This window comes from Brienomyrus brachyistius, chromosome 1 (assembly GCF_023856365.1).
Source record: "Brienomyrus brachyistius isolate T26 chromosome 1, BBRACH_0.4, whole genome shotgun sequence".
In the NCBI taxonomy this organism is placed as follows: domain Eukaryota; kingdom Metazoa; phylum Chordata; class Actinopteri; order Osteoglossiformes; family Mormyridae; genus Brienomyrus; species Brienomyrus brachyistius.
This window is the reverse complement of record NC_064533.1, coordinates 38,766,891-38,893,296: the sequence shown is the minus strand read 5'-3', so window position 1 is coordinate 38,893,296 and position 126,406 is coordinate 38,766,891. Positions and strand designations below refer to the sequence as shown.

The 126,406-nt window shown below is 42.7% G+C and overlaps 7 protein-coding genes across 15 annotated transcripts; 4 read left to right on the top strand and 3 right to left on the bottom strand.

The window, feature by feature from the left end:
- Positions 1-32,221: 32,221 nt before the first annotated feature.
- On the top strand, positions 32,222-45,937 carry LOC125751582 (epidermal growth factor-like protein 6). Its single transcript, XM_049030589.1, has 12 exons — positions 32,222-32,418; positions 37,259-37,356; positions 37,690-37,782; positions 38,375-38,494; positions 39,312-39,431; positions 39,849-39,983; positions 40,223-40,345; positions 41,753-42,010; positions 43,859-43,933; positions 44,047-44,142; positions 44,278-44,540; positions 45,087-45,937. The coding sequence occupies exons 1-12, from the start codon at positions 32,345-32,347 to the stop codon at positions 45,186-45,188; spliced, it is 1,557 nt and encodes a 518-aa protein (XP_048886546.1). The 5' UTR covers positions 32,222-32,344; the 3' UTR covers positions 45,189-45,937.
- Positions 45,938-46,441: 504 nt separating this feature from the next.
- LOC125751504 (transcription elongation factor A N-terminal and central domain-containing protein) lies at positions 46,442-48,529 on the top strand. The gene has a single exon (XM_049030376.1). The coding sequence runs from the start codon at positions 47,067-47,069 to the stop codon at positions 48,207-48,209; it is 1,143 nt and encodes a 380-aa protein (XP_048886333.1). The 5' UTR covers positions 46,442-47,066; the 3' UTR covers positions 48,210-48,529.
- A 1,765-nt stretch (positions 48,530-50,294) lies between these two features.
- Positions 50,295-53,980, top strand: rab9a (RAB9A, member RAS oncogene family). Of its 6 annotated transcripts, none has more exons than XM_049028417.1 (4): positions 50,295-50,474; positions 51,766-51,865; positions 51,974-52,005; positions 52,672-53,980. In XM_049028417.1, the coding sequence occupies exon 4, from the start codon at positions 52,707-52,709 to the stop codon at positions 53,310-53,312; it is 606 nt and encodes a 201-aa protein (XP_048884374.1). In that variant the 5' UTR covers positions 50,295-50,474; positions 51,766-51,865; positions 51,974-52,005; positions 52,672-52,706; the 3' UTR covers positions 53,313-53,980. The 6 variants fall into 6 exon arrangements, with proteins under 6 accessions (XP_048884374.1, XP_048884122.1, XP_048884464.1 ...); XM_049028329.1 differs by lacking the exon at positions 50,295-50,474 and adding an exon at positions 50,493-50,952; XM_049028609.1 differs by lacking the exon at positions 50,295-50,474 and adding an exon at positions 50,959-51,128.
- Positions 53,981-56,807, bottom strand: trappc2 (trafficking protein particle complex subunit 2). The gene is made up of 5 exons (XM_049028730.1): positions 56,618-56,807; positions 56,291-56,403; positions 55,840-55,982; positions 55,368-55,455; positions 53,981-54,685 (listed from the first exon to the last, which is right to left on the bottom strand). Exons 2-5 carry the CDS (start codon positions 56,381-56,383, stop codon positions 54,587-54,589), a joined length of 423 nt encoding a protein of 140 aa, XP_048884687.1. The 5' UTR covers positions 56,384-56,403; positions 56,618-56,807; the 3' UTR covers positions 53,981-54,586.
- On the top strand, positions 56,632-72,968 carry ofd1 (OFD1 centriole and centriolar satellite protein). The gene is made up of 24 exons (XM_049024500.1): positions 56,632-56,735; positions 56,822-56,997; positions 57,265-57,370; positions 57,446-57,646; positions 57,892-57,960; positions 58,054-58,090; positions 58,270-58,377; positions 58,972-59,108; positions 59,263-59,436; positions 62,958-63,064; positions 63,185-63,304; positions 65,054-65,127; positions 66,652-66,743; positions 67,006-67,195; positions 68,621-68,751; positions 69,145-69,256; positions 69,379-69,981; positions 70,235-70,370; positions 70,801-70,892; positions 71,393-71,521; positions 71,896-72,053; positions 72,132-72,308; positions 72,380-72,450; positions 72,665-72,968. Exons 3-24 carry the CDS (start codon positions 57,275-57,277, stop codon positions 72,708-72,710), a joined length of 3,060 nt encoding a protein of 1,019 aa, XP_048880457.1. The 5' UTR covers positions 56,632-56,735; positions 56,822-56,997; positions 57,265-57,274; the 3' UTR covers positions 72,711-72,968.
- Positions 72,969-73,905: 937 nt separating this feature from the next.
- LOC125749998 (neuronal membrane glycoprotein M6-b) lies at positions 73,906-107,212 on the bottom strand. 3 transcript variants are annotated; one of them, XM_049027333.1, is made up of 7 exons: positions 107,034-107,212; positions 81,481-81,667; positions 80,591-80,747; positions 80,163-80,331; positions 79,352-79,425; positions 79,092-79,157; positions 73,906-76,372 (listed from the first exon to the last, which is right to left on the bottom strand). In XM_049027333.1, the coding sequence occupies exons 1-7, from the start codon at positions 107,035-107,037 to the stop codon at positions 76,223-76,225; spliced, it is 807 nt and encodes a 268-aa protein (XP_048883290.1). In that variant the 5' UTR covers positions 107,038-107,212; the 3' UTR covers positions 73,906-76,222. The 3 variants fall into 3 exon arrangements, with proteins under 3 accessions (XP_048883290.1, XP_048883206.1, XP_048883383.1); XM_049027249.1 differs by lacking the exon at positions 107,034-107,212 and adding an exon at positions 92,179-92,568; XM_049027426.1 differs by lacking the exons at positions 73,906-76,372; positions 107,034-107,212 and adding exons at positions 76,768-78,107; positions 92,179-92,339.
- A 4,486-nt stretch (positions 107,213-111,698) lies between these two features.
- Positions 111,699-116,782, bottom strand: gemin8 (gem (nuclear organelle) associated protein 8). Of its 2 annotated transcripts, none has more exons than XM_049027933.1 (3): positions 116,725-116,782; positions 115,472-115,829; positions 111,699-112,568 (listed from the first exon to the last, which is right to left on the bottom strand). In XM_049027933.1, exons 1-3 carry the CDS (start codon positions 116,725-116,727, stop codon positions 112,312-112,314), a joined length of 618 nt encoding a protein of 205 aa, XP_048883890.1. In that variant the 5' UTR covers positions 116,728-116,782; the 3' UTR covers positions 111,699-112,311. The 2 variants fall into 2 exon arrangements, with proteins under 2 accessions (XP_048883890.1, XP_048883982.1); XM_049028025.1 differs by having other exon boundaries at positions 116,700-116,735.
- Positions 116,783-126,406: the final 9,624 nt, after the last annotated feature.

Here is a 126,406-nt window from a genome sequence, read left to right as displayed (position 1 = left end):
CCACCCCAGCCCCCCCCACACACACACACACACACACACGCACGCGGTTCACATCCCGCCCTCGGCTATCTACGTATGGACTTTGCATTTTCACCCTCTCCATACTCAGTCTTACAATGTGGTTATGAGAACTGCCGGACTTGTTTGATGTTGTGTGAATTTGGCCACTTAGGTGGCCTGGCATTCCATGCATGGTGGCCCCTGTGTTTACTAGCATAGCCTCAAAACTATATAAGCAGATCTGGAAAATGCATGAAGGAAATATTTTTAAGGAGTTTTAGAGGAACTGGAAGCAAAAAATATGAATACAATAACGACATTTTACAATGCGTCACTGATATGCTGCCATTCATTATCTTACACACTTTTATCTTCCCCTTTCAGCTGTGTGGTACCATCTGCATGCTGTACTGTATGTTCATAACTAACATAAACAAGCATGATAGGGCCACTTCTGTCAATGTGAAGTCAATGACACCACTGGCAGGAGAGCTACTCCTGGCTTTGACTTCTTCTACAAAGACTATAAAGTCTAAATTATCCTGAATTACTCTGTATCAGGTTCATCAGCTGAAGGTAATGCTCATTCTCACCAAACATTCTGTATCTCACAGTCGCTTCCCCTTTGCTATCAAGGAATGTGTCTTTTTCTTGGAGGCACTAAACTCACCCTCAAATGTCTGACCTGAGATGTAAAGGGGGGGGGGGGGGGGGGGGTTAGAGTTGCTTTTACGAAAAAAAAAAAAAAAATTCTGTGCTTTGAGGCTTCCGAGACATAATCAGTGGGTTAGGCCTCTGTGATAGGAAGATCACCAGATCGAGTCCCATCCTCATTAGAACAGTCACATGTCTGTTGGGTCCTTGAACAAGATCCTTAACCCCCCCCCAGAGGGGCCAGGTAACTGGCCTGACCCCGCACTCCGACCCCAAGCTTCTCTTTAAACTGATTATTTGTGTGTGTGTCCTAAAGGAGAGCAAGATGGGGCTTTGTGAGTCACTGAATCATAGAATTAAGCTTTCTAATATACCTGTTCTTCTACTTGTCTGAATGCAAGTAAAGTATCTTTAAATTCCAATCTAAAATCAGCACGTCAGCATCAGTCTGCTTGTTGTGGTTTTCTGTACAATGATGGAAGTTCACCCTGTTCCTGTGATTGGCTGGAGGAAAATGTCTGACGGACTGTTTTGTATAGAGACGGGATTAATAGCCCCATTAGCATCTCCAGTGTCTCTTGTGAATGTAGTGTTGCCCTCAAGGGGTGAAGTGTTAATTATTCTAGTATATTTAGCTTTTCATACCAGCCCGAGTGCATTGTGACACCCATGTGTGCATTCCTAACTTATCTAACATGCTTCTAGGAGTAATGAGGGGTAGTCTTGGGTCTCTGTGGTTCCTGTTGCCAAGTGAAGGGTAATAAGAAAGGCCTCCTCACTCAATGACTGTGAGTGTTGGGTGGGAATATAGCAGGTACAGTTCAGTCCTGGTGGGATTGTTCTGTTTGTGTTTAATAATGGTATGTTAACTATGTGCATTGAAGACAATACTAAAGATTTCCTTATACCTGAGTGGGTCCACGTATTCATTCGTCACTGCTTTACAATAACTACAGCTATTATTCATGCCCTGAACAATCCATGATTGGCAATTCAACTGTGCAGTCAAGATGGCTTCCAGGCCTTGTGTGTACTCAGGTGTTATGTCAGGTGTGTAAAGTCTGAATATGATTAATCTGTTCAGGTGTGTAGGAACAGGGATGTGTCTGAATGTGATTGATCTGTAATTTAAGGGTTTTATTTGCTTTGTTGTGTGGGGGGGCCCAAGCAGATAAACTGAAGTTGTGGTCCTTGCGAGAGAGTCAGCCTACAGATATGCGGAAATTCAGTCAGTTTCTCTGCGCATTCTTGCCTAGTTTGTCTGGGCTACTCAACCAGCCCATAGCATGCGGCAAAGGCTGGTCATTCCTAAGCAATTCAAGAGTGATCTTTCATTCCGACAGACAGAAGTCCTGCTGAGTCTTAAAGGTTTCTTAACCTTTCATAGTAGACTCTATGTGAGCCTAGATTGTATGAAAGAAGATAAAGAAGATAAAGAGATGTTGAGGGATCTGAATAACCGCAAGCAGGCAGCTCAAAGCAGACGTTTGGTTTTCTAAAAACAGGCATGACCCAGAGTACGGCTTAAGCCAGTGGCTGATTATAGGCTTTCTGCACCTACAACATAATGATGCAGCATTATTTCAACACACAGCGGAGCATCGGTTGTTTCCAGGCAAACATGCCTATAAATATCGCATGCTGAAGCTAAAAATCACAATCACAGAATTCTTTCCTTGTTCTTCATCACACAAAGTGTCTGCGGAATACTACTGTATATGGACAAAAGTATTGGGATACACCTCTTAATCACTGAATTCAGGTGTTTCGTTCAAACCCATTGCCACAGGTGTATAAAATCAAGCACCTAGTCATGCAGTCAGGTTGCAAACCTTTGTGAAACAATGGGTTGTTCTGAAGAGCTCAGTAAATTCAAACCTGCTGCCATAGGTTGCCACCTTTGCAATAAGTCAGTTTGTGAAAATTCTTCACTGCTAGATATTCCACGGTCAACTGAAAGTGCTATTATTGCAAAGTGGAAGCATTTAGGAACAACAGAAACTCAGTGACAAAGTGACAGACCACATAAAGTAACACAGTGCTGAGACACATAGTGTGTAAAAGTGGACAACCCACTGTTGACTCAATAACTGCTGAGTTCCGAACTTCCTCTGGCACAGTGGTGGAGGAAGTACTCAAACAATTTACTTAAGTGTAAATAATAATAAATAAATAGGCAAAACTGTACTCTAGTAAAAACTGAAGCACCTCATTTGCTTTCCTAGCCAAGTAAAAGTATGTACTTGACTAGGAGTAAGTACTTATTAAAGTAAAAATATTTGAACTTGTAGTCCCTGATGCAACTGCATAACATGGCATTAAGCCTACAGTAAGTTTAATACCTACTGTAAGTGTATTTTGTTAAATACAAAGTTCAGGTATGAGAATGTTGTATTTTCCAGTGTAAACATTTCTAACATGAAATGCTAGTTCATAATAAGAGAAATGTCAAGTTCCATTGTGTTAACTGAAATGAGGTTTACATAATTAACCAGCTATAATGATTATGTCAGGATCGCGGGTTCGTGACGGGCAGGCAAGCGGGCGGGAAGCAGGAAGCAGGCAGAATAGAGGGAAAACGGGGATTTATTAAAGGGAAGGTCAGGGAAACAGCGAGGGAACATCAACTAACGTCAACTAACATCAATGACGGGCAACCAGGCAGGGCAAGACGTGGACTAATAAAGAAAAGACAGGGGCGAAATAACAAGGAACAGCTGGGGTAGATCGGGGAAGCACACGTGGATAATCAGGGGGCGTGGCACATATGAGGGTCGTACGAGCCGGGCGTGACAGATTAATGCTGATAAGCACATCTAAGCAACCAACTACAGTTTAACAATAGTTTAGCACTGATATATGTAATCCCAGTAATACTTTTAGTACATACCTTTATCGCACATACATACATACATCCAACAGTGCACAGTTTTCTATTTATCGTTACCTATACATTATATTTTATATTTTGTTACACGTTTAATTGAAGATTCTAAAGAAAAGGAAAAAATAATGAAATATTAGTAACTTTTACTGCTTCGTGCCCATTGCTTCTGGGATAGGCTCCGGACCCCCCACGACCCAGTAGGATAAACAGTTTGGAAAATGGATGGATGAATAGTAACTTTTAAAAATATTTGTTGAGTAAATAATCCAAAACATAATAAGAAATAGGTCTTTCTATGTCATAATTTTATTTAAACTATTTATTCATTGAATTTTCAGAAAATGTGCTATTTCATGATATGTATTGTTATTTCGATGGGAGATTTTTGTCATCGTACGTGTGTGTTATTAAATTAAACCAGCTAATGGCCACAGGATTTTTTCATAATTTACCAATAAGTCAGACTGATCACAAACATCAGGGGATCACTTCTTGACATTTCCAGAGCCACTTTCCATAATGATTCCATAGGTGTTGCATGTAGTGTAAACAGTATAGCAATAAATCATTACAACCACAAAAAAACACAATGCTGACAGGATTTGAAACCTCTGACCCTTACTCCCTGCTTCGAGTCACAAGATTACCTTGACAAGATAATCTGAGATCTTGGTATCATCTGTCCCATCGGTACCTTCCCCTGTAACTATGTTATTTAAAATAAACAGCAATGTGATTGTAAAATGTAATTGAACAGTAAGTAAAAATGTAGTAGAGAAGTATAAATATTTGCTGTTAGATGTAGTACAGTAAAAGTCAAAAATGTCGATGAAAAATCTACTTAAGTGCAGATATTTGAAAAATGTACCTAAGTATAGTAACAAAGTAATTCTATCAAAGTAATTCAGTCTGATGGATGAGTCTGTGTTTGGCAGAAGCCAGGAGAAAATTACGTGCCTTGCACAATGCATCTCCAGTTTGGTGGAGGAGGGATAATGGCACAGCGATGTTTTTCGGGGGTTGAGCTCGGCCCCTTAGTTCCAGTGAAGGGAACTGTTAATGCTTCTGCATACCAAGACAGTTTGAACAATTCTATGCTTTCAACTTTGTGAAAATGTTTGGAGAAGGTCCTTTTCTGTTCCAACATGACTCTGTCCCAGTGCACAAAGCAAGGTCCTTAAAGACATGGTTGTGTGAATTTGGTGTGAACACCTTTGGGATGAACTAGAACGGAGACTGCAAACCAGGCCTTCAAGCCCAGCATCAGTGCCTGACCTCAGAAATACTCTTCTGGATGAATAGGCAAAGATTCCCACAGACACACACCAAGGTCTTGTGGAAAGCTTTCCCAGAAGAGTGGCAGCAGTTATAGCTGCAAATGAGAGGCTAACTCCATATTGCTGCCTATGATTTAGAATGGGATAGCATGAAAGTTCCTGTGAGTTTAATGGCCAAGTGTCCCAGTACTTTTGTCCATATAATGTATAAGCAAAGTGTTTTTATGAGTTCATGCATGAAATCTCTTTTGAATGTATAGAGCCCAAAGAAGCTAAAATGGGCTGTCAGTGGGAAAAAGACCCAGGCCATGCGTAGGACACAGGCACAAAGAAAGACTGCATTTCCATGCAGACCTGAGCACAGAGCAGTTATACTATTTTTGGGCATATAAATCAGCCTGTGGGTGTAATCAATGCAGCCCCCTGACCGCACATTGTGGCTAGACAGTTTCTGAATTGGACATAACAAATACTCTCTGATGTCCGCTCGATTCAAAGCTTCGACATTGGGATCCTACTTACCTTCTGCAGCTATGGCCGTGGTCGTGCTCAGTGTTCAGTTTGAAATTTAATCACAAAGAAAGGTTAAGTATCTCTGAGGCTGGATTGCACCAACATGGTTTAACTTTTAAACTGGATTAAATCAAGATCTATCTTGTAATACTGTTACACCAAACTTTAAACCTACTTTAAATTTAGTTTACAATTAATCCTGGTTAAACCTAAACCTTTGGTAATCTCAGGTTAATTTTCACTTAAACTTAGATTAAATTCAAGTCTCTTGCACCAGTGAATTTATACCTAGTATAAAGCTAGATCAGCAGTCATATTTAAACGACCCCTTGAAGAGGTTTACGTTTGGTCTATTAACAACATCGGCACATTTCTTTGCTGGGTGGGATCAGAGGAAAGAGTCCCATGTAGGAAAATTCGAGACAGGTTAAACCCAACTGAATTTTTTTTAAGCAACAGTGAGTTTTCTCAGTGGTTTCAATTTACAGAGTGTCATGTACTTCAGTAGGAAGGTCAGACCAGATATCATGCATGGAAGGAAGAGGAACTCTGCTGTACCTCCACTTCTCTGACTCCTACCAGCTTTGCATTTTCAAATGGTTGACTGGGATCTTTTTGGTGTTCACAAAACCACAGGTACTTTCACACTGTCATAGCTTATCTGTTGGGTGACCACAAGCACTGGCATTAATTTGGAAGTTATGCGTTAGTGCAGAAGAGATGTAGCGAGCAAAAGCTGTGCAGACAGAAATATTTTGTACCCCAATTACATTTAATGCATTAATTAATAAATTTTCGCCTGCATAGCCATATTTTTTCAGCGGAAAATTCGATCACTAACCAATATGCTTTAATTTAATATTGCGGGCCCACCGTTTTTTATTTTGTTGAAAACAAAAGATCGTTCTGCTGGCCAAATTTAATAACAATCACGAACATGGCTCGGGTCATATAAGTAAAATATAAATGTAACAGGCTGTGCCCCATTTCGATCGCTATCAATCCCTCAATAACTAGCAAATAACTAACAAAATTTTGTCAGGCACTGGTGTGGTGGTGTAGTTTCATATTAAGTTATGTATGAAGTTGGGTTTTCCTACGAACTTCCTGCATCTCCCATGCTTATTTTGATTACTAGCCCAGGTAGTGAGAATGGTAATGAACTTTTCGTAATTGAAAGGACTACTGCTCAATTATTGTCCAAGTAAATCAGCATAACTCAAGCAAAAGTGTGGTAAATGTATTGGCTTTTATTTTTATAAGTTCAAGAAACATTTGCGCTAACTTTATTTAGGGCCATATTTACTTGCATTGTGAATTTGTTTACATCGTTTCAGACATTCAACCTAAATTAATCCTATTTTAATTATAGTATAATCTGGTTTCATTAACCTATGCTTAAAATTAAGACATACAACACATCTCTGATTAATTAAACACTAGGTTAGATCTAGATTTAGTAACCTTAGATCAAGTGTGAACCAGGATTAATTTAATCTATGTTGGTGCAATCCAGCCTTAGAGGTTCTAATACAATCTCTGCTGTTCCTACAATGACTATGATCCATGGCGCAGTGTCCTGCTTATGGGACCCACCTGCTCTCTTGGGGACTCAATGGGAGCACAGCTTCCTGACCTTAAGCTGCTCTTCACCGTTTGACCGAGTCACAGCGGCTTCCGGAGCCACTTCCCCTTCCCGTGGCCCTGCAGGTGTCGCCTGATCAGGGAGGAATGCCAAAACCGATGCCCTCCTCATGGTGTCTGGCTTCCAGCCTTTGCTCTGCCACCTACGTGCCTCTTTCCAACACAGTGCTGTGTCTGCTGTTTATTCGCTTTCATGACAATTACTGCATCTCTCAGAAATAAATAGATGACAATATATTCTGTATAGTTCTACCTATCAGTATTGTTATTGTAAAAAAATGTTTTGATTTTACTGCATTTTCTTGCATTTTTATGGATCCTGATGAATAACTGAGCTGCAGACCATTAGATGTGAGGATAACACTAACCCAATACCTGGTTTTAATCAACATTGCTTAAAACATGGGGCATATCAACAGATGGCAATTTCGGATAAATTAACTCAGCAGTACACATAAGTGACCACAGTGGACTCATCTTGGACTAATCCTGATCTTCTTTCACTATGCTTTGACCTTCAAGCGACAGAATGATATTTTTACTGGGCCAGCAATCTGTCCTCCTCTACAGCAGCAGCTGTGAACCCCGAGTATTTCTTTAGCATGTTCTTGGGTTATATTCAGCATCACGGCCCTTTTGAAACAAGGGGAGCTTCATCCTGAGCCACTGAATTAGCATGTGCCTTTTCACTCTAATGAGCAGATGCTCTGTGAAAGTCCTGTCTAGTGTGAAATCTGTCACGTCACTGAATGCTAAAATGTTGTCTCATTCCGTCCCCCAGACCATAAGGTCCCCTAAGCCGAATGCAACATCTACCAGAAGCGTTGCCTTTATGGCCGATTTTGTGCTGATTTCATGCCGCAATTATTCCCCAACAGCAAAACTCTGGCGTCCCACTTTACAGTACCGAGGCATTGTGGTCGCTAACAGACAGAGCTGTGGTGAGTGAGAGAGATCCCATTGAACACTGTAGTGAGGGGCGATTGTGAGAATCATTTGGCCCACGACGCTGACGGAGCCATCTGCCAGTGTTTTGACGGACATTCATCGAGGCTGCTTTGGGTAGCAGGGGAACAAAGATATCTCACAGCCAGTGCTTCAAGCAGGAAAAATGTAAACAATGCACTTTGGATAGATTGTTTTTCAAATAATACACAGTGATTTATTTCTTATTGAGCACTACTTCACTGCTGTTCTCTGAGAGCATTTTTAACCTTTTAAACTGTGTATCCAGTGCAGGATGTCGGGAAGCTCAGGACACTCCTGTACTTCACAGACAAATGTTCACTCACTGCATTTCAGAGATAATTATTCAGGGGAGACCTTCGGAAACTCCATAGATACAGAGATGGGTGTGGGAGTCAAATCCACAGTCCTCAAGGTGTAAGGCTGCATGTTACTGTTAAGCTAAAATTTAAACGTGTTCACATGCTTCAGGTTTAATTACCCTACTGTAAACTCAAAACAACTTTAAACAACATGGCTGTGATCCAGCTAATTGCTCAGAACAATTAGATAATTCTCATTTACACTGGCTACCTCATGACCTAATTGTTAGTCTATGTTATGTTATAGTCCATTATTAATCCATATTATGACCATATTTGCTTATCTACCATTGGGCCCTTATCCCGCAATTGCTCCAGCGACTGGCTGACCCTACTTTGTCAACTGTATGTTACTTTGGGTAAAAGCCTCGGCTACTCAAAGTGCTTTACATTTCATGCCTCACATTCACCCATCCACACACACATTCATACACCGGTGGCAGAGGCTGCCATGCAAGGCGCCAACCTGCAGAGCAATTTGGGGTTCAGTGTCTTGCTCAAGGACACTTTGACGGGTCAGGAAAAACCAGGGCTTGAACCTGCAACCCTCCAGTCGCCGAACGATAGCACTACCTTCCGCGCCACCATATTCCCTGTCTAAAGAAGTAAATAGATCAACAACACTGCTCCAAATATGCACATATTCTACCCCCCCCCCTTTCCCACATGCTATGCCAAAAAGCCCCACCCCATGAAAGGTGTAGCATTCACGTTTTTTTGGCCTGCCCCCAAAACCTTGGTACTGGCACAGAAGCCGCTGACAGCTGAGAGTGGAGCTGACATCAACGCCCCCACCCATGAAGGTAACCGTGGTGTGCATCATTACATCATTTGATCGTCCTCAAACTCGCAGCCCCCGTCTCTCTCTTGCTCACCCCCTTGGAAGTTAAAGGTGCCCCCGCTGACACTGAGGACTGAAAATGCTGATTATCTCACCCTCCTCTGATTTTTATTTAAGCATTTTCAGGTGGATTATGCGAAAGCAGATGGCGAGCTCCAGATACAGGGCAGGTTGCTGTGCGGGTCGTCATGGAGAAATTCTGCTTCTAAAGAAAGCTTCCGTGTTGCCATGGTGGCAGCCTGCAATGGCCTAACCTGGGAGGAGGAAGATGAAGTGAGATTACAGGCACAGTAGCACACACAGTGAATAGTTTCCTCTAGTGTCCCTCATCTCTCCTCTTCTAATTTAAGCATTCAAAGCTCCTCTGAATAATTTATATTATTTTCTCTGTGCACAATGTGATAATGTTTTTAAATGCTGAGGCAGAATCAGACCTGAAAAATTAATAGATTCAGCAATATAACAAAAGACCTTGACGCCACATGACCATACAAAAGGAGTCCGTCTAAAACGGCAGTGAAAATTCCAGCTTCTGCATTTTGTAAATGGTGCTGTGGGTACCAGCATCCAGGTCTTCTCCACTGAACCGGGAAGCTCTTCCGTTTAGTTTCCACCAAACATAAAAGCCCATGCATGCTGATGGAGAACCTGTACTGTTTAATCAGCATCCTTGAAAAACAGTAACTGCCCAGCAAGACAGAGATCGGGCAACAGTGCTGTATTTCCATTGACGAAATAAGCATTATCAACAACTAAAAGTGACCCAGTGAAACTCCATACTGAATTCAGGAGGTACACTGCCCCCCTGCTGCAGAAACTGCCTTAAATTGGGCTGTGTGCACACTTCTGCCACGGCCACGTCTGCCGAGTCTTCCTGAAACAAAACAGTGGAACGGCATGACACGGGCGTGCAAACGGAAGTATTTTTCAGTGTTTCACAGTGCAAGGCACATTAGCCTGACGGATAAGATAAGAACGGTGACTACTTCAGCACGTATCTCGACAGCTGAAGTGGAAACTGACCCATGTACTGAGCTATAGCTATGAAATAGTTAACTATTCATTTAGGGGCTTAGTGAACCAAGTGTGATCACTGCAAGATTTGTTATATACTATCAAGCTATTTTAGGTTAAGGAGACCACCTGACAGATCAACGTAGAGTCTGACGAAACCAGCAGCCTGTCTGCGAAACAATAGAGGGACTGCCCTCCTATGAGTAGCATGAAAAGCGTTGATTGTGTCAGGAAGTGGGTTGAGTTGTGCTGATTATGCTTCCTGTCTGTGTGAATTTGTTGCTGCTTATCGACAAACAGTTCTCAGACAGGTCCCACATTTATATTTCAAAGCGATTTCATTACGGAAACATAAAGGTAAACCCATATTACCGTGCAAATGGGGCAATTTACTCTATAGCTTTATTTACCACTGTTTTACGAGGAGGGAGTGTATTTTGTAACATTGTTCATGGAGATTTTCCAGAACGTTCTTTGCATTGCTGGACATCAGTGGATGTGCTGTGTTTTAGCCTTGGGGTTACACAGCATGAGAGCTAACAATGACTGCATTAAAGCTGCCTCTGTCAAAAGAGGCATTGATCTAGTACATTTCTCAATGTTGCATTGGGAGACTTTTTTTCCTTCCTGTTGTTATTATTATGCATTTATACATAGAAAATGCTCATCCACAGAATTACGAGCTGTGACCTCTTTGAACATTTGGCAAGTATTCACCAAACCATAATGGGGTCCAGTCCATCCTTGGAAAACTCCTGAGGAAAATACTCCTTCCGTTTATCCAAATGCAAATATCCCCAAAACCCTGGCTTTCCACAAAAAAAAGTGACTTGGAACCTCTTCTGAATTGAAGTTATTTGGTCAAGCAGAAATCCACCCAGAGTTAGACGCTGTTTGAACATTTTTTAAATGTTTAAAAATAAATATGTAAAGACCCTAGGCTATTAAATGGTAACTGACTGTTGTTGATCCACTTTTGTTGACACGTCTTAGTGAATATAAGCAGAGCGCCATCATAATTATTTAAATACGCTCCTCTACTTACGAACTTTCAGCTTACGAACTTTCAGACATACGAATGAAGAGGACTGTAAGTCCAAATTGTGTTCCTTGGGCTCCCGATTCCTGTCCGCAATATCAATTTTTTTTCTGCGCCAATTCCGCCTAGTATGACTTCTGCCCGCTACTCCCGCCGTGCAGCAGCGTAGCGTGCGTACTCCCAGCATCCTGGTTCTTTGTACTTCTGTATACCCTAAAAATGATGTTGAATAACGACTTACGAACATTTCAAGTTACGAACGGCCGTTCGAAACATAACTCTTTCGTAAATATAATGTTTCGGAAAATTTTAGCTAATTGTTGAGGAACCATCAGCCACAATGTACAAGGGTTTTCTCTATGTGAAATTTGGATTCATTCAAGCCCCCAAAAAATAAATTCATTAAGTTGCCTCCCCCCCCTCCGAAATATCATATATCAAACTCAATCTTATACCATTGATGACCAACACATAAAGCTATTTTTGGGGCATTCACCTGAATTTTTGGTAGTTCACAGATGGTCTTCAGTTGCTTAAGAGAATGCCTGGGTGTTAAGAGTCAATGTTGATGTCACCTTTTTAACTGCTGAGAACTCTCTGAACTCAGACTCTCAAAGCTGCTCTACAACTGAGCTCTACAGTCTTCATAAGATGTCGCATGGATGATTGTGTGGTTCAGTAGCATAACAGGGAACTTCACACCACCCTCTCTTATGTCTGTAACCACTTGTCATTTTCATCTCTTTCTCTAGTTTGACTGAGTAGTATACATTTCATCACCAGCTTGCAAAACATCGAGCTTACTATGCTCCTGATAATCTGTTATGCAATTCAAACCCGTAAGATAAGTAGCAACTAGGGGAACATGCTGTGTTTTTAAACAATATAGACAAATGTTTTTATTACCTTTATCTTTATATAACTAGGTCAAAGATTTTGTGATTCATGTGTGTCATAAATTGTTGTTTCAGTCTGTCGGTGTCCATTTTAGCAACACACTGGCATGCATTTAAACATTTTAAAAATTCTTTCCAGGCAAATTCTTTTCCATGGAATACAAAATGGAATCCAAAAACAGGCATACTCTTGTATGTTAATAATTCAATAACCATGAGCTTCAGAATTGCATGAAACAGGACAGATCTCTGAGAGCTGTTCTGTTTGTGTGCATGTTTTCAGGGACAACTCAAGCAGTTAAGCATTGAGAAATGGAACCAAAATAAAAACTAAACCAACCCCAAGGTAACCTTGTACTGTATGTGTCCCTCCTCCCCCCATCATTTTTCATGAACCGTGAGGACAAATCTGCACTCTTGACAATGTGGGTTCGCAATTCCAAACTGAAACCAAAGAGGAAATGCCAGTAAATTAAGCTGAGGAGGGTGAGATATTCCCTCGGGTACCAACTTCCTTTTCAGAATAATGTTGGATACAAACACAAAATCCATATCTTTTTAAACTTATCCATTTAGCATTGACTGCCAAGATATATAATTAAGTTGTGTGAGTATGAAAAGTCAAAGATAAACACAAATGACAATTTGCAGCTCTTTGGCATTAGCTTACTCATGGGGTTTACTCTCCTAAATCAGTAATATATGACATCAGTCTGATTTTGTGCATGATCAGCTGATAAAATTGTAAATGATCCTTGCTGTTCACCCTTACAAAAAAAGAGGATATTTTCATCCAAAAATCTGCCCTGGATCGACAATGAAGACAGCATTTTCTGTTGTTTATTTTCACAGCTGAAAACAACAGACAATGGCCTTTGCAGTGGGATTTTACCTTCAACCAGCAGGAGAAGCAGCCCCACCTGTTTCCTGGGAACAGTTATCACACCTCTTATCACGCAACTGAGCAGACACGCTCCAAATGCACTACACGGCAAACTGTTTTGGGGAGGGCTGTTTCTATCCAAAAGGTTTTGAGTGTGACTTTCATTTACCGAGTGCTGAGATACACTGAACACAGAGATTGAATTAGCCACTGATTTTGTCTATGGGTGCGGAAAACTGAAAGTGATGCATTTAGATTGGTCAGGAAGGGCCACTTATCTCATTTCCATCTGCCAGCTAACTGGCTTAATTAAATATTGCCCTGCTGCCAGAATATCGCCCTAAATGAAGTTTACGTTCCAAAATTGCAAAGATATGTCAAGCAAGATCATGTGGGGTGAGCAGACCACTACATCAGGACTGTGCTGAGATGTGTGATGAACCTTCTAAATGTTGTCCTTCTGTGTCACATTCTGGAGGTCCCTGGGATAAGCTAATGGACTCCTGGCTGAGCCAATGGGTGGACCTGTATAGTTTCCGTATTCTTCCCGAGTATCTTTGGATGCAGGTGCAGAGGAACTGACTCACTTCTCCTCTCTCCTTTAAAGTTACATGGGTCTTTCATGGCTGAGAAGCGCAGGGTGGGCGGGGCGTTCCAAAGCCAAAGCACCATGACCCTGCACGTCTCAGCATGACAACAAATGCAACGCGAGGGCTAATGATCTCACTTTTTGCACACTCTGGGTTTTCATTCATTGGTTCCTTTTCTCAATCCCATTAAGAGAGTTAAAGAGCTAAGGCACTTTAGAAACGTATATGCTGCTGTTTGCAAAAAATAGCACTTAAGGAACTAATAACTTGCAAATTGATCCAGTGTTGTGAAGGTATTATTATTTATTTTATTTGCTGTCTTCATATTTTGGCTTTTTTGTAAGTTTTTACATAGATTTTTCTTTGGATTTTGTTTTGTTTCATTGGATTTGTTTCTGTGGGTTTGGGTTTGATGTCATTAAGATCAATTCGCTGTACTATACCATATTGTAATTATTTATGAGAACCAGACTGAAAAGTATGCATCACAATGTTTCAAGCAATGAATATGGAATGTTACGTAATGTCTGTTATCCTGTCATAGTATATTAAAACTATAGAAGTGATATTTAACAAATGATGCATAATTTTTTAAAGGGAAGCACTAACAGTCAAAATACGATAGAAAGATTATATCTGGATGCAAGCAGAGGGGTGAAGCGGAAATTAGCAGCTGTAGTCAGACTTTTCTTAATGTCAGGCTTATGCAGGAGAAAAGTGAATAGTTACATAATAACTGAAGAAATCCATCAAAGCCAGGCAACTCTCCATTGTTATCACTGACCAACGCTGCCAAGCCAAGGTATAAGCATGATTCTGAATCGAAAGCAAGAAGAGGCCTGTTTCCTAAAGAGAGAGAGAGCACTCTGTCAAGATTTATATCAATATGTCTATAAATAATGGAAGCATCAGGGGCTGGCTTAGTGACCATGTAGCCTTGCCTGTGTGGGAGATGTTTGTCAAGTATTTAGGGGGCAGGGAGGCCACGGGCAGGACAAGGTTTTCAGGACAGAAGACATCTTATTAACTCTGTTAATGAGCTGGATCCAGATTGGTGACCCTCTCAATCTAAAACAACCAAGGAAATCTGCCATTTTATGCATTTAACACAAGGCAGGGGCTGGTAACACAGGACAGCTGTTCACCTCCGTAACTCTCTATTGTGATATATAAACACAGGACAGCTGTTCACCTCCGTAACTCTCTATTGTGATATGTAACACAGGAGAGCATGCTCTTTAGGTATATCGATAACCTGGATGACCTGCTGTAGACAGTTAGTGTTCATCCAGTGTCCAGGGTTGCCAAACTCTTCATAAGTGGGCTGATTTGCAGTCTTTGACAGCCACCACCTTGGAATAAGAGTAACAGAGAAATTTCACAATGGTTTAGGATTTTCTATAAAAAGGAACTAGCTAGGTTTAAGGCTTAGTATTCCAGCCCAGTATTTTAGAATAAACCTGCAATACAGGGAATTGCTATTGTTTGCATACTAAGATGTATGTACATGTTAGCAAGTGTCTCAACATCTAGTAAGCATCTTTGTCTTTCAGTCAAAGGCGTAGGTTTGGTTTCAACAGTGGTAAAACATACAAGGTAATCCTACAATATTGGTAGGGACATGTCCCTACCATCCATACCCAAATCTACATTCTATCTGGAAGTGAAGAGTTCATCTCCACTAGAATATTTCAATAATTCACGAAACTTTGTACTTTACTCTCTGATCCCAAGCCCATAAAAAGTTAATTTCCTCTCTTAGTAAGGCTACGTCTGCACCAATGTGTAATTTTTAATTTTTTTTGCGGGAGTTTCTGCATCTACACTACCATTATCACTACCATTGAAAACATTTAAAACATTATCACTAGCAATGAAAACATTGAAAACATTATCACTAGCAGTGAAACTTCTGCGTTCACACTACTGTAAAAGGCCAAAGACTACACGAATAATTAGCTTTAGCATTTATGTAACTGCATATATTATATATAAGAGCGGTTGTTAATGTATTTATTTCTGACATTTTTCATTTGCACATCTAACCAATGCTTTTTATAATATATTGGCAAACTATATTTTATTTGTTTGTTGTAGCTCAAGCATTCATTTGAATGTTTTTTACCCAACCAATTCTTTTTATAATTCTCAAAGTGGCAAAGTATATATTTTGAATAATTTATTTTGACTGTGTTTAGTAATAGTTCAGTTTTTATAAATGCTTGACTGCTGATTAATCTCACTCACAATCATGTGTTTAAAGTAAATGCACACATTTTTTTTTAGCAAAAGCGATATATCATAGTACTCTAGTGAGACAAACAAAGCTGTACATTAAAGGGACAACACAGGGAAATTTAGTCACTACACGTCTGACTCTCCCCCTCCCCCCCCCTCAGTTTCAGTGCAGTCTCGTCTACTCTAAGATTCAATGGCTGGATGTTTTCATCATAAGCTAGAGCTGCACTTAAACTTGGCTCAGCTGCAGTCTCGTTTTGAGCTTCACATACAATGTACACAAAACACGATTTAACTGCATACAAGCAAAAGAACATTTGGAAGGTAGCAGAAGTCCTGAACATCTGAACCAATTAGGAAAAGAGACAACGAAACAAATAGAACTAATCAGGAAAACATCACGAGCTAAGTGCGCTAATTGGAGCTCACCAATGTCGTTATGAGTGCTCATACTAATGCATTTACAGGAAGATTAGCAGATGGCATTATAATTTTTATCCTCTTCTGGGAAAAAAGATCCGCAGAAGTGTGGATGGAAGGCTAAATCGGAAGAAAAATTTTGTGTTACTAAATGAAAACATATTAGTGTGGACGTACCCTAAGTGTGCTAAGAGGCTAACAGTGCTGTATTGTGGAAAGTGAGTGTAGAATGAGAGCAATTCCATGCAATCAGTGCTGCAAGCCTGATAGCTGTCATACGGTTTGACTGAATAGATTTGCTCCCATCAACATCACCTGCATCCAAGCTTTGTAATGTTTTTGTGTTTTTCAAGCCTCAAGATCATATAATAGTATTTTAGGTCCAGAGGCCTATAAACAATTGACTTTGATTTCATCACTACCTCTAAAAACAATGAAAGGTGCTTTCTGCTACACCCAGATTTTATTACTTTTGGCCACATGATTTAGCAGAGGCCATGTTGTTTGCTTCCATTCTCATAAACATGGCAGTAAAGTCAACCTTAATCATTCTTCAAATGCATTTTCATAGTCACTGACTAGGAAGCATTTCTTTGCTTTTTTTGAGCAAGAGCAGAGGTTACTAAAAGGACAGCTTTCATTTTAGGGAATGGATCCAGATGAGGGAATCAGAGATCTATTTATGGATGCAAAATCCAGCAGATAAATTTATAAAAAAAGACACATATTTATTTAGATATATTCATCTTGGCACGTGTTTTGCAGTGACTGACTTTACCTGACCACTATATGATGTAGGCATTTCATGGAATCGCAAATTGTTGACTCCGTGATCCATTTATTAGGGCTGTCACTCTCAGTACTGAATGCCCTGCAATGATCATTAATATCAACCTCAGAGATCAGATAAATGGTGCATTTTTGCAGGAAGACCTCTTGGGCAATCGCTCATGCATGTGGCTGACTCATCTCCTTGCTGTAGCAGTGCAGGGCGTGAACATGTTCTAGTAAAAGACATGTTACATCCAATTTGCACCTCCAGGTGAACCCACCAGCAATGCTGTCTATCATTCTCTCTTCTGCTGCTTCTCTAATGCACATTTCTAATTTTATCAAGGTCAGATGTATTCACGGTGCATTGCTTGAATTATTTGGTGCATTATGTCACTATACATTTATTTTCTTTCATCAGCGGAAAACAGAAACTGAATAGCAATGTTCTGTACATTCCTGTTCGGCGGTAAGGCACAGGTAGTGACGCTTACCAGATTCAGACTGTTAGTGCTGTCCTTGGTAATTCAGGTAGTGGGGTAATTAGCCACTTTTATTCAGGATTATTATATGGCTTCACACGTGACTAAGGTGGACGGCTGTGTCTTTTTACAAAAAAAGTTGACCATGTGTGTATTCACTGTACTGAAATGGAGGTCAGTGACTAAGTGATGCCTCAGAGAATGTCCTCTCCTGCAACCAAAAGGAAGAGAAACCCATTTCCAACCCAAGACCACATACAGGGCGGAGCGTAAAAAAGAAAATGAGGAAGGATGAATCTCCCAATCCCAGATATAGCATGATGTTGGTGCTGGAGTCCAATAAGAGGCACTTCAAAAGGACCTTCCAGATCGGAGTAGAAAATTCTGGAGGACTCGATTCAACAATGTGGGGGGAGCAGAAAAGAAAGAGGGCCTATCTATAATAATCATTATGGTCCATAATGGCATGGATTAGTTTCTGTGGGTCTTTGGGAGTGGGGACCTTGATGAGAGAGGACTGACTCGGGATGGGCTTCACATCCTGTCAAGAGAAAGGCCCTCAAACGAATACAGGCTTCACTGAGAACACAGGGCATCTCTGACTAAAGGGGACTTTCTGGAGGACACGGGTTTCCTTTCTGGAGGACATGGGTTTCCTTTCTGGAGGACACGGGTTTCCTATCTGGAGGACATGGGTTTCCATTCTGGAGGACATGGGTTTCCTTTCTGGAGGACACGGGTTTCCTTTCTGGAGGACATGGGACTTCCCTGAGGATACATGACTTCCCTGAGGACATGGGGTTTTCCTTGAGGACACAGGGCTTCTCAGAGGACATGGGACTTCCCTGAGGATGTGGGGCTTCCCTGATGACACCTGGCATCCCTGAGGGCAAGGGGCTTCCCAGAGGACACAAAGCTTCCTTGATGACATGGCTCTTCCCTGAGATGCAGCCCAGCCACCTGACTCAGTGCTGGCTGTAGCAGACGGGGAGGCTGTGGAGTAGCATGGCATGTTCTGTTGGTGCAGGACATGAAGGCTTTTCAGTTCTGTCGCCTGGCTCCTTCTCTGCAAGGCTGGCAGGGAGCGGGCCATTCTTCTTGAAGCTCATTAGCATGGCTGTGGTGGGAAAACGGCTGCTGCCATTGTTTGATTGGAAGGCACAAAAGCTGAGGGCGACAGCTGGCCAATGGGGGGACGGCCCACTGCAGCTGCAGCACATGACGAATGAATGCCAGGTATTTTTGTCATTGTTTGGGTTCAACTGCACATTAATGACACAGAATAGGTTCGACTGTGGACATTTTTTAACCAAACAGTTGGGTTTACTTTTATTTATTTTTTTGTTAAGTCTGTAATACACTTCCCGGCTAACACACAAGTCCCTTTTTCCACAGACCAGATTTAAAACATTTCCTTCATCAATTAGTCTTAAAAGAAGTGAACATCACTGTAAGATAAATATTTATATTTGAAAACAGAGCAAATTATATATCAGAATGAAACCTAGGATATTACACATTTATTTTGAAACCTTGTATATGAGACCCTGAAGTATATTCAGCTTTTGAAGCAAAAGTAAAACTAATATTACCCCTCATAATGCTTTGTGCTACATTATAATTACAGTAACAGTTTTGTAATTTTTTAGATGCACTATGTTATTAAATTATTTTGTAAGGTTTGTTTGGTCTTCCAGAAATAAGACTATACTGAGGGGGAAAAGGCCAAAAAAGGGAAAACGAAAGCAGAGTATTCAGAAAAGTAAAGACAAATCGGAAAACCAAAATCCCAGATAAACTTATCAGCGAGAAGTCTTTTATAAGAACGTATTCTCAGTGAGAAAAAGAGTACACTATTTACTGCTCACACAGAAACGTGCACAAAAGTATTCATGTCTGATGAAATTAAGATTGCCATTGTTTAAAATAGCTGGCTGTTCAGCTTCTACCCAAAAGCTCTGCGCCGTGTGCGTCGGATATATCCAAAAACCCATTTAAGGTGGGCCATTTTCTGTCCCATCTGGGCATGTACAAAAAGCCCCTAAAGGAATGTGTGAGTAGAGCTTTTTTTCACAGAGAGGTCTGTCCGGATCATGTGACCACACAGAGCATGACCATATTAGGCTTTGGAAAAAAAACATGCCTTTTCTGTAGTGGAATTCGCCTTTCCACTGGATTGCGGTTACACAGAGTAAGATAATTCACTTTTGGAGGCATTACAAGGACCGGTTGCTGACGTAATATCACTAAAGTGAGGAAAACATGCCCCCAGGACCCCCAATATAAGCCAAACAATACAGTGTTTGAACACACACTGGCTTTGTGTGAGCATTCTTACATGCCTGGCTTACTGAAGTAATCAGATTCTCCTTTAGTGAGCTGCAGGTCCTACCCTTATCACTGAATGCCCTACAGACACATTCCTCAGTTCTATCCTGCAGTTTGAACTCGGCCCTAGTGCTAAATTTATCTCTGTTAGGTCTATAAGTGGCCACTCAATTTTCCAAACTCTGCTGGGTCTTGAGATACGTAGATGGATTCTGTTACTTCATCCATACATCCATTCATCCAAATTCTACAGTTTTTTTATCCTTTCTTGGGCTCACTGAGCCAGGAACCTCTGAATTCTGTTAATTATTATTTTTTATCCTATCTGCATAAATATTGCTCCTTTTTCCTTTGTTGCTTGTCGATTTGTCAAATGATTGATATCTAGACAAGGGGTGATGTGCCCCGGCAGCGTAGGAGGCTGTGGCTGTGAGTGGAAGGTCATGGGTTCAAATCCCAAGGTCAAGAGAGGGATTTCACCATTGGGCCCCTGAGCAAGGCCCTTAACTCTCAATTGTTCCAGAGACTGGCAGACCCTGCCTTCTCAGTCGTACATCATTTTCGACAGAAGTATCTCTTAAATTAGAAAAGCTCACCAAACACACCATCATCAGACACCTCTACAGTATGACATCCCATAATACCACTTGTGCTCATCCAGGTGTAACAGTCCTATATGAGGCAGAGAGCCGTGGGTGAGGATTAGACTTGGAAAGGCTCCTGTCAGATGAAAAGTCTGTTCTGGCATTAAGCCACAGAGTCCCCTCTGTTTGGGAGGCAGATCTGGGCAGGAACGATCCCCAAAACCTGACATTTAACCCTGTGAGGTTTAACTGGATCATTAAGGGGGCTCTGAAAGCTGACACTCCCTATCAACGTGAGGAAGGACTCTGGCCATGAAGAGCGGCTTGCTTGCTGGGGGCTGGCACCATCCCTCGTACCTGTGGCCACCTGTTCATGCCTGATAGTACAAAAACAGTGACAGACAGTCTGAAGGCATCTGCAGAACGCACATTCCATTGCTGTCCACACACTCAATACGCACTCAGCTTTATCCACTGTGCCTTTCTCAACATTCCCTATCTTGTCATTGTTTTTTTCTGCAACTTCAGTTTCAGAACAACCTATAATTGAGGTGAAATGTGATGATCCAGTATCCTTAAAGGTTCCAGTTTTAAAAATTCAAGATAAAGCCAAAGACAAGGCCCAGGCTGCATTGTGACCTTAGTCCACGACATCACCCCGGACTCCCGAGGAGGGACTTTGGGAAAGCCTTAGGTGAGAACTCAACCCAGCAGCCACAGAAGTGTATAACACACAGTATAATTACAAAGGGGTTAATACATGGTGCAGGAAGGGTAATCAACAAACAGGCAGGCTTTTTCACGCGCTGAGACCAAGCTGAGGAATGCATCAGGCGGGAGAAGAGTCTAGACTGGCCCTCTGCTGCTTGTGCAGCTCTAGGGCCCTTGATGTACCTGTGGAATTCGAAGAGGCCCACGGAAGCAGATTACAAACCGTCCAACATATTCTCGTCCTCATTCTTCCATAGGTTTTCGAGAACACTGTTGACAGAGGGAGTCCCTCACTCTGCAATGCGACGCCACTGCGAGCCCGCAAATGGTGCAGCAGAGGGGCTCGACCAGGAAGGGATGGAGAGCAGAAGCAGGGGCAGCTGGTCTTCAGGTCACACGTCTGCACTGGCAGCTTTACACAGCCAATACTGATGCATGCACCAACCTGTTCGAGGCTTTTACACAACTGCTGCGTCTTTAAATGTAATTATAGCTCAATGTGCTTTTAGCTAAGCCTCAAACCTGCAGCCTTTAGGTCATTTGTCCAATTCTGTAATGACCCTAATCATCCATTATCCAAAAGCACCATTAAAGGTTTATTAACTCTATTTGGATGAAAATGTTAATAGACGACAATTGGAAAAGGTCACACGACTACCTTAGACTTGTGCTCTTGCAGAATGAGGCCTGAGGAGGGGCCAGACGTGCTTCTCCTTGTTGAGACGTGCCCCTAGCAAGTTTCCACCCACACATAGCTACTCGGTTATTCCGCTTCTGTATATTGGCTATGGCTCTAAGAGGTGTTGTACATACTGGGCAAAAGATGGTTAATAACATTATAATGTCACATTATAAGTACATTTTCTATATAGGCATTTATACTATAACATGATATTTATTGGACATTACATAATACCCAGAACAATACATTCAAATGTTCAAACTGCTTATCTTATAAAGGGCTGTCATATTATTCAAATGCTTTTTAAACAATTCATTTGATTAAATATAAGAAATATTTTTAGAGAACACAGTCGTAAGTGACTGTGGCTGAAAACGTCTAAGTTCTGCATTTAGGACTTTGCTGGAAATGCAGTTTCCTATTAAGGCCAAATGCACTGTTCAATATTTCATGTCTGCGAATCCGGCCGTAATGTGTTTGTGAAACACTATTAGCATGCTGGGAGTACGGGCAAGGGATGTTAACCAAGTCTTGCTACATTTAGTGTAGCTTTTAGTTATTCAGTGAATGCTTCACACGAAGCCATGAACCCTGTTTATTTTACACATTTACTATCTCAGTATCTTTTACCCTGTCATCTATATAATAACATTAAAATATCGGCAGTACAACTGCATTGGTTTCATTGGTTCCCCTAAAGTTTTATATGCAAACAGTAGTTGTGGTTGATTTAGCAAAAATGGTGTTTGATCCACATTCCTTGCACCGCATGTACAAACCTACCTGACCTGACGCCACTGTCTAGTCTATGTATGTGTATGGCTCAAGCAAATTTAGCTACCTTTCATAGTACACTCTCTTGTTCACCCATCGTAATGGACTTCCTACTAAACAAGAGTTCTTCACCCTTATATTTTGTGTGCATGATGTTACTCAGATGGACCTTACGACAGTCATGGCCCTTTGCTTAACATGCTGTTCTGCTTAAGCCGATTGCTGCATTCGAAGGTAGGGTGCAGCTTCGTCTTCGCAGGTCACGCCATTACAAGTCTTAGTAGGATATAAGGCATATTATCTGGTGCAAAACTGTTGGTAAATATGCAATTCACAACTGTGAACAGCCATTGAGTAACTAGGGTAGAGTTGGTCATTGTCAGGACTTGTTCCTGAGCCTGTAAACAGCATAGTTTGCGCATGACTGTTTGTTGTTTGTCTCAGGGGGGAGATCTTTCACTATCTCTCTTCAGTGAAAGGAGCGCTCAGCGGTGTTGTACTTCCCTCGAGTTGAACGGATGTGGTTACTGAGCAAGAGACATTCCAGGCTACAATGAAAAGAGGACCATGCGCTGTACTACCTTCCATGGTCATGTAGGGGTTAGGACTCCTCACCTTAAGCTTCACACCTTAGGCCTTTTTCTCGGGATAAAAGATGCACATCAAATTAACCGGGACGACAGAAAAACTGGGTGCTACCTAGCTAAGGCTGGAAAAGTCTCCAAGATGGTGCCTTTCCGAGCCCCTGTCAAAAAGGAACGCATTTCAGAAAGACTGTAAGCATGCAGGTTAGTTTGAGTAACCACAGGGGCATAAACCCCACTGGGTCTGATGTTAATGCCATCTGACAAGTCAGCACTGCATACTTCCCCGGTGGCACTCATAAATAATTGCACATTAAACATGCCTGAAGAAGCACGATGAATCCTTACGCTCTTGAAACTTAGATGTTGCAGAGGTTGCCTCCTTCTCATTGTGCGTGCCACACAGCACATCGCAGTTATGAAACAGCTAATGAGTCAGCGGGACGCTGAGTCCATCTGAATGAAGTGATCCCTTCTCTGGTTTTCAGCTCTTCAGATCAGAGCTTAGGCAAACGATTGCACACTCGCATCACCCAGGAGATTCCGCTCAGTTGATAAGAGCCTTTTGGAGAATCGGCATCACTGCCATTCCTGGACTAACAAATCCCAGACGTGGAGCCTAGAGGACATGACTGACCCGAACGCTGTTTGTGGTGAAGACACACATGAACCTAGATATGGGAACTGACTGATAATGAGACCGTTTGGTTCTCGTTCGTAAAATGTCACAACTCAAAAAACTTAAAAAGTGGAATAGCTGGCTTAGCATTTGTAACACAAGATAGTTCTGTACCTTTATATAAGCACTCCAGGGAATAACTATCTGTGTATGTGAGGGACGGAAACATTAGACTGCATGTATTTGACAGACAAAAGTTACCAGTTGGAGACTGTGAGAAAATGCGTAGCAGTAGAGTAATTAAATTATTCATCGCTATCTATTAGTCAACAGCTCATTTCCTTGACCTTTAAGCCTTTTACTTACGTACATATATCTCACTATAACTTCCTACAGAAACCATGTCTATCTGGAAAGTTCTCTGCTGCTACTTCTGTTTTTTATCCACTCTATTCCTCTTCCTCTGTAGTGGTCCGCTTCCTTTCCCCACAGTGAAGTAGAAACTGGATCATATGAAGGTTTTCATTGCACCTTGGACGTCGCCTGCCCCCAGCCTCTTCGTGTTCCTCTAGCCACCATACAGCTAGTTAACACGCTTGGAAAGGGTGGCTGGATCTCTCCTATTCCGACACACTCCATATCTACACTCCATGCCTCTGTCATGGAGCTACCTTTCAGAGTTTACTTGTTTACTTGTATTATTTGCACATGTCATTGTTTTGTATTGTTGTGTACTATTGTGTATTGAATACTTTATTTTAATTGTTTTATTTATTCCCCCCCCACGCCCAGTATTTATTGCTCAACTATTCTTGTACTAGCTATTTGATGCTCCATAGAATCACGATTTTGTTTCATGTATAAAATGACAATAGGGTGACTTAACTTAACCACCCTTCAGTGTCACCTGTGTCCCGTAAATACTTGCTCTGTGTGTCAAAGCACAGGGGACACACTGAACATAATGCCCATTCATGGCCTCTAGGAAGGAAATGGATGACCCTGAAAGACCCACACAAACACAGCTAGAAACTTCACAGACAAGGTGGGGGTGGGAGGGGGATTTCAAAGCCATAAGTCTAGAGATCTGAGGCCGCAGGGCTACCCCCTGAGCCACCGCACAGCCCGGTCGGTGCCAAGCAAAGCAGAATCATCTGCCCCTCTTCACCAGTAGCACATGCTGTCTGCTGCACTGGTTCATGCCGTCTGAGAAAATTTAAGCTTTGTGTGTCCAAAAAAGTTCTTGCAGTAATTTATGATCTTTCTCAACAAGCATTTTTGGCAGAATTAAAATACTTCTGCAAGAATGCTGGAAGAAGAGAGACTCCCTGAGGAGACATTGCTGTTTCTTACGGAAGAACTTACGTTAGATTCCGTCACTAGCGGAGAATCGCCTTACACCAGTAGTAGTCTCCTGTTCCTGTTAATGTGCTTAAACTTCACTTTAAATCCAGAAATGTAAAAAATGCACTGAGGCTCGCTGATCATTGTTGCTTTCTGGCTGCCTAACCGGACAGGAATGTGTGTTATTTTACATCCACCCCCCTCATTCAAGGACAACGGGATGAACCAGTAACCCCTCAGTGCTGTCAGCCTGGCTGATGACACTTATACCCAGCTCTCCCTCTGACATTAAAGCGATTGAAATGCAAATTGCGGCGGTGATCATACCGTCAGCCAAAACACTGCAAATTTAATTTTAAACTGCTTGCTGTTTCTTTAACAAACATGAAATATAAACTTTTCCATTTCCATTTAAAAATGCGCAATATGAATGTTGGTGGAACTTTCTCGCTATTCAAAATATTCTTCCCTCTAATTTACTGGAACGCATCTCACTTCCTTTTTAGTTTAGTTACTTTAATTACTTTACTTACAGCTCACCCAGTTAATTAGACAAATCCCGACTGATTCAGATTGGATAATGTCACCAGGAGAAGGGAGTCAAAGCTTAGGAATAGTTTGCCATCCCTAAATGACACCAATGTGGAATATCTGGCATTCATGTGTAATTACCTGCAGGAAACTATTACAAAAGATCATCCAAATAAACACTTGAAGAATTTTGCTGTGGGTTACAGTTTGCGGAGATTGTGGCTACGTATTTGTACAAAGATAGGATATTTTCCATCACAGGCTTAACACGCCATGCAGGAATTCTTTTTAAATCTTGTAATCAATACTTTTCCGAGAGCCTAAACATTATTTCATCCAGTTCTAACCCAAACGCTGTACTAAGTGTGACTGTTGTGGATGCCATTCTGTTGGACACATTGCTTGTATTCTCTGAGGATAGCCACATTTAATTACAAGTGTTTTTGGTACTGTTGTGCTTCAGAAGGTGCTTGGATTTCATGCTTGTTTATTGACTACAGGGGTGTAGCTAGAAAAAATGCCACCGTATTCCCCCGTTTCATGTATTTGAGGCCCCCTGTAAAGTTCTGGGCCCCTTGCATTTGCCAGGGTATTCGTGCCCTGCCCCCACTGTGCCGATTGACCCTGAACACTGCATCCAGTATTTTTTTCAGTCCAACGAATGGCTAATTGTTTCTTTGGCCATTTTACCATGTTCTTACACAATTTCTGTGACGCTGTAACAAGATGCTGCCAATCACAGTTCTATAAAGAAGGAAACACTTCCCAGGACAATAACTCGAGGAGTAGATTATTCACCCATATAATGAAAACAACAATGGATTAAATGAATTATATATGACTCTTAGGCATAATGTATGAAACACATGTTGTATGTACTTCGTAAACATCCACACGTGACTGGCATATTTTTCATGGTGTACGGTATGGATACCATGTGACCAACACCAACCCTACTCTGTCCCACAGGGCAGTAAAATGTGTTTTTAATTTGTTTTGACTTTCAGAGTAGAAAAATTCCCCCTGTGCTCTAGGCATGAATGTGGAACTATGTAGGTTATACTGTTCCAAAGTACCTAGGCGATGGCCTGTGTCATGTACAAAAGTACCAGGTGGGTGAGACCCCACCTGTTTGCCCATACAGCGAAAGCTGCGGAGCTTCAGGCCACGCCCACTAATACACAGGGCGCCATATGCTTCACAAACAGCCCCCAGAGAGTCAACCTGACTGCTGGTGTCACTGTCCGCCTCTCTCAGCATATAGCATTCCAATCACGATGGCAATCCTGTTCTCCTCAGGATCAAATTGAACCTTCAGCTCTGAACTTTCAGACCACGGCTTTAATGCCACCCAGACAAACAAGGGGTTTTGGGTCAAGTCAAGAAGTCCACGTGCACAGTTTGGTCAAGATACAATGTCTGGGCTCTGCCCAGAAGATAAACACAACGCCTGTAAGACTTTAGACTTTTAATTGTTAGAAAATGACAGGATGTAATTCTGCCTGCTGCTAGCCGAGAGGTTTCTTTTTTCTTTTCCATGCTTGCTGTTCAGTTTCAGGTTCTCCTGCACAAAGACCAAGGATGTTTTGATCTCGCTTTCCCTCCAGTTGGACTGTTATAACACCTCCTCAAGTATCCACAATACATAGCGAGTCACAGCAGTCACTCCCATGACCATTACCATGTCCCGAGTCGGCTCCGGGTCCCCGTGGGCGGGGGACCGGGGGGGGGGAGGGGTACTTCTCTGATAGTGCGGTTAATGGGAATGATGGGAAGTAAATGTTGTGAGTTACTGGTGAAACTAATTATGAACACAAGCCGCGCTTCTCTGGCACTGTTTTGGCGTGGGAGGGTGTCAGAGCCCCCGTCCCTGTGAAAACATCTGGGAGTATTCGAGCAGTAATTGGCACAAACAGAGCAGCAGTGAAAAATACTTTTCACAAGGCTGTTCTTTACCAGAAAACTTTCTCTGCTGTGTACTGAACATTACTCCACGTGCTGAACATTACTAAAGCAGCTGGCGGTGCCTCAAATTAATATCACTCCTCGGAAGGAGGCCGGTCAAATATCATTGGCAATATTTATTTTCTTGGTCGACCATACTTTGGTTAGTTAGGAAAGCTGAAGTAACCTCGAGTCACATATTCTCAGACCTCCTCTGGTCTCTCACCCACACCGTACTGCCCCTAGTGGGCCTGTAGGGAGCGCGAATGAGCAGCAGTCTACCAACAAATACATGAATAATGTTGAGCCATTGCAGAACACCCAGGGCACACCAAGAACTTCTCCAGCACTTACACATGTCCACTAACGGGATGGGGGGGACACACACAGCCCATGTGGGGATGAAAATGTCCCAAGTTGACCTGCATTAATGTGGATCAGCACAACTCTGGGGAATACAAGATTACCTATCAGTATTGGGTACGTGTCCGTCCATCCACCCACCTACTCATCCATCCATCTTCAGCTTATCCTGCTCAGTCTCATGAGGGGGGAACCCATCCCAGGCAGAACAGAGCACAATGCTTCTTTGTTTGTTTAGTGATTATTTTTTGACAATGACAATGCATTTTAACAACATTAATGTCAATATGCCAGAGTTACCCATAAGGCTCATTTACATCTGTAGTCTCTAGGTTCTTCTCTTCTGAGAACACATTCTCAATACAATACAATACATATAATACAATAAAACATATATATATATATATATATATATATATATATATATACGAAAACTTGGGTATTCTTGATATATTCAGATCATTAGCACAGTACAAAGTGTATAAGTTTCCCAGAAAAAATGTTAAAGGTCCATTCTGCTGCAGGAATTCCTCTAACACTAAGCAGATCAAAATGACCATGTGGTGCCACGGTGCATAAAAGCAGAACCAGTGGTCATAAAAGCCTGAAGTACAGCAGTTCCTCCATAAACGTTTTACTGCTGTACCTGCCTGCACTGCTGCAGGCTTCTCCCAGCCTTTAGGATATCGTCCTAATTAGCCTCACATTTCATCCCAGAGCAATGAGTAAGTGCATTATGTCACTATATTGATGATCACAGACACATTTATGGAATAAGTCTAATGAGAAACAGTCTGGCCCACTTCATGTAACGCACTAAGGGCATTTAATGGCGACGGTCAACAAGTCATATTCAAAGGTAAAGAGTTTGAGAACTGGCAAACCCCAGTGACTGGAAATGAAAGGTCTTCCTGGTTCATTTCTGGCTATATGCACCCAAGCAAAGGCTGCAGCCTGCTAAGCTAATGTACATTTAGCCCACACTATGGATACATAGAAGCTTCTTAACTATGCAGTCGACATTCCGTTTACCATGTCCCTATGTAAACTGCACTCGTTGCCAATGAGGTGAAAATGCGGTTTGAGGAAGACGAATGCTGGGTGCCGGGGGTGGCGTGTGGGCAGGGGATGTGACAGTCTGACACTGCTCAAATGCCGCACCCTCAACACGGTGGATATTGATGGCCTTTATCGCGAATTTCCAGAGACAATTAAAGTCATGTGATAACTCCTACCTTGATGATCAGAACACCTTCGTTTTACGCTCTTAGCTAAATCTGCAACACCGTGGATCAGTGACAGACGCAGTGTCTCCTACGGCTAGGGGGAGCATGTAGTTGGGTGGCAGGCCTTCTCAAAAATAACTCTACTACGAATCACCTATTTCCTTTTATAGTCAAGGCTGGTGGTTTCCTTCTTCGCTGTGTATTACAAATGATACCTGTAAGTCAGACGAGATTGACCTTAATGATGTCATGCGTAACCTGCCGATTTCAGGATGACTGTCAGTAACTTTATGCTCCCAAGGACGGAACACAGACAGGCTCTGTGTAGTTTGCATTGTGTCTTCCAGACCACAGATGTTCCCACGTATCATGACTGGCACTCGTGTTGGAGGGTTAAGTAGCACGGTGCCTACAGGAGCCCATTGATGTCAAAAGTTCAAATGGAGAGACAGAGAAAAAAGCAGATATCAGCATTCCAGGATGTTGGTGCAGATGTTTCCTGAAAGAAGCTGCCTGCATATTCGCATAAAGTCCCACTGCAAAGCGCAAGAACTTTGATGAGCAGCTAAGATGCTTCAGAAAGTTCAGTTGCAGTTTCTGCAAAGGTCACATTACTTCAGATTGTTCTGAATTGTTTATTTTCCTTTTGACAAAACTGGCCGTCCATGTGGGCTTGTTCCCCTTGCCATGCTTTGAGCTAATAAGTTCAGAAAAAAAGCAGGATGTGAAACAACGGAACTTCCTATTGTGAGCATGAGCAAAATCTAACAGAGATCGCCCACTACTGGCTGAAAAGTCACACCAGCAGCAGTTCTTCCCTCTGGTAAAATTCCACTACAGTCTCAATGAAATTCCAGGGTGTAGGCGAGACAGCGCAAGATGACTAGACAGGCACTGAAACAATAATACTGAAGCAGAATTCACACCTAAAAATGGACCATAGGTAGTTTACAACCAAAAAAATCAGTGTCACATGTGCAGTATGAATTAAAGCAGAAGAAATATACTGTAAAATATACTCTAGTCCAGCCTGAACAAGCAGCTGTGAGCAAATAAATTACAGCTTATTAGAACATAGAAAGCAGACATTGTTATTCTTATGTGACCAGTAACGTGGTCCTAGTTATGGAGACGAAAGTAGTGAAGTATCAAGTCCGCTAGTCAATGAGTAACCAGACGAATTTTCAAACAGAAGAGGGACAGATAAAGCCTCAGTGGTTTGATATGCTTTGGTTCCTGCATTTGCTTGTGTGTGTCTGTAATCCACTGATGACATGGCATTGTCCAAATGGTCACAGGCGCTCTCTTGTGGTGGAAAAGGGTAACATTGTATGCAGTATGTGTATGTATGTGTGTGTGGTCTAGGTATACATTACATTGAAAGGCTAGATGGAGTGAAAGCCATACAAATGTGCTGAATCCTAGGTGGAAACTTGTAACTGGTCTTCCTAATAAGAGTATATCTTAGAGAGATCTTTTATTATTCAATTCCAAATTACAGTTTACTGTAATGATGGCTTGTGGGTAGCAGTACTGCCTCACGATACACCTCCGGGGGGTATGGGTTTGGATTCTGCCCCCTCTCTATATGTAGAGTTAGCAAGTTCTGCCCATGTGCCTGTGTCATGTTGGTTTCCCTGGGATAGTCTGGTTGTAAGTGTAGCTGTAAATGGTGCGTGTGCCCTATCATCGGGTAGAATCTCATCCAAGGTATCCCACTGTCTGGGACAAGCTCCACCCAGGCCCCCCTCCCCCCCCCCCCCCGTAGTGTATAAACAGTTGGGAGGATTAAGATATGTAAAGTGACAGACTATTGTGATTATGTACCTCACTAGAAATGAACTGTTTGCTACGTAGGTTTCAAACTTTTCACTTACTCATCACCACAGTTGCTCCTGGTGTTGGGCAGGAGAACTGTCACCTGTCAGTGTGACTTGTAGCTGGCCAGTTTTCGGGCGATGTAGTGCCGCCCTTGAAGGAGGCCCGGTCAGGCTCAACCTGGCACAGGAGAACATATTCACACCCAGCTTGGATCATCCAGCCTGGAGCAGGATGTTTGATGTCCACTGTAGATATATTGGCCTGTGGGTTCACATAACAGTCAGTTTTAAATGACATGAACTTAAACACAAGCTTTCGGTCCAGTGGAGCCTGCAGAAAATCTTGATTGGGATGGAGTATAGGGGCTACTTATATTTATGGGGGAGGGGGCAGGGATAACTTAGAGACCAGAGGGATGGGATCAGTGCTGCTGAACTAATCAGCCAGATTTACGACCCCTGGCCACCCCTAAGATCCGCGCCTGTTGTGGTCCCAGGATGCACCCTTGCGTCAGGTGAAGAAGCTGTCAGGTCTCTGCATGATATTTCAAGTGTGTAAAGCTGCATCTGGGTTTTAATGCTACAAAACTGAATTTCAAAGCTCTGCATCAGCTCGCTTCTATTCTGGTTTGAGCCTGATCTGTATGCAGCCTGTTTCTTTGATCAGGAGCAATGTATGCTGTTCAAGGAAGGTACCGGTTAGCCGGCATCTCTGTAAATGAAATCGTTTCCTTTTAAAGCGGTAGGTAAACACCCTATCCTGGCTGAAAGGTCTGCAGCAGTCCCATTTCTGCTGGCCAGCACCATACCGTGTGCAGCAAGTCACAGGGGGTCCTCTACCTGAGTTCATGGGCCATTTCCTGTGTCTGCCTAGTCCCAGGGGCCTCTGGATGGGGGGGCCCATTGGGAAGGCAAGGTTTGCTTCAAGGATGCATGCTTTGGAAATGACGTGCATGAAAATACCTAACACTGGGGGGGGAAGGGGTGCCAAGGAAATAAGTAGGGAAATGTGAAAACAGTCATGTTTTAAATCAATCCTCGACCCTCCCCAAATTAATCCCCCCCCCCCCCCAATGTCCGTGTCACTATGGAACGATAGTCCACCTCTGGAATTTCAGAATGGAACAACACGAAAAAACAGGAACGCTCCATCTGGGATTCAAAAGAGAGAGAGAGAGAGAGAGAAAGAGAGAGAGAGGGAGGGAAAGAGGGAGGGGTACGGACAGAGCCACAGAATGCAAGAAAACGAACAAGCGAGGGAAGCAGACAGACAGATACCAGGGAAGTGAGTCCCCACTGCAGTACCCCACTGAGACTCTCCCAGAGGAAGGTCTCCCTCACCTGAAAAACCCAAGGCATGCTGCTCCTGGCCTGGCTCGGTGTCCTGGCTCTCCTGTTGAAGCCGTCCACTGGAATTGCAGACCTCTACAGGTAAGCATGCTTATGAGGTCATTTACCTTTAATTTCTGGTACAGAGGGGATCAGGGCTTACAGGATAAGCACATTTCTTGTGTCATGCTTGCAGTACCTCTACACCTTCTCATTTTACCTATGGGGGGTGCATTTCTGTGGGCTGTCTGGGGGAAGAGAAAATAGCATCTTCAGCCATCATGGCATTTTCAACCATCTAGGATGGGATTAATCTCCCATCATTAATCTCACCTAAACAATTTTCATCACATGATATTTATCATCATATCAGCCCTCCACACATATATTGGTGCTAGAACTATTGTTGAAATATGTGGCATGACACCATTTGGGGAGAGAAGACCTGCACACACCTTTTTGAAGTAAGCATCTGGCTGGAATTATGAGTCCAACTGCAGGTAGGGGTCCAGCTGTAGGTAGAAGTCTAGCTGGAGGTAGGAGTCCGACTGGAGGTAGAAGTCCAGCTGTAGGTAGAAGTCTAGCTGGAGGTAGGAGTCCAAATGCAGGTAGGACTCAGGCTGCAGGTAGGAGTATGACTGAAGCTAGATATCTGCCTGCAGGTGGGCGTCAGGCTGTAGGTAGAGATCAGCTAGAGGTAGGAGTCCTACTGCAAGTAGGAGTCAGGCTGCAGGTAGGAGTCTAGCTGCAAGTAGGAGTCAGGCTGCAGGTAGGAGTCTAGCTGCAGGTAGGAGTCAGGCTACAGGTAGGAGTCTAGCTGCAGGTAGGAGTCAGGCTGCAGGTAGGAGTCCAACTGCAGGTAGAAGTCCAGCTGCAGGTAGGAGTCCAACTGCAGGTAGAAGTCAGGCTGCAGGTAGGAGTCCAACTGCAGGTAGGAGTCCAACTGCAGGTAGGAGTCAGGCTGCAGGTAGGAGTCCAACTGCAGGTAGGAGTCAGGCTGCAGGTAAGAGTCTGGCTAAAACTAGGAGTCTGCCTGCAGGTAGAAGCCAGGCTGAAGGCAGGAGTTTGGCTGCAGGTTGGAGTCTGGCTGGAGGTAGGAGTCCAGCTTGAGGTGTTGCTGTTTGGTGATGATGTGGAGAGAAGCCCAGATATACAACTACTTTGTTATTGCACTCAAGTACATTTTTCACATATATGTACTTTACTTAAGTACTTTTGACTTTTACTCTACTACACCTTGCAGCAAATATTTATACGTTGTACTCCACTACATTTCTTCTTAGTGCTGCATTACATTTTAAGATCACATTGCAGTTTTTTTTTATTGGATTATGACATTGAGAGGTCAGATAATACCAAGATATCAGAGCTTTTCAGAGCTTTTCTTATCAAAGTAAAGCCCAATGACTCAAAACAGGGAGTAGGTGTCAGAGGTTTTGAATCCTGTCAGCTGTTATGCCTCGTTTCCATGAACACAATGCCAGGCCATTTTCCCAATCCAGAATCAGTTCTGTGTGTTTCCACTGCAAGAAATGGCTCCAGCACAGCACCACAGAAAGCTGTTCTTAGAAATCGGAATCGTAACATTAGCAAAAATACTGTAGGACAGCTCTGTACGACATACTTTCAACTTACGAACTTTCAAACATACAAACGAAGAGGACTGTAAGTTCAAATTGTGTTCGTTTGGGCTCTTGTTTCCTGTACGCTACATCAAATTTTTTTCTGCACGCCAATTCCGCCTAGTACGACTTCTGGCCACTACTCCTGCCACGCAGCTGCATAGTGTGCATACTCCCAGCATCCTAGTTCTTTGTACTTGCGTATACCCTTAAAATGATGTTGAATAAGGACTTACAAACATTTCAAGTTACGAACATATTCGGAACATTTGCATATTCGGTATCTCGTTTGTAAGTAGAGGAGTGTCTGTATAAGACTTTGCAGTATGACCAATATTGCATATCGAAATAGCATATTTTCTGCAAATTCAATAAATAAATGGTTTATATAAAATGACGACATGAAAGACCTACTTATTATATTATGAAATATTAACAATGTTGAAATATTAACAACTTTGGTCAGCTGGTCAGTGAGATTTTCAGTTCTGGATAAGTCCGCACACTCATTTACATGTATGCAATAGTTTTATTACCTGGTAAATAGTCTGTATGCTTTGCAAAGGACCCCATGCAGCTTATTTCAGGTTTATAATGGAATCATATAGATTTGCCGTAGGATTTTTTGCATTCACCTACGTCAGAAAGCGTGATTGTCATGCCAGATGCTTGAGAATTACAACCCTGTATAAAGTCGACACATAAAAGGTACTTATTCATATTTAATTATTGTTTTCTTTTGTTTAGAACCTTGGCACAAATTTCCATTTAAGCAAGTAACGAAATATAAGATATTAATGATCAGAATATAAAAAGGTTAGTAGAAAACCACGAACTGTTGAAGCACACATGGTAAAGATTAGGCAGCACTGTCAAATGTTGCACAGTGTATGTATGCATGAACCCTAGTGCGCATGCAGTCACGGATCGGGCATTGACAATCGGAACCTTCACATAAATTTTCCTGCTTGCGAAGCCATAGACATTTTGCTATAGTCACATAATATCGATCATCAAACCAGCCCTACACACATATATTGGTGCTAGAACTATTGTTGAAATATGAGGTTTAGAGCATATCCTGGGCTTAGGGGCAGTGGTGGCCTACTGGCTAGAGAAGCGTGCATGTAACTGGAAAGGTGCTGCTTCTAATACTGAGCAAGGCACCACTGAGGTACCCTGAGGAAGGTACTTTTCCCTGGGCGTTAAATAATAACTCCTTCAAATAGGGGTAATGTGGGTCCGCTTTCTGGAGCATGTTAGTAACACAGCAGCAGCATTTTGTACAGTTTGTAAACGCATGAGAGACAATTTATCCAAACCTGTGAACAAAGCATTACAGTAATCTAAGCGCGGTGAAACAAATGCATGGACAATTTTCTCCAGCTCAGCTGATGAGACCAACGGACGTAACTTAGCAATATTCCTCAGATGAAAAAAACAGGACTTTACGTGCGAATCACATCCCAAAGAGGAATCAAATATTACACCAAGATTACGAACCTTGGACTTTGAAGAAATACAAATAGTAGAAATAGTCTCACTGAGCGTAAATCAGGAGGAACTACAATCATTGTCTCACTGCTAGAGTTTACATAAAAGTAATTATTAGAAAGCCAGTCAATAATCCGAGACACACTTAATGCCATGCTGTACAGTTGCATCAGGGATTTCACGTTGAAGTACATTTACTTTAATACTTTAAGTATATGTACCAGCAAGTACTTACTTTTACTCAGTGTTGAGTAGCTAACCATAATTAGCGATGCTACTAACTTTTCTCAGTAACTTATTAGTAGCGCAGCTACTTTTGAGGTATATTTTTTTTACAAATTGCATTGTAGCATTGCAAACGCTGCATCGTTAAAGAAATACTACAGGTTGTTGTCGACTTACGACCTATGCGACTTAAGACTGATGGACTTTATGACTGTTCCGAGACCACAAATATGTGTCTGCGACTGTGCAACGCCTGCCAGCACGAGGGCTGCCTCGCCACGCAACATCACTCATCTCCTGCTCAGGCTACTGTTAGCTGTGCTGACAGTACAGTATACATTCCTATCCGTCTGTGTCTTAGCAGCTTAAATGGTGATAAAAACGTTATAACAATAATGAACTAAGAAAATGGTGATAAAAAGGTTAAAAACACTAAACAATATGACTAAAATATGGTTTAATTTCATTAAACATACTATGCATATGATTTTTGCATATAAAATAAAGGGTGGTCAATGACGCCGTATAATTTGTATCTTTTCACAAAAACGGGTATTTTAAACTATCATGAGTTTCTTGGTGCCTTTTGCTTGAATACTCTGACAATGTACGTTAAAGGATTGAAAAATACTTAACGGCAAACAATATTTTAGATACATATTAAAATGCATAGGAACACTTGATTCTTGGACAGATTATCAAAATCTATCATGTTTTTTTGTAACATTTCTAATTTTCTATCTAGTTAGCTATTTTTTCTGAGGAGCTTGTAGTGTAGCTAAATACTGTATTAAAACAGTAGCTTGGCTGTGACTTAACTACTTTTAACCACAAGTCACTTGTTGCTTGAAGAGCTACAGTTTAAAAGTAGCTTCTCCAACACTGGTTTTACTTTAAGTAGAAAGGCCAATACGGTACTTCACTTTTACTAGAGTACATTTTTGCCTGTTTATTTCTTCTTAAGTGAATTGCTTGAGTACTTCTTTCACCACTGTTGACGTTGGCCTAATTGTCAAGTCTGGGTCTCCTCAGTAAAGAATGTAGTAAAGAAGGTAAGAAGTTGCAAATGTGGTATAACATCAATGTAAGCGACTCTTTCATTGGCCATCAACTCCTTCGGTAACACCCCTTCCGTGGGCCGAAGGCAGTCATACAGTGGTCTGTAATGTATCTGCCTCAGGCTTTGCACGGGCATTAGACCTGCATACCATGTACACAACTCAAAACGTTAACATGTGCAGTTACTGTAATTAATTAGCTTCATTTATCCACATTCAGTCATGTTTAAGGGAAATATTCGGTTGTTTGAAGGTGCCCCGGTTTGTCAGTGGTTATCGTGGATCGGATGGTGATTAGAGGAGAGCGGTAACATAATTTCCGAACAGAAACACCAAATCCTTTCAAAGTCCACTCAAACAGATCGAAAGACATTTTTCCCAAACCTGTGTACCCAAGTTCCTGTGCTTCTTAGCAACTAAGAAACCCTTCACGTAGTGTGATTCACCTGAATTATAGACAATGTCTATTTTGAATGTGTATATCTGGAATGCTAAACAGCTAGGTAACACACTGCAGTATGGCTCCTGTCACCCACATTACAGGCAGGCTTCCCCAGGCTTGCAGACAGGGCTCTGTCACTATGGACACAAGATAGACTGTTGCTATGGGTGGGATAGGAACAGCAAAGGCCAATGCACAGGTAATGTGTATAACTACTGCACCTTCGCGCCAATTTCTTTTCATTTTGTCAAAATTCCGGTCTACTCAAAATGTTTCAAGGCATTTTTAACACTATAATTGACGCCAAGGACTATTTAAGAGTTATTCCTTGCCTTTTCAAATTGTTTGGGTGAAATTCCAATTCTTTATTGTTTTTCACTTTCTCAGTTTGATCAAACACTCTGAGGAATTTCATCGGGAGGGGAATTTTGTGCATGTAATACCCCAGCGTTTGTAGATGATATGGGAAGCTCTGTCAACCTCAGGATCATCCACCGTCGCCGTGAGTGACATGCTCTCCGTGTTTTTCCAGCTCGGTGTGAACGTGGCTGTGAACATGGGGAGTGTGTCGGACCCAATAAATGCAAGTGTCTCCCAGGGTACACTGGGAAATCCTGCAGTCAAGGTCAGTACAGATAGACGCAGAGCCTCATCTCTCGTGCTTGTTACAGATACACAGAGCACGCTTTTGATCGTTTTTAAGACTTGAGGATATTTCCCAAAGTAACTGATCTTGAGGGTCTTCCTCAAAGGTCCGGCGGCTCTTTCATCTGGGTGTTAATCTATGGCATTCTGGCCATGAGTCAGTCGATCCGCACCACCTGCAGGCCAGAGTGTGCTCTCTCTCTATTTCTTTCTTTCTCTCTCTCTTTCTTTCTATATCATTCTCTTTGTGTGCCCTGTTCAAAGAGAGTGCCATTTTCAGCCACATAAATATACCTTTCTAGACGGTGTGACAGGTGGTTCCAGTAAATTGCAGCTGTTTTCACAATTATTCCTGAAAATTTTCCCAAGCTCTTCTGGCAAAGCAACCATTAGTTGAAAGAACCATGATTTCCCTCTGCATGTTTCAGTTTATAAGTAGCATTTAGCATTCGGCTAAGCTTCCCCCCTAGATGGGTTTTGCGCTCCCTAGACAGCATCCTTCTATATGGTGTCACATATCTGGACAAAGTGGCTGCCAAAGTCCAACCCACTATGACTGTGTGCCCCCGCAGATGCCAACGAGTGTGGCCTGAAGCCCCGGCCTTGTCCCCATCGCTGCATGAACACACCGGGGAGCTACGTGTGCTACTGTCCTGAGGGACAGGCACACATGGCCGACGGATCCTGCTTCGGTAAGTGTGTGCAGGGAGCTCCATCTGTCTGTCCATCTATTCATCTGTCCATTCATTCATCCATCCTTGACAAATGGCAAACAGGCAATAAATTAAGCATTAGTAATAATATTGAGTGGGTACTTTATATGGGGAGAACATACTAACCCCACACCCATAAAGCTGCGGTGGAGAACCAGAGGTGTGAGGAGACTACACTGACCATGACGCCATAAAGCCCTCATGAGGTCTCTTCTGGGTTCTCCGGTCCCCCCCCCCCCCCCCCCCCCCCCCCCACAGTCCAACACCATTCTAAGGTGAATTGAGTTGTCAGATTGTCTGTAGGTGTGACTGTGTGAGTGAATGGTGTTACTGCCCTGCAATAGGTTGGCGCCCTGTCTTGGCTCATTCCCAACGTATTGCTTCTGGGATGAGCTCTGGACCCCTTCAATCCAGTGTAAGACAAAGTGGGTGTGGCAAATGAATGAATGAATGAATGAATAATTTACAGGAGTGGGACTAATACATGGCACAGAGAGGAAGTGTGGAAATCCGCCATGCTGCAAACAACAGTGTTAGTCTGACATCATGTAAATGTCAGTATCATTCAGTATGACTTGCTGGAGGATCCTGAGCACATATAGTTCCTCGGAGCCTTGGAAAGGCCATATTGGAAAGGATCCTGGATTCTTCCTCTCTCTCAGCCTCACACGCGAGACCACATCCCTAATGGCTCATCCTGAAGACTCACATTAAGGTCACATTTCAGAGCAGTCTTATTAGCCTGCTAGCCGTTGTCAGGGTAACCGGAGGTCTCTGCCACCTTTGCTTCCCACAGACTCCAGGACATGTGCCCTGGCCCACTGCCAGTATGGCTGCGAGGAGGTACATGGGGAGCCCAGGTGCCTCTGCCCCTCCACTGGTCTCCAGCTGAGCCCAGATGGGAGGACGTGTGTCGGTGAGTGTCCCTGGACTGTGGCAACCACTCCTACCACAGCTTTGAGGACCATGTAAATCTCAGACTGAATGAACTCTTACATCCTTGACCCCAGAAACAAACACTACTGATTCTACAGACATAGTGACTTACATGAACATAAATAAATGAAAATTAACATGCCGTCTACTGTTGTCCAGTAAAGAGTAGGTTACAGATTCACAGATTTGTGCTCAGAGCGAACTGGCTGACCTGAAAAGCTCTGAGCTCAAAGACAGTCAGGGAGCCTGACTACCCAGACTGCTATGTACGGAGAATTCCCATCCAAAACTTGGAAAAACGATTAAACGGCTATCATCTGTTCAACGGCTGCCTGTCTTCCTTTGAGACCATGTATAATATCTGAATTTCCTCAACTTCTCATTCTCCTCTCCTTAGACATTGACGAGTGTGCTTCCAGAAAGGTCCTCTGTCCGCACAACAGAAGATGTGTCAATACCTTCGGTAGCTACTACTGCAAATGCAAGAATGGTTATGATCTGAAGTATGTAAAGGGAAAGTACGACTGTGTAGGTATGGCTCAATAATGTTTCAGGTTCTTATTTACCTAGTGTACAGTAAGAGGATCGAACGTTTCTGAAACCCTTCTCATTGTCTCATTGTTTGACGAGTGTTGACCTACTGATTTTGGTTATCATTACAATTCAGTCCTTCTGTTTCACTCACCCTGGTGCGTCACCTCAGACTGCAACTCCTCTCCTGCTTTGGGATGGCCTCAGGAACCCTAGCCTGACAATCCACTTTCTTTTCAGATGCTGACGAGTGTGCAGATGGCACCCACAAGTGCAGCCAGAACTCAGTCTGCCTCAATACCCAGGGCTCATACAAGTGCAAGTGCAAGCATGGATTCCGGGGAAATGGAATCACCTGCACTGGTAAGACCAAAGACACATGCTGGATGCAACAGGTGTGGCCTAATTTTAATATTATTCATTATCACTAATGTCACACCTACAGGGAGGAAGTGGTTGTTCGTGTGACACAAAATTTCTGGCTTGAACTTGATTCTCATCTGGCTCCATGCTCAATTCCTAATCTTGGTGCATCTGCGTTGAACAGACGCTGCCAAAGCCAGTTTCCTGTTTTGGAAGCTCCCCGGTGTTTACAGATGCCGGTGGGGAGGTGGGGGATTGCAATTCCATCTGTGTAAATATCTGGTACCACGTTGATCTGTATGAAGGACCACAAGGGAACCACAGGGAACCCGCAGTACTCGCTGGATATCTTTAAACAGCTTTTTTTCAATAACCTTTGCTCAGTTCAAGCCTAGGGGGCACCGTGAATAAATAAAACTGCCTCTTTGATGAGTAGTCAAGTCCTTTTGATGGAGCCAAGGGAAGGGAAGGGAAGGGAAGGAGTACTCATCAACGGTGAGACAGTGTCGATTGAAAGCAATGGCTCTTAGTGGCCCCCTCAGTTCACCACATCCCGGTGTTCAGGACTTCCACAACTAAAACATATCTGCTCACATGGCCAGATGCTCTGCCGCATGTGCTATGGTGCCACCCTGCAACTTGTCAGCATATAACCACTGGCGTCCACTCTGATGAACTATTGCTTTGGCTCTTTTGGCAAAGCTCATTATTTAATATTTATTTGGATAAAATAATAGATTACATATTATATTACATATAAAATAACACTAATATTAGTGATGCACTATTGTGAAAATTTTGGTCGATACCCATATATTTTTGTCTAATATTATATAAACCATTAACTGGCTACCTATGAGTTTCACAAATCTGTAGTAAAAGTGATGTTAGTGACGTTACTTCTTATGAGTCCGTGTAGGAAATACATCATAAAATGCAGGCAGTGAGACATTAGCGAAGTAGCACTGACTTGGGAGACTGTAGTGAGGTTTTAAGTGGTGAAGGAGCCAATGAAATCCCTCGTCCTCCACTATGGGAAATGGCTGTTAGTTCCATGCAGGGATCTCCATTATTTTAGTAGTTATATCTTCAGCTCTGGTGCTGCTAAATTTGAATATTGAATAAAGTCTAAATATCAGTTTAGCAATATCAACCAAAATTGACAAATAGGACTGATGTGATGTCTTGATTTTTAATGAATCCGATTTAATTTAATGATACCGATATGTGAACCGATATATCGTGCATTTCTGAGTAATATATTAAAGGGGGTTTAATATCTATGATGCAATAACAGCACCTTTCTTAATATCATTATGAAACAAGGTGGAACTCAATTAAAGTATGTCCAATATTTTCTGTATCTGTAGAAATACACTTTACATATCTATATCCTAAATTCTGCAGCCATCCGAGATCCAACCATTAAATTTCCAAGGATCTTGGGAGGCAGCAAGTTAGTGAAGAATGCGATCCTCAAGCCCAGTGTGACCATGCCTGCCATGGTGCAACAGCCAGAGGTCGAACAGGAGGCTGGGAATCCAATAGAGCCCCAGGAGCTGGACGACATTCACCAGGAAAAAGGAGAAAAGAAAAAGGACGAGGAAGACAGGCAGCAGAAACAGATGGAGAGAGAGCAGCTGCGACCCAGAGGAGATGTCTTCTGTGAGTCTGTCTTACCTTGATTCCTCTCTACTGCAGCACTGGGTGTCCTACCAGTCATAATAAATACACACCAACACCAACCTGATGCTCTCTCATTAAGGGATTCCAAAGAGAGAATATTGATAAATATGACATAAAACTAGAAATATCTTTAAGTAGTTTTGAAGTATAATTTTAGGCAGGGAAATATCCAAATGTGTACTGAATATTTTGACTGTCCTGTTCTGTAATTAAGAGCTTGGGTTATGAAGTCATGTTCGAGATCCTTATCTACATCCAAACTCTGGTTCTCTTATGCATGCAGGCACACTGTGGGACAGCCCTGAATCTGAGCTTTCTTCAGAGGCATCACACATGACTCCCTCTCATTGGCAACGCGAGGCTCTTAGCTGGGCTTATGAGGATAGAATGTCTGCTCCATCGCCTGTTTTATGCCATCTTAGATGTGACAGATGTGAAACTAGCTGACCTACAACCAGGGGCAGATTAACGCATAGGTTATTCTAGGCTATAAGACAAATGGAATAGTAACCCCCTCCCCCCGGATTGACTAATTTTACTGCTGGCATCCTGCGTGCTGACTGGTGGATAACTGCCATTGCCTTTGCATCATTTTTAATTCTCTCTTGTTTTGCTTTTGGCTCCAAAAAATAGCTCAAGTGACTGATAGTCATGTCAGGTTAGCATTCAAGGTTGATTTGCCTTATCATAAGTGCACATGAAACACGACCCCGATATGTTTAGTTGTTCTCTCAGGTGCGCTACGGTTTTGGTATAATCGCGGTCCATCGGGCAGGCAGGCAGGCAGTGGGTAAGGCTGAGGCAGACAGGCGAAAATCCAGACACGAGGGATTATTGAAGGGACCGGGGGAACACACGGAGCTACGAAGTACTAACATCACAATGACAGATCTGGGGAACTGACTCAGACGCGGACTGACATACACAGGACGAAGTCGAGAATAACAGGCAACAGGTGATCACAATCGTGAATAAGCACGAGGTAACGATGGGGGCGTGGCACACATGAGGATCAGACGAGCAGGTCATGACAGGTTTGCTTCAATATATGGTGATTTCATTTCACTTCTTTTTTTTAATAACTGGAGGAATGCTGGCATCATGCATGTGGTTCATACTTAAATAATACAGACAGATTTTCAGGAAATTCCCCTTCCGTCCATCATCTATACAGGGTCACAGACAGACACAGACACACATATATACTGTGTACATAGAGTGTATCTTTGTGTTTTTGTTTGTGTCTGTGTGTGAAATTCTGTGACTGTACAGAAGATGAAGGGATGGATGGATGGATGGATGGATGTCATAAGTGGCTGAAAACACATTATACCTCTGCCTTTTATGCTGTAACATTAAACTGAACCACAACCACAGTGCTGGAACATCATTTCTCATCCACATTTCATTGTCCCATAACACAGACAGGGCCCTTGGTAATTTTCTGGTCTGGCATTTTGGTAGCTTGCCACTCTCACTGAACCAAACAATCCGATTGGAATGTTAAAGCATATAAAATGAGTCTTGCGTGATCAGCATTACGTGATTCCTGTTCTGTACTGTTGTTGTTTTCCTGACTTATTTATATGTACATTTATACATATTTTTATATGATTACTGAGACTGTAAGGTATCTACCCAAACCAGCGGTTTTAATCTTTACAGGACATATCTCACAGGTTTTGACATGTCTATAGCCTTAGGAGACGAATTCTACTACTCAGGGTCCTTATACCTGTGTGTCTGGACCCTCAACAGGGTGTTTTATCTAAAGACATTCTGTAAAAAGTAAATGCAAAAAAAAAAGTGTTTTCTTGTGCTTTCCAGTCTCAGAGGAGTTCCAGTCTGTATTTGGTCCAGCGGTGGCAATGAGAGAGATCCCCATTACTCCCGGGCAGGAGGGTAAACGAGATTAGTCCCACTGCTACTGAACTTCTGAAAGTATGTTCTGGTGCTTGATTGAGGTGAAATGTGAAAACAAACACTCCCAAGTGAAGCAGAACTGTGCCTTGCAGAGTTTATCATGGACTGCAGTTTTGACCACGGAGCATGTGAATGGCTGCAGGACCTGGAGGATGACTTTGACTGGAGTGTCGTCTACCACAGTGATGGTAACCTCTATTATACATATCCAACCATCTTCCAGAAATGCTTATGCAATGCAGGGTTGTATAGGGGACACAGATTAAGGTACTTATGTGCTATACAGACACCATGAGTCTTGATATTCATGTCTATGATCACAGGACAGCAGTATTACATGGCAGTGAGTGGCCTTCTTGAGGAAAGGAAACACCTGGCCAGGCTGAAGTTGCTTCTCACTGATCGTATGCAACCAGCTGGATTCTGCCTCACATTCAGCTTCCGGTTGATGGGCGATCAGGCGGGTGTACTGCGGGTACTGCTTCACAACAACAGTTACCCTGTATGGGAGCAACAAGCCAGCGGCAACCAGACCTGGCAGATGGGGTTCCTGACCGTGGCCTGGGAGGAGGAGCCCCTACAATGGGTATGGGAGAGGTGGAGCTGCATCACAAACATGATGTCATTGGCATAGGTGTTACCCATGGAGGGGATGGGCAGGACCATTCCACTCAATATTCAAAACAGTGGTGTTCGTCCCACCTAATATTGTCCAGGATTTTGCTTTTAAAAATATGAATAAATGTGTCAGGAGAATAACAATCTCATCTAACCTAGTGATCGAGGGGGAGAAACTTTGAGTCAATGATTTCAGTTGCATTCGGAAAAATGAATGTATACAGTTGATACTGAACAGGTACCCTATACATAGGTATACATACAATGTCATACCGGATAATGTCAGAGGATTTGACTCAGTCACTTAGTGGATCCGTCCCTGTCCTCCCTAATATTGAAACACAGTGACATCATTGGTTATCCTTCAATAATCATTCATTCGCCCTTAGTAACATTTCTTGGGACTGTCTTCATTAGAATCAAGCTTATGTTTGCTGAACTTGAAGGCTATGCATTTAACAGCTTGTTTGTAAGTATTTTTATTTGTTGTTGTCATGTTTTCTTTTTTCTGCAGATCATCTTTGAGGCAGAGCGTGGAGTTGGGGGAGAGATCGGGCTGAACAATGTTGTGATAACCTCTGGGGCCTGCCAGGCAGGTGACCCTGGTGATTTGTAAACTGCCATGTACCTCATCCATCCCTAAGATGCAGGTTTCCTATCTGAAGTAACTGTGAGACTGAGAATCAACTGTACTTACAATTAACAAGAGTGCAAAGATGTTTAGTCATTTAGTAGCACTCCGTAATGGCCCAAGGGCCTGCTCTTTGATGGACTTCAAATCCTCAGGTTTTCCTTATGGTTTTATATGATAAGCAGGAACCAACATGCACAGTATGGATGCGTGCAGGTTATAAGGCAGCACATCTCTTTCACAGACAAGATGTTATGTTTTACAAGTTTGTCCTTTCAAGCATTTTACTGTCTCGCGTGAGTTTCGTTACAAGTTTACTAAACGTACATCGTAACAATATCTCTATTTAAGTCGCATTAATGGGGAACCAGAATAAGCTGCAGATATATTATTAAAGTCCATCCCTTTTCAGGATGCATCTCCTGGGTCAGGGTTTCATTTAAAGCTAACAAGTGCCTGTTACAGATCATTACCCAGATTTCTGACATAATGATAAAATAAAAGGTGTCTCTTATTTAAAAAAATATGCAATACAGCAGTCACCTACTATATAATATAACATGGTTTACATTAAGAGAAAACACAGAAAAAAACAATATTACAGCCACTGTAGAGTTTAACATAATTATAATTATCTATTTGCTTGGTTTGACTGATTATACTAGCATTTCATTTTTGCATAACCTATCTATTCCTCTTTTTCTACCGAATTCTAATAAAATGTTTGTTTACAAAAAAAACTGGTTAATTTGCACTTTTATTCAATTGAGTAGATGGTTAATTTAAACATACTGTTTATCATAGATAACAGATTGAAATCAGTCTGCTGCAGAACCAACCAATTAAACTCCCCATTTGGATGGAACCTGCTGGTGCTGGTGAGAGGTGGCATATGTGTGGGACTTAAACTGAAAATGTTTCTGTGCACCCTCAGATTTAGGCATTCCCTTAAAAGGAGTTAGTTCAGTGGGAGAGATCAGCTTGAAAATGTTTTTCGGTATCTGTTTTCTAGATTTAACAAAAGCTTTAATGTTTAATTTGGTGACCTAGCACGATTAACACAATTTTAACCCTCATAACTGAAGGGCAGCTTAAAGGTCAGTCCTGAATAACAAGAAAATCACAAGAAAAACCCAGTGACGTCCAATAATAGCCTGGTATACGTAATACTGTACATAAGTAATTAAATAGGCCAATCGTATTGGATTCGGCATCGTGACTTTACACTTCCGGGTCACAAATGACCGACTATGAATGCGGAAAAGATTATTTGTTTTGAATCCCCGTTTTTGCATTAAAGGCAGGGTGACGTCTATCTGCTTGTACTGTATTCGGTACGTCCTCTAGTGGCGTTGTTGCGTCTTTCGCGGTGCATTATTATAAAATAATAGCTTTATTGTGTGTATCTGGCTGGGTAGTTTTTGTAGTTTTAGCTCGTGTTGTTGATTTAAGTCAAGCATGAGCAAGTTCTTTGAGAGTTCAAAATACGTTTAAAGGGAACCGCAGTGATATCGACTAGGACTGTTTGCATAATAACATCTGAAAATATAAATACTATTTGTAAATGGATTTACAGGTTTAGCCCTTGCTATAAAATGATTTTTAAGAATAACGAAGCAGTGTGGATTCAGTGTAATGGTACTTGGCTGAAAGCGCTTTTACACCGGTTTCCTTATGCAGTACGTACTTCCAAGCATAGTAATAGATAGTAATAGTTAACTGCTTAAGTAAAAATTGTCTGAATAAAATTCACGTGCAAAGATTTGACTTACGATAGTGCGCGTGTATCAGTTTTTGTAAATTTATATCAGGGAAGCCACTAATGATTATGAATTTAGTCATTTTTCCTTCAAGTTGTTTTTAATGATGGACATGAAGGAAATTATTCGCTATACACAGCAAATTGAAAAGCTGCACCGAGAAGGTAACTATGACAGTGTCTTGTCTCTGCTGAAGACTTTTGAAGGACTTCAAATTACAGTAGAACAGGTTCATGAAACTGGCATTGCCAAAGTCTTATTCCTGCTTCTGAAATCCTGTCCAGTGCCATCAGTCAAGAAAATGACCAAGTGCATATTCTCGAAATGGAAGAAACAGTATGGCGACTCACACCGAACTGTTGACAATGACAGTGATCCGAATGGAACACTTGGAGAACAACGTTCAAGTGGCCAGGACTTGGACACTCATGTCAGAGATGGTGCTAGTTTCAGAAAAGTGAAGGATGACTGTGAATATCATCAAGACACAGCAGATGAGGGACCTGCTCTTTCAGAGATGAGTGGAGACTACCTTGTGTCCAGTCCGGCATTTGAGAAAGTTGAGGATAATGACGAGTGTGATGGTGATGGAGAGAAAAATACCTTTACACCACCAAAGCAGCTTTCAGAAGACTCATGCGAGAATTCTTTAATTCCCTCGGTGACTCCTGTGTGCTGTAAGAAGAACATCACCCCTCTTAGATCCAAATGTTCAGAGCTGATCTTTCAAGCTCTCTCCCAGAACAAGATGGCGATGGAGAAGGAGCAGTCCCCAGCTCGACTCAGAGATCTGGCCTATGAAATTGAGGAGCACATCTTCTGCCTGCACAGTAAAAATGGGCAAAAGTATAAAGCCTGCATCAGGTGTAAAGTATTGAACTTACGAAATCCCAAAAGCCCCGACCTTCTCCGGGAGCTGATTAGCGGAGAACTGAGTGCTGAGGTCTTCGCCAGGATGTCGGTATTGGAGATGGCAAGCAAGGAGCTGAAGGAGCTCAGGGCAGGATACACCAAGTCAGGCATCAGACAGCACCAGCTGCCCTTGCCAGTGGAGGGGTCCCCCACCAACAAGGTCCGCTGCAGGCGTTGTGAAGGATTTAACTGCAGCGTGACGCTGATATCCAGAAAGACTCTGTTCCTTCCAGTATGGGAGCACAGTGCAAGTCCAGATGATGACGCCATGACATTTATGACTTGTAAGGGCTGTGGGGAGCAGTGGTACCACAGTGGCTGGGTTTGTTTGTAAACATAGGAAAACACCTAATAGATTACTGTCGAAATTGCCAGCTTTATCATGAAAAAATGTTTATATTTAGTAATACTTTCTGTTGATTTTCTGTTCATCTATATTCAAATGGTTCTAAAACTGAACGTTTATTCCACGAAGTGGTTTGTATCGTGTAAGAGTAAAGTCTGAAATTAAATGTAAAAGAGCACGATGAAGTCTTGAAACTTAAATAAATTCAACACTTAAATTTGTTGAATAAAGTATAGCATGGTGGATACTACGCTGAGCATGAGCGTGGTTACTGCAGACACATTAGGAATAATAAACATTTTAAATAATCTATTTTTGTCGTTTTGCATTTAACTAAAGTCGGTCCTCGGGTCCCACTGCCCTGCTTGTTTTCCAGGTATCTCTGCCCCACACACAAGTCCCAGTTGTCTTTCAGCTTCTGATTGACTGAACACACCTGATCCAGGTAATCAGCAGTGTGTGGGGCAGGGATAGCTGGAAAACAAGCAGGACAATGGGGCCTGAGGACCGAGTTTGAGAACCACTTACTTAAACCATAAATAGCTTTAACACAGAACTGAAACAAATTAAGAGAAGTGAAACAAAACCTGCTTCTGCAGGCTGTAAAGGCAGAAATGTTAAAGTCAAATAAGTAGCAACCCTTACGTATTTTTGGACATCTGCACTTGATACTTTCAAACTAAAAAACATAATATTCAGTAATATTAATCACATTACAGACTATCCTGTTCAGCCAGTAGGTGGCGGTAAAGAATAACAGTTGTAAGTATTTCAAGGTAATGCAACTCATTCTCATCGTTTTATTTAGTATGAAGCACATGAATTAGTGGATACAGGTGAAGGTGACGTTAGAGGCAGGCAAGAGCCTAGTGGTAAAGGAGCTGGAAGTTGGTGGTGGTGAAAGTTGTAAAAAAAGAGGGAGTAGATAAGAAGGTACAGGGGTGGGTCAAGACATTAAAGACAGGGATTGAATGGGGTAGAAGGATCTGGAACTATAGTGGTGTATGAGGAGATACATCATTGTCTGGGATGTAGAGGAGAATGGGGATAAGATGAGATGATACTTCACGGCATACTCACACTTCACCCAATTGCATAGTACCATACCCGAACACAATTGCCACCCCTCCCCATTCCCCCACACGCTTTCATCATCACCATGCAACTTTTTTCATGTGGGAGACTGTGCCTAGATGCAGGTGCCTCAGCGTTCTAAGGCTGCATTCGAAGACTGTGTCAAGGCAGCGTGACGGGCCCCATCCTTCGAAAGCTGCGTCATTTGAAGGATGCACTTTACGTAGCCTTTGTAGGCTGCATGCTTCGAAGGTTCATGCAATGAAACTTGGGGTCTTGACCAAAGCCTTCGAAATGGGGCAGCCTTGTCCTACCACTGTGACACATTCAGTCTTCGAATGTAGCCTTAGAAGACACTGCCACTATATCTGTACTGAGCCTGAATATATATAGCTCCGAAAGATCGATGGAGTGAAAATGGAGAGGTAAATGTAGAGGCCAGATGGATGGAAAGTAATTAGGCAAACTTTACAAAGGCAAGAAAAGGTGGTGGAGACAGCCAGGCGGCACAGCTGAACATGGGCAGGAAAAGAGGGGCCAATACAAAGATCCACAACGGTATGTAGAATACATTGTGAACATCCATCCTTCTTTCAACGACTTGTCACAGCACAGTTGGAACCTTTTCCAGGAAGCATAGGGCGTGCACATGACTGGGGCACAGCCTGACTCATCGTAGGGCACAAACACAGTATTGGCTATTAGCGATAACTATTACTGTAGGAGGAAAATCACACAACATGGGGATAACACAGCAACTCCAGAGATGAGACTAAAATCCCAAACTTGGAGGCGTAAGAACACCGATCCACCTATATGGCAAACAGAACAGCATTATAGACCTTCCCTTATTTACTAAGGCATGGGCCATGGCAGGGTGGGTGTGCCCACGATTTAGTCACGTGAACAAAAGGGGCGAATCTGCGCGGACCAGTAACGCCATGTCACAGAAGGGTCTGGGTGGGCGTATCCAGAGATTCTCACAAGAGCGCCCTCGGCAAATCCGCGCATAGCAGCCCTTAATGTGGTCACGTGAGCGCCAGGGGCGAATCCGCACAGAGCAGTAGCGCCATGTCAGGGAAGGGTCTGGACCGAGCGCCGGAGCGTAGCGGAGAAAGGATAAATAAAGCATAAACTACAGCGGAGTTCGGAGGCGGGTGTGCTTTGTGATTGAAGGAGGTAAGAGGTCGAAATTAGTACGCCTTTCCTGTTATTTATGCAGAGTGGCAGGCACTCGGCAGTCTCTTTGGGAAATGAACGACGGGTTGTCAGTTACTGTAGCCGGTTAGTCTGGGCCTGGTTAAGAAAAGTTAGTCAGTTTTTTTGCCAGCCGGTTTACTGTGACTGCAGCCAAAGAAGCCTTGTTCTTCGTTGTAGTGAAATTGCGATAAAGGGTCGGCCGGCCGTCGCTTTAGTCATTTGCACGCCTTATAAATGTCCCATTTTTTACTCTGTCATGTCGTCCGGCTTCTAGGAACGGATTCTTCTGCTTTTCTTTGTTGACCTGAAAGTAATTGGATTGTGTCAATCTGCGGGAAAATCAAGCATCTTAACCTAACTTTGCCATATTAGCTCTTTTGGGAACGCTCTCTGCGTCTCCCGTGTCAGTAAATGCCGCTTTGACGTTCGTTTTGCAGTGATCTTTCCATGTCGAGTGGTATGTAATCCGGTTGATTTTCACGCTTTAATTGACGTGTTTTTGTTAGACATTCTCTGAATGTAGCTCGCAGGATCTCCCCCGACGTAACTGTAATCACCTGATGAGGCTTTGTGCAGTATTAACTGTGTAAATGCCGGCTTTACTGCCGATGCTTGGGAGGAGACTGGTATCAGGTTTGTAAAACATGCCACTGCTGATTTATTTCGTTAAATCAAAAGCGTGAACATTGCTATTGACTTAATAATGATATTATTGCGAAACTGTCACGAGGAACTGTATTTAGGGTGCAGTCACTTATGATATTCCGATTTGTTTGGTGACATACTGCTGGTCTCAGTACTGAAATCCAGCAGCAGTTGCAGTTTAGCAAGAATTTTACAACTGTAATCCGTATGAAAACTTTGTACACTTTGAATGATGATCCTTAATGGAGACGTGGGGGTTAAAGTAAGGACTTGCATGGTGACGTTATGAAGGAAATCATCGTAAGAAAATTATTATAATCCGCAGATGGATGCGGGACATTTTGAGTAGATGAGATGTAAAAAGAAAAAGATTTTAGGACAGTTTGCAGTGCAGGAGAGAGGGGACGTTTGTGCTTTTTTGCAAATGTACAAAGTGTGCGGAATTTAAATTGATAGCAAACATTTTCCTCGGTGTATAAAGACACGTGACCCTGGTTAAAGTGCGGGGAGACTAATTTCCTGGAGGCTGCCGCAGTACTGAAAACTGATATTGTTGAATGTTAAATATTATACGGTTTTGGAATTCCACGGTAAACAAAATGGATGATGTCTTAATGTTTTTCAGAAAGCCCCAGTTATTGTTAGGGTGAACGCAAGTCCTAAGACAAACCTGCCGGAATCAACTGAAGATTAATATCTGCGAGTTCAGCCTAAAAATATCCATTGTATGTTAGTTAAACATCTTTTGTGAAGTATTTGCATAGCTGGTTCTTGCTATGAATCCCAGCAATGTTTTGCTTGCTTATATTCATAATTGTTTTTCTTTTCTCCAGGTAACAAATAATGAATTACTTTGAACAATAAGGTAAGAGGACAATGAATCCTGGTGTCCTCGGTTTCGAAGTTTGTATGGAAATTTGAAATACACTAGCTCAGAGGGTTGCACTGTTGTCTCGCACCTCCAGGGTGTGGTTTAGAATCGCTCCCTGCCCTTCCGTCCACTGTGTTGTGTGGGTTTTATCTGCTGTGCTAATGGATTGATAAAAGCCACAGTACATTGCAGGCTAATGTGATATCCCTGGTTTTTGCACCAAAGAACAAGTGTATTCTTATGAGAAATGTGTTCAGTGGGGCATCTAGTCAGTTTGTTTCAATATATCGGGTGCAGGATGTTTTAGTCTTTGGGCTTCTATGCTTGTTTATTACTCTAGTTTTTGATATTCCTTAGAAAAAACAAAATCCCTTGTGTTTTTGAAAGCCACTACTACTGAACTATGGATAACCAGAATTCTGTGAACATATACCATTTTAATAATTAATGAAAAAACTGCATCCGCATTGCTTACATGTGACTTGGACTCCTGGTCATGTGACCATTAACATGCCTTAAGGCTTGGGGACTCTAGCGTGACTTAAGCCAACTGTTATGAAAGCAGTAATTCATAACTTTATTAAAAATATTAGTTGACTCAAACGTGAGCAAGTCTGTGCAGAACCCAAGAGCAACTCATCTCTGTACTTGCATTCCCAGGTGGTATCACACTTGAAGAGCCTTTGCAATTATCTATGGCAGCCAAGTCGTCCCTACTCAAGGTCATCCTGCTGGGGGATGGCGGTGTGGGCAAGAGCTCCCTCATGAACCGCTATGTCACCAACAAGTTTGATGCGCACCTCTTCCACACCATCGGTGTGGAGTTCCTCAATAAGGAGCTGGAGGTGGACGGCCACCTGGTGACCATGCAGATCTGGGACACGGCTGGCCAGGAGCGCTTCCGCAGCCTGAGGACTCCCTTCTACCGCGGCTCGGACTGCTGCCTGCTCACCTTCAGCGTGGATGACAGCCAGAGCTTCCTGAACCTGGGCAATTGGAAGAAGGAGTTCATCTACTACGCCGACGTCAAGGAGCCAGACAACTTCCCCTTTGTGGTCCTGGGGAACAAGCTGGACGTTGCAGATCGCCAGGTGTCCACTGAGGATGCCCAGCAATGGTGTCGGGAAAACGGGAACTTCCCGTACTACGAGACGAGTGCCAAGGACGCCACCAATGTAGCTGTGGCCTTTGAGGAAGCGGTGCGACGTGTGCTAGCTGTGGAGGATAGGGGAGACCACCTCATCCACACAGACACAGTCAATCTGCACAGGAAGCCTCGCTCTAGCGCCACTTGCTGTTGACTGTGTGCGGCCAACTGAGCACCAATAAGCAATGAGCCTGACGTGTGATCAGAGTTTACCATTAACATGCACTGACTGGTACAGCTGGATGACATTTCTTACCGCTAATCAGAAAGTTGTTTATCAGATTACTTTGGAGGGCTGTGAAGGGGTGACCCTTCCAAATATAAAACACTGATGGACATGTGGTTCTGGTGTGTAATATTTGATATTTCCCCTAACCATTGTCTTTAATATAATAAACCAAATAGTAATGTCACTTTAATTTCAGAAAATATGAATCATATTGCTCGCCTAACAGCAACTTTTTCCTAATAATTGCTGAGCAGACAGTATTTTTGAAGAGTTGTATTGTATTAATCCTGAATCAGCTGGAGCATAGTGAACTTCCCTATGCTGTTACTGTCTGACTCAACAGCAGCACATTTAATAAACTAAAGAATCTAGCCCCGAAATAAGACGGACAGCTGGCAGTATGGAAGACTGTGTCCTAATGGAATTATAGTCATCTTGAGGTGAATCATTATTGAAGGTGCCAAATTAAAGTTTGTTTGAAAATGATTTTTTTTTACTCCTTAGATATATAATATTGGAAAACTGCTTCTAAACATTGTTACTAATTTATTGTACAATATAATTAATGCAGTAAAGTATGTTTGCAAGCCTGATTTGTTTTTTTTTTTTTAATTGTTTTCTTTATTTATTGAGATGACCAATCATACAAATTTCCAATGCCAATGTGAATAATTATAGAGAGAAGTCATGCAGATGGAAACAATGTGTTCAGTGTTTCCAAAAACATACATACAAAGAATTCTGTCGATCGTGATGGGTGGGAAGTCCCACAAAAACAAAGAATAAAAGTTAGCTGTTACTGCACACAACTCTAATCAAAATGACCTCTGGGTAATAATGGTTAACACTAAATAACTGAAGAGTTTGTGATGGTAGCAGGAGGTAAGAATTCTCCTGGTCACAAGTTTTGCCCATTACTACATTTAATTATAAGGTACACAATTTTGAAATTAACCTGATTAAACTAAGTACAAAAAAACTCAAATACAGCAGACATTCCCCTGTTGTGTGTAAATCAGTTTCAATATGTCATTTATATACATGTACCAAGTTATATTCATCTGATGAACTGAAAATTCAAAAGTTACATGATGCTGGAATACCAGTGTTTATAAATTATAAAGAACACAGGCAGATAACAGAAGTGATTCTTTCAAGACTATGGATCTGCTTCCTGCTTGTACAACTGCAGCTCTGGCTCAGCTGAGGAGATGCTTCTTCCCCAGGAATTGTACTTTCCTGTCAAATGCCGTGGAGCGGATGGGAGTGTTTGGCTCGTAAAAAGGATTCATTGCAAACTGGAAATGAGAGGCAGACCAGAAAAGTTGTGTCAATTACAGCAACATGGGGTACAGGTAAACAGCAGTGGATCACAGTCTTTTTTTATCCACAGCCCCCTGTGCCCAGGAAATCAAGTTTTGGGTCCCCTACATAGGTATGCTATTGTTTCTCTTATGTGTTCTGCGATGACGACAAAATTGCCATATAAACATTTTAGTTGGGTGATACTGCCAAAAATTACAATGTCTCTTGAACATAACTCAAAGTCTCACTCCACTATGTCCAGAAACACTTTTTTCTCGGTTTATGACATTGCTCTCAGAACAGAATGTGAATGTTTATGGACAAAAAAAAGACTAAATTTGCCAAATGGCTCTAACAGAAACCTGGCAACTATTAAACGTGGGCTTAACTGAAAAGACCCTCATTTTAAGGTATTAGCCTTCAACAAAATAAGAAATACTGAAAATTACAATATTTTAAATTAAATATTAAAACAAAATGACCCAAGTAACAACTGATTCCTTGCTTATCCTCTCCAACTTACCCATGACATAACGGAAAACCGAATGGATTAATCATACCTGTTAATTCTATAATTCTGAGTAAAGTCACGACCGAAGACCTATCTCTTGTTGAACCACCGGTATACGGCATCTAAAATTACTCTTGTCAAAATATTCAAATATAAAGCCTTACCTTGATGTATAAATCATACACGTCATTAAAAAAGTTCTTAATTCCGTCTTCCTGCCTTACGTCATGAAGCATGATGAATCGCATATGTAATCAGATACATCAAGGAAAACAGATCATGGTTCGTATTTCCAAACCAAAGAAACAAAGCAGGTAAAGATTTGGTCTACATATTAAATATACATATATGTGGTGTCTAGCACATTCTTTTACTTCTGGTACAAGATTAATGTTATTTTGATGCCTTAAAAAACAGAATGCTTCAAAGTAAGATAAAAAGAAAGGCATCTTACATAGGATTATGCAATGTTTTCCTTACCATAAATCTGCTAGGCGTGCACATTAGCTTTTGAAATACTCACGACTTCATACTTGAAAAAAATAAAGTGTGATATATAGGTATACATATAAAACGTGCTTTTTGCCATAAAGAAAAATATGCCCTTGCGACTGCGATCACGCATGAAGGATATGTCCAGCTGTGACAAAGGCGGAAACAAGCCACTCATTGAACTTATCCACGGTCTTTAGGTACATGTTGTTGGAAAGCCACATGTTTTCATCCACCAGGTCGAGCGCTGCGTGGGCGATGAACTGGTTCAAGTGTCGGTGGTCGTCCTTTTAGGAATATGGATATGTTTTTTTTCTCCAAAATTATAATTTTATAATTTTTTTGGGGATACATGCTAAATGGCGCAGTCTGGGTTAGAGTACGTAGGATTCTACTTGTCTGACGTCTTCCTCAAAAAATCACCACCTGCTTAATAAAATCTGGATTTTGCTTAAATACATTCTATACATAGATGAGGAAGGCAGTGCATGATGGTTAAATATAACTGACACTGCATTTAAAAAGCAACGATTCATTTATACTGAGTTAGTGTATAATAACTGTAACTAGTCTGAACGTAGGATATGATACGCACCTTGGATTCTGATTTACCTGGAGGCAGAAACTCCATTTCAAACACCGGATTGTCATGATGTCCAACTATGACAAAATAAAAGCTACCAGACATCCTTCTTCAGTAGTTCAGTGCTGTGAATGCATATAGATGCAGTGCATTAACAATCACTCAATGATATGGTTCACGAATGTTTTCGTTTGTAACTTTTGAGTGTTACCCATGCAAACAGCAAAGTCGGCAAGCGGAAGCATCTAGCCCCCTATATGACATGGCCATACAAAACGGCCGTGAATAGATTCCATTATTTTGAATTAGTATAAATAAGCTTTGAAGGCAGCTACTTACCTGAGAACAAACACCAATCGGGGTTTATTCCGGCGCGGTTTGATGACGTCGATACCGGAAAAACAAAATCGACGTAATCCTGAATAACTGCCAAGGGATCCGCTTACGCTCTAAGCATGTACGGTAATGTGGTATATTTCTGACACTATTCTGGCAACGGGTTGTGATATATCTCACAGTATTCATTATCGCCTTTGACGTCAGGAACTGAGCCGGAAGAACCGGCCGAGCGCCTGCCGCTGCATGGGTCTCACCTCCCGGTTGCCTTGACCGTTTAAATGCCTTGACCGTTTGATGCGCACTGCACCTCATCCTTAGATACATGGGAGAATTTACTGCTTTACTGATCACAAATGAAGTTTTGCAAATCAGAAACGCGGGTGAGCACTGGCCCTTGCAATCTATTTTTATTTTGTTACATTGTTATAATTTGTTACATTCTCAAGTCACAATATTCTTGCATGAATACTGTATTTAAACGAATAAGCTCTACTTTAAAAGTGAACCTGGATTTAAGATTAAAAATAGCCGAATTGATATCGTTAGATGGTATGCAAACTGTAAGATTATTATGTTTTTCCTTTAAAATTACTTAAGTGGTACTGACCTCCATGCTTAAATATAGTGTACTCCACGTTTTTCTGTAGTAAGATCAAGATGTCTGCGGTTAAAGAGGATGTAATTTCCCCGGACGAGATGAGAAAAAGGCTGTACCAGACTTTTAAAAATCGCGGGGTTGCGGACGCTCTGAAGGTAACCAGCCCACTTAAATCTTTGCCTATGGACTAAAATGTGTGGATGCAATTATGAAAAATTTGTTACTCTCAGACCCAGCTTCGCAATCAGTTGATCCATGAACTGAAGCATCCAGAATTTGGTGGAGACAGAAAGCCCAGTCCACTTCCAACTAAAGCTGACTCGGTCATGATGACCGCATCTAACAGCTTGGTGCTGGACCACTTGGAAAAGGCAGGCTATGAGTACACACTGTCTGTCTTCTACCCTGAGAGTGGCATGGCCAAAGACAGGGTGAGTGACATGCTTTAATTTACCTGGTTACGGTACTGGACCTTCATACATCAAAACAAGTGTGGTGTTTCTCTAGTTTTATTCATTGCATGTGTACAGTATGCATGTCTGTTGCAGTTATGTTGTCAGTTTTGCGAATGTGTATATGGTATATTCATTTTCTATTTGGGATTTCTTAAGATATTCCTGGATTGTGGTAAAATAATCCAGTGATTTGATTTAGAATATGAAATTTTGTGTTTAAGGTGTTTTCGACAAAAGATCTTCTTCGGCTACTGAAAATCAGTCCGCAGTCTGCCTTCTACAAATCTCTGGTAAATAATCTGGACAATCATTAGTTAACTGGCACAGAATGATGGCAGATTAATTTAGATTTCTCAAGGCTAACTGACTGACTTCTTTCACAGACCTCAGGTATGCAGAATGATGCCACATACCACAAAGGTATGTAATCTATCTGTCCGTCTATCTGTCTTTTTGTCTGTCTATCTGTCTATCTATTAATTTGTGGTATTTCGGGAACTTGTAGCTGCTCACATGACTGACCACTTGTCATCCACCTACATTCATTGATGGATCTCATGCCGTTACAGTCTGAGTTGTGCTGTTTCCATTTCTTCTAGGTTTTCTGATGCAGTTGCTGACAGAGCTGACAGACCACCACATGCACCAAGAATGCCGTGATGCTGATACTCAGACAGGTTGTGGTCCACACTATAGAGAATCACTTGGTAAGTGTGTGTTTGCACAAACCGTCACATGTGTATGCGTGTATGTACATGTGTGTCTGTGCGTCAATTACCTGGAGTTGGCTGAAGTTTTTCAAGCAAGAGATACTGTAGTATGAGAGATTCCACAAACTGTGGCCATTTTATCCTTTGTCTCAAAGTCTGTTGAGGGGCGTCACACTTGACTGTTGGGTGTCAAGGATGTGGGACCCCCGCCCTTTCAGAGTATCATAAACAGGACCCTTGGATGAGATGGGCTTTACTTGCAGTGCCTTATGCAGTAGACACAGTACTGTAATCATCTATAGGGTATTTTTTACACTCTCTGGCTAAACTGTATGGGGGAGCAATAAAGTGTTCTTACTGAAACCTAGTGTAATGTAGTGTAAACTTTGATTGTGGTTAGATAATCCAGTGATTTGATTCAGACTATGAAATTCTGTTTTTAAGGTTTCAGACAAAATGTACTTTGTGCCTCACAGTATGTCTTGTTTACCTTGGATAAGGTTCATCGCAGCCCCATGGATCCAAGTGCTTTTTTTATCAGTTACCTGTAACCATAAGCTACTGCTGGACTTTTGTTTTCTTGCTGCTTAGTTGAGAAGTTTCAGATGATCGAGGATGAGTACGCGGCCCTCCGTCAGCAAGGAAGTAGGTGGAAGTCTCTGGAGGGAAAGACGCTTGAGCACCGGAGGGAGATCGAATCTCAGCTTCAGGCAGAGATGGATGCTAAAGTATGTTCCGCCTTATGGGATTTCACGAACATGACACAAATCTAGCATGGAAGGTGGACTACAGAGTTAGGCGCATCGCCCTCATTTCCAAGGCCGGCTAACATTAACGTGTCTGTGACATGTGTTCCCATTGAGGCTCCCTGTTTTGTTCCAGCTTCAGCATTTTAAAGAAGTGGAGGTGGCCAAAATTAAGCTAGAGGAGAAGGAGAAGACTCACAAGGAGGTCCAGGAGCTGAGGAGAGAGATGGAAAGGACCTACGAGAAGAAGTGTGAGGGGCTGATGAGCAGAGAGCAACATGCCATTGAGAGACTACAGAAGCAGCAGGAGGTCAGTTTTCTCACAGGAAATGATTGTGTTGGTGGCTGAGTGCAATTTTTTAAACTGGGGCAGCACAATGTGCTGTCGCGATTAAAATATTTGCACTAAATATTGTGCTATGTATAAAACAAAAAACGAGGTGAAATTTACCGAAAATAAACTATAGGGTCATCCTGACTCAACTAAGAAAATGGTCCACGCTCAACCATCTCAGAACTGAACCGTTGTGCGGCGTTTTGTTTGCCCATGGGCCAATACGGAAAATCCCAAATTTCTCTGGCCTGGCTCCTGTACTTTAGGAGTTCCACTGGCTTGAAATTTAATGAGATTTCTCTCATTAAATGAGAGAAAATGCACAAAAATGCTTGCTTGGCCATTTTCAGATGCCTGTATCTTTGCAACCGTAATACCTATGCACCTGGAAAAAAATGTGGATATACAAGTTTTTGGCCTAATTCCAAATTATGTATGTACTGTATTTAGCTTGTAGTACAGTCATGGCCGAAGTTATCGGCACCCCTACAATTTTTCCAGAAAATGCACAATTTCTCCCAGAAAATTGTTCCAGATAAACATGTGTATACCAAAACATTTCTATTACCTTTATGTGCATTGGATCAACACAAAAATAAAAGAGAAAAAAGCCAAATTTGACATCATTCCACACAGAACTCCAGAAATGGACCGGACAAAATTATTGGCACCTTTTTCAAAATTGTGGGTAAATCATTTTATTTCAAGCATATGATGCTCAGTTGAACTCTGGCAAGAAAGAACCTGTGGCAAGAAAGAGGTGCTGGCAATATAGCAATCACACCTGAAGCCAGTTAAAATGGAGAAAAGTTGACTCATCCTTTCTGTTGTGTGTCTGTGTGCCACACTAAGCATGGAGAACAGAAGGAAGAGCAGAGAATTGTCTGAGGACTTCAGAACAAAAATTCTGGAAAAATATTAACAATCTCAAGACTACAAGTCCATCTCCAGAGATCTTCATGTTCCTTTTTCCACTGTGTGCAACATAATGAAACGGAAGAGAAAAATTGATAAAAGACTGCAACGAAGGATAGTCCGAATAGTGGATATACAATCCCAATAGACTTCTAAACAAATTCAAGCTGTTCTGCAGACTCAGTTCGAGGTGACACTGTTGCAGCCTATCCGTTGACATCTGAATGAAATGAAACGCTATGGCTGGAGACCCAGGAGGACCCCACTGCTGACACAGAAACATAAAAAGCCAGACTGGAGTTTGCCAAAATGTACTTGAGGAAGCTAAAATCCTTCTGGGAGAACGTCTTGTGCACAGATGTGACCAAGATGGACTTTTTTGGTAAAGCTCATCATTCTACTGGTTACTGAAAACTGAATGAGGCCTACAAAGAAAAGAACACAGTACCTAGAGTCAAACATGGTGGAGGTTCTATGTTTTGGGGATGTTTTGCTGCCTCTGGCCCTGGATGCCTTGATTGTGTGCAAAGTATCATGAAATCTGAAGACGACCAAAAGATTTTGGGGTGCAATGTAGGGCCCAGTGTCAGAAAGCTGGGTCTGTGTCAGAGGTCATGGGTGTTCCAGCAGGACCCTCTAAAAGCACCCAGAAATGGTTGAAGACAAAGCGCTGGAGAGTTCTGAACTGGCCAGCAATGAGTCAGGATCTAAATCCGAATGAACAATTATGGGGAGATCTCAAAATTGCTGTTGGGAGAAGGCAGCCTTCAAATCTGAGAGACCTTGAGCAGTTTGCAAAAGAAGAGTGGTCGAAAATTCCAGATGAGAGGTGTAACAACCTGTTGATGGTTATAGGAAGCGACTGATTTCAGTTATTTTTTCCAAAGGGTGTGCAACCAAATATTAAGTTGAGGGTGCCAATAATTTTGTCCGGCCAAGTTTTTGAGTTTTGTGTGAAATTATGTCAAATTTGGCTTTTTTTCTCTCTTTTTTTTGTGTTTTTCCAATGCACATAAAGGAAATAAACTTGTATACCAAAACATCTGTAATTGTAACTATTTTCTGGGAGAAATGGTGCATTTTCTGGAAAAATTCCAGGGGTGCCCATAATTTCGACCGTGACTGTATGTACTGAACTTTGAAAGTTATTAGTATGTATCATCAATATTTTGAGCCAGAGTTGCATGTGTTTTTTCTCAGGCATAAATTTAGTAGCCAAAATAACACATTATCTAATCAAGAAGTTACTGAGTGATCACTGTCATGGGTTATTCTGTAGGATAATTGAAATTTATGGGCAATAAAAACTTGACAGAAAGCTCAATAAATCCCTTAAAACAAAAAACACCATTCTGTTTTTTTTATATGTTGAAAATGGAACTTAGAACTTACTTTCAATGTGATATTTGAAACAGTATTTTTACTGCCCCCTGAGATTCCAAACCTGTAGCAGGACCACTGATATGGAAATTCATGATGTTTAGGGGCTTGTAATGCACACCTCTTGACAAATTAGAGAAAGATACCAAATGCAGTTGTAGGGTATGGAGTAATGAATACATACCGAAAAAGCCTGGTGATTATACTTACAATACTGACAAATACACATCCCGTGGAATACCGGTCAAAACTGAATAGGGGCATGTTTAGAATTTTTTTTTAGGTTGATTCATTTTTTAAACAAAATGATTCAATTTGGAGATAGTGGAGCTCGGGCGGTACTGAATATTCGTTCAGTTGAGCGAGATTGGCACTATAGCCAAACAGAATTTATCTACCAACAGAGTGTGTCAAATAAGTTAGTGGTCTTGCTGTAAGTTGTGTCCTTTTTTGTTTTATAGATATTAAGTGTACAATACTAAGTGCAAATTTTGGTACTATACAGATATTTAGTTATGCCCACAATCTGATAAGCAGATTAGTAGTACGCCCGAAATATTAATGACAGACATATTGTGATGCCCAAAAGTTAATCTGTATAAATTTGGCATATCCTTATGTTTAATTAACTTGTTGAACTTTATACTGCAAAACGTACTGCCATGTTACCAACGTTTATTTATATTTTTTGCCTTATCTACAATATCTCCTCTTTCAAAATATGATGTGGTTGCTGAGCTCTCCTTTTCTTCGCTGCTACTTCAGTGCTTATTGCTTCCATGATACAGCAAAACATTCATGTGACGTGGTCTGCTAATCAAATTTAATAAACTAAAATTGTACAGCACATTTATACCGATTACAAACTTTTGCACATCACAATATCTCTGACATTAATAGTTCACGTGTACTGCTAACCTGCCTACTACTGACCAAATTGTATGGTACCAAAAAGCCAGCGTCCAGACAAACTTTTACGCCCGTCGTCTGAAGCCCTGCTGGTTATTGAGCATGCTCACACATTGTGATTCTGTGGTGATGTGATATCATGCAACTCTAATTTAGACTAATTAGATGCACGTCAGATTTACAGACATACATGTTTCTTGACTGAATTTTAAAGTGTAGTATCTGTTGGTAAAACTGAAAAACTGGGCCAGTAAGTCTTCAGAAAGATATGTTTAATGTCTATTTCGCAACAGATAGAAGAGAGGGATCTCTACAAGCAGAGACAGGCCCTGTTGTCTGAAATCGAGGCTGTTCGGAGCAGAGAGGCTGAGCTGAGACTCACAAAAGAAGCTTTTGAAAAGTAAGATGAGGACATTTGACTATGTGGTCACATATGAAAGGTGTATGAAGACTTAGTCGTCTGAGAGTCTTGGGGATTTCCTTGTCAAGTTGGGGCTAATTGATGACGTTGGCCAACCAGGATGTGTAAATTACACGAAGAAAAGAACAGGAGCTCTGAGGAGCTTCTCAGACGTAGAGAGCTTGCGGTGAAGACCCTGGAGGACACCTACGACCAGAAGCTGAAGAATGAGCTAACCAGGTACACATCAAAGAGCTGCAAACCGAAGCAGCGCTAGCAAACCAATGTGGCGCTATCAGTCACATAAGATGCATATCTTTGCAGAACCATTCAGATTTAGTATATCTGTGAACTCTGAACCACAAAAGGAAAACTGTTTCCATTAGGTGCGAGTTAGGTCTTCCTGTTAGTACAAATGTGCTCTTTATGTACAGCAGGGGTCAGTGTTATGCAAAGAAAATGGTATGATACATTGGTCTGTGATTCTGTTCCTGTGAGCTCTTGGGTGGGATGATTATTCATACAGTGTTATGTAAATGTCTCATTTAACATGCATTATTCTGATTTTGCCTGTGAGAATGTGTGAGTGTATATGTTATCCTGACTCTTGTGAAGGCAGCTGTGAAATTGCAAAGAGTCAAGGTTTGGTCACGTGGTACAATATGGAGTGGAATGAAAATCTGGCTCACTTTCCTGAAACTGTGCAAAAAGAGTATAGATAATTAAAATTTAATATTTATGTTGCGGGGGGGGGCGGGAATAGGTTAAAATTAATGGCTAAATAAAAGATAAAAATACTACAGACGCTCCTCTACTTACGAACTTTCAGACATACGAACAAAGAGGACTGTAAGCCCAAATTGTGTTCATTGGGATCCCGTTTCCTGTCCGCAACATTATCTTTTTTTTTCTGCGCACCAATTCCACCTAGTATGACTTCTGCCCGCTACTCCCGCCATGCAGAAGCGTAGCATGTGTACTCACAGCATCCTAGTTCTTTGTACTTGCATATACCCTTAAAATGATGTTGAATAACGACAAGTTATGAACAGCCATTCGGAACGTATCTCAGTCGTAAGTAGATGAGCGTCTGTATTTAAAAGACTTTGGAAATGCCAGTATAGTTTTTCATGTATGTGTAAACAATGATATAGGACATTGATATATGATGCAATGAAGAGGTGAAGACAATTAATAGGCAGTTTTTTTTTTTTTAAAAAAAAAAGGTCATGGAGCATGTCCAAGTTGAGAAGCCTGAGGGCATGAGGATGGAATCTCCTCTTGAGCCTCTTCCTTTTCTTAAGGAGAAGTCATAGAGATTTTGTGGTGTATTCCAGTTAATCGGGAACAGCATTCCAGCCCTGTTCTTCTCTCCAGGAGTGTTACTTTGGACCATTTGTGTTCCCTGCCGTGTCTGTCATTGTCATTTGTCATTTTCCTGGTAGTGGAAGGAGCGAGTGTCAGTTGTCTAATCTATCTGTTATCTGCTCTTGGCATCATATGTCTGTAAAGAGCTTTCCATTGTCTGAGTTCCTTGGTTACTGTAACCATGGCTACTCTGGCATGTTACTCTGATGGTTACTGACAGTGGCTCCAGCTTGCCAGATTAAATATCTTAAAATAGATGTGTAACAGTGCATTAATAGGGTCCTAGAGAGATGATCCATTTGCGCTTATAGTTTCTCTTGCATTTAAAGATAGCTCAGTAATGAATGCGTGCTGTGTTGATTGGCCAAACAGCTTTAAACATTATTTCTGTGACTTTCCTCACATAATCAGACATATTTTTGCAGGTATTTCCCATTACTTGGGTATCTTTCAGCTAGATTTGTACACTGTTTTTAATCAAGTCTTAAAAAGTAGTTCAGTTTTTTTGACCACCACATCACCTGATGCTGATCATTTTGAATGCTTTCATTCTGGTGGTTGACTTCATATCTTAGTCTTAATATGGATTACCTGTTTGTAATGAAGATTCTGGTTTACTAGGTATCAACTGGAGCTGAAAGAGGAGTATCTCAGGAGGACGGAAAAGCTTGCGAAAGATGAGGAAAGAGTCAAAGGTATGTGGTCGGTCCACATGCTGGCAGGATCTTCCTCTTGGAAAGGTTCATGGTAGCATTAAGGTTGTGGGACACACTTTTGCCTTCAATCCCATAACCCCCTTGATGTGTTTGTGTCAGTGCTTTTCAGTGCAGTCCGTAGTGCGAAGCTAGGTTTGCGCATGCAGTGTTTCTCAACCTGTGGCCTGTACTACGAAGTGTGGTTCCTCGCTTATCGGGGTAACTTGTCAGATTTAAGGTAGCCTGGGCAAAATGTAAGTGAATGAATATAAAGTCCATTCAAACTGTGGTACCTTAAATCCGACAAGTTACTCCGATAAGCCAATAACCCCGCTTCAGAGTACGGCCACTGGTCCTCGGGGAACACAAGATGGTCCACATTTTTGCTCCCTCCCAGCTTCCCTACTGGGAAATGCTGTTCTGCAATCCTGAGCCTGAGAATTGGGGGGTTTGTGTTTAGTGGACAAGCAGACCACCTGCACATATGGCCTGGCTTGAGGACTCTGTGTGACTGACACCGGTCATTGTGTTCAATCACACCTTACAGCCTTAACCTTCCAGCCCACCCCCCTCCACCAAACGCTCCATGTCTTCACTGAATGCTCATTTACACATTGCATACCTCACTGTTTAATTTTTTTTTCATTTCTTCTTTTCATAATCATTTGCTCTGTGCTTCCTGTCTGCACCTTATATTCTGAAATGCCTTGTTTTACAAATGTTCCCTTTACACCACTTTGTTTTTACGAACTGCACTGTACATACATTATTTGTACTTTATATAGGCTGTGTATTTATAATATCATTCATACTTTTACTATATTTTAGTGTTATTTTAGGTTTTATAAGTTATTTAGTATGATATGGTAGGTTATTTTTGTGGATTGCTTCTTCACTTGACACAATTTCAGCTTACTGAAGGATTCACTGGAATATTCTGCTTTCGTATAGTGGCGGAAAACTGTATAGTTTAACATACAACCATAATTTATATTTATCATTTATTTACATCCATCCATCCATCCATTTTACAAACCGCTTATCCTACTGGGTCGCGGGGGGTCTGGAGCCTATCCCGGAAGCAATGGGCACGAGGCAGGGAACAACCCAGGATGGGGGGCCAGCCCATCGCAGGGCACACTCACACACCATCCACGCACACATGCACTCCTACGGGCAATTGAGCAAGTCCAATTAGCCTCAGCATGTCTTTGGACTATGGGGGGGAAACCGGAGTACCCGGAGGAAACCCCACGACGACATGGGGAGAACATGCAAACTCCGCACACATGTGACCCAGGCGGAGACTTGAACCTGGGACCCAGAGGTCTCACTGCACCACTATGTTGCCCCCCATTTATTTACAATATATTTCAAATGTATTGTATTTTTAAATAATTTATTAGCATCTAGTTAGGTTCTAACTGCATATCCTTCACTCCCTACCTGCACTCAGCACACTGAAAGTGGAGTTGAATGTAATTTAATCTGATCTAACTGGCGATGTCCTGTCACCCACCCCAGCGGAGGCTGCTTGCCTGCAGAGGGACCTGGCCTCTGTGGACACTAAGGCAGAGGAGCACAGGCAGGCCTGCGCCGCGCTGAGCCACCTCAAGGTATCCGTCTGACTGTGTGGCTTAGTTGAAGGCTGGATTATTTTAAACTCTATGCTTTTTAGCATGTTTGGTGGATTTTAAATATCACCCTGGAAGTCATCCCCATTACTGTTAGCATGAATATTGCTGACGACTCGCTGCAGAGGGCAGTAGCGAGTTGAAGCTGACACTTCCGTGGAGTTCGGAAAGGGGCACAAGGCCCTCTTAATTGGCATCAGGTTGTGGAATAAAGAGCAGCAGGCTCCACTCTCGGTCCCTGTAGGTGGAGGTGGACACAGTGCTGGCCCAGAATGCACTGCTGACTCGGGAGAAGGAGGAACTGCAGGGGAGGCTGGATTCCGTCAGTGACTACGTGGAGCTGAGGAGGGACCGGGCCGAGCTGCGGACCCAGATGGGGCTGGTCAGGAGGCAGCTGGAGCAGCTGCAGGAGGAGAACCGGCAGCTCAGAGAAGGTGGGGGGCAGCAGGGCACTGGTCATCTGACCCATGCTTGTGAGAAAGTGGACGGGTGCTGAGTGGATGGATGGATGAATAAAGAAATATACAGTTGTGGTTTATATTGACCTGCAAAAGTAAAACACAGTAATGACACTGATAATGAAACAAAAAAAAATTCGAATTTTTTGACTGTCCTTCCGTACATGTAGTAGGTAGGTAAATTATAGCATAGCTGAACTGTAATATTTTATCATAGGCTCCGATTTATCTTTATCTTAAGAGACCTGATTTTAATCATAACTCAGTTTTGATTAAATATGCAATTACATTGTTTTGCCTTTGTGGGGCAGTATAGCACATTGATTGAATAGTACTCACTGGGGATTGGTTACCTGTACTAATGCAGGCAGTCGCCATGGTAAGGCTGTTTATATGGTGATAAGGCGTGACCTGTGTTTAGTGCACATGCCCTGTCTGAAGCATTGAGCGTTGTCGGGGTGGGGGGCTCCTGCCAAGACTGGTCATTCTTGGCACAGGTTTCCTCCCAGCAGACAACGCTGGGAGAGGAACAAAACCTGGGCCAAGGGGGCCCCAAGGGGAGGCAGAGGGTCCTCCTCTCCTCATTGGAGCATTATGCTCTTCCTGTCTGCAAGGGGGGGGGGGGGCTCCCAACTTCCCCGTGACTGCAGGCCCCTTGACGATGAGATGGGACCTTGTGGGGTCTCATTTGGCAGACACGGCCACTGGCTGATCCAGGGTTTGTTCTGATTGGCCCTCATGAGTTGATGTATATACTGCGGATGTATGTCCTCACATATTCTTTCATATTTGATTTGGAACATGTTTTTTTCAAGCTGAGGCTGCTAGTGCTGATAGCTAGCTGTGCAAATTGCTCTAGCCAGCCCCATCCTAAATGGGTCTCCAATGAGTTGCTGAGCTAATGGCACAATTCATATCATTTAAAGCCATTAACATCTGAATCAATCCCCCCCCCCCCCCCCCCCAAGTTAATTTTATGTATGTTTCAGTCTATCATTGAAACCGTGAATGTTTCTATTTTAATTAAAAATATATATTAGTGTATTGGAAATATGATAAATTAACAACAGAAAATTGATTTTCAGCAAGTTTAATTTAAGTTATAACTGTCTTTCATCAGTCCATTCATTGTATTGCTTTGGTTTGTGTGAGTCACTCTGGAAATAGTCCAAGACAATTAATGAAGAACTCCGCTGGAACGGTGGCCAGCTTAAACTGGGGGCCCCTGCTTACAGGACACAGCGTTTCATCATCTTGCCCTCTGCTAATAACTAGGAACCCTAATGCAGACGCATAGATGCTGTCAGTCCTGTGTTGCTGCAGAGCTCCCAGATGTGCTCCTTCTCTCCTGAATATGATCCATCCCAGGCAGTAACTCTAACCCTGTGTATCCTTCCCCAGAGATGAGCCAACCCTCAAAAGTGCAGCTGGCTATGCAGGTGGAGCTGCACCGGGTGGAGGAAGCCAGGAAGCTGGAGGAGGAGGAGTTCGAGAGCCAGAAGCAGCTGCTGCAGATGCAGCTCCAGGCAGAGGTCCGGGCGCCTGGTGGCTCCACCGTGTGTCACGCAGTTCGGCTGACTGGCGTCCCAGTATTACCAGGAATGACTTTTGTGATTCTGTGTGGCTATGTGTCCTGCGGGGGCATATACAGGGGCATGGCCAGTGGCCGCAGCTCAAAGCTGATTGGCCAACAGAATGCCCCCTCCCACTTAACTATGCAAAACATTTCATTGGATAATGAGGCTGGACCCTCTGTATGAATTATGGCCTCTTATGTCCCTCCACCTAGCCAATTTCCCAGTGAATTATCATTATTATTATTATTACTATAAAAAATAATCACCACCACCTAGTACAGCCAGTTAATTCAAACTATTCTGATAACTGTTGTAGCTTAGCACTGACCCCTAGTGACCTGCCTCCAGGTGGAGCGTAACGGGCAGCTGCAAGGCCACCTCTCGGAGTGCCAGGAGAGGGCGCAGTGGATGAGCGCACACGTGGAGGAGATCAAGCTGCAGCTCCGGCAGACGCAGCTAGGTATCCCGAGCTCCGCGCTGACCTGCTCCCGGCCGCTCTCCCATCCAGGTAGTTTCCTGCCTGATTCTCACTATCTTCCTCTCCTCCGTGCATTGGGGGGGGCATTGAAAAACCCCCGCCAGCCCTGGAAAATGAAGTTCTGCGCAACCCCAAGCCCTCGCTGGTGGACCGTTCTGTGCTGGAGCTCAGCGCCGACAAGCTGGTGCCACCCGACATCTACATGGATGGTCTAACCGCAAGGAGGCGGGAGGCCCGCGCTGGGGTCGCAGAAGCCTGTCGGCGTTGGCCCCTGCGAGCCCGCAGCGCCTCCCCAGACCCCGACGCCGAGCTGGTGGCCGGTGCCAAAGCCCGCATCCGGGAGCTGGAGAAGGAAGCGGAGACTCTGGAGGAGGCCTACAGAAAGTACCAGCAGAGGGCGACGCGCTTGGCTGTCGCTGGCCTCCAGGTCCCCCGGGCACGCTCTCCCCAGCTGAAAGCACACAGCTTCGGCTCCGGGCCCCCGCCTGCCCCCCAGCCCAGAGTGACCTTTGCCGAGGATGGGCCGCTCGCTCGCAGCCTCCTCCCTGAGTTTGTCAGTGCCAAGCTGCTGGAGTCTCTGGACTTCAGAGAGGAGCGGGCAGCTGGGGAGCAAACACCACCAGGGTGCAGTGATACTCCCCCCAGGCGCCTGTCCTCTACCCCCCTGTCTGTCGCCAAACGGGATCTTCCCAGGGAGACTGTGGAAGGTACCCCCACCCTACCTTCTTATGTCTTGTGGCTCATTTCAGAGCGGGTGCATGAGCCTTTATCTAATTATTATGGTAATCATGGTAAAGAAACCAGGTTTCTCCATTGTAATTTTCTCAAATATGAAGTAACACAATCAAATGTTTTGCGGAGTATATTTTGATCTGATTGTACCCAGTAGGTTATTTTTAAAGTCCAGGAATACTCTGTAATGAAAACTTTTGAACAGATGCTTCTTATCCCCACGGCCAGATACCCGGGGCTCCCCCATGATGTTCAGCAGCCTGTCGCCGACACGGCAGCTCTCCCCCATCCCCCGGGGGCGGGCAGTGGAGCTGAGCCCACCGGGGAGTCCCCCTCTGAGGAGTACAGCACGAGAGCCCTACAGGTAACATCCTCGTCACACTGCCTGTCTGTCACACGCAGTCGTACAGCACGTACCAGACTACCAGCTTACATTTTCACAGATGCCTTCTTTTAATAGAGAGACAAAACATAAAAATCGTCCACACACACAGGGGAAAGCTAAAATCAGCACAGAGGATCTTCAGATATCTTTTAGGCAGGTGCACTGGATCTTATTTAAGATGATCTGTGGATTTATGTGGCTTAGTGGGTTACGGGCCGGGGCCTGTGATCGGAAGGTTTTATTCCCAGAGTCAGCAGAGTACTTTCACTGTTGGGCCCTTGAGGAAGGCACTTAACCCCCAGTGGCCACAGATAATGTCTGACCCCGTTTTCCCGAAAAAGAAAATTATCTGTGTCTGTTTTTCTGTCTCTGTCTGTCTGTCTGTCTGCCTGCGTCTGTCTGTCTGCAGCTCACCAACAGCACAGCAGAGTGACTCTAGCTCAGGTTCCTCCCCTCATCCGGAGAAAATATCCCTGCAGGACCTGACAGAGCCCCCTCAAGGTGCTTCATAATCATCTCATAATCTCTAACGGATCGTTATAAACGCCGCACACGTGCCAGCTCGAGTCCCCGGCACGTCCTCTCTTAGCCTATGCATGACCCTGTATGTCTATACCTGCACGAATGAAAGCTGCTTAACCCCAACCAGAGCAGTCGATGTTCTTATTTTGTGTTTTATTGTCACGGTTGCTGAAGAAATGCTTAGAATATGATGGTTGCTGGCTTATGACTGCATTGGCTTTTTTAATCATTTGTCGCAGTGGGGTCCCGTGTCCCTGTTACCGCTGTTTTCCGCTGTCATTTCTAATCCCCGTAATGCTCATCATAGACACCCGGCCACAGAATGAGCCGCCGTCGGCCTCTCCTGCCCACACTCGGGGTGCTGTGTGTCTGTTTTTAGGGCTGATTATGGATTCTCTGTCTGTACCCCTCGTCTCCCCCATTGTGGGGTGAAATAAAGGGCTCTTTGTGTGCCTCTTCTCTCACTCCAACCCCCCCAGAGCCCAGCCGCATTCCTGAGCTTCTCCAGGACGAACGGGACCATCTGTCCCCCGGGGCCTCAGAGGCCCAAAGGATCAGCCCGCCGGGGGCAGTGGGGAGGCGGGAGGAGGCTGCGCCCCATATCCTTGGTGTGTGTTTGTGTACCTTAGAACCAGCTAGTCCCCAACACTAACCCCGCCTTCTCTGCTGTGATCCTACTTCTGGCCCCACAGCTAAGGGTATTTGGACTCTGTGGAGCTGTTGACATACATCTGTCCATTCTCATGTATGAAATATTTTATGCTGAAATTTAGATGAATTGCTAATGAAATGAACGAAGGGTTGTAATGGCATGATGTCAGACTTCGGAACCCCTCAAATCTGTTATTTTAAAGTCTAAACTTAAGGCTGCAATTTTTCAATTTGACGGCTTATTGACGTGATAGAGGAATGGTGAGAAATTCATAACTCGCCTTTAGTGCAAAAGCTGTCTGCAGTAAGACTAACAAAGACCACCCCCCAGATGGCCAATCTACTCAGATCCCAGTACGACAAGAGGAGGAGGAGGAGGAGGAGGAGGATGATGATAGAGGCGTGAAGTGGGAGCTGGAGGGCCAGATCAGAGAAGAGAGGTGGAGACAGGAGGACTTGGAGTCCCTCGAGAGACCAGAAGAGCAGAGGGTGAGTGTCTGCCCCCCTGTGGGACCACTGCCAGACAATGTCGCCTGGGTGCTCATGGACTGGCTCATACCCGCACAGTTGCTTGAGGAAGGGGGCATGTCCCAGGAGTGGAGCACCAAGGGGGACAAAACAACCAAACAGGAGGGTGAGGTTGCAGATACCGTCTCCAAAAGCTCAGAAACCAGCCCCACCCTGGATCCTCTGGCGAAGTACATGAGGATAGTCATGCAAGGGAAGGAGGCAGAGACTGATCAGGTGGGTGGCGTCGCTAAGGATTTGGTTACATTGCGTCCATGGTAACCTGAAGAAGGGGCGTGGTTTTACAGCATCCGGGCAAGGATGAAGCAGGAGGAGGAAGTCTGGCGGCAGACATCCTCTCTGACGATAAAGACAACAGGTACAGCGTCGTCTGGGTGTCGGGGGTCTTTGCTGTGTTTGGGGGATGCTTTTGGGGCCTTAGCCGAGTTATAGAGATTGTATCCTCTGCACATTTTTGACATTGTCAGTCTAGTGGTCACAATCCCCTCCTTCCCCGCATGTTCACACCACGCGATAGCTGCACACACGCCACAGCATTTGACGTGGTTCTTACCTGTATTCCTGCCTTGCAGCATCATCGCTTTCTCCCAGGATGAAGCTGATGACGATTTCTGGTGAAAAAGCCCTGAAGCGACATACCAGGACCAGACATTTCACAAGCAAGGTCCTTTTTATCGTGTTTAGGATCTTTGTGTTTTAGTAACCTGACTGGAAGAATGAGGGAGTGATGAATGCCTATCACCAGCATCTCTGCTGGCACCTACACATGATGTCACGTCACCTTAATACCCAAACTAATATGTGAATTGTGTTGTTTTTATATGGTAAGATTTGGCAATTTGTGTAACTGTGAATAAAGTTGATTATCATGGTTTATTTTTGCTAGTGTTTCTTTAACTGACATCAGATTAACAATTCAATGTAAGAGGTGATTTTATTCGTAGCTATGTATATTTCAGAAAGCGGAGTCAGCAATCCCTGGAGCAATCGGGGTTAAGGCCCACGCCCCAGGGCATAACTGTGAAATCACTCTGCCAACAAGAGGATTTGAACCAGCGCCCTTCCAGTCTCAATCTCAGTCTTAACTTGCTTAACTACACACTGCCTCAATCTCAAAATATTTTGAGCCAGTTATGTTGGCAAATGTGCTTTATTAAAACTGAGGAGGGCTCATGACTGCGCTTCTGGAATAATACAGTCTGTAATTACAGGGCACTGGGTAGGGCAATAACCTGGACATAATCACATGCTACGGGCAGAAGGGTATAGGTGGGGTTTGACCTGCCCACCCTGGAGGTGTAAGGCAGCATTGCCACCCACTAAGCCAACCTATTATTCTGCCTCAACAGTCTGAGGAAGTTAGTCTACTAAAATGATTTCAGCTTTAAACTCATTTGCAGGTATAAATAAGATGTTCGGTTCCAGCCCCCTTGGAATCTCACTCCACCCACAGATTCTTCCTTGCCACTGTCACCTCTGGCTTGCTCTCTGAGAGAATTGGGTAAAGTGTTTTGAGACAATATAATGTGAAATTTTTATATACAAATAAAACTGAACCGAAATTAAATTGAAATGTATAGAGCAGCTGTGAGCCAGCATGTTTCAAATGTCTTTCAAAAGGTTTAACACATCATTCCTTCGTGACAAAAGACTGGCTTATTTCTAAATGGCTTGCATTGTATGTATTAACCTACCAGGGTTTTGTATATATATTCACACACTGCCAATCTCTGAGGAAATAAGACCTGAAGCAAACACAGGTAAGTGTCGTCGTGCATGAAACTGACTTGGTACAGAAACAGTAACACGTTGATGGATGATCTCAGCTACGCGTTTAATTTCTACTTCAATAACTGCCAGGAACGCCTTGGCACTCGTAGAAAAAAGGTTAACGAACAGGTTACAAATAGCTGCATAAAGGATCTGTAGAGATTTTAGATTTTTATTTTTTAAACAAAAGTGGACTATCAAACGACTAGATTTACTACTTAACACACAATGGTTTTTTTTTTTTGTTAAAAAAAGGAGTGGGCAAACACTGCCTACGAGATTTTTGTCAGTACAAATGACTACACAGAACTTGAATTACTGCAGAAACAGTTATTTCTCCTTCATGCAATAATGAATAAACATCAAAATATCCCTGTACGTCTTGTCACTAGAACAGAAAACATACAGTACATGTAATGTTTATCTGGATTTTAACCTTTGCACAAACAATACCAAAAATAGTTTTTTTAAAAAGGGATTCAAAACATTTTTTCCCATTAAATTCTCCTGCCATGGTTTAATAAAAAAAAAAATTCCAAAGCATTCCTGACTTTACATTTTACACATCAACCCACCAAAATCACCCCCCACTACACACTTCACACTTACCGTCTCGGAGTTGAGCACACTTAGGTTAACCATGGAAACATACAGAGCACACAGATTCAAGAGGGAACCTTCGATATCAGCGGTTTCTTTTCAAACCCAAGAAAACTTCAAAGCATTAGGGATGTAACCATAAATGGGTCAGGTATAGCGAGCCCTTGTTCCAGCTCTAGCTGCATCTCTCTGTACTCATTCCCTTATATTCTCAATGCGGCATCATTGTGTATTAAAAGCATATCTAACAAAAAATAATACTGAGATTAGATACACCGTGAGGAGACATATTTACAAATATACACTAAGAAGCAGTAAAAGTTATTGGCCATATCTTCCCAAGTGGGATGTGTAAGTATTTCATGAGACGGTATATGAGATGTGACCAAATAGTTCTAGGGTGTAATTAATTCAATGGCATTCCTAGGAATAACGCTGGAACATTGTTGAAAACCCTGTCTCTCCGAACAGTTGAAGTTATCGGAACGCTGTATGTTACTAATCTACTTTTTCCATGCTGCTCTAAGTCCTCCTCCGGAATAGAACAGAGCTGGTGAGCTATGTTTCAGGAGACTTTCCGAACAGCGTTGGAATTTTTAGGATTTTCTTGGAATTTTCTCTGGCTCCCATCGAATGAATTTAACAGCAGTTCCCATTACATTTTAGCATTTTTGAAAGGATTCACGCTAGTCCCTCTTTCGATTCAGGCACTACGGTGCACCGAACTACTCAAAACTGCCCCAGACGGTAAACAAACGGTAGCTTTGGAGACTTCCCTAACAGGAATGATCCCGCTTCAAATCGAAGTGCAAAAAGTTGCAGGAAGTTCTTTCAATGCAGTGTTGGCATGGAAACCTTTTTCCACACAGGGAAATGTCTACCCTTACATAGTTTATTCCCCAATTAGAGTGCAGGCCAAAATTTGTTTCACTGACTTTACAGACAATACTTCAGTACTGAGCTCAGATTACTTACAGGGATATTTATAACTAGCTTTTTTTGTAGCTTTTGTCGCTAGTTCTTATGGGCTAGTGATCCTGATACCATTTATACCTGAGGTAGAGTATCTTTTCTTCATTTAGGGTATTAGTCCTGCATGTAAGTTAAAGCGTGTGAGCAAAGCTTACAAAGCTTCGCAACCCGCTTAATGAGAGGGAAAAAAAAGTGGTCACTGCTGAAGATGGCTTTAGCTCAAACTACATTTCCCAAAATGCACATCTCTAATGAAAAAGCTATGGTATCAAATTACGCCACCACAGTTTTTTCTGCCTAAAAGTCAAGACCAAATACAAACGGCACAAAATAGAAACACACTGCACTCATTTTAGACCCTCTTTCCGATCTGTTTTCATAAGGCGAGTGTTTTTGTGCTAACCCTCTCGTACGTCCCCTCACATCTGAGCAGCCTGGAAGCTGCCTAGACGCCCCCAAGCTAGAATGGAGATGGTGCGACGATGCCGTTTGTCCCTTCTGTTTAAATAGTGCAATGCTTCACCAGCTAATTCTGGCAAGGCCAACAGAGCTACACAGAAAATGAAGAAACAGAAGGTATCAGAGAAGCACGTCATATTCAGATACGTTTTTAAGTCATGCTAACGCACATGTGGCATTTGAATATGACTCTTCTCCAAAGTGAGGAGCAACACTGACACATTAGTTTGTTAGAAGCCATGTTAGTACCGCGCTGGGAGAGGGCAGTCGGCGCGTTTCGCTAGCCGTGTGTTGAAGGCTGGCCTGTGAGGGGAGCAAGCGTGCGATCCTTATGAGTAGGAATTGAGGCATTCCTTGGAGCGGGACTGGATGTCTTGCAGCTCCTGCTCCTCCTTGGTTTTGATGTCCTGGTACGCATGCATGTGACTCGCGTCCTTAAGGTAGGCCCAGTTGGCGGAGAGGACCATGAGGAAATGGATCTGGAAGAGAGGGGCGAGGCAGCAGGGCTGGTGAGTAGGTTAAGAAGCAGGCGGATCTTTCCTCTAACACTACTACTGTTGTTAATAGAACTCTGAATGGTTAATATGTAACAACAATAATAATAACAACATCATCATTATTATTATTGTCATTATTAACGTTATTACCCCTTTAGACATCTAGGGGGTGAAGACAGATCAGAGCATCACATAAAACATGCACATTTCACTCATAGTCAATTTTATGCTGCAGAGCGTTAGTAATTTTAAAAGAGCAGACAGAAAGGTGAAAGAAAGCTCCCTCACCCGATTCTCCCAATGCACTCAATTATGATGTCGCATATACATTTTTATATGTCTTTTTATGAGATTGGAGAGGGAAAAAAAAATACAGATTTTTTGTAAACAAATTGTTTATTTCGTATAGAAAGGGAAAATAGCTACAGTCATTGAAAATTCAGGAAAATATTAAATAAAATGAAATATGACATGAGTAACCATAAGAAAAAGAAAAGCATGCGAACTCATTTCTAAACAAACAAGTCACATTTGACAAATCTATTTCAAAATTTCTAAACAAAAGAAATGGATTAAAAACAGAATCATTTTTTGATTTTAAAAGGCACTTTTTATCTAGAACGGATAAAAAAAAGTACAGGGTCCAGGGAAATCAGCGCACCAAACACCTTCAGCTTTCGTAATTACATCTACATCTACAGCTAGACCTGCCCTACCCACCCCATCCTACTACTGGAGTGGGGGGGGGAGGGGGGTAATTCGAAAGTTTTAACCATCAGCTCAAATTTGCACCTTTTTTACCCCCCAAAGCTAGCCAATTATTAGGGCTTGTGTCGTCCTGCAAAACATCTTTCTCCCTTTGAGGTTTGTTTGTCCCAGCTGAGCTCTTTCAATTATTTTCAGCAGGGCTGTTGATTACATTCTGATTTGATATGTGTCCACTTCTATAAATTCTTTCAGATTGCATTAAAGAACATTAAGAAATATGCTTTCAATTTGACATTATTTACACAGTGTTAAACTTTGTGGTGAATACCTTTTCGTTGGAGTGGAGATTTCTAGCAGAAACAGTTACAAATATTTAAATCTCTGGCGTTGGGAAGAACAAAATCAGGAAAGGAGAAGGGCCCTGAAACTAGAGTTAGGTAAGCTAAGTGTTCGCAGGCATGTTTGCCACAACCGAAATCGTGTGAGTGGAGAAGGCCTGGGATTATTATTAAAAATAACAAGAAACAATAGACTGCTTAAGACTGGCTAAACCAAGTCTGTGTAACCGCTTGTATTTACAGATATGGCTGAAGGTAAACTGTTAAAGTTGGGCAGGTGAGGCGAGCGCAGTACAGACAAGGTTACACGTATGAAAAATGGGGCATGTATCACCAGCTATGATGTGTCACACAACAGAAGGTAAATCAGAGGGGCACATGTTAAGGGTCCTAGAGAAACCTACCCAGACCCTACGTCCTACTCTCCACAGGGGACACACAGTGGTATAGGCAACTTCTGCAGTGGTACATGGAGCCTATTTACACACAGAGGAGCTCTAGCTGAGGCGTTTTATTTATTTATTTTTTAATTGGCGTTGTCACGGGCTGCTTGCTCTAGGTGGCGCCCTCAGGTAGACTGCATCCACTTGTTAGAATTTAGTGCAGCAGTCTTCCCGACTCTTAAACTTCAAGACAGCGAAATTATAAGTGGCAGCCATCATGTAGATCAGCTGGTGGAAGAGAGCAGAGTACAGCGCCGTGAAGACAATGTGGCCCATTCCCCCACAGCATACTGGGATTTATTTATCCATCATTAGAGCGCGCTCTCTTAATGCAGGATTACTAATCCTGGTCCTGGCTGTCCGTGACGTGCCCCACTTTTGCAGCGCTCAGTCATTCACTTATTAGCTTTAAGATTGCTGTTCGACTGCATGGAACAATTCAGACTTCGCTACAACTAACTTGCATCCAATGCTTAAATTGTTTTAATTATTTTTATTACTTAAATTATCAAACAAAGGACTCAATGAATGCAGTTTCTAAGGGTTACTTGCACAATTATTCCATTATTGACAATTTTATAGAAAGCCTTCATTTAAACATGTTTCTAGTTTGAATCGTGCCAATCATTCAACAGGTCAATCAAAACTAAGCAATTAAGGAACAAGCACCAGAAAACACTGCAGGCTGCCAGGGCCAGGATTATGCCTCTATGCAATGACTGTTAATGCAGTTTAATTTACTTCACATAACAGAAATAAGGAAATGTATTTGCATTCAGGGTCTGTCATAATAAAATATAAATTGATGGAAGACATGTATAATACCCCTGGAACTTGGTTGATAAATATTTAATGCTCAAAAATCTCTTATGTAATGTTTAATCTCCAAGCACATCAGCTAAAAATACCACTTTCCCTCCCTCGAAATTTGAGGTTTTGGTTCAGCAGTGTGCAGTTTGCTCTGAGAGGGCAGCTACGACATAGCAGAATGCACTATATCCTCCTGTATTACCAGAATCCAATCTGTTTTTATAAAGCAGGGCATGTCAAAGGAAAAACCGTGACCTCAGCAAAACCCAACGTCAAAATAAAGATACCCCAGGCCCACCGGGATCCAAACTGGTCGCAAGTGAGACAGATCGGGCCAAAGGGTAGCAGCCCAGTAGTGTGCCCTCACCCCCCCCCTTATAGAAATAAGAGATCTCAGCTTACCAGTGCGATGACAGTGGCCCCCGCCCCTGCGCACGCCACGATGTACAGGTGGTAAGACAGGTAGAACTGAAAGAGACAAGAGAGAAGATCGGTTATGTGACTCGCAGACGTTTATCACACTAAGATGCCTTTAATGGACCCATCCATTCAATCGTGCAACTTTGTGTATGAAGCCCCAATACTGGTCGGCACCTCAGTGAAACCCCCCACGGCCAATAAACGCAGCCCTCCTCCCTCATGCAACACAGGGAGCTGCTCACCTCGCTGGTGTTGCAGATGTCGCCCAGAGCAGAGCCGCACACCTTCCCGGGTGTAGCATTCCAGGAGATTACGCCTGCAGGAGCAAAACGGCCATATTAAAGACTCCCCTCCAGCCCAGCAACTCCAGTAAATGCATTGTTTGCTTCAATTAAGAACAAAATGGTGCTCAGAGATCTTTACGAGAAACTATTTACGAGCAAAGTCATCACACTTCAAGGGAACCTGTGATGCACAACAGTGATGCGGGGTTTCACAACTATGAATTGTTAAAAAGACAACACAGTGTGAAAATACGAGAGGAGGCTGCAACAACAAGAGCTACGCACAGATTTGCTAGCAGACGATGAAAGCCAACAGGCAGCACTGCTGCCTTACACCTCCAAGTAGGGGGGTTCAAATCCCACGTAGACGCTTTTGCCTGTAGCATATGATCGTGTCCAGGGTGTACCCCTGTCTAGAGTCCTGTGTTATTACAGACAATATTCTTCAAGACACGAGGTCATGACCCATTCTAAAATTTTATATAGCTTGCTTTCCAACATCCTGATCCCAGGATCTGCTGAACAGTATCACGATTGAGCCGTTGAGCAAGGCCCTTAACCCTCTTAACCTCCAACTGACGTAGGGAGGATGTATGTCATTTTGATAAAAGTATTTGCTAAATAAATAAAATGTAATAACTGAAGTATGTGATTTAGGTTGGAGCTTAGCTAACACAGGGCCGGTAATGATTACAAAACATCAGGTGCTGCGGATTATATCCTTCGGCAGGTGACCACATCGCTAAGGTGGGAAGGGAAGAGTACTCACCGTACTGACGGACGTCCACGCAGATGGAGTCAATGGAGGTGATGTTGGCCCCCGGGGACCTCATGGCAGCACAGGTGGACCACATGTTGTAGAAGACAAAGACAGGCACCGCCGAGAACCCGAAGACGCCAAGCCAGGCCACGCCCAGGATGTAGGTCAGAAACACGAACTGGTCACGTGTGAACAAGCGTCAGTGAGTCATCTAGAATGCTCTCAATCACCAGACATATCACATAATCAGGGATGGATTTGTTAATGTTAACTGAAAAACATTATAAGTTTTAACCCCAAGGAGACCAATCATACGTTTAAAAACAGAGGATCAATCACGTAAAATTACAGTCGCACCTTCTGGACGTAAGTGCCATCTAATTAATTAAAAGGTAGTAGCGCAGTAAGGTACAAGCCCCTGTGTGTGTGAAACGCACCATGCCACTAATGCAACGCCCACAGATGGTGGTCTTGAACTCGCTGTGTAGCTCCTTCACAGCACTGGTGGTGTAGAATCCCTCAGCCAGCAGGATGATGCCGTAGAGGAAGAAGAAGGAGGCAATGCCATAGATGACGTACTGCATCAGCTGGACCCTGCAGGGTGGGGGGGGGGGGGGGGGGGTGAATTCTGAGGCTATGCCCTGCCCCCATTTATCAAGGATTTTCATTTAGCATGAATGAGGAAAGGCAAGGTGGTTGGTGGGATGTCTGTCTGAAAGCCTGCCCTCGCTCCACAATGCCAGTGTGTGTGACATCACCAACTTTTAAATCAGCTTCCTAGTCCAAAGCTGTTTATTACATTAAATACACGCTGAAATATAGACCAATAAACTCTTTACGACTTTTCATCACCTACGTAACATATTTCATGTTTTAGTTAGCATATTGTGTATCATATTCCTGGGTTTATTCATGCGTTGATTATGATCTTGAGGGCCTGGCTGCACATGAATGTCCCCTCATTAGACGTCATCTTTGTGGGGGGGGGGTTGTAAATTACGAGTGTGGAGGCTAAGGTCTGTTATTTGTAAGCCCTTTGCTAACATAGTGACCCAAGATGGAAGCACTCAATGTCCCCAAGATGTTCCAAAGCGGTAAATGGACAGTTAACAATCGTGGATAACGACGTAACGCGTGACATGACTCTTAGGAGAGGAGAATCTCCCCCCAGCACTTAGACTCTAAGTTCCTTAGTTCAAATACTGCTCCGTAAAAGCAGGTGGACACAGCATGGATTCGACATACAGTTGAATTGACGTGTTGTAGAATTCGAGATACAATAAGAAACCGGCAGGGTTGGGGGGGGAGGGGGGGGTCTGTCACTTACACGTGAGTCAAGAGAGCGTGATCACTGGGCGAAGTGGAGAAGTTATTTTCCAGGATGGTGACAGTGCCGGTGAGCGCCACGTGGCCACAGCCGCAGAACAGCGCCACGCCCGAGAAGCACAGGATGGTGGCCACCAGGGAGGCGTAGGGGACGCCGCCCAAGCATTTGATGCAGCACTCGAAGCAACCTGCAGAGGGACAGAGAGGGACAGTCTGTGACCATCTGTGTCACTGTCACAAGGGTGACCCAAACACTCCTGTAAACAGTCTCCATTATCTGCACTGGGTATCCTGCTTGATTATCATTGTTCTTGTCCTTCCCAGGATCATTTAATTTCACTTCAGAATCATTTTGCTCACTTTTCTCTGAAGTCCTTTCCTTCATACCCAGTATAATACAAACGGCTGCATACATTTCATTAGTGTTTCTATAACGTCCGTGTCAAACAATAACAAAGCCTGACAATGACCCTGGGAAACAGAGGATGGGTTTTTATTGGTGACCTTATAAAAATGCATTTGGAAAAAGTCTGAACAAGAAAACAGCTCAGACTTCTGCCAGGGCTGTGCAGAGACTTTGATAAGCAGATGCGCAACTGGGGGGGGCGTTCCCCTCCAAAAGAAATTTGCCAAAAGGGGTGGAGGGGATTTCCCTCTCAGTAACTTATGCGTCTTCAAAAAAGGCACACTATACATTTTTCTGACTAACCCCTCCTTGGTAATATTTGTGCTTTCGAAAAGGGTCCCTTGGGATCTGAAAATGGAGGCAAAAGGACCGTGAGCTCAGTCCCTGCACATCCCTGAAACAGACCCAGGATGATGCGCTTAGTTACGTGAATAATGGTAACCTAGAGAGACGGATCAGCCCTTCTGGAGGCGCGCTGTCCATTAGCGGTAGCTAAACTAAGGCGATTATGGCGGGAGGCGACCCTGTAGAGGGTTAAGTTTAAGCGGCTTGTTACATAACGTCGCGCAGCGTAGGATGATGAATTATTCAACACATTTCATAAGACACTGCTCCAACATGCTGAGAAACAGAAGCGTCCTGGTCCTGGGGAGGGGGGGGGGTGGCTGGCTTACTTTCAGCAGTTATCTTAGTGTTCATAGGGTCTGGTTTATATTTAGAGGGGGACGGAAAAGCTGTTATGAAATTTGATCTTTGAACATTTACTGCAAACAGACGTTAATCTTAAAAAACATCTTGAATTGAGCTGGACATACCTAAAATCCCATCATTACTGTGGAAACAATTTTAACAATTTACGGCTTTATTATTTATTGTTCTGGATTAGAACATGCATTAAAAATAGGCAATGCAGGGAGTTTAGGAAAGTACTGCCTGCATTAAACTATATCTGACATTAAATGAATGGACTGTATATCACTTAGCTGAATAACCATGCTGTACTAGGTCCGATTAGTACTTTAGGGTCGTTGACCATTGTAAGTGTATACGGCTGGGCCCGCATGAGCTCGCAGGTAGCCCAGACCATCCATCAACAGGGGTTAAGAACACTAACAGGAAGTAGACAGGTCAAACCCTCAGGTGACTCTTGGCCAAGCAGTTTATATATAAAAATCAATAGCAATTCATTGGAGAACGAGCACAAAAAACCCAACCATCTTCATCTCTGCACACGTGTACCAAGAACAGTGGCTTCCTTGAAAGTCAGACTAAAATGCAGTGCTGGTAACCTGGGCCAAAGATGCAGCCATTATTAATAGTGCTTAAGACGTTATTAAATCCTGCCGGCAGCCACTTCAGACTCATAATTATCCCCTTACGCTTGCAGTCATTGGATGTTCAGCACCAGGTTGCTTGCTAATACCCTACATTCATCTCCCATATTATCATACTTCTGTGTCTTGCTAATGCAGGGATGTTGGTCTTCAGACCATCCTTCACAAAACTAGCAAAATGTGGGTGTGCATGGCAGCAAACAAGTTCGTCTTTATTTCTGATTTTAACGACTGTGAAAACAAACGGTGAAATGGACATAACTAGACAACTGTAATATATAATCCCCATGGACAGAGTGGTTACAGATATTAGACCAGAAGAATGTGACCAGAAAACTATTAAACTGCCCTCCCGTGGTAAATACTAAATCCTGTGGTAAATACACTGCCCTCTGTGTTCCTGAAATCACAGATGGGGAGTCGAGTCACTAGTCAAGTCACAAATTTGATGAGTTGTGACAAATACTTGAGATTTAGACCCGACTTGGAACCTATGACTTGATATGATCTGAGGCTATAGTCCCCCTCTGGATACCATAACATTAATTTTATCATTTCGGTGTATATTAATTCTCTGCTGTCTTCATTTTCAATTCACTGAATGCAAGGCCCCAAGAGATAGTTTGTTGGAATGATGCATCATTCCCGGCATATACACGGACATAAAAAGTGTAAGGACAACCATGAGTGGACACACTTTTCAGCGTCTCCCTGCCTATAAAGAACATATCCTATGATGTACTGCTGCAGCAAGTTTTAATCACTAAAGGTAAAAAAAGACATAGATAAGGACACGATACAAGTTATATGATTCGACTTGGACTCGAGTCACAAATTCAATGTCTTGATGGAAAGATTTGGACTCAACTTGGAATTGAGGGCAAGTAACTCAAGACCTTACTTGACTGCAATGTTTTGACTCGAGACTTGACCCAGACTCACCAAGGAATGACTTGTTCTCATCCCTGCCTGAAATACACGTGACAAAGAGCACTATAACAGATACAAGAGGGTGTGTTTGCATTCTGCTTCATTCAAAGAAATACCTGAACCGTGCAGCTTCATTTAAATTTAAAGTAGGGACACTATCTTCAACAAGGATCATTGTTATTTTTTAATGTTTATCTGAACTTTCTACGAACAGCGGGAGCACACAAGCTTCTTGTGAATGTGTAGCTAGTCATCGGAAGGACAAAGGAAATGAAGGCAAATCCTTCATCTCTGCCATAGCCCCTATCACAACGTTCTCCAGAGCTCTCTGAGAGACAGGGGAGGAGGAACACTGCTTTCCCATCCTGGGGTTGGCCAATGGCGGTTGCCATGGCAGCATGTTACCCACGACTCAGCGAGTGCGCTGGGGTGACCCGCATTTCACGCACGGACAGAAGCAGGGGCAGACGAAATGACAGGAGGGTTGCACATTGCGTTCCTGACGATCTCACGTCCAGAGGACAGGCCGGCATTTCCAGCCATCCTCCAACACAGTACATCCATTCCTTCCATCCATCCATCCTCCAACTATAACACAAGTTCTCACAAAATGAACACACATCTCTGTGGAGATGCTCTTGAAGCTCTCCTAAAGCTCAGTTTGCTCCCAAAGTCTCCATTTGATTCCAATGCATGGAAAATTGCAAACGCAATTCCAATGAAGCAGACACGTCCATAGTGCTGAATTTACTGTACAGTTAAGTTCCCCTCTTCCTGGGATTGACCGCAAAACCTGGTCCACAGCCTAGTTTTCTAAACAGCACCACACACTTTTTTTAGAATGAGAAACACAAATTAAACAAACGCATCCACAGCAGCATATTCCCGCAAACAGCCTAATAATAAAAAATGGGACGGGGCCCATTTTCTGGTCCGTTGGGAATTGTGTCTCCCTTCTTCATGTTTGAAAACCCCGGTTCCGAACCCAATGGGTGCTGAAACACGCTAATGAAGCAGGGACAGGATGAGCGGAGATGCCCATTCCCATCCATCGCAGGATCGGAAAATACCTCACTGATGCCAGCGCAGCCTGACCTTCTTATTATATCTGCGCCGACAAACAAACACAACACCGAGCTAATTGTTCTCCTCCTGGTCACAAGCCAGATGTGTCCTGCCAGTTTGTGTTATGCTAATTTCACAAGTCATTAATGAGATCTTACACCCATAACATCACCCTTCGACTGCTGTACCCTAATTCTTTAATCGGGAATAAGTTCCAGAATACAAACGCTTTGTGGATACTTACTGCATCTACTTTTATGAAATAGTGATGCACATAGTTTACGGCACAATAATCTTCTGCAAATTCTGCTTGGTTCCAGTTTAAAACACCCAGAATCCTGTGTCGCAGAACCATCCATTAGTACTGGCTTCACAAGTGAGTCAAAGAGAGAATGACAAATGCCTACCCACCGGATAACCTCCACTAACTGATTTTTCCATTTGACAAGCTCTCACCAATCCAATGCAGCGTGCTTTTACTGTAGCAACCAATTGGATTCTGCCAGGGGCCCAACCAAATCTGGATTAAAATCCGCCTCTGCACTGTGAGCTGACCTGAATCAGTTCACACGTTGGATTTGTCCACAGCAGTATCACTTTGCAGACAAAAGCCTCCAATGCTTTGAAAGCCTCCCAGAAGTTACTGTTTTGATACAACAGTGTAACATACCTGTGTTAATAACATAAGAAATTTACAAATGAGAGGAGGCCATTAGGGTTTTAGTATGCATAGACTATTCCATACTCTATCTACAAGCTGTGAAAAGAAGCGTTCTCAAATTCAGTTTAAAATGTTCTCCCAATAATTTCCACTTATGGCCATGAGTTGTACTATTTAAACTAATATTGAAGTAACCATTTGGCTGAACAGCATCCAGACCTGTTAGAATCTTATATACCTGGATCATGTCCCCCCTTAATCTCCTTTGCACGAGGCTGAACAGATTCAGCTCAGCTAACCTCTCCTCATAAGACATTCCTCTAAGACCAGGAATTATACTCGTAGCCCTACGTTGAACCTTTTCCAAGGCAGCAATATCCTTTTTAAGGTATGGTGACCAAACCTGCACACAATATTCTAGGTGGGGTCTTACCAAGGAATTATATAATCGTAGCATCACCTCCCTTGACTTAAACTCCACACACTTAGAGATGTAACCCAACATCCTATTGGCCTTTTTAATTGCTTCCCCACACTGACGAGAGTGGGACATGGAAGCATCAACATACACACTGAGGTTGAATTTTATTGCCATTGAAGTGGACCAGCATGGGACAGAGTAAAGTGTGTTTGTCATTCTAATAACACTGTGTAACTACCCCTTCACATGCACAACAGATTAATATAAAAGTGCACCACTGCTAAATGATCTGGGAGACCCATAGGGTATGTGACTCACTTTTGTGTAGATGATTCAGACACAGCAACATATTTCAGGACTGGATTACGCAAATACGCTTCTCATCTTGCCTGAGCTCTGAGCTCATCTATCCAGCATCAGACCAGCAGAAATTAATTTTACATAAAAAGACACATTACTGACGGCACTGATGGGAGGATCTGAGATTCTGCACATGCTGTGGCCTGTAATCTGACCTGTCATCTGCTGTGTGAAAAGGCATCAAGAAAGACGTCAGTGTGCAAAGAACAGTCTGGGTAACCATTCTCTGCACTCGCTCCCCCAGCTGAGACGATGGTAGCAGCTCCCCAGAATGAAACTTTATATCCCACCCTGCATCATACTGTCATACTGTCCAGACATAATACCGCGCTATATGATATGTGGCCGGTATATTCAAAAGTAGAACTAATCTGGTACAGCCTCCCCCCAGGTTATGATACACTCTCCTTCCAATAAACCTACAGCACACCTAACCTAAGAAACATCCTTAGAACACTTACCTTACCCTACAGTTGGCCAGAACCATTAAAAAAAGGTTCTTTGTTTTTCAAAGTTTTGAATATCTCATGTAATTAATTGAATGATGTCCTAAAAGTGAAAAACATTTACCTATTGTAAAGTCGAAATATCGTAACATGGACCATCGTAACCCAGGAAGCGTAGACCTGCATTATGAAATGTGGTGAGACGAAAATAATTACGGTATATTTTGGTATAACCAAAATATCATGTACTGTATTACCTAATACTGCCCAATCCTAATGGCACTGAACATTTATAAAAATTCAGTGGTTCACAAAGAAAGGGATAAAACAGCGATAGAGGGTTTATAAGGCTACCTTGCAAATGTTTGCAGGTTTTTTACGGCTACCTGCTGCCCTAAATATGAAAAAGCTTGTGAGAGCAGTGGCTTGTAAAGGGCCCCGTTGGAATAGCAGCTCAGAGTGGTGAAGGCGGCATCAGAAGGGAGCGTACAGCACAGATTGGCCATCAGTGGGCAGTGGAGCAAGGCCAGGGACAAGCTGGGTGGCGTCACCCTAGCTAGAGAAGAAAACAATGCCCGCTGTGCCAACCTGCCACTATAACATCCCCTAGGAGCTCCAGGCATGCACAAAGGTGCACTGCATCATGGGAGTTCCTGGAAAACAGTAAGCAGTGCCCCTAAGATACAGAGACCCTCTCTTTATTCAAATCTCTGCGTGCCGGTGGACTGCCAACATGCACCAAATTGAAGCCACACCATTCACTTCCTGTCTGACCCCTTTCATGTGAACTGGGGTCACATTGGGACACTCCCATAAAACCATCGCCATACAGGGTGGGCGGGGATTCTGATTTCCTTTTTCTCCTTCCTCAATCAGTCAATGGAGGACAAGAGACACAGAGAGAAAGGGCAAGGAAGGGGGGGGGCAGACTATGTCCAGCTGTGAGGAGACAGTGCCAAGGCCCCCGTTCACACTGCAACGAGAGGGAAACAGTAGTATCTGAGCATATGGCCGGCAGAAGCACAAGTCGGCACGCAGTAAGCAAAGCCTTAACCCTTGTAGGTATACTCATATATGCAGGGCAGCTCAGACCAGCGCGAAACTGGGACCTGGGTCTCTGACCGGAACCACTGGCCAGAGCTGGGACACCCTGTGCCTCAACTTGGGGGATGAGTATCACTCAGAGTTAAACGGTTATGGAGAATTTATACATTATTAACAAGTGAACATGTGATCAAACAGCTCATGTTGGACTACTCAACTTCAAAAGATATATTTTATTCATTTACAGATTATAATCGCACATTACAGGCAGTTCTCCACTGACATAAGTAATCCATTCTACAAACACACAAGTTAAAGGGTGCTTTTCCACTGCACCAGCTTCTGAACTTTTGATACTTCAAAACAATACCAAAAAGTGAATGGTACCAGTGTTCATTTTCCACTGGGTACTGAGACATCATCACAACGCATGACAGGGTGTTTGTGCTTGAATTCAAAGATTAATGTGCAATTTTGATGATTGTTCCATTTCAAGATTATCTAGTCTATGTTAAAAAATCCATTTATACTTTACAGTCACTGCTTTTGCATGCGTTCTCTGTTACAATATAGTTCAGCCCTAGAATATTATACCAAATACTCCTTTATTTTTCATGCTTTCCAGATCTCCTTGAATCTGTTCTTCTGACCAGATCACAATTAAAGTTTAGGTTTCTCCATTTGTCCATACATCCATTATTATTACTTTAAGTTTTGACTTCATTTATCGTTTTTAGTGGCGGCTTTACTTTGTGTTTCAGGGGCAGGTTATTTGCATGACCAACTGACAATGAATACGTTAAAAGTTCCACCCCAAGTACCAAAGGAGACCCCCAGTCGGTTTGGAATTTTGGTGCTGATTAATGGGAAAAGAAAAGCACATATTTGTGATGTGAAAAGTTTGATATTTGGACACTTCCACTGTACCAGCTATTACACAAGTCAGATTTACTTTACCATACCATTCAAAACACCTTACAGTCAAGACACAGAAGCCAAAAATATACTAGTAATATGTACTAAAGAACGCCTATTAAATGAATGAATAGATGAAGTGTTGATTTACTTATAGGCGTAAGAAACATTTTCATGTTTGGGTGAATGATAAATAAGGCTTTCAAAAAGTGTAATATTTTACAATTATTTTCTCCCAGTGAAAACCGTCATAAAGTAGCCATTTAAATGTCTACAATGCATGACATAGTCAATTCCTATTTGTTTATTGCATTTATAATTATTAGTAACATTAATGCCATCTGCCTTTCAAGCTCATTTCAAATTAAGCTAACATCTGTTTGAATACCTGCACATTTTCGGACTTTCATTTGAATGCATTGAAAGTATATTCGCATTAAAGAAGTTTCATAAAATAATACATAATCATAATAAAGAAATAAAAAAATGGACTTGGGCGCAAAAATACAAGTCATGACATTTACAAGTATATTTTTTGTGGAAGCGAATATTTACGCAAGTCGGTTTTATGCAAGTCAAAGGCTGCCTATACTTCCCACTGTAAAATTATATTTTGTAGGCAATTTGAGTCGACGGGGCCATTAACATGCAGATAGATGCAATAAGTGTGTTGATTTGTGTCACCAGCAGCAGGTAAAACCCAACCTCAAGTGAAGCATTACAAAGAATAGCATCACCAGAAAGCGCCACATGACAAGTGTGAAATAACCAGGGCATCAGCACCATCATGAAGCGTTGGCAGAAAGATGCATTTCCTTCTTTAAACAGCCAGTCTAGCTTTGGGGAGCAGGGTGTTGTGGGCGAGGGTCTCAAACTGAACCCAGTAATTAACAAAACTGTTGAATGTGACACTTAACCTCGATCACTTCACTTTTATGAGTGGAAAACCATAGTGTGTGTATGTGTATTGAGGTGGGTCAGCAGGTCTAATGAATAATATAATGTGACAAGATCAAACAGGTTTCACGGCTATTTCCGAGGCTTCAGCTCTACCCAAAACCAACTGACCTGCAGCAATTACAACTTTTGTTTGAAATTGCATCTGACTGTCCCCACTAGACATATCTGTAGCACGTCAGAGAAGACGACCATTAAATTCAACAGAACTACATGTAATGCAATACGCAAAATGAAAATATCTACTGTGAAGAGTACTGTCTCGCTAGACTGGCCATTATCATAACATGGCAGCCAGTATTCACAGCAAGTGTGTCCGTGGGGTCCCCAGTATGACAGCTGTCATTGCAGGTGGGGCACAATTGCTGGTTCCAGCCAAGAGGCCAGGCCATATGGTCCTGGGTCTCTGCGTGGGACAATAACTGAAACTGACAAAACACCCTCTGGGAAAAACAAGGAGGGAAAATTCCAGATTTCACCAGAACTTTCCCGAATCACTAGTAAGAACAGAACAGGTCATGAAAAGTCTCACTAGCCTGAACCTCTACTGTGTCACCAAAGTCACCAGTATTCACTCACTGGTCCACATGGGGCCATTTCTAGCAAGCACAGCAACCTTGACAAGGACTTGAGACTGCAGAATAAGACGAGGCAGAGAGAGTAATTGTATTGTTACAAGTAGGTTGCCATGAGTGGCTGGGAACTTAGTGAAGTGTCCGTAGAGACAATGTATCCCTTGCCTAAACAGGCATCTCAAAATACTCGAGAAAACCTTCACATTTATTTAGAGTGAATTTTACAGGCAAAACAGCATTTCACTGAGCCTGACCCCTCTGAGTGAGTGCAGAGAAGGCTTGGGACTTGCACAAAACATCTAGTTAAGGTTCTCTTTCCTCTTATAACCCAACCCCACCCCCCAAAATTTAAAAAAAAAAATCACTAGGCATACACAATACACTGTTTGCATTATGTAATTTTAAGGCTAATATTCCTTATACTTGAGAAAGTACCACTTTAGTGCAGGGTGGGGTGGGTAAGCTCCCCCCATCACTGGGTCCCGCTGACATGAAGAGTGCAGAGCACACTGCTTCACAGTGCCACCGGCCCCAAGGCAATCCATACAGCCAGGGACACCTAACAATAAGCAACAATATTGGAAGACCATCACAGACCCTCAACCCCAGCCCATAACCAGAGAAGTAACCAAAACCAAACATGCAAAAATACATATATATTGAACTAACACTAACAGATTAAAGAACAAATTAATCTAAAAAAACTTTCTGGAATTCAACAAGCACACGACCAAGTGTGGTATTCATGAATTACTGGCCCATACTTATATGGAAAATGACTGAGAAAAACAGCCGACTATGTAAAACCAATTCATTAGCTTTTTTTTTTGCTCAAGAGAATTGAAAAAGAATAATAAAATCCTTCTTCCAAATCAGATTCAGCCATTCAAGATTCTCGATTGTGGATTTAAAAAAAAATTAAGTATCACCCAACCATCAGTGCATCAAAGCAGACCGATTAGACACAATCTCCCCTATTGGGGATTATGATGGGCTTGTCTTTGCGTTTTGTACCTGCATCAATCCCCAAATCCGTCAGGCATCCCCGGACCTGTGGTTTGTGACAGATGGACAGCCCCTACGTGTTGAACAGAGCGTGCTATGACGTAGTATGAATATGTTACACAATGACAATAGATGTGGTCATTAACCTTCCTGCACAGACCCAGCTGATTAGCACGACTGCACAGGGACGTTAAAAAACACCACAGGAACTGTCAACGATACAATGATTAGTGGCGATTCATCGACCGTTTAGCAAAACCAAAGTGGACAGCAAGTTCCCTCTGTCAAATGTTTGATCTCTGTCACATCCCAGGTTACACGCTTTACAGTTCGACACAGCTAAACACAAAACAAAAAGGTTATATACACTGGTCAAATTGACACGATAAAGGCTATTAGCAAAATGCAGCGCTCTGCCTTAGATAACACGCTGAGTGTGAGTGAATCCCCCACTGAGACCATCCTGTTTTTGTATTTCAAAAACCAAAGCTGAAGCGTGGCTTAAAAAGCCTGCATAAGGGAAAAAAAAACACACACACACACACACACACACAAACACACACACACAAATATATCGTACCTCTTTTCTCCTGTTTAAGCTCCTGGTTCTCTTCTGCTGTGGTTTCCATGGCTGGTTTCATCCCATCAACCAAAATCGCCCGTTATCTACAAATACTTCTTTTCTCCGCTCTCTCTCGTCTGCCTACCCTGGCTTTTTCTCCCTCCCTCCCTCTCTCTCTCTCTCTCTCTCTCTCTCACTCCCTCTCTCCCCTTCTCTCTCTCACACTCTCTCTTTCTCTAGCTCTTGTGAAGGAGTGCCACACAGCTCGTCTGTATATCACGTCCCAAGATGCAAAGGGTCTCGCCTGATTATTTCAGTGTAGCGGTCCATAAGTGATTCTCTTGGCTCGATCTCTGACCAGATGCCACTTGCAATCATACATACAGGGTAGAAAGCTTTTCTTTGCCATTGTGATTGTAGGCTACAGCATAGAATATAATCTTACAACAGCCACCCCCACCTGCTTTTAAAAACCACCCAAATCACATGGGGTTGTGCTGTAGCTATGAGTCACAGTGGAACAGAAGCATCATTGCAACAGATGCATCGGAGAGCATTGATGCTTATCTGAGGAAAAAGGCCACAGAGCAGACTGTGTCCAGGGGGGTAACTGCATGATTACACTATCTCCGCTGTCCCCTTCCGATTGAAGCTCAGTTGAGGGATGGAGGAGAGCTATTAAATATGACACTCTATGCACCCCCACTGCCCTAGGTGTATGTAAAGGAGAGAGGGATTAGTGGGAAGGAGGAGAGAGAAGTGCAGGAAGGAGAGGCGGATGAGACACATTTGTTTGGCTGGAACGTTGAGAATGAGATGGGCATCGCATGCTAATGAGGCTGAAGTGTTCCAGCCTGGGGGAAGGGGGGGTACGTCTGTGGCCACAGGTTCTCACGGACACAAAACTTCATGGGGCGCCAGAAGGGGGGCAGATACGACGAAGTGGGAACTTCTCAAGCCAATAATTTGCACATGCGCTCACAGACACTGAACATGTAGGGAGGATGTTGCAGGGCAATGGGAGAAACACAGGACTCTGTGGCAGTGGTCACCCCCGAAAGCACAGGTCCATCACTGCGTTAACTAAGCTACAGAGGCTCAAATGGCGAATTTCCTATTGCGAGCTGCTCGTCTGCAGTCCCTGGGGCCTAACATTTTGCACCAAGATGGTAGAGCATTTATAGCCCTCAGTTCACATTCATCCTTCTAAAAAGAATTTATGGCTCCCCACAACAAAGGCCTTCAAATGAAACCCATATTCTAAATATACGAGTGGCCCAGGAACTAGGAAGCCCCCTCCCCCTAAAAAAAAAATTGTAACCACATGTTTCATTCGCCGTCCACGTGAGCAGACTGCAGACAGAAAGAAAAGAGGAACCATCCTGAGCAGGTGTGGATTTCACTGCATTTCCTCTGTCTGACTCCCAGTTGTTTAAAAAAAGCATTGCAATATTTCAGATATAACATGGTGGCTCAGAACATGCCACTAGGAGAAGAGCATCGTCATTGGGTTCCATCAAAGTTCTCCATCAGCATGGTCCTTGGGGAGGAGCCTGCAAAACCTCGCCTGGGTGTTAGTCTGACGCCCTGCCCAACTCCTTCGCTGTTATCATTCCGTCAACAAGATATAGCAACTATCACTTGCTTGAAGGATCCAGTGCACCAAAGGATGGATGGATGGATGGAGCAGGGCTGGTCAATCCTATGAGACATAGGCAGTTGCCTAGGGCGTCATCTTCCGAGGGGAGCATCCTATCAGCTAATACTGGTACTGGGATGGAGCGTGTAGAGTAAACCATCAGCTCATGCAGACCCTACGCAGCTCCAAAAACCCGCATGGAATGTGTGGTGCATGTCCTTCTCGCTCTGGTGCTTCAGCTCTCACAACAGAATCCACTTCCTGGTTTGCTCATCTGCTGGTAAATCATACTTCAATGAACACCTCAGTTTGTGGATCGAATCAATGCCATGGTGGTGTCATATTGAGGGAGACTCTACATTGTTCTGGTACCTGAGACTGAGGAAGGGTTTAAAAATAAATTAAGAAATAAATCTAAATAAAATCCAGAAAGGTCTCATCATACTCCTATTAACAAAAAGCATTTCAAATCCAGGACCTTTTTTAAAATTCTCATGTACATAAGTTATGTAACTGTAGCTTAATTTGTTAACTTTAGATCTACAAGGCAGGAACACCCTCTGGTTATACGACCTTTCAGACTCAGACATACATCTCGGGTTCTTTTTAATTATCGGTTAGCTTGTTCTTTAGCACTGTAGCTGCACCCTTAACCTGAGTTCGAAGCTCACAGTCTGTCCCAGCTATAACATGACAGCAATTTGTCTTTAACATTGTTTGACTATGTTAATGGGGTTGGGGGGGGGGGGATTATACTGTTTTGGTATGAATATGGTTTTAGAAACCCTCAATCCAGGAAAAAATATCTATTCAGAGTTATTTGGCTTAAATGTCTTACAATCTTTTGGTCGGCCTGATTTGTTAAACAGGACAATCGCCGATTCTCCATACAGTGTACATGAGCTCACATGGGGCACCCCGTCTATGAGAAAGCCCTCCCCCGAATTTACACGGGTGACTGGAAGCTCCCGGATCCCATTCAGGGCCCCCCCTGGTGCATAATAGCTCACCCATTATGTAACACATGCATTCTGATGTGCTACATAATCATTCACCTCATCCAAGCCTGGGGTGTGCAGAGAGTTCACTGTGCACTGTCCTAAAATCCCCCCCCCCACCAATTAAGTAAACAAATGACGATGGTGTGGTGGCTTGGAAGACATCTGTGAGGATTATTTCAGCTTCAGCTCATGTCTTCCCATGTCTGCTCGACTCCGACCTTCCAGATCACTGTAGGTGTGACACGCGAGACTCAAGAAATAGCAGCACCACCCTGACCCTGAGCGAACGAGCAGTAGCTCCATGTGGATGGACCTGGGATGGGGTGTGGCTCAGTAGGTTAGGGCGCTCGACCTGTGATCAGGTGGCCGCCAGTTCGAAGCTCTGGCCCAGCAGAGTGATTTCACTGTTGGGCCCTTGAGTAAGGCCCTTAACACCTATATTATTAGATTAAATTATCTGCAAAAAAATACAATGTTAAGCAGCCTAGAAAGGGAAACCGGGAAAGGAAAAACAAAGTATATTGACAGAATAGAGGCTGGTTTTAAATGGAAATTAAATGGGAATTAAATGGAAACACTGCAGAAGTTGCTTGAACGCAAGAAGCATGAGCACAAATGCTTGTTTCCAGCGTCGTCAAGCTGGACCAAGGTATTCTGGGTATGTACATGTTGGCTAATGTTTATTTTGGGAAAACGCGAGTCTTGGGTTGATTACCCTGTTTATTCCAGTCTGTCTGCACACAGCTGGGATGGGGAAACTGCAAACAAAAAATCTCATTAGATCAGTTATGGTTCCATAAACCCCCCCATGGGTTGTTTGTTTCCCAGGACAAATGGCAATTCAACATTCATAACAAAAGAATCATAATGACCCACAAGAGGTTATTCCAACAAGATAATATAGGGAATAATGGTCCATAAGATACGTAAAAGCCCCCAACTGTGGGGCTGATGGGTGCTTAGAAACATCGTCACATTACCAATGACGAGAGCCGGAAATGGAACAAGCGCTCCTCAATGCAAGGCTGCTACGAATGGATTCATGATCCAACTATGGTTTCATAAAGAGATTAATATAGAAAAATTTTTATTATTTTAAAAAATAAAAAACGTGCTGTAAAGTAATATCTGAAAGATTTTCACAATACAATTTGATCCCTCAGTTAGGATTTTAATAAAATAGTGAACGATTAAGCAAAAACCCTCCATACCATGTACTGTTTCATAAGCCTTTGTAAAAGTTTTCAGCACAGAAACACACACACACACACACACACACACACACACACACAGAAATTTAAAGCAAATACAATAGACATATACAAGCTAGAACAGATTTTCTTGCTGCCCTTGGAAACATGATGTTTATTGTGATGCTGTGACTTTGTGTGGCTGTGAGGTTTCAGTCAACAGAAGATGTGGTTTTAGGGAGAAAGACCAGCATCTAAAATTAGCTTTCCTCATAGGACACGGAGCAAAAGGTTTGCAGCCTGAAGCAAAATGTTATGAGACTTGCCCATTAGGTACCTCTGAAGGACAGATATGGGCTCTCTTTTTAGTAATGGACAGTACTATACTTACGTTCATGTTCTCCAACCGCTTCCCTCCTAAGAAATTCCTACATATTTGCTCCCAATGCTTATTTACAACAAAACACGAAAAAAGGGACCACCGGATTCACTTCAGTAATGACCCAGTAACATCCCTGCAGCACTGCAGATAATCGGACAAGCAATAAACAGCAAGTCAGACATCCCTTAAGCCCCCACCCAAAAGAAACTAAGAAAAAAAGCATAATTATATCCACACACAGCCATGCATGCTTTACAACCTTGTAAAAAAAAGATAGTTAGCCTTACATGATCCACAACAGAGTGGATGCAAAAACTTTGATTAAATGATGCTATATTAAAAAATATATATAAAAAAAGAGTGGAAAAGCTGTACAAAAAAAGCTCTTCACAGACCACAGCGCTTCAGGGTAACAGCGTACCACAGCACACACAATGGATGCATGTCGACAAACCATCATGTGGACATTTATTATTTTGTCTCTTCGTTGTTTAATCCTGTAACTAAGGAACGATGATGTTGTCCACATACTCAGAAACAAGGCTCTCTTTTATAGCCACACTTATTCATGGGTAAAAACCAGTTAACCAGTTCATCTCCTGGGTTTAGAACCAAAACCATCAGGGAAAAAGTTAGCTCTTGGTTGCTTTCCCACCTGCTGGCTAAAAGTTAAAGGATTTCACAATTTTGTTGCTCTTATTCAATTCCTGCTGTGCAGAATTGATCCGATTAGCCACCTTGTAACCATGTTACTTAGGTAGAGATAATCTTACAATAGGTCAGTCCAACAATGAACAGCTTTAACCCACTTAATCCTTCATAAGTTGAATAATTTGCACTGTAATGAGCAATTATTCAGACAGTATTACTCTCCTCACATTAATTACTCCAAAACAAAACCCCAACAAACTAGTGGGTGTATTCTAGAACAAACTGGTGATACCTGTTTACATTTAAGCTGTTTACATGTGCAGTCAAGCAGAGATCTGCATTTACGGTAACTAAAAACTGACTAGCAGAAGCAGACTACGCAAGATCACTTTGATGAGCTCCTTTTGGACCGCAGTACATTACAGCACTAACACATGCCCGACTCAACAGCAGAACATTTACTTTTCATCTACGGGTCATCAAATTCATCTCAGCTCTCTCTCAAGTAAAGTGATATTATATATATATATACACACACACACACACACACACACACACACACACAGCGAAGGTGTAAATGGTGAAATCTCAAAATCTTTCAACACTTTAAAAAAAATCAACAAAGCATAATGCTGAAAAGTGTAACATGTGAAATTCAAAATCTCATTGGTTTACTCCATCCCAGTCAATTCAAAAGACCAAAACTGCAGGCGATATAATGGCACTGGAAATGTGAGATTAAGGATAAGTATGGTCTAGAAAACAGGACAGAAATGAGACAGCTTCTCGCTACCCCAAATTTTCCTGGACACTGCTAAGCTACTGCTCCCTGTTATGCACTGGATGTTTTTTAAAACTCAGAAGAAGCAGCTTCCCTTGTCTTTGCGGTGACTGAAATTTGTGAATATCATCAAATGTTACGGGTGAAACTGTAAACAAAAACTCCCAATGAAATAAAACAAAAACAGAGCTTCACATATAGGTCCCTCAAAAGAATCTTGGGATGAGGCTGAGAATGAACAGTGATTTATTCACACAAAACATTCAGCTTAGACATCAAATAGTACCTCTGCATCTACTTGAAGCTACAACATCCAAATGGTAGAGGGGCCGCTTGGATGGGCTGTGATTTGCAGGGAAGTGCTTGGCTCTGTGGATAACGCTACAAGAATAGAAATGGAGCAACTTATGTCAGCACCTTGGCTGCCCACAAAAGCCCCAGGGTTTCCATGGTAATGCGGGAGACGCTAGACTCCTGAAGAGACCATTACTACAATACTATTACAATACTATTACTCTTCAATGATGATAGCGAGGAGAGATTTTTGATAACCTTTGTTTTTTGGACTAATGTTTGACATTTATCGTCGTATCCATTTATTTTTATACACAGGTGTTCTTGTGAATTCCGCATGCCATATCATGTGCTGAGGTCAGCTAATCACTCCCATTCTGAAGGGCCCTGATAGCTACTTGATCTGCTGCATCCTCAGGGCCATTTCATGCCCACGGCTCTATCTAGGGCGAGAAATAGCAGAACAGAGAGTGTGGCGTGTGCCGCTCGGTGATGCAGAAAGCCTGCGATGCAGATAATCCCTGGGGTCACATTTATGAATATTACTGAGAGGAAACAGCTGCTTACATTTGCATATATCGCTCATGCAAATGAAGCAAATCAGTTTCCTGTCTTAGCATCCCACCACCATAGCCCTACCTGCCACACCCCCCATTGAGTATGACAGGTACCCCGTCTTCATCCCCGAACCCCGACAGCTTTGGTCCGGTCCATCAGCATGCAAAATCAGCAATTACCAGCTGGGACCCCCAGGCATGTCACTGGGCCTCCACATAAGGCAAATCCTTAACCTGCCTGTTCGCTGTCACATGCTAGGTGAAAGCAAGACAAGCTGTCATGTAAAAACAAGCACTTAAGTTGGGTAATTAAATGAATACTGATGAAATGAATTTTAATGAGCTTATTGAATGAAATCTATTGAAGATGAACACCTGATTTCAGTGTAATTTTAAAGACTGTTAGAATTAATAAACATTCCGGCATAGGCATCATTTTATGTTTGCGCTTGGTTGCCTAGACTCCATGTTACCCAAGACTATCTGTGAGGCTGGTAAAAACTTGTTTTGACCATAAAGTTCTAACCCAAAATCTCGATTCTGACACATCCTCTGGTGTCTCAGTCCCAAACCACAAGCATTTGGGTTTCCTGCAGCTGTCCTTCGATCCAGAGGGAAACTGTGCTATTTTGGAACTCACTTTGGTGCCTATTTTACAGATGAGTGAAAAGAAACAATGTAGGTTTAATCCAAATCACCACAGAATGCGCGAGACAGAGCAGCTACATTTCAAGGCTACAATTGTGGGGTTTGTAGCCCACAGAAACTAATGCCATTTAGAGTCCTATATCATCAATGACTTCTTGTACAAACATTCTTTAACATGCGCCCCACATATTCAGCTGATTTATACAGACCATAAGGACCATTTTGTGTTGCAGAAACAGTGATATCAGTTTTAAGCCATACAGCAGTTACAAAGAGTTATGTATTCTTTATGCATTATACAGTGCAATATTTTCCATTCATCCATCCATCCGCTATTCCTGGGTATTTTCTCTGTCACTCATTCAGTTGAATAATAGACTTTGATTTGCTAAAAGTATATACCAGGCTCCTTCTGCAACAGATGCACCAAACCTCGCAAAGCTTCGGTCTTCAGTTCTACAGAGAGCATCCACCCGCTGTGATTAACTACCTACAAAACACGCACCCTGGACATGGACAGAAGTGTTACAGACTGTGGCATCTAGCGTGTGTCCACTGACCAGGATCTTTGGGGACGGCTGGCTGCTTCAGGAATGGGAACTAGCGCCGCCTCTTAGTGAAGGTCTGTTATAGTTCGGCTTGCTTTTTCATGCTATCCACGGCTACCCAGCTGCATGCGAGAGCCCCCAAAGCCTGCTGTTGTTATTTTTGTTTAGCAGCTGTACTGAAGGGGGCACGGCACAAAGGGCTATCTGTGAGTGGCTGAATGGACTGCTGGGACAGCGGCCAAGGGTGCAACTCAACCAGCGCCTTTGAAACAGACTTAGCCAACACTCCCACAGTCAAGAAAAGAAGCCTCACCTTAAAGAGTCTATAGCCGTGGTCAGATTCACAAAGGGGGGGGGGAGTGGTGGGGGGCGACGGCAACATCTCAATGTGGAATCCACCAGAGCTCTTCCCCACCCAAATCACTTTTTCCTCTTTTCAGAAAAGAAACTGGTTCCCAGCTATATGGGAAGTATTCACGACAAAACACACAAAGTAACATCGAAGACGGGTACTGGAGTGATTTAGAAATGATATGGGTGACCAAGAAAATTACAAATACTACACATGAAATGCATGATACAAATACCATAAAAATCACTGACATACATACTTGTTAAACAAAAAATGAACACATGCCAAATTCAAAATCAACAATAGAAAATATGTTTGCCTGTGCTTCACAAACCCAGACGAGTGGTTTCCTTTTAAGATGCTTTGGAAACAGTGTAAAGACTATGAATGATTAGCCTGCAAAATGTGCCTCTGCTTTGCATTATGGGTGCTCTGCAAATGCAGTGTTTCATGTTAAATTTTCATGAAATATAAACTACAAACCACCAAAAGGTAAAAATGACTTTTTTTATGGTATTTCAAGCCTTCTGACGTGACCACAGCATACCCCCAGAGGATCCTGACAGACGGGAAGGAAGCTTAAATGGGGTAAGAGAGTCACCTCTGGGGTTCCGGACTGCTGTTGAGGTTGGTACTCTGTGCCACTTGCATCTGTAAGAGGAGGAGGTGTTTTCACTTGGAAGCGGCTGAGTGAGTCCGCTGAACCACTCCCACCGGGACAGGGTGTGAGAGCAAACCAAGCAGAGGGCATGGACTGAGATCCGAATGCCCCCTGCTGGCTTAAATAAAAGCAGAACATCGTCACCTTCCTCCGACGCCACTCAGACTGCCCCTGCTTCGAGGACACCTGATCGCCGGCTGCAAGAAATCTTACACATAGAATTTTATGGACGTTTTGTACAATGATTTTACTGGCAAATATAACCCAGTCTATATTTAAGAATTGCTCTGATGAATGGGAAATAGATTAATGCTTAGTGGGTGTGATGTATTATGTCTGTATGACTGGCCAAATCTCCTCCCGTTTAAGAAAATTCCTCCAGAGGACAACAGGTGAGCCCAGAAGGAAAAATAAAACATTTACTTGCTCAACACAGACGAGGGAGACTTGCAAGGGAGTAAAAATGAGAGTTGCAAGGGAGTAAAAATGTAGACCGTCTCAGGGATGCCGACGGACTGGTTGAGAAAAGCCTTAGAGTGTGAAGTGGAGACACACAGACACACACGCAGCCAGAGTAAAGGCAGAATATACAGCCCCAACAGCAAATTCAGACTTCCTTGTCTAACACCTATCTAATGTATAAAAACACCCACACACGTATATGTATATAGACAAACACACAGGCACACACACACCAGGTCCCTGAGCGCAGGATAAATGTGGACAGAAAATGGACAGATGATTAATACATAGTCGCATGACGTCTCTGGGAACTTCACAGAAATTAACACACTGATCCTTCACACTAACAGAGAGCTTCAGGAATCCAACACACGGAATGTATTAGGCTAAATGGGGCTTACGCGTCAGGGAAAATCTGATCACTGAGTTATGTAATTAGATTTCAGCAGTTCTTCCCTCACTCCGTGACAGCTTCTTGGGTCGCCACAGTGCATTAGCGGTTAAGAGGGCAGCCATCGGAGGGGACTTGAGTGTTTCAGATGCCGAGGAGTCTACCTCATTGACTACCTGGGTAAACTCCATGGCGAGCGAGTGGGTTAAACGTACAGCTGGGCTTCGGGAGGGAAACACGTCTGCTAAGCAAATCAGTTTGGGACGGCTCGAGGTTTCCGGTGCGACAGAGCTCTGGCTGCAAGACAAAACCTGCATCAAGGCCGACGTCGCCAGGACAGGCCGGTCTGAAAACATTGCCTCAAATCTGGGCAGAGAAAGAGAAAAAATGAAAAAGGGGGGAGCAGTGCCCGCCAAACGAGTGAATTAGGAATGCGGTCAAATTGTTGCTGGGTCAGTCCAATTTAATTCCACAAATGCACACTGACCATGAAAAACAAAACCTGACCATATCACAAAAAGCGCACTTTTGAGCTTTCTACTGAGCTACAGTTGAGCCATGCATCTATAATAGTAAAAAAAGGTGTGCGAGGCTATGTTGTTTGGCCGTGGGAGTTCACTCATTAACCATGGTGCAGTGTACGGATGGCAGCTAGAAGACAACAAATCTTTTGCCATGCCGCTGCCAGTCAGATCATAAGCACTACACCTCACTGAGGTCTCTTTCCCACAGCGCTTTACATTTTACCCCATTTCCACCAAGCAGGGATGTGAGTCGAACACAAATTAACGGTCAACAGTGGGAACTCAATGGCGTTTGGGCCGTACCCACAAACTCCCACCCCCGACCGTGTGCTTCTGAATGGGCCCCCATTGAGATTCAGGGGACACAGCTCTTTGCTTGAGAGCTCACTCCCATCGGGGTGCCCCATTCCTATCATTTCATATCACAATAAACAAAGGCCCCCTTTGTCTACAGAAGACTTATTAAGTTGCACAAATTAACAGCGCTGTCTTAATGGCAAGCATCCAAAAGATGGTTGCCACGTCAACACAACAAAGGGGAGGACGATGAAAAATAAGGGTAATATTCCAGGCTTCGCTCACATATTCTCAACAGAAGTTAGTAATTTTTCCAAACTTTACACTGCTCAGGAAAACTCATTAGCTATGGTAAGATTTCCAACGTCGTGGAGGAAATCCCACAAACTAGACCGTCTTGGCAACAATCGCCAAAAATGCAGTGCGCCCCGAGCTCAGAACATTCTCAAAAGGGTAATGCTGCATTATGGGTGATTCCCCAAAAGAAAAAAAAACGAACAGCTTAAAACCACGTCTTTGGGGAGAGTAAACCAATCTAGGAAAGACTCGGCTACATATAAGCCATTGCATCTCTTACGATTAAAGCAGACTTACAGGTGTGAGTCACAGTACCTCTCAACTAAAGAGTCCTTCTCTTGAAAATCCATGTCTTCTTGAGTCACTCACTGGCAAGCGTTCCTGGCCTGAAAATTCCCTGGCGAACTACGGGAGAGCTGCCACAGCCTGGAGGCCCTGGAAGACCACAATGCTCGAGAGCTGCACATGAATCCAAATCCACCACTGCTTTGCTGAAAGCAACAGCAACCATAATTATTAGAGACTAGGACTCAGTGCTGAAACACGACTGGCTTCCTAAAGGTAGTTTTTTTCAACATTGCTGGTTTCCTGAGGCGGATATTACGCAACACACAACATGCAAAACATACAAGAGTTGCTTTGGACAAAACATCCACAAATGTATGACTTGGAAATTGTAACATCTATGCACCTTGCTTATGCAGAGTTAAACATAACTTGGAATAAACTGATTTCCCCCTGTTGCATAGTAATCCACAGGGGCTTTCGACAGAGTGGAGAATTTTCAGGCCTATAAATTTGCATGTACTGGCCCTCCATTTCTGGAAAAAAAAATGTGCTAAGTTTATTTTCATATTGCATGAGGAATTGTTTTCAGAGAAGAGTGAGTATCACTACAGAGAGGACTAAAGATCTCTGGGTCGGTTTGAGATTACAGTTCGTCATTTTAAAACGCTACAGGCTGGACAGCAAGAAAAACAATTTAAATAAAAAGCAAATTTACAGAAATATAATTTCAACTTCAACTTCTGCTGTCAGGGCAAAACTGAAAGACTCATAATTTTCATATTCAGGGCTGATTTATTCCATTTATCATGTGAATCACAATATCTAAAGGCAACTGCTAAGAAATTATAGCCTGTAGAACATCACAAAGGCAGTGACATTTCATTAAAACGTAAATTAACCCATTCTAAAAACTTACTGCCATAACCCATATGACCCATAACGTAAATCAGGAAAGCAAAAAAATTAAACTCAATCCACTGGCCTATTACAATTATGACTTAATGATTGGTAATATATGTAAACAGTCTTTTTCCCTCAATAACCTGCATAATCACACAGTGGGTCTCTACATAGCAGCTGTAATAAAGGTATTTTAATGTCGTTAGACTGACTTAAATATTAAAAGTAGGGTTGCTGCTATCTTTCATTTTCTTCAGTCAACTTTAAACCCCTCCCCCCAAATCCCACCCTCTCAGACACCCATCGCTTTATCCAGAATGTTCTGCAATCCATCACCAATGCCATTCTCACAGACAAGCTATTGCGATTTGCTACAATTCAGTTGGTGCTTAGCAACAGTAGCTTGGGGGGGGGGGGGGGGGGGGAGGGCAGGTGACAGTCACATGACTCTCACTCTGGCAGAAGAAAAAAACAAAAAATACTAACATACAAGTAGGATGTGTGTTCCTCACACATACCCGGCTCTGCAAGAGGGAGAACATTTTCCTGACAGTGATGCAGCTCTGAGAAACTCCACTTCTGCTGGGATCTGGTGACATGCCCAGATTATGGAGAGAAAACATGCTCGCCTACTTTAAAACAGGGGCCGAAAAAATTAATTTACCCCTTAAAAGAGTGAAAAAAGAAAAGGCAAATGTCATGATGCATACTTCACAGAACCTGACAAAATGATGTATAACAACAAGAATGGACCTAAAGTCTCCTACTGATGGGTCAATGGAAAGGAATTGGTTCTGTTAACATTTTGCATCACATATGGGAAATAAATATAATTCATTTTAAAGAACCTGAGTACCTAATGAACTGAAGTATAAAACCCAAATAGACTGGGAGCTTGGACATTGGTGTAAAAAAAAATAAAAAATCTGCCAACTGCTATTTGTCTAGTTCGATTTTGAGTTAGATTGCATTTTGAAGGGAATTCAACCAGCACACTGCATTAAAAAATATATTAAGCAAGCAGCCATGGAAGAATAAGAGCACAAGAAAGAAGAGAATGCTTTCTGCAGCCTACAACCAAGACCACTCCTCACCAGCAACCCTACTCTGGAACAGCATGAAGGTGCCACCACTACTTAGTCAACAGAATTTGTATTGATACACAAGCTAATTAAATTGACTGTCCTGTCAACTGGCTGAGATTTCTCACTTCAGGCATTAGACAATAGGGATAGTGTGTGGGACTAAGGAAAGGAGGCAGAGAGGCGCTTGTCAAAGCAGAGGTCACTGAGGTCTACACTGCGAACTTCCTCTTCATTTACATGTCTACGTGCCATCTGGTTAGCAGGGCCTCTGTAGACCCCAAGTCCAAGGAGAGCGTTTAAGAAGTGATGGGAATCCCCAAAAGGTGGTCTTTCCATCCCTGTGAGAGTGAGCTTCACTCACACTGAGTGAGACAGATGGCAAACACTAAAGGCTGGAGCGTGACGGGAGGCAGGGCAGAGTAATTCAGAGCCCCTGACGTGACCAGGAGCCCCTTGTGAACCCCCATCTTTACAGTGGGTGGAGGAAGGTCTGATGGCATCCAGAACACATTCCAGGAACAGCTGACTGAATACATCTCTGCCAGTGTATGACTAGGCTGAGTCATCATTGCAGCCATCACCATTGCTAAAGACTCCTTAGGGTGGCTTCCTGAACAGAACTCCCCATTTCCCAGTTGGATGCTGATGTTTCTCCCAAAGCTGTAAGACATCCCTACGTTTTTTCATTTAGCCTCCCGGAGGATCATGGTAGGTCACTGCCGTTTTCAGTCGGATCAAGCACATCAACTAACAGCAAAACACCTTTATGTCTCACCATCTCAGTCACAGCCCTCAATAATTATAATTTACAGAATAAACACAAAAAATACTAATAGTATAACTGCATGTCCATCTGTAATTTAAGAATTGCTCCAGAGTCATGGATGGACATGCAGTTATTGTATTAACATTTTTAATACTATTTTTCCACACCGGCAGTCTTCATTTAACAACCCTTTTTGGTGGATGAGACTGCCTTAAATCACTACTATAAACCCTAACAATACACAGGATTCAGAAGCACGACTTGATAGACACTTCTCACTCAGAAACTGACCGAATTCTGCTTGAATTCTAGCCTCCCTTCGTACTGCTGAGGTTTTTCAGTTGCACGTTATTCAAAACACATGTGGGTGCCAAACCATGCCTTTAAGCCACAGAGAATAGCGTTTGGACCACAGACACAGTCAATAAGGTCGATTGCTAGCTTGATGCTTTTAAAGATATGCCTGGCGCGAATAAACGCTGAAAGTCTCCCCAACAAGCTGAAGTTTAGCACAGGATAATAAGCGGAGTACCACTCCGTTCAAAACAACTCGCACAACATCGTTTCAACATCTGCTACAAATGAAAAGGACTATCGAAACAAGTAACCCATTTGCCCGATAGAAGGGCGTTAACAGGAGCCAGTTTGTGAAAGAGGGATTAAACGTGCGATGTGCAACAGGGAACAAAGTCACACAAGGCGTGAATATGGATCAGATAGGTCAATCGGTGCGTTTGGAGATCAACCGGAATAACAGAAGTATCTGACGACATTCAGGGCTGTTAATCTGGGTAAAAGTTCAAGAAGACCTAAGATTATGTGAGCATTTGACTTTCCAGTATGGACCCCACTCAGTGTGGGTATCCTTTAGACTAACTATATCTGTAATCCCTTTCTCCGAATTATTTAGGTTACTACTGTAGCCACATGCTATATACAAAATAACGAATGCACCGATCTACTCAGTAAAAAAAAAAAAAAAAAACGCCAGATCTTAAAACAACTTTACTTTGTTTGCAGGAACACCCTGTTAGGAGCAAATTGATCAAAATCAGTGCAGAACTGATAACTATGCTCGTATTTGTTTACTTCCGCACGGTTTTATGAAAGGTGGAGGATCTTTTTAGGAAAAGCAATAACAACAATAAAAAGTACGTACCCATGTCGTCTTCTGCAGAAGTTAAACGGTGCCGCGTCCTCAGCAGTGCCGTGGGACTAACTGCACCGTGCAGCCGCTGCTCCGCTAGTCGCCCCACGGCTGCTGACGTCACTGGCCGAGGTTACCAGTCCTGGGACAAGATCGGACGCACCGGGACCGCACTAGGACTTCCAGTCAGTATACATTATTCATTATTACACTCACCGACGGAACTAACTGGCGTAAAATTCGCCGTATTCTTACCTATCTTCCATAACCATGTATCTAGTACAGGTCCCCAGATTGCCGGTCTATCTATCGCAAGGCACACACACTGGAGATATCTATCACTGAGCTGCATGTTTTAACACTTTAAGAACACAGTCGAGATGGGAATAAACCCCACAACCGTGGAGGTGTGAAGCTTCAGCGCTCCCCAATGACTGACCATGCCAGCCAACCCTTTCCATTCTCAGTTAGATCTCCTCAGGTTTATCCTGTTTTATCCAGTGGCGTAAAATTTACTCGTTACAGGTAAAGCCTTCCATTTTGAAAGCTGCCCCCTCCCCAGAAATACTAAACAAGTAGAGTCAGCTGTACATTCTATCTTAGGCATATTTTTGTATGTTTTACTGTTACATCCCTTTTTGGATGAAACCAGAGTAACCAAAACAAAGATTTGCAAATGAAGATGGTCTTCAGCTAACCTATCCCTGCGATTCTGTCGTGTTCAGTCAGATTAACAGAAAAACCAGCATAACATTAATTATACTGCAACTGCAACATCTAAGTTTTGCGGAACATACAGTGTACGCTGACTAACAGACGTGGTATGACGGAGGTCCTCTCGAGAGCCGTGTGTGTCCGTGATGTAAATCGACCCGCACGCTTCTTCCATCACTCTGTAACACACGCCCATCCGTAAGGGCTTCTCCTCACGTGTGTCGTGGAGGGGATTGGGGGGAGAGGTGAACTTATCCTGTGTGCTAGCTGCCCCCCTCCCTGAACCAACCGCGAAATGAAGTCGCTCCGAATTACCCGGGACGTGCCGAGGTCCAGCAAGCCATCCACATGGCGATGATCAGAAAACAGGCAAAGAGAAGCTGGTTAGGTTTGGCCAACATCCCTCAGACAAGGACAGACGGGAAGAAGCCGCAAACTGTTAAATACGCAAAATAATTTCTTTTAATTTTAAATAACAGCAGGTAATCATAATTCCTAGTCTCTTTTGTGCAGGATTCCCGTAATTAGAACAATAATTAAAGTCAGAATAATACAGACCACATTCAGAAACCTTCGAAGCCTGGCGGTGTCTTGTTTTCCAAGATACTACACAGCAAACACAGTAACGCAGTAACTGTTTACATTGAGATGAGTGATAAACAATGAGTGAACAGTCTGAACATGACGCATCGATCGCTACCTAGACAATCGAGCTCCGGTAAAATCACACTGACTTGGTGTGACCCTGACGTCAATATCGTAATAGAACTTTCTTGTTCAATGAATTAATACTGAGAAAATAAATGAAACGATTCCCGTACTGAGAGCACTTTGAAAATAACTCACTGTTACTATTTCCCAGACTAATCCAGAAATGTGTGACTGTGGTCAAATGTTTCTTGCAATGAATCACACACACACACACACACACACAAATAAATAGGCCCTCACCCCATTCCTTCATGGGCTGGAATGTTTGGCAAATGATATATCCATCCATCCATTTTCCAAACTACGTATCCTACTGGGTCGCGGGGGGTCTGGAGCCTATCCCGGAAGCAATGGGCACGAGGCAGGGAACAAGCCAGGATGGGGGGCCAGCCCATCACAGGGCACACTCACACCTATGGGCAATTTTAGTAACTCCAATTCTCACTGACTCAGCATGACTCAGTAACTCAGCATGTCTTTGGGGGGGGGAAACAGACGTTCCCAGAGGGGGAACCCCACTACGACATGGGGAGAACATGCAAACTCCGCACACATGTGACCCAGGTGGGGACTCGAACCCGGGTCCCAGAGGTGTGAGGCAACAGTGCTAACCACTGCACCACCATGCCACTCCCCAAATGATATATCAAGTTAAATATATCCATACAATGTGTCAAAAGAAATTATTTGTTACTGTAGCTTTTTGAGAGAACAGGAATACTCTGTGGATATTATGTCATAGGTTAGGTAAGATCTACCCTGTGTGTCCTACTCCAGTAGGCCTATCAGAATATAGTATCCCAAATATCAGTTTCCATGTAAACACATTCACACAACCTATTTAACACAAAACATTCACTCCACACATACTCTATGCTATTTCAGGCTATTGATTCCTGTTTGGCTCTCACTGCAACGTCAAACCGTTAATAATGATTTCCCTGCCACCTGGCTCTGTCCGTAAATCCAGGAATTTTGGAAGGAAAGGTCTTGCTGCACTTTTACACACAACATTCCTCCAGTGTCAGGACAGCTCTGCCTACTGATTACCTGTCAGAGCTTCAAGTACAAATAAAACATCAACTTATCATCCTCACTTAAGTGCCTAAACTATTGCCAAGAAAAGTATTCCGCCTGGCCATAAAAGTGGAGGTAAATTCTTTGCTGTCTGATGACTAAATTTATTAGCAGATTACATTACACTAGAAAAAAAATCAGTCTGTAGAAAGGAAACTGGACTCTCTTACCCAAGGAACCTCATGCTCCACGAGAGCTAGCCCTTTACCCTCATGATTATTATGACTGTTATTGTTATTATAGAAATCTAAAAGTAACATCACATCTCATTAGCCCTTCCACCTTCATTCAGTATTGTTTATACATTTACTTTTCACCGGTTGTTACAGAATCAAACTTTTTGGCACCATATGTGCTTATTTGATAGGTAAATAACAGTCTTTCTTTGACTTGTTGGGTTCTTCTTCTGTTGACTGGCACTATCATTTTGGTCTATGTAGACTTTACTTGGGCGTAAGGAGCACTCATTGAGCAACTTAACGAATTGCTGCTATGGTCAGAGCTCACTAGTCACGCCAAGAGGCCCGTTTCATGCCGACCACGTAGCTGGACAGATATCTGGTGTCACTATGGAGATGGGAGCAGTAGGGTATGGTCATCCTTACCCAGAATGGCTGGTATGGCATGAGAGCAGCAAAAAGACACAGCATCCTGGACGTCCTTCACATCTAATACATCTAACGCACAATACATTTGAAAATGTTAAGTATTGCTAGATGACACTGACTACATACGCTTATCTCCAATGGCAGCTTGGGATTTGTAATATTTGAATGCTTTCCGGTTCCCAAGAAGGACACAGCTTCCATGTAAAGGGCTTAAATCAGCCCAGCTGGTACACTGAGCACAGGCGAGGTGCCAACAATCAGGACATGGTCTTCGAAAGGAGTTTGACTTGGCCAAGTGCATCTTGGCAGAATAAATAACATCCATAAATCATTGAAGATTTCTCTCGGGCCTGGTTTACTTACAAAAACAAAATGCTTTTTTCTTAACTTTCTAAGGGTTGCTCAGCTTAGATAGTTAGAATTCTTGGAACTTGGTTGCTTCCTCCTAATTAATCTCTCCTGTTGGTCTCAGGAAACAAAACTCGGCTGGATATTCAAGCAGGCAAGGCTCCGTATCCTCTGCCTACCCCAGCCTCCATAACTAAACGCGAGTGACTTTCGCCTGCATATCTGACTGAGGTATGCTCAACAGGAGGATTCAGCAGGCGCTTTTAGGTATCTTCATTGGTCTTTCATACATCTGAGCTTCATGTGGACAACTAGCCACCCCCAGCCCCCCATCCACCTCACTCCCCAATAACTTGTGGAATTCAGTACAAAGCAAAGCCTTTTATAAACTCTGTTCTATTTTTAGAGATTCATTTCAAACAAATCTTTAAAGGTCTCAAAAGGACCCATGGTACAAATGGCTAAACTCCAGCAACATGTTGATTATTTAAATAGTCATGTCTTTGTGGAGCTTTTAAGGGTCTGCTGAGCAGAAATAGTCAGATCCATGACTCATTCTTAAAAGTCGGCTCCATTGCTTTGAGTTTCCATGTAATTATGCAACGCTGACGCATCCGGGACGATTGCTGAAATCCGTTACATCCTCATGACCCCCGTCGAGCATCTAAAAAGATGTTTTTCTCAGCTTCCAGAAGCGCTCATTTGAAGAGTCATCTCAAGAATGGTTTCTTCCCAAAACAGAATCCTAGGGCACAGACCACATAGAATGGGCTTCAGTTGGACTAGCTCAACAGTAAGTCAACTTAAACCCTCTTTCTGATCTCATGTTCCAGCTTCTCCTGGACATTCAAGGCCCAGTGGTGGAAATTCAGATTCAAATCAAACCTGTAGCAATTTCACCATCTGAAATTTTACATATTTTTTTTAATAATAGATACTTTATTGATCCCCGTAGGGAAACTGTCTTTACACCTCCCACAACTTGCTGTTTTTTCATAAAGGAAGTTGTCTGCGAAGGGCTGCCACCCGTAGCGGCACCCAGGGAGCTGGGGGTTAAGGGCCTTGCTCAAGGACCCACAGGCTGAGGCTGGGTTTGAACCTACAACCTTCTGATTACAGGCACACAGGCTTAGCCCACAGAGCCACACGCTGCTCCCATTTGTATTATACCTCATAATAGACAGACAAGACGTTGAAAAACAATCAATACAAACATTCATCAAAATTCAAGAACGGCCCGATTTATTACAAAAAAAAAAAAGATGAAGCAGATGGAGGACTGAAAGCAACATCACTAACCATCTGAAACATTCGAAGACACCACAGGAGGAAGGAGTATGTGGTGGAACTGAAACAGTTTTGACTTCACTTCTGAAGCTGACAAAACAAAGATCATCTGCTTATTTTACAGCCATTCCTTACGACCCAAAGGAGGCCATGTGAAGCCAGATCCACTGACACCATATGGCTTACAGGCTCTGGCTTCGTCTAAGTGCACATCATGCAAACAAAACACACTAAGAATTTTCGTTCATAAATCTTGCCCACTGTGCTTCAGTAGCACTTAGACAATTCACTAGGCGGTGAGCACCATTGTATATACATCAGCTGGCTACACATGAAGGCGACGCAGTCAAAATGTACATGAAAACACAAGGTAACTACAAAACCTAGTAGAGGAAGGCTAAGAAGTGTCTCATATTTACAAAAATTACTCGTGAGCTATGATTTACTACAAGGTTAGAAGATGGCTGGAAGTCTTCTCACACTGTGGCTTCAGCTGCCTGACAGGTGTGCACAGCTTACACGCCCTCAGAAGCAGGGGTGTAGCCCTACAGCCTGAGGGGGATGACAGGCCAGTACTTGGGCTGCTTCTTGTCGCATTTGCGGTCAAAGGTTAGTTGCATAGCGGTCTCCATGCCCTGGATCTTGGCGGCGTCCTCTCCGTACAGCTTCTTCATCTCCACCCCACGTCTCTCTCCCGGTCTCTCCAGGGGTGGCCCAGCCCCATACATGTGAACTCTGTGAAGGTCATGGTCAGCCTGCAGGTAAGGGCCCTGTCGCTCCGCCTCCAGCTGCTGTAGTTTCCCTGTAGTTGGACATTTCAGGAGGGGGGGAGAGAAGCACTTGACGCCACGTCGTGTTTTTGGCACAAATGCCACCGAGAAAATAAGGCTCACATTTCATGAGGGACACAACTCAGATTCTCAAAACGTTCTGCATCATTCCCAGATCTATTGGATTCAAGTGCCCTGGGAGGATCCACCTGATATGCACAGCTACCAGAGCTCTCTCTGATCCAAGACAAGCAGAAGGGGAAAAAAAAAAACAACATTCTCTGCATTTTTTGTTTTGGAAATTTCTTGGTGATGGATTCTACAGATCGCAGAAAAAGCGTGGCAGCCCGTACGCCTAAACACCAGAAGGGTCAGTGTGAGGTAACACCCACCCCCAGCCTCAGACCAAGAGGGTAGCCGGAGGTGCAGTAGTGCGTCAGCTGCCCTCCAAAGGCCATGCAAGCGGCTGCAGAGACGCACTAAACATGGTGTGGAGGCAAGAAGTCCCACTGGGGGAGATGAACGAGTCTCCCTTGGAAGATGTTTTTCTTTTTTGTTTTACTCTTAACCTTTGCATTTCTCAGAGCCGAGCAGATTTCAGCCTCTTTAATCAGAATGTTGCCAAATGCACGGGCACTGCCTCCCCGGATTGAGCCGTATGAAAAGGCTGCTCAGTCAGGCAAAAGAACAGAACAGGAACAAAGCTCCCTGCCTGCCTTTCTACTGAACAGATTTGAATAATTACAAAAAAAAGCATTTAGGGCAATTTAAGTGAGAGACGGGGGATAAAGCCCCAGTGTGGGCAGGGAGTCGAAGGCCAGCTGTAAGTCCTGCGAAAACGTGAGAACGGAACTGCAGGAATAAGACAGAGATGAGCGGGATGAACAGCTGAACAGTGGGGGGGCAGCTGGAGTAGCCAGAGACGAGACGGCCATATGATTCCTGTTGCAACTAGCGCTGATGTTTTTTTCCTGTGGAATCAGGCTGGGGGGGGGGGGGGTGGCGGGAGAGTTAGGGATTATGGATCTGAGGAGTCAGCACAAAAAGCGGAACGGAGCCGGGCCTGCGTGCTTACTGGGTCCACGGAGGCCCAAGACATCCGGTGCAGCTTAATCATGGAACACAAGATGACTACTTTGTGTATAAAGGGCTTTGGAGGGGGGGCTATGTGTGGAAAAAGTTCCCCAGTTTGAAGAAATGTGTCCCCTTGGGGCTGGACTTTACACACATTATTGCCGATTTCCACACTGCACTCCAAGGAATGTCATGATAACTCTCATGGGTGTACAAATCACTAGCTGAAATGTACTTCTCTTGTAAAACGGCATGACTGATGCAGCCTAAATTGCAGAGATAATGGGTTTTCACACTAAGCTGGAACCCGGATACCCTGGCATTTCCAGAGAGGTTCGTTTAAGACGGAAAGTCATTTCTATTAGGTTACTTTAAGTTCCCAAAACTAGTGACTAATCATTCGAGAACCACGTATGTTTCTGTTGTTGCAGATACAGGCTGCAGGGACACTGAGCGATGGGCTGCTGTTCCCAGGCTCGCAAAAGCTGGCCTCTGGGACCAGCCCAATTAAGAGGGGAAAGTGGAAACTCTCTCTCTCTCTCTCTCTCTCTCTCTCTTCCTCAGCAAAACTCTATTGCCAGGCAACCAGCACAAAAGCACATCGCGGAAAACCATAAAGGCCAATGGCCTGCTCGGGCAGAGACAAAGGAGGAGACCCTGCTCTGTTCTGTCCCACGATCGGACAATTTATGAGCACCACTGTTCTGGTAAGAGAATCCAATGCTGTGAAGAGAAGAAAAATGTGTGACAAGATATGACACAGCTGTCTATATAAAGTATGCTCAGTTGTATGTAAGCTTTAAAAGACATAAGAAGCAGGCAGCACTCTGGATTTTGTCCCTGTCCTTGGTAGGAACAGGAGTCTATTTTCCTCGCACAATGACACCTGCAAGCTTGGAGAGTGAGGCTGCCTGCACTAGACTGCTGCAACAACTGGACTCATTCTCCTCTGTATGGGGATTGGGCGCCAGTGTTACCCAGACTGAGGAAGCCTTTTAAGGCTACTTAAGCACAACCGCAATCTGTGCAGAACCAGAGAATAACAGCAAAAAACATGCACAGCTGGATAATCAAAATCTCCTGTCCTAGCCAATAAAGCTTCAAGTTTTACAGCTTGGCATCCTGTTGAGAGCTGTGGACTATAACGGCAGATACTACGCCACTGGGGGAAGGCTTTTACCCAGTCATGATGGTAAAACAGCTCACTAGTGCCACCTACAGGTCATTCCGGCACCTGTAGGATCTAAAACTGGGCAGTTGCATTCAAGAATTGAGTAATTAGCCATTATGGGAGGCGAGCAGTTATGTGTCTTGTGAGATTGACCACCGAGCCCCTGAGGACAGTATTTTCTGGACTGAATTACTTCTTACTGTGTGCAGTCTGTGCCTGGCACACGTGGCCAGTGTGCTAAGCAGCTAACCTTTATCCCAGCCAAATCATTCCCCTACCCAGATAATGGGCTCTCTAGCAGATACCACCTTTCTGCTGGGTGACATATGATGCAAAGGTTAAGTGATGCCTTCCACTTTACACAGATACTCTCTGGGAAGCTGAAGAGAGATGATGACATCCTTGGGGGGGGGGGGGGCAGATTAGAAGGTTCCTAGTTTGAACCCCAGTATTGTCAAAATAGTCACATTTGTTTTTGGTAATCTCTCCCCCCCTTGCCAGGCACGACTCCAAACTACCAGAATAGCATTACTTTTAAACATACCATCAAAATACAGTGTATTGTATATCGGGGTATGATGGAAGGCATGAGGGTATGAAATATTTGATACCACCCATGACTAAAAGCACAATTTCATTTATAAGCAGCTGGTGACATATCATCTCCTAAAAAGTCTGCCATTAACTCACTGAGCTCTTCCCGGTGTTGCTCTGTCTGGGTGAAATACTGCCGCAGCTCCTCCGTGATCTCCATGTTGCTAACGTCGCACTCGATTTCACTTTCTGACTCGCTATCGGAGCTGCTCTGCTGGGGCCCAGGGTACCGAGCTGCTCGCGGCCTGGCACCTTCCCTCAGCGAGCCGCCCCTGTCCTCGCCAACGTGCCAGTCTGCGTAACGCTGGGGTACGGACGCGCCGTGAAACGCTTCCATGGCCTTTCCGTAGGCTCGTCGGTGCCTCTGCAGCCAGACCATAGCCTGCTGGTAGTGCTGCCAGTACCTAGAGTACACAGGATGTGAAAACCAGGAGACGACATCGCTGTGGTCACCCTGAGGAAGGTGAGAGCCAGAGAAACGACAGTTAGCAGATTACTGAACGCACGTGGGACCCAGTGCTTTTCCATTGCTTGACGTGAATCTTCACAATAAAATGTACATATAGATACATGCATAAACATCGAAAAACTAATATTTCCGTTAACAGCACAAAGATCACCATCGTGCAGTTAAATAGCACAGAAAAGATCACCATCGTGCAGTTAAATAGCACAGAAAAGATCACCATCGTGCAGTTAAATAGCACAGAAAAGATCACCAACGTGCAGTTAAATAGCACAGAAAAGATCACCAACGTGCAGTTAAATAGCACAGAAAAGATCACCAACGTGCAGTTAAATAGCACAGAAAAGATCACCATCGTGCAGTTAAATAGCACAGAAAAGATCACCATCGTGCAGTTAAATAGCACAGAAAAGATCGCCATCGTGCAGTTAATAGCACAGAAAAGATCGCCATCGTGCAGTTAATAGCACAGAAAAGATCGCCATCGTGCATTTAATAGCACAGAAAAGATCGCCATCGTGCAGTTAATAGCACAGAAAAGATAGCCATCGTGCAGTTAGTATTATTTTAATGTGATAATTTGCCATGTGTTATCCGCTATAAGGTTTCTTGAATGGTATGAGGTAATCCGACTTAAGTAAAAGATGCGGATTCCGACATAACTTTAGCCATCACAGCTGACTAGTGACTCTATCCCCGGCTGGTGGGTAACCAGGTTAAATACTCCTAATAACTCAGCCGGTTAACCAGCCGTCATATGTAAAATTTGAAAACATAAAAGGACCACAGTGACAAAGACGTATAAATCACACGGACATATCGGTTTAGGATAGAAACACAAAGGCGGCCGCGTTTTACTTTCTAATACGTCTCAATCGCTCACCATCGACACCACGAACTCAGAAACCTACACAGGAAGTGAATACAATTCGCTTCCTTTTCTATATAGTGTAGTTATACTGCCACCTGGCGGTATTCGATTGAAATCCATCCATCTTCCCTTATCCTGAATATGGACCCGTGGAAGCGGGACATTGAGCATATCATAGGCAGGGCAGGGAACGGGATGCCAGTCCTTGTCAGGGCACATGCACGCTTCCCGGGATGGGCTCTAAGCTGAACGGGACTCTGCACTGGTACATGGTTATGGAAGACAAACGGATGCTATGTCATCTAGTTTGAGGAAGTTTAGTTTTGGTATATTTATTCATGCATGTTTCCGTTACTGGCTTAACACAGGCCTATACAAGTGTGTGACTACCAAAAACAACAAAAAACTTTAATAATACACAAACACAAATAAAAAGTATTCAACACTTTCTATTTCAAATCTGAATTTACACATGATAACATGATAAATATACATGTCAAAGAGATCATTTAAATTATTCTTAGAGTTAAGCATTTTTCATGCCGATATACTGTAAAGAGAGTTATTTCTGTCCTTTGAACACTGCCTGTCAGGGGCTGACCTGCTCACTTTGAATCAACAAAACTACAGACTTTTCTCCAGTGACCAAAGATATCCATTAGACAAACTCTTGCATAAGTCAAATTTTACTTAAGTCGGATACCTCATACCATTCAAGAAAATTTGCAGTGAATAACACATGGCAAAATATACTAGTAATATAAAGAGGCATAGCTATACAGGACAGGCTAGGCAGGGAATTGCCTGGGGTCCCGAGCTGGGAGGAGACCCCCGAGGGCAGACGATTACTGTGCATAGTACATTGCAACGACAAACACATGTTGTGTTTTCTGTTTTTCATAAACTTGAAAATAAAGGACTTGTGTTTAATAAATTCTCTCATTAATTTAGACTTCACACTAAAACAATGACGGTAAATTATACCATGCCGCCCTGCGGTGTGTTATCGACTGGGGGTTGGTTCCTCCCTGCACCAATTGCTTCCGGGACAGGCTCCAGTCCCCCACCCCCGCAACCTCAGTTGTGATTAAGCGGTTATGGTAATGATTGGATGGATGGATGGATGGATGGATGGATGGATGGATGGATGGATGGATGGATGGATTATACCACGTGGGGGGAGGGTATGTTGCAGGGCCCCATGGATTTATTTTGCCAAGGGCCCCCAGAGTCCCTAGAATCACCTCTAGTAATATCTACTGAAGTACACATTAAATAAATGAGAGAGATCTCTCTGCTTGCCCATTACGTAGGGCTGGAGTTGTGGTTGTCATTTGTGTGCCTGGGTCTGTTGGTTATTACAATATATATTTATTTTCCGGCCTGTATTGTGTTTTAAAGTCTGTGTTCAGTGAACTCTGTAGGCTATGGCAGGGATTTTTTCATGTGTAAATCTGGTTTTACATAAGTCAGGAGTTGTTTACATTTCTAGGTTGCTGGAAAAAACAGTGTTTGAAAGGTGGGAATTTGGTAAGAGCAAATAAGAAAATGGCATTTCCAAGTTGTTATAGAATACTGACATATTTAGTAAAAATATAAATCCAGTACTAGGTGTGGGTGTGTGGTGCCTGTTTGAGAAGCTGGTTTCCATTTTAACTTTTAACTTGTTCTGTTGTCAAGGCTCTGTTCGGTCCAGCAGACCTGAAAGACGGTTGTATCTGACAGCATGCTGTGAAATGCTGTAAGCTGCATTGGATGCTAGAGGCAGGCAGACAGTTAGCACTGAGCATTTTATATTCAGCCCAATATATCTTTCAGTTCTTGAAATGAATCACACATTGCTCAATATAAGGCCTCAGATTAACATGAAGAACAATTTGAAAACGACTGTTATGGGATATCGAGACGCATTTTTCAAGTATTTCTTTGCTCAAGAAAAACAAATTAGAAAAACAAATTTAAAGCTAACAGTAAGTAAAAGAAAACTTCCTGCACAACTATAAAGTAAATAATATTGTATAAAACCATTCACAACTGTTCTATATGCTAAATTTAGGCCTACCCAAACAATGCAATTGTGCAATTCAGATTAGAGTATCTCTATAGGATAATAAAGCAGGACCACCTCTGGGGTTTATCCTAGCAATGCATCGGAAACCGACTGGAACAGCCACTATTTGATGTGCTGTTTGGAGAACAATGGGATGCAAAGTCAGTTCATTTAAAGAACATTTTAATCTTTGCATCCCCTTTTACTCCTAGATAAAAAATAAACCTTAGAGGCACTGTCAACGTTTCTCAAATATGTAATCGGAATGTGTGTTATCTTTCACTCTTGGATGTGTGTTATTTTCGATATTTTGAAAAAAGGAAATTCTTAACAGAGAATTATCCTCAGATGTGTTAAAAAAGTTAAGCTTTTATTCGCTTAGAAAATATTGCAAGGAGGAAAATCTCTTTGAAATGCTTATTTCTTAATCTGTAGCCTGCACCACATCATTTTCAGGAATTTTTGTGTGATTAATTTTAAAACGCAGTTAAATTTACTAGACACAGCATGTTTCCATTTTCAGATACTGTGATAAACACGCCAGTTAGAGTTGTTAATTTTGTATGTCTAATTTGCATGAACATACATTGAAACTTTCACAGCCAACCATTTCATAAATCATGTGTAATTCCATTTTTACATGGTTTAGAAAAAGCCTTGTTTTTGTTAGTTGTTCTTTATAATGGAGTATGAAATTAATTAGTTTCAATGGAAATGAAAATCCTTAAAAAGGTCTTTTTCATTTCAGGTGCAGCATAAAATATATAAAAGATGCAGAGGTCACTGGTGCCTGGGACAGGGGTATCAATTAATGCATTTCAGGTGTTCGAATTTTAGGTCAGTGTGACTCTTCTGATTGAAGGATTTAGACCCCGTGTCATATTACAGTAAAACGACTGCATATCTGTAACATCCTGTTAACACTTGGTTTTAAAATGTGTCTTTGGCAACTGGATCGCAAGTGTTCAGCACTAAATACAAATGGAAATGACTACCAGGACGCATTGTGATCTGATCACGCAAACCACTTGCCAAGGTGGTCCGGGTAACATTTCACCATATATGTTGTGTAGTGTAAACGCTAATATGTCCTAATGCATCCCTGACGTCACAATAGCTGTGCCTGGGACTATTCGACCCTCTAGGGAGAGTGACATGGGCAGTAAGAACATGAACAAATGTGGTCAGCTGGACACCGATACACACAGGTGTAAACAGCGATGTGTCTCGCTTGTCCACTTCTGATTCGATCATCCAAAATGCATTTTTAAACCAAGCATAAACAGGGCCTAAGTGGCCTGTGATGGGCTAGTATCCCATCCCTGCCTTGTGCCCTGTGTTTCTGGGTAGGCTCCAGGCCAGGAAAAATCTGGATCAGTATTCTCTGGTAGTTTTCTGGTATGTACCAGGAAAGCAAATGTGGCTGAACACTCCCTGGACTGTTTAGTATATTTTACATTGGAAATTAATTGACTATTTTGTTTCAAAGTCTCTTTCCTATAAAAATAGATCCTTTATCGCTAGAGGGCAGGGATGAGCCTGAAGCGTTTTGATAAGCTTTGCTGGGAATGTTGAAAAAACAGTTAAGGGTTGGGGCTGGGGGGGGGGGGGGGATGGAAGGGAGTTCACAGTTGGGGGGGGGGGGGTAAATTGTGGTGAACTTTTATAGAAGAGGGCACTCAGTAAATGTTTCTGACAAGAGGACAAGGGTATGGGCCCCCTTGGTAATTTTCGCAATGGGCCCCTTGCCATGATGGGCCTGGGGGTGGATGCCCCCCCCCCCCCCCCCCCGCATTCCACCTCGTCCACTACTGGTCTCTATGTTGTAGCTCCAGGCTGAACTGCCATTTTGGTGCATTTTTATTAAATTGCTATTATTAAATAAATAAAATAAAATATTACAACATAGCATTTATTTAAGTGCAAAGTGATTTTAAAAACCACAGAAGATAAAATATAACAAAAATCTGAAATCACTCATTGATTACAGGTGATGTAAGACAATAACTGAACGACACGCTAACCAAAAGGTGACAATAACTGGGGAAAATGACACTTTTGGAGATTCCGTCATGCATTCTGGTGCAATTACTGTCGTGAAGACTAACCATTAAACAGGCCTATATGCAGATGAAGTGATACTTCTTACACAATATCCAAATATCTTTCTTGGTGATATTAATTTAGACTGATAATGAGACCCTAAGCCAAGATCCTGCCTTTGGGAAGCTGTAAATGAAGTGAAATGACCCAGGACATTCACTTTATGTTGGTAAAATTAGGATTAAAATATTTAAGTATTCAAATATGTGCAAATCTTTTCAGAATGAATTTTATGCCTTAGTTGAAATCCAGTGAAGGTGATCTGGGTGACTGAAATAACTTTCCATTATCTTTAACTGTCTGGATCACGAGCGGCCAAATTAACATATTATTCCAAATCACACATGTATGCTCTAGAAAGCTCTTAGAGCTCAGTCATGAACATCAGGTACATCTCCCAATGGTGTGGGACTGAGCAGAGTATCTGTAAACACTACCCAAAGTCCTTTAATTAGCATATTTTGTTAACAACGCCTAATGTGAAATATGAAAAACATCATATTTCCCTTCTGACTATTTTTAGAGGTGCACAGAGCCTAAAAATCAATTTCTCATTAGAAATGCTTCTTCTAATTCCAGTGAATGTTATTCTTGCCTGTTGGCTTCCGGTTTAATATGCAAAGGTTATTCTGTATGCTTTTTCTAGTAATACAGTCAGTATAGTATAGTATAGTATAGTATAGTATAGTATAGTATAGTATAGTATAGTGGTATGAGTGTGTCAGATTCTGCAATGATAAAAGGGCTTCTAAAGCCAGTGATTCATACTGTTTCCAGTGCTACTGATTTTGATCTGAACTGAATTGTCAAGGTAACTGTAAGGAAAACAACTGGTAATATAATGCTTTTTTTACTCTCCATTTTTGTCCAAGTGAAAAGCTCGGTGGTCAAAACTGTAATTAAGGAGTATGTGTTGTTTTTACAGAACTAAACCCATTTTGTTAGGTGGCCTTAGGTGTCTTTGAAACTCCGAATGGGATGAAATTAAAGTTGGTTTCCCAAATGGACCTGAGCTCTCCATCCTTAGGTTTTTAAGTAATTTCATAATTAGGGCTAAGCTCAGACTTTGCGTCTTTTAGGCAAACATTACAGAGAGCTTCTGGGAGTCTTTCTGACCTTTGTGAACCTACATTGAACCTGAATGGTGAGGGTACCCAAGCAGTCCCCTGCTTCCCCATCTAGACGCCCCATCTGTAAATGCCTTCCACTCATAGAGTATATGGTGACCAGTTAGCTGTAAAATCAGTATTTTGTGTTATTCGTCAGAAGGAAAGTCTGCAGTTGATCTGGACTAATCCAGTAAGGGACACATGTGCAGCAAACAGAACCAAACCAATATGACATAGATGACATCTCTGTTTGCATCCTTACGCACATCTGTTATGTTAATTAAGCAGCTGTCAAATACTTGGCTTTGAGGGACCACAGCATGACTCGATGAATAAGCCAATGGTGCTACAGGCAATCAATCCATCAATCACATTCAATCTAATACAGGACAGTTCACAAACAATCTGCCACAGGGAGACACATATGTGTTCTCTTTAGAGAGGTTTAGTGCTACACCAGGACATTATGCTAAAGTTTAAATAAGTCTGCTATAGTGAACTCTCTCCTTAGTGTAGTATTTATTTACGTTGTACCAAACGCATGGAATCTAATGCTGAGCCCATTAGGCCACGGACTGTGGACCACATCTGATCAAGGGGGTATATTTGCTTTTGAAAAATACAGATATAACCTTTAAAAAAAATGTGCATATATATATATATATATATATATATATATATATATATATATATATATATATATATGTATACTGAACAAAAATATAAACGCAACACTCTTGTTTCTGCTCCCATTTTTCATGAGATGGACTTAAAGACCTACAATTCATTCCAGATACACAATATTACCATTTCTCTCAAACATTTCTCACAAATCAGTCTAAATGTGTGATAGTGAGCACTTCTGCTTTGCTGAGATAATCCATCCCACCTCACAGGTGTGCCACATCAAGATGCTGATCTGACATCATGGGTAGTGCACAGGTGTACCTTATACTGCCCACAATAAAAGGCCACCCTGGAATGTGCAGTTTTTTGCTTTATTGGGGGTCTGGGGACTCAGAACCGGTCAGTATCTGGTGTGACCACCATTTGCCTCATGCAATGCAACACATCTTCTTCGCATAGAGTTTATCAGATTGTCAATTGTGGCCTGTGGAATGTTGGTCCACTCCTCTTCAATGGCTGTGCGAAGTTGTTGGATATTAGTGGGAACTGGTACACGCTGTCGTATACGCCGGTCAAGCACATCCCAAACATGCTCAACGGGTGACATGTCCGGTGAGTATGCTGGCCATGCAAGAACTGGGACATTTTCAGCTTCCAAGAACTGTGTACAGATCCTTGCAACATGGGGCCGTGCATTATCTGTCTGAGTGGCTGGTCTCAGACGATCTTGGAGGTGAACCTGCTGGATGTGGAGGTCCTGGGCTGGTGTGGTTACACGTGGTCTGCGGTTGTGAGGCCGGTTGGATGTACTGCCATATTCTCTGAAACGCCTTTGGAGACGGCTTATGGTTGAGAAATGAACATTCAATGCACGAGCAACAGATCTGGTTGACATTCCTGCTGTCAGCATGCCAATTGCACACTCCCTCAATGCTTGTGGCATCTGTGGCATTTTGCTGTGAGACAAAACTGCACATTCCAGGGTGGCCTTTTATTGTGGGCAGTATAAGGTACACCTGTGCACTACCCATGATGTCAGATCAGCATCTTGATGTGGCACACCTGTGAGGTGGGATGGATTATCTCAGCAAAGCAGAAGTGCTCACTATCACACATTTAGACTGATTTGTGAGAAATGTTTGAGAGAAATGGTAATATTGTGTATCTGGAATGAATTGTAGATCTTTAAGTCCATCTCATGAAAAATGGGAGCAAAAACAAAAGTGTTGCGTTTATATTTTTGTTCAGTGTATATATAATTCATATATTCATAAAGTTTTATTGGTTTGCATTAAATTACTTGTAGGTATTTTGTCATAGTTCATCACTGCATTCTTAATGATGCTCCAAAAGTTACCTAAGTGTCCCCACCAGCCAGTTCCGTGGTCCATGCCTCCGGCAATGATGTCATAGATAAGGTTTTACCACTGAAAAAGAACCTGTTTTGTTCTGGTTCGTGAATCAGTTCATTTAGGAACCAGGTGCCAACAGGACTCATGTCATCGGTGGTAGGTGGAGCTGAGTAAGTGGAATTGTGGGAATTTCCCTTCATATTTGGGCAAATGAGTATGTGAGATGGCTGAAAGTCATTTGTGTACATATCTGCATGTGTGTAAATGGGTATTAACAGTATTGGGGCCCTGAGTTGCTGCATGTCTGTTTTAGCAGGGGGAACCATATATTCAAGCCTTAATGTAATAATGTTCCCTCTTCATATCTATGTACAATCGTATGATTGATGGCTGAAGAAGTGATTCAGCCATACATTTCCAAGAGATTTGCATCAGCAATTTGGTGTCCTGTAATTTCTCTACCTGTGTGTTAGCACAGGAATCCATGCATCGCAATGTTTTAATAAAGCTGAATTATGTTTAGATGGGTTTCAAAGACATAGTTGCTTGCATTAGTTGATAAATGTAATTAGTAAGTTGGTTGCAATTAAGTTATCACATCGATATCACATATAAGATATCACATATAAGATTTCACATATAAGATATCACATATAAGATATCATGTCGATCACCATGCATACTATAGGTGAAGTCTTACAAACAATGCTACCATTTTCTGTATTTTCCCAACAGTCATCTTATAATCAGCTACTTAAATCATTTTACTTATCTTTAAAAACAATACACAAATACTGAAAAGACGTCCAGTGTTTTTGCATAACGGTTTAACTAAAAAAATTCATAGAAAGATATTAAAACGACCGAGAAACTGTCTAGCTACAAAGTCAGGATTCAAATCAGCTTGCGACAGTGGGAACGTCTACCTTTTGCGCACTGATTTGGATGTCACCCAGTATACTAGCGTCCAAAATTGTGGAAAAATTTCCATTTTTTACCCAGTTACTTATCGTCCAATGTATGCTATTCTTTGATTATAAACGTTTATAAACATTACCTCCAATATTCATGTAGTATTTATTTTTTAAAGTGTAATGCCAAAATGCCAGGCGCTTACACAATTTTGGCCTCTAGTAACTTTAACTATAAATCAATGGGATGATGTTATGATTTAAATCTTCTTCAAGCGTGTGACAGATGGGGGAACATGGGGGAACGGAATTTCCCGGAACACCGACTGATATTTAAAGTTTATCAATGTTCAAAGTTAGCAGTACCAGAGTAAATGACTCAACTGCTAAAATAATGGAGATGATTACATTGGACAATCAGCCATTTTCCATGGACGATGAGGAATTTTATTGGGTTAATCACTACTTATAAGAAATCTCAAAGTACCAGCCCCTGACAAGTTTATAATTTTTCCACATTGCTTGATTTCAGGTAGTCATATTTGCTAATAAAACCATCAACCTACACCCCTTAGATCTTAAGCTTAAGATTTTTCAAGCTTGCCCTAGATCGTTCATCCAATTCACACAGAATCTGATGCTACAGAATAATTAATTTCTCTGGCATAGCCTATTTACACTTAATGAGCTATTTATCATCAACGGAACATCCAATTCTCACCAAACTTATGTCCAGTTGGCATGACATTCCAAAGTGAATCTCCAAATTTCATAAAAATCTCCCTATATGGGGCAATAGCTCAAAATAGCTTAGAACTCGCAAACCATTGGACATAAAAAGATGAAATTTTGTGTGCATGTTCGTGGCAGGATGTCCTATTAAGTCACATAATAAAAGTTTATTTACTCATCAAACATAGCTGACAACAGTCAATCAAATTTTAGCAGGCTATAATTACTCTTGTTCATTATTAAATCTGGCACATTGATTGATTTTTCGTTGTCCGTTCAATAAAAAATCATCAATCCACTAATCTTTTATTCGAGTGCCATTCTGATGTGGAATCTGTACTTTTACTTAAGTACGAAAGCTGAGTACATTTTTCACCACTGCCTCAATGATTGTGTCACGCCTGTAGGTAGAACACTACATGCCTAATCATGATGTCATCATAGTTCCCATTAAGGGTCCAACTATTTTTTAGTTCCCAACTTGAATGGGTTTTTTGGTTTGGAACCTGTTTTTATCTTGGTGGGAACTTGGTATCAGGAAATTGCATGCTTTCCAGAGTAAATAAACCTAAAAAATATTTACAAGTACAAGGGGGAAACATACATTTCACATGTATTAACAGAAATGAACTACCCTGACAGAAAATCTATCCACAAACAGGAACATTTTAATCATTACTTTTTTTCAGTTACATTTATGGAGTGGTATGGTGACTCATTGGGGGTCACTGCTGGGGGGAGGAGGGGTCTCATGGCAGGGTGAGTGGGCGAGGTGGTCTTGGTAAATTGTTGTGAATCCAAGATGGTTTG

Bases quoted from the DNA above. Each gene is read 5' to 3' on its own strand.
- LOC125751582 (XM_049030589.1), top strand. From the start codon at position 32,345: ATGCTGCTCCTGGCCTGGCTCGGTGTCCTGGCTCTCCTGTTGAAGCCG. The intron at 43,934-44,046 runs GTAAACGAGATT...TGTGCCTTGCAG, and splicing joins CATTACTCCCGGGCAGGAGG to AGTTTATCATGGACTGCAGT. The intron at 44,143-44,277 runs GTAACCTCTATT...CTATGATCACAG, and splicing joins TGTCGTCTACCACAGTGATG to GACAGCAGTATTACATGGCA.
- LOC125751504 (XM_049030376.1), top strand. From the start codon at position 47,067: ATGATGGACATGAAGGAAATTATTCGCTATACACAGCAAATTGAAAAG.
- rab9a (XM_049028417.1), top strand. From the start codon at position 52,707: ATGGCAGCCAAGTCGTCCCTACTCAAGGTCATCCTGCTGGGGGATGGC.
- trappc2 (XM_049028730.1), bottom strand. From the start codon at position 56,383: ATGTCTGGTAGCTTTTATTTTGTCATAGTTGGACATCATGACAATCCG. The intron at 55,983-56,290 runs GTGCGTATCATA...TATTCCTAAAAG, and splicing joins CAGGTAAATCAGAATCCAAG to GACGACCACCGACACTTGAA. The intron at 55,456-55,839 runs ACATATCCTTCA...ATGTATCTGATT, and splicing joins TCCGCCTTTGTCACAGCTGG to ACATATGCGATTCATCATGC.
- ofd1 (XM_049024500.1), top strand. From the start codon at position 57,275: ATGTCTGCGGTTAAAGAGGATGTAATTTCCCCGGACGAGATGAGAAAA. The intron at 57,371-57,445 runs GTAACCAGCCCA...TGTTACTCTCAG, and splicing joins GGGTTGCGGACGCTCTGAAG to ACCCAGCTTCGCAATCAGTT. The intron at 59,109-59,262 runs GTATGTTCCGCC...GTTTTGTTCCAG, and splicing joins AGGCAGAGATGGATGCTAAA to CTTCAGCATTTTAAAGAAGT.
- LOC125749998 (XM_049027249.1), bottom strand. From the start codon at position 92,239: ATGAAACCAGCCATGGAAACCACAGCAGAAGAGAACCAGGAGCTTAAA. The intron at 81,668-92,178 runs GTACGATATATT...GTCCCTCTGCAG, and splicing joins GCTTAAACAGGAGAAAAGAG to GTTGCTTCGAGTGCTGCATC. The intron at 79,158-79,351 runs GTGAGCAGCTCC...TGTCTCTTTCAG, and splicing joins ACATCTGCAACACCAGCGAG to TTCTACCTGTCTTACCACCT.
- gemin8 (XM_049027933.1), bottom strand. The intron at 112,569-115,471 runs GTGAGTTAATGG...GTCCAACTACAG, and splicing joins GCAACACCGGGAAGAGCTCA to GGAAACTACAGCAGCTGGAG.